This window comes from Styela clava, chromosome 6 (genome assembly GCF_964204865.1).
Source record: "Styela clava chromosome 6, kaStyClav1.hap1.2, whole genome shotgun sequence".
Lineage (NCBI taxonomy): Eukaryota > Metazoa > Chordata > Ascidiacea > Stolidobranchia > Styelidae > Styela > Styela clava.
In genome coordinates this window covers 18,596,957-18,704,490 of record NC_135255.1, presented here as the reverse complement: position 1 = coordinate 18,704,490, position 107,534 = coordinate 18,596,957, and the positions used below count along the sequence as shown (strand labels likewise).

The 107,534-nt window shown below is 34.3% G+C and overlaps 10 protein-coding genes across 15 annotated transcripts in view; 8 read left to right on the top strand and 2 right to left on the bottom strand.

Annotated features, from left to right (window-relative positions):
* Positions 1-9,201: 9,201 nt before the first annotated feature.
* Positions 9,202-15,213, top strand: LOC120331090 (kelch-like protein 7). Of its 2 annotated transcripts, XM_039398119.2 has the most exons (4): positions 9,202-9,429; positions 9,856-11,197; positions 11,386-11,564; positions 11,910-15,213. In XM_039398119.2, exons 2-3 carry the CDS (start codon positions 9,857-9,859, stop codon positions 11,404-11,406), a joined length of 1,362 nt encoding a protein of 453 aa, XP_039254053.2. In that variant the 5' UTR covers positions 9,202-9,429; position 9,856; the 3' UTR covers positions 11,407-11,564; positions 11,910-15,213. The 2 variants fall into 2 exon arrangements, with proteins under 2 accessions (XP_039254053.2, XP_039254052.2); XM_039398118.2 differs by lacking the exon at positions 9,202-9,429 and having other exon boundaries at positions 9,595-11,197.
* Positions 15,214-15,277: 64 nt separating this feature from the next.
* On the top strand, positions 15,278-18,972 carry LOC144424250 (kelch-like protein 3). Its single transcript, XM_078113372.1, has 5 exons — positions 15,278-15,348; positions 16,335-16,455; positions 17,571-17,724; positions 18,261-18,478; positions 18,805-18,972. The coding sequence occupies exons 1-5, from the start codon at positions 15,278-15,280 to the stop codon at positions 18,970-18,972; spliced, it is 732 nt and encodes a 243-aa protein (XP_077969498.1).
* Positions 18,973-19,020: 48 nt separating this feature from the next.
* On the top strand, positions 19,021-25,748 carry LOC144424575 (kelch-like protein 23). Its single transcript, XM_078114000.1, has 8 exons — positions 19,021-19,762; positions 19,936-19,959; positions 20,038-20,114; positions 20,407-20,587; positions 21,045-21,179; positions 21,433-21,594; positions 21,963-22,107; positions 24,197-25,748. Exons 3-8 carry the CDS (start codon positions 20,109-20,111, stop codon positions 24,318-24,320), a joined length of 753 nt encoding a protein of 250 aa, XP_077970126.1. The 5' UTR covers positions 19,021-19,762; positions 19,936-19,959; positions 20,038-20,108; the 3' UTR covers positions 24,321-25,748.
* Positions 25,749-25,793: 45 nt separating this feature from the next.
* Positions 25,794-43,467, top strand: LOC120331063 (kelch-like protein 38). 3 transcript variants are annotated; one of them, XM_078113603.1, is made up of 14 exons: positions 25,794-25,931; positions 26,300-26,420; positions 27,324-27,477; positions 27,784-28,001; positions 28,412-28,558; positions 29,778-29,865; positions 30,180-30,206; positions 30,290-30,366; positions 30,603-30,783; positions 31,272-31,406; positions 31,953-32,111; positions 32,538-32,682; positions 33,095-34,695; positions 35,163-35,283. In XM_078113603.1, exons 1-13 carry the CDS (start codon positions 25,861-25,863, stop codon positions 33,219-33,221), a joined length of 1,650 nt encoding a protein of 549 aa, XP_077969729.1. In that variant the 5' UTR covers positions 25,794-25,860; the 3' UTR covers positions 33,222-34,695; positions 35,163-35,283. The 3 variants fall into 3 exon arrangements, with proteins under 3 accessions (XP_077969729.1, XP_077969730.1, XP_077969728.1); XM_078113604.1 differs by lacking the exon at positions 30,180-30,206; XM_078113602.1 differs by lacking the exons at positions 25,794-25,931; positions 26,300-26,420; positions 27,324-27,477; ... (7 more) ...; positions 31,953-32,111; positions 32,538-32,682 and adding exons at positions 36,318-36,471; positions 37,480-37,697; positions 38,201-38,347; ... (6 more) ...; positions 41,943-42,087; positions 43,332-43,467 and having other exon boundaries at positions 33,219-34,695.
* Positions 43,468-45,446: 1,979 nt separating this feature from the next.
* On the top strand, positions 45,447-58,951 carry LOC144424372 (kelch-like protein 38). Of its 2 annotated transcripts, none has more exons than XM_078113608.1 (13): positions 45,447-45,582; positions 47,725-47,845; positions 49,718-49,871; positions 52,794-53,011; positions 53,400-53,546; positions 54,207-54,297; positions 55,178-55,201; positions 55,276-55,352; positions 55,896-56,076; positions 56,755-56,889; positions 57,444-57,605; positions 57,856-57,982; positions 58,811-58,951. In XM_078113608.1, the coding sequence occupies exons 1-13, from the start codon at positions 45,512-45,514 to the stop codon at positions 58,932-58,934; spliced, it is 1,632 nt and encodes a 543-aa protein (XP_077969734.1). In that variant the 5' UTR covers positions 45,447-45,511; the 3' UTR covers positions 58,935-58,951. The 2 variants fall into 2 exon arrangements, with proteins under 2 accessions (XP_077969734.1, XP_077969733.1); XM_078113607.1 differs by having other exon boundaries at positions 55,175-55,201.
* A 1,401-nt stretch (positions 58,952-60,352) lies between these two features.
* On the top strand, positions 60,353-74,376 carry LOC120331669 (kelch-like protein 12). 2 transcript variants are annotated; one of them, XM_078113605.1, is made up of 13 exons: positions 60,353-60,495; positions 61,238-61,358; positions 62,467-62,620; positions 63,642-63,859; positions 64,300-64,446; positions 65,063-65,162; positions 65,544-65,567; positions 65,667-65,743; positions 66,041-66,221; positions 68,311-68,445; positions 69,926-70,081; positions 70,500-70,644; positions 73,203-74,376. In XM_078113605.1, the coding sequence occupies exons 1-13, from the start codon at positions 60,425-60,427 to the stop codon at positions 73,324-73,326; spliced, it is 1,653 nt and encodes a 550-aa protein (XP_077969731.1). In that variant the 5' UTR covers positions 60,353-60,424; the 3' UTR covers positions 73,327-74,376. The 2 variants fall into 2 exon arrangements, with proteins under 2 accessions (XP_077969731.1, XP_077969732.1); XM_078113606.1 differs by lacking the exon at positions 68,311-68,445.
* An 8,073-nt stretch (positions 74,377-82,449) lies between these two features.
* On the top strand, positions 82,450-86,928 carry LOC144424249 (kelch-like protein 2). Its single transcript, XM_078113371.1, has 5 exons — positions 82,450-82,520; positions 83,476-83,596; positions 84,948-85,101; positions 86,101-86,318; positions 86,752-86,928. Exons 1-5 carry the CDS (start codon positions 82,450-82,452, stop codon positions 86,926-86,928), a joined length of 741 nt encoding a protein of 246 aa, XP_077969497.1.
* Positions 86,929-94,361: 7,433 nt separating this feature from the next.
* On the top strand, positions 94,362-95,415 carry LOC144424374 (uncharacterized). The gene is made up of 2 exons (XM_078113618.1): positions 94,362-94,481; positions 95,149-95,415. Exons 1-2 carry the CDS (start codon positions 94,417-94,419, stop codon positions 95,270-95,272), a joined length of 189 nt encoding a protein of 62 aa, XP_077969744.1. The 5' UTR covers positions 94,362-94,416; the 3' UTR covers positions 95,273-95,415.
* A 2,143-nt stretch (positions 95,416-97,558) lies between these two features.
* On the bottom strand, positions 97,559-100,641 carry LOC144424632 (uncharacterized). The gene is made up of 4 exons (XM_078114095.1): positions 100,557-100,641; positions 99,104-99,331; positions 98,761-98,890; positions 97,559-98,415 (listed from the first exon to the last, which is right to left on the bottom strand). The coding sequence occupies exons 1-4, from the start codon at positions 100,600-100,602 to the stop codon at positions 98,238-98,240; spliced, it is 582 nt and encodes a 193-aa protein (XP_077970221.1). The 5' UTR covers positions 100,603-100,641; the 3' UTR covers positions 97,559-98,237.
* A 4,665-nt stretch (positions 100,642-105,306) lies between these two features.
* The window catches only part of LOC120331448 (uncharacterized), a 5,198-nt gene continuing 2,970 nt past the window's right edge, over positions 105,307-107,534 (bottom strand). The window contains exons 5-6 of the mRNA XM_039398531.2: positions 107,312-107,435; positions 105,307-106,809 (exon numbers count right to left, since the gene is read on the bottom strand). Of these exons, the coding sequence (XP_039254465.2) occupies positions 106,617-106,809; positions 107,312-107,435 (317 nt within the window). The 3' untranslated portion in view covers positions 105,307-106,616. The remainder of the gene's footprint in view (positions 106,810-107,311; positions 107,436-107,534) is intronic.

Below are 107,534 nucleotides of genomic sequence, written 5' to 3'. Positions count from 1 at the left end.
TACAAATTCATGTCAAAATAAGTCACCTTATGAAAGAAGGCGGAAATATTTTCAAAAATACTTTTATGGCGAGATATGCACACGTTCATCCCTTACATGCAGATTTTAATTTGTTGAAGACTACTATATTTTAATATCCGGACATACTCCGGTTCAGCAATACCTCCGGCACTGAATTTTTTTTGCCTTCAAATTTTAGGGGAAGTCCCTGGTACTGCGACTGAATGCTGTACGGGCTATGGGTGTTTATTTTTTGGGCAGATTATGAGATTTTGGAATATTCAATACATATTTACGCATAGACATGATCGAATAATAAATTAAGTTCAGCTTACTTAACTTGCAAATGCCACCTCAGTACAAATGCTTAGGCAAGTCTGCAAGTTGTGTCCGATTTCTACATTAACTGCACAGTGACAGTATGGATGCGCGGTCTCGTGTAGTTTCGTACCTAACGTACTTCTAGTGGGCGTAGCATAACAATTTTTTGATATGTCAATCCTAACCCCCATCTGACTACGCAATCCAAAAATTACGTCACTACGACATCACAATCACGTCATAGAGCTTGCCAAATATACGTACAATCGCCCGAAATGGAATTGGCGCCGACGATAAAGAACTGACTGACGTTATCGATCTCTTTCCTATTAGAATCGTTGCGACGAGAAAACGAGAGAAATGACTGTCCGATTTCGGATGATGGTTTGCGCGTCTTGGATGGTAGTTCGTATAGTATGAAGGGCTCTATTACGTCACTGTGACGTCGTGTTGACGTAATTTTTAGATGGTGTAGTCAGGTGGGGGTTAGGAATGATACGTGAAAAAATTGTCATGCTACGCTCACTAGAAGTATGTTAGGTACGAAACTACATGAGACCCCGGATGCAGATGATACTAACATTTCTGCATTTACCATGCCCAACATTCAGGCCTATGTCCCTTTTCACAAAAAATTCGAAGGTTTAGTAAGAGTACAATGTGCATGTTTTATACCTAATCTGTTATAATTTTAAATAGATAGAATTTTCATATTTATCCAGGGGAGAGGAAAGCCATTACTGCAATAAGATGGCTTATTCATACCATGTACCACTGATTTTAATCAATCGGCTTATTGTGCTAAGTGTCAGGAACCTGCTTTTGCCATCACACCTCTTCTCACCTTGTACTGGTTTGCAGTATGAAATTTAATTGCTAGAGGACTACTGTAGTCTTCAGCACCGTAAAGTGGTTCATGGACTAATAACCAGGCGATAGATCGTGTTTTCCCTTATATGAAAATTCCTACCAACTTTTCTCTCCCTCTGAATAAATATGAAAACTCTATTCTGCATAGAAATGTAGGAACCTTTTCAGTTATCTTCTGCCCACTTATATCATCCGCAAGGTCTTGAAAATAATTATGGCGCTCCAGAAGTGTGTGTACCAATATGGAGGTAACTAATTTTGTTTGCCTACTTTATATCAAGTTGTGTAAAGGAACTGAAAGCTATGGGCAAGAGGTATATTCACTTGGCTAACACAGGCAGTCCCCAAATTCGTAATTGAACTAAAATAAGAAAAATCGAAACAAAATTATGACCTAAACCTATCCTGGTACACACACTACAGGAGTACTAAAACTAGTATCGTAATCATCCAGTTAGGGTTGGAAACGATTTGATTTTTCAGCGAAATCTACATCTCTAGCCAAAACCTCAACTTTGTTACTGGATTATATGAGTATTTGTATATCAGTGGTTTTCTGGATTTGAAATAAAATATCAAATTAAATGATTATTAGATTTTCATGTGATATTTACATAATGTGTATGGCCCCTCTGATGCTTCCACACTCAAACTAAAACCAAATTTTGATGTTTTAGCTAAAAATAGATTAAGGAATGTGTTGTGATTGTGATTAAATTTTCTCTCCCGTGATAAATATGTAAATCCTATCCTATATATAGGATGTTTATAGTGTTTAAGGCTTGATAATTCAAAATTATAAAACTATATAAGGAAATAATATAGTTACACTGAATATTAATAATTGAGAAGACTAATACATCTATAGTAGCTTTCAGTATGATTTTTTAAATCCTTGAATAGATTCTATTGTACATTGACTCGTTATGTAAATATTCAGAATCAGTTCGTTAGCTCATGAGTGTTTGCTCTCTGAACAAAGTGGCTTTTAATATTGTGAGTTGGTGAATACAGTGCAGGTAATTTAGAATAGTTAGCACAATATTGTGGCATATTGGATTGTTAATGTTCTTTACCAATGACAGTTTATTGATGAAAACATATGGCGACTATTTATGAAATCAGTTGGATTGTAGTTGAAAACCCAAATAAAAAAAAATTCAGGTGATTTTAGGTCTTTTCGGTTTCGAAAAGTTATTTAATGTGTATTTGTATTAATTTTTTAAGATTTTTCCATGGAATACATCTCCGAAATGTCAAATTACTAAAGAAATACCACCATACTATGTTAAGTTGAAATTTTTGGTGTTTCAAAGTGCAATTTTCCTCAAAAACCATATTTTGTGAAAATCTCCCAATGTTCAAAAAATTAAAAAAATGAATGTCATTATTCCTTGGTTTCCGTCACTAGAGGAGTATCACACAGTAACACAGTATTTCAATTTTGTTTTGAAGTCAGTTCTCAAAATGTCTCAACCAGGTTTGTTGTTTTTCAATCAGTATTTGTTCAAGTATTTTTGTTTAATTTGATACATTTGTAAGAGTCAAAACAATATATGTTCTCGATAAATTCCCTTTGCAATTTTAGAAAAATTTGAGACTTCATAGACATGTTAAATTAGTCTGTTAAATGTGTACTGTTCTATTTTTTCATATTTACGACATTACTGTCAGAATAATATACTATAGCAAGAACTTAGATTTAGGAGTATATCAACTCTGTTGAAGGCTATCCCTGGCAGGTTTGAAAATAGCTGGGTCAGTAAACGAACAACCTCTTACTAGCTGTAGTAGTCACATGCTATTTATGTCTAACCTGGGTATAAAATGTGTTCACAGATTCATCAAGTAGAAGCCAGTAGTAAATGGTTGCATTCGAATTAACATTGGGGATGAAATGTATATATATATATAGAGAGAGAGTTTATTTTGTTCTGTCCACCAGAAAACATATTTATAACAAAACATATTTAATTTAACGCAAAATGTTCACGGTACAGACTGGGTGCAATAATTGGAGTTAGATATTACCAACTGAAGTAATTTTTCAATGAGGCGTCCATTGCACTTTTTATATCCATATTACTGTTGTGTACCCTGACACAGATATAGCCAAGCCTAGTGACACGAAACAAGCTTGATATTTCATGATGTCTGCATTGGCATTTTTAAATGTCTATATAGCTGCTGTGTGTTGGCTAAGCCTACATTCTGATACGCTAAATTGTATACGCTTTCTGTGTTAAACTATTGTTCCTCGCTATTTGAGATCTTGAGTCAAATTACCATGCATTATGATGGCATTTCCCCTTCTGCTGGCTTTATAGTTTTACCAGGGAAATGTTTACTAGATGATTAAACATGCAAAAACTTGATGGATATATTCATGATTTCAAAAACTTTGAATATTTTATTCATTTATAGTAACTTTTACTCTCGTTTTTAATGTCCTTGATTGAACTCTACTGTACCATGCGTGACTCATTGTGTAAATAGTTAGTTTGTTTGCTTAAGAGTGTGAGGTTTCACTGTTCATAGAGACTTTTGCACAATGTAGCTTATAATATTGTGTGTCGATGATTACAGTGCCGGAAATGTAGGCAGAATAATTTACTTTAATACATATCTGGAATATTAAAAATACTAATAATATGCAAGCGATGGGACAAAGATCTACAAATATATCAGTTTTGTTGCAGGTTATTTGTGTCTGAGTTGAATAATGCTGTACTGCTTCCCCGGATCACAGCGAATAATTGTTGTATGTCACATGATATGTATTACAAATTGAGATTAAAAATGATTTTTCAAGGAGGCTTCAATTATATTTATTGAATATACATATATATCAATTTTGCATACTTTGGCACAGATATTACTAGGCCTACATTATGATATGAACTAAATTGGATTCTCAAAGGGGCCTCTATCAACTTTATTTTCAAATATCTACATCGCTATTGTATACTTTGGTACAGATATACCTACCAGTAAATCTACTTCATGGAACTACACAAGCATAAGTGATCTTTCAGTAGTATTCAAAACAGAGACATTTCAGACAGGGTGTAAAGTTTTTCTGGTTATAGAGATTTTTGTACAATGAGGCTTTTTTTTATCGAGTGTTTAGGGCTACAGTGCAAAGAAATTTAACAGGAATATTTCAATAAAAAAGAAATAGATTCCGCATTGGGCTATGGGCATATTCATTCATTGTTTCTAATAAAACTAGAGATGTACTGATACCACTTTTGACACCAATACAGATACCAACAAAAACCCCGATACTGATACGCTGATATTTAAAAAGGCAATATTCCGATACCGATACTATGAATTATTACTTTAGTTAGGGTAGACGGAATAAAGTAGTAGTCTGGGAGTATTATTCACAGTGTACATTATTTCAGGTTGAAAAAAAGATATTTCGTATACCGGTAATAGGAATTTAATGTTTGTGATCCAGATGCATTAATTGATTCGGATGCATTTATCAGCGACATTCGTAAACTAGGTATTCAATTAGAAAACTCATAGGGTTTGGCATGCAATAGCGAATAGATGATAAAATATAAATAATGTAATTATAAAATATGATGTTAATGTAATAAAATTTGGCAGCGGAAACAGCCAACTAGGTTGACTGTTAAATGGCTAAAAACAGATCAAAATCCTGTTCCCGTTTCTACTCGCGAGGAGGTGGGGACAGGAATGGCTTAGAGTAAACAAGGCGAATATAGGCAAATACTGCAAACATGGTTCCTCCACACAAAAATACAAATTTCAACATTCGTATTCTAGCTAAATTTTTAAAACAATCTGGATCATATTAAAAAGCTAAATATATCGAAAATATCAGTCTACATTTAACAGATACCGGACAAATGGCCGATACCGATACATCGGTAGATCTCTATATTAAACTAGTTATATTACTTGATCCAAATGTTTATGGCTGTTTTTCCTAGAACTTCATTTATTGAAATTCAATTCTCTACCATATAGCTTGTCACTTTCCATGTGGTTATTTGTAGCCTTTGGAATTTTAGTAATTGAGAGTAATTTTGCACTTAGATGAGTCTCATATACTTTGAAGTAGGTGCATGCCTGAGCGGCCATGCCCCCCCTCCAAAAAAATAATTCTGAAATGTTGAAAACATTTGCAGTGAGGCATAAATTCGTAAGCTGCTCTCAACACCATTTTACTCTATTCTTGAACAATTTACTGAAAACTGACGTCTCCTGGCTTGCTTTCAATAATCTGTTCCCCAAAAGAACCAAACGAGATAGATGGAAGTGCGCGCTTTTATACCTTGGGTAATTTCGACAGCGAAATAAGCCTGTGGAGAGATTTTTAAAGATATTGTTAAATGTCAACCTTAATATTTAGGCTGGCTACGCTTTTGAGTGCATGTGACTTTGCTTAGAGCCTATTTTTGTAGAATCCTCTGTTAGCATTTTTTACATATCACTGTTGTATACTCTGGCATAAATATAGCTGAGCACTAGTAATACGCTTGTCACCACACCTCTGATCAGTCTACGACTGTTCGAATCCCATGCAGGCTTAATAATTATGTGCGAGACGATTGCTGAATTCCTTGTTCACGTAACCACTGGTCAGTTACAGCTTTCTCCGCCATCTAGTCCATGCATCTGAAAATTACTGGTTAACTAATCACATACTCGACATGAACTGGTAACCGGACGAGAGGTCAGATTTTCCATATGATTCAGCTGTCTTATCGGCTTTCTCTCCACCGGGATGAATATGTAAATTCTAAAATCCTAGTATGTGAACTTAGTGATTTTCCAGATTGTTAATTTTTAAAGTGAAATGTATACGCTATCTGGGCAAAACTACTATTCTTTGCTTTTCGAGTTCAAGTGTTAAATTACCATGCATTTTTCATGACATTTCTCTTATTGCTGGCTTAATAGTATTTTAGTGAAATTTCTGTTAGGTTGAGTGTTCAATTATCCTAAAACTCAATGAAAATTTCCCTAGGTATTTAAGATTCAAAAAACATTTACTGTTATTTATATGTTCTTGATTGAATTCTATTATACCGTGCATGGCTCGTTGTGTAAACATTTGGTTTGTTTGCTCAAAGTATAAGGTTTCACTGTTCATAAAGACTCTTGTACAATGGGGCTTATAATATTACCGCCTTACCGGTATGTGTTGATGGCCACAGTGCAGGCAATTTAGGCAGAATATTTAACTCTAATTTATCTCTATTCTGATCAATGAAAAAATTATGCTCTAGAGATTTTAAACAGAACGTAATGTCATATGCAGTGGCGTAGCATCCACCCCCGCGGTTGCGGGAGGGCCCACAGCGCAAAGGGGCCCAAGCGGTTAGAATTTAGAAATTTAAGCCGCAAACCAAAAGCTACAGTGCAAACCATGTAATGCACATGTTATAACGTTGATGTTAGTTCTTCTCAAATCGTTTTGTTACGTAACAATGCCAGGGAGTTGCTATTTTCGGCGTCTTGTGGTTTGATTGCACCGGCAAAATTACGAAGGCTGTCAGAATGATGTCAAAAGCAAAACCTCTCAGTGGCGAACAGAAACGCAGAAAAAGGGCAGAAGAGGAAGAACGTATGAAAAAAATTAAAGTAACCAAGATAAACACCAAATTTTAGGTTTTATAGCGACATGTTGTGCTTTTTGACGAAATAAACAAATCGATGTTTTAGCTTATGTCCGAGAGTTTTTAGGGTCATTTCCACAAAATATTTTTACGGGGGGGGGCCCGAGAGTCTTGCTACGTCACTAGTCATATGGTACCCTATGTGATGATAAGTGACTTAAAATCCAACAACGCATTAAACACTAACAAGATTTGACCCTGCTGACATATACTGTTCGTCATTGAATAGCAGGGTGTTTTAATTTGGAAGTCATTCTTCGGTTCGTGCTTCTTAAAAACTCTTAGTCGACGTTTGAACTATTAAAAGCCTAGGGTTTGAGCTTGTATATTTCTGCGTTAGGTTCATCACACCCTACAACTGGTTCCAGCCGAATGTCATTGTTGCATTTAAGACTTTCACTTTTCACACACTCTTCGGCATATTGGATTGTAAATATAGAAAGATAGGAGGCTACATATGGGGACTTATTTGTGAAATCGGCTTTGACAAAAGTTAGAAATCGGATTGAACAAAAGTCAGAAATCTAGAGAAAACATCTTTTTTTAGTAATTTGAGGTTTTGAACGTACTTATCGATGTCGCATACCCTGGCACAGATATCGCTAGGCCTACATTTTGATATGAAGTAAATTGGTTTTCAAAGCATTCTGCATCAACATTTTTATAAAGTATCTACATCGCTATTGTATACTTTGGTACAGATATAACACAACCTACTCTATGGAACTACCCATGCAAAATTTTTGGTCCTTGCTATTTGAGATCTGAAATAAAATTACAATTACCATGCAATTTGATGATAGGTTATTTCTGATAATGCTGGCTTCTAGAGCTGTGCATTTTCGAAACATTGGTGTTGTAAAATTGAAACGAAATTTTGTCTCGAAACGAAACACGAGTTTGTTACAAAAAATAAACAAGGCACCATTATTGCACATCAAATGTAATGTATATATAGCAGATATTTCCAAGGATTAAAGCATGGAAAATTTTTGTTTAATGACAGAACAGTGTCTAGGTCGCGCTAGAATTATACAAAAATAATATTAGTAGACTTGCATCGCATGTAATGTTTGGGCCCATTTGCTACTTTATCTGACGCCACAGATCCTTCTGAATGAGTGGAGTCATACACATCTGGAATAATTTCGATAAAATACATATCGTTGGCATATTTTATTATGTCCAAACATGATACCTTGACAAATTTCAGTGTGCTTTTGCTATGACGTCTTAACTCTCGAAAATCGAAACACTGCCGTTTTGACATATCAGTGTTTCAAAATGCCCAGCCCTACTGGCTTCATAGGCGCGGCGGTGTGGCTCAACGGGCTAAGCGTTAGGAATACGCTCGCCACCGCACCTCTAATTACTCTGCGTGGGTTCGCAGGTTCGAATCCCATGCAGGGATGGTTATGTGCGAGAGGATTGCTGGACTCCTCGCCGTCGTTGGGTGGTTCACGTAACCGCTGGTCGGTTACGGCTTCCTCCACCACCAAGTCCGAAAAAAAACAAACAATACAGTAAAAAACTAATCCCATACCCGACTTGGAATGGTAACCGGACGAGAGGCCGTGGTTCGCCATATGGATAAGCCGTCTTATCGGCTTTCCTCTCCCCCGGGATAAATATGTAAATCCTATCCTATTCTATCCATAGTTTTACCAATGAAATGTGAATTAGGCTTAGAATTCAAATCATGAAATTTCATGAAAATATAAGATTTACGCTCAATATTGAAGATTCTAAGAATATGGAATAATTTGTCTGATTTTAATAACTTTTACTTTTATTTTTTATATTTCTTTTGTGACTCAAGTAAATAATTCAGTTTGTTTGCTCAAGAGTGTAAGGTTTCACTGTTCATAGACACTTCACAATGTGGCTTTCAATATTGTGTGTTAATGGCTCAGGGTGTATTAAACAATTTACTTTAGGCCATGCCAATGCATTGTTTCAAATTAAACTAGTTTCTCAAACTGACCCCAGTCAGTGCTTTCTTTTACTACTGAAAGTCTCTGTTATAATTATTGGAGTTCATCAAGTCTATGTTTTTTGAAAATTTATTTCAAGCTGTGTAAGAGCATACTGTAACTAGAAAAATATGGTTCTCAACATAATAATTTTAGAGCACCCTTATGGTAATATCACTTATTGTATGGCATCTGTCATATCTATTTTTCTTGGTTATTATGTATAATTATCTCATCCACTTCATATATGATTTATATAGATGAGAAATGACTTTTTTCATTCTTGCTGCTTCAGTTTTTTTTACAAGTTTTATCTTGTGTGTTTTCTTAGATTTTGTATATATCTATGTGGTAGTCTAGTGGTTGGCGCTTTTATATGTGGGCTTGCCCAGTGTTTTCAACCTATGGATCGCAAACTAAAACAAGGTCGCCTGCGAATCTTCTTGAGTCGCTTGTTTTTTCAGCAAACTTGGGGTTACTGATTTTATTTTTTAATAAACTTGAAATGTTCATTCTATTTATTTGGTATTGAAATGTTGCTCAATAGTAATTGTATATGTGGCAAGTATTACAGCGTAAGAAACTTGGCAACATCTATTTTAAAGGTAAAGCCATGTCACTATTTCAAAAACTCGCTGATGGCCACCAATTTCAGCTGATAATTATAAGTTATATATAAACATATTAATAGTATGTATAAATAAATATTTTATATCAGTAATTTAATCAAGATGAAAGCAATTTATGCCGCTTAGTATTTATTCTTTGGGTCGCTTGAAAAAAAGGTTGGAAAACACTGTGTCAGACTATTAGCTTATAGACCTCAAGTTCAAACTCCATACCTCCCACCTCACCCAGGTGTTATGAATAAAATATCCCCATATTTTAAGATCATGGTCGTTTTAAAACAAACTTATTAAGAGCTTTGTTCAGAACAATTTGTAAAACACTTCATAATAAATACATGTTTCAGGTTTATTTAGTTTTTTTTACTGAACTTAGTATCTGTTGATATTTCCTTTTTATACCAGCATGGCATCGGAAGATTTTTTTGACGCGAAGCAACCTGAACGTCTCATGTTATCAGTGAACAGGTTGAGAGGAGCTGAATCTCTTTGTGATTTTGTGATCAAAGTTGGAGAAAAATCATTCCCGGTGCATCGTTTAATTTTAGCAGCCTCATCTCACTATTTTGAAGGTATGTTCTTAAGCAACATGAAGGAAGTCAAAGATGGGTTTGTGGAAATAAAAGATATAGATGAAAGTGGAATTGAACAATGCATTGAGTTCATTTATAAGGGAAAAGCAAAGATTAGCATGAAAAATATTCAAAATATGTTGCATGCATCGGATTTGTTACAAATTGAAGCCCTAAAAATTCTCTGCTCCAAATTCTTGCTAAAAAATCTTTCATCAGATACTTGTCTCACTGTAGTCCACCTGGCTGATATCTTTAGTCTTGCTGATGTAAAAAATCAGGCAGAACTAGTTGTTGTCAATAATTTTGATTTTGTTCTCTCTTCCGATGCTTTTTCCTCGATTACTAAAAACGATCTTCTTCGATACATCAACAATTTGAACGTGACATATCAAACTACATGGAAAGCTATATTGAAATTTGTAGAAATAAATAGCAGTGCCGTAAAAAAACATTTCAGGGAATTTCTCAATGGAATTGAAATAAAAAAATTTCCATTTGAATTCATTCTAAAAACTATATTGGAAGAACCTTTCGTGAAAGACAACAAAGAGACAAGTGATTTTGTGATTGCTTTTCTAATTTCGGACAATGAATTTCTTGAGAAAAATTTGGATATTGATAACTGCTTCACTCTGAAGAGCCTGGCCCAGAATCTTAGTTCAGACTCGGCAAAAATTATAATAAATCAATTCCTGGAAGTTAACTTTGAAGGTATAGTCAAAAAACAAGAGTTTTGTTTAATCAGCAAAGAGGAGATTGTCTGCCTCTTGAGCTCCCATAAAATTGAATGTGTGCCTGAGACTGTTAAATATAATGCAGCAATTGATTGGGTCAAACATGATCTTCAAAACCGTAAAAAAGAATTCCAAGGCTTATTCAGTCTTGTAAAGCTTGAAAAGATTCCTCTCGATTTCCTTCAAAATACAGTTAAGTTTCAAACATTGGTGAAAAAATCTGAAAAGTGCACAGAAATGCTAATGAATGAATTGTTTTCACGTTTATCAATTGCTCAAATTCAGCTTGGTCAGCAAATATTTATTCCAGCTAATGTTTTCCAACATGTGCATGGAGAGATGTCACATCGTGTTTTGAGAGGAATTATATTAGAAGGCTTTCCACCACAAATACACGCTATTGAAATTATATATTACTTTCATGGTGGAAGTTTTCAGGTAGATAAGTTCTATGGTTCTTTACATGAAAAATCAAAATTTTCACTTTAAACTGATAGGGAACAATGAAACTACAATATTTCATTCAGCTTAAATACTTATTACTTTTTTTAAAACTCCAAATTTATTAACATAGTACCATTAATAAATATGTGGTCATGAATAATTAGGTATGTTTTTCTTTTTAGGGACTATCTTATCGAACCTAGGCATTTCATGCATACTTACCTGACAACCTTCAAGGTCGCCAGCTTTTAAATTCATTAATGAGGGCATTCAACATGGGCTTGACTTTCAAACTACAGAAAATCAAGAATGGATTTGTCAAGATTGAGTGGAATGATATTCCCCACAGGACGACCCTAGAGTAAGTTGACCTTAAATTGACAAGTAAACTATTTCATATTAAATATTTCCAGGCTGTCGATATACTTTTGACTTTTTGTGGTTTCAAAGTTGTAAGGCTGTTATATTATTGTTAAAAAATTTAAATAAGTTTTCATGCATTTTGCTTTCGCGCTAATTTTCAACTTATTCTGTGAAAAATTCCTTGTTATATATATATGCCAGCGTCCCTCCCTTATCATGCGCTGATGAAGTTTTTCTGTATAGAAATTTTAATTGCTGCAGATTACATCTTTTTTTTCTTATATCGATTGTGCTTTATTTATCTTTGATTGTCCACAAATATTAATAACTTCAATTTTTTCAGCCCGAAAGTTGTCAGACATTACCCTGATCTGCAGTATCTTTTTGATCTACGTCGTGTTCTTCAATCAAAAGGGATAGAATGAACCGCAGACGAACTTCAGTACCTTTTGCTTTCAAGAAAAGTTTCTGGTCTCTCATAGTCCATAGACTTTGAGCTCTTTTTCATAAACAATCAGTCTGCCGAAATTTTTTCCAAGAACTTCGTTTGTATGGAATTAAATGGCTGTTTTTATAACCATGTTGAATACTGTATGCCTAACTGTGTGAGAGTCCAGTCTCATTTTGACTGATATTTACAATTCGGTTTCTAAAGCTTTTGATAAACCGGTAGTAGAGGTCGTACAAAACTTTGCTTAGATGAGTATCATTTACTTTTAAGTGAGTGCACATGGCCTTGTTTCAGTAAATTCTTGTGAATGTAAGTTATTTGTAACTTAAAGTTTATTATACAGAACCATACAAATTAAGTTGAAAGTATTTTCATTCATATTCAATTCAGTATTTTTATGTCCTATTTATATACTTACCGGTATACAATATATTCACATACCGGTATATTATCGTTTGTATATAATATCTGAAATCCTTCACAGGCGGGATGTGCAACCTTCAATACAGGATATACAAATAACTGGATGAAACCGTGGGCCGAACCTTTTCTTAACACAGGGTTTGTAGTAATTGTAGACAAAAATTTTGGTTATTGATCTTGTGGCATGCGTTGTTCGCATTGCACAAGCTCGGATGACGGCATTGTGACGCAAAGGGGTTGCCATAATTTGCACATACTAGACTAAATTAAAAACTCGTCACATGGGCCGCACACCATCCAAAAGTGGCACTTCTTTCTTGTGGGCAGTATTTGGCCCGCGGGCTGCAAGTTGCACACCACTGTTTTACAGCAACAAAACTTTTTATGGCTTCAGAATTTGTTGTGATTCTCATTCCTATATGCTTTTCTTATATTTATTTTTTTCCTTTATATTTTGACACATTATGCTACGCCTAATGAATATGCATGGCAACTTATTGCTGACTACTCTTGGTATGGTTCCTGTGGGAAAGTTCATGGATTGCTGAACTCCCACGGCAAGTCACTTTTTTTAGCCACTGGCCAGATTATAACATCCCAACGAATTTTCTATTGAAAAACCTAAGCCAACTGGCACTCAGACGAAAGGCCATGGACCACCATATGGTCAAGTTTTTCTTTACAACTAGGATATATATGCATAAAATATATTTGACTATGTATACATTTTTTCCAGATTTATAACATTTTGAATTCTTATTGCTTATGTTTTTGTACTTTCACTTACACTAAATCTTAGTCTAATAGGATTTATAGAAAAAATGTGACCTAACAAGCAATTATATATTTCAAATCTTAAGAGTAAGTAGAGTTTGTAGGGCTATATATCGATCTACCATCTTTGGTCATATTCAACAATGGAATTTTTTTTTTTTGTAAAAATCCACCAGCAAGCTAGCCATTGATTTACTTTCTTTTATTTATAATCTCAGGATGGAAGTTTATAGCTTCTTCTATCAAATGCCCATTCTTGACTCTGTCCATGGATGACCATAACAAATTGAGCATTCGAACATACTCTTAATTGATTACATTTGATGTGGTGAATTCTTGATTCTATGGACAATTGAAATATTTTCGTTTGAAAATTTGTCAGTAAGCATATGATATCAGATTATTGAACAAAATTGTGCTCAGAAAGTATGGCCTAACATATATATATGTACGAGGTGCGGCTAAAATGAAACGGGACTGACGTCACAGATTGTGCAAAACGATTACCCATCGGTAATCAACACTTTTGCAGTGTGGCGTAATATGTGTTCTTTGTTTAACAGCTGTTTTGACACAATATCGCAATTATTTTTGCTTTTCAGGATCCATAAGTGAATGTGATAAATTTCTTGTTGAAAAAAATGCTGTGCGAGGTCTGATTGAGTTTTTTGGCGATAGGGGGTTCAATTGCAGAATGACGACTGAGCAAAGAACTAACATTAAATTTTGTGTCAAACTTGGAAAAATGCATGTCAACTCGGCATGCATTCAATCGTTGAGCTTTCTGCTCATTAGTCAACTCAAGAGCCTTTGGCATCATTTTGGCACACGCCTTTCGCATTCCCAAAGTGTCAACCAAAATAGTGCGGACCGTTTCTTTGTCCATCCCAATTTCATTGGCAATGACGCGAATTGTTATTAAGCGACGGTCACTGCGAGCCAACTGCCAAACCTTTTCGATGTTGGTATCAGTAGTGGAAGTGCAAGGCCTCCCTGACCTCGGATCATCCTCCACATCCTCCCTGCCTTCCACAAATCGCTTGTGCCATTCAAAAACTCTTTTTCTGGACATGGAAGAATCTCCATAAACATCACGCAACATCTGCAAAGTCTCAGTCGCCGTTTTTCCAAGTTTGACACATAATTTAATGTTAATTCTTTGCTCAGTCGTCATTCTTTAATTGAACCCCCTATCGCCAAAAAACTCAATCAGACCTCGCACAGCATTTTTTTTCAACAAGAAACTTATCACATTCACTTATGGATCCTGAAAAGCAAAAATAATTGCGATATTGTGTCAAAACAGCTGTTAAACAAAGAACACATATTACGCCACACTGCAAAAGTGTTGATTACCGATGGTTAATCGTGTTGCGCAATCTGTGACGTCAGTCCCGTTTCTTTTTAGCCTCACCTCGTATATATATATATATATCATCAGATATTCATGCCATTTGTTTTTTACTCGTTCCTTTCCATATAAAACTATCGAGTTGATTTTAATCCCAATTGTGCTTCATGCATGATAAAAACTAGCATACATAACATTATACCATCATGCATAATAAAATGGTTAATCCCGTAGTATGTGAACCAAAAGTTTCCTTATTTTAGTTCTATTACAAGTTTGGGGACTAGCCAAGTGACCCGTAGTATTTGTACCTGAATTATGGCCTATGCATAACCTGGTATACATACTACGTTCCGGTGTCCGCCATCTTGGTTCACATACGGGAGTACCAAAAATGGCACAACCATATAATCAGTTGCTATTCCTCGTAACTCCACTTCACCACTGGAAATCATGCTAGATATGCCATGTGTCATGTGTTTGTTATTTTCCATCTTGTGATAAAATAAGCATACGATTATGGTGGATTGACATGATATATTTATTCTGTTTGTGTTTTACTAATTTATCATTACAGATAGCTTTGGTTGGTTTTCTTATAATGAGTATTTTTATACATATGCTTGCATAATGTGCTTCATTGTTTCTTTTAGATTATAATATAAAGTTTTGCAGTTAGCCTTGAGTTTTACTATTTCAACATTATTCAAACATGGAAGTAGAACGAACAATCCCGATGGATAAGAATGCTCATGATGCTGAGTTATTGGAGAATTTGAACAGGTTTATAGTTCTATATTGTAATTCAAATATTCAATTAGGTCAACCCAACTGTGATAAATTGGAAATTTCACTCTGTCCTTGGAGACCTAGGTTTGGCACAAAGGATGTGGAGTCCGGAAAAAATTGCACTAGACTCTGACTCGAAATTCGACAACCAATTCTTACTTAGCAACAAATTTGAATCACAATTCCCACAATTTATAGCAAACCAATATTTGACCATGAGTCTTTGGCCTCTTCCAGTCCTTCATAGTTTTCTGTTGAAAATGCTTAATCAACATAACACATTTCAGTTTCCATCAGGATGTAAAACTGTTCTGCATGGTTGTGGAGTTGCAGCTTAGTCAAAGTTCGACTTACCAACAAAGTGCTTAACTTCGGACAACATGACCTTATTTTATAATGATAACCCAAGCTCAACCATTTATTATTATCCAACTTACCATCAAAGTGCTCAACTTTGGACAAAATTGCCTCATTGTTTAATGAAAACCCAGGCTCAACCATTTATTATCCAACCTACCCTTAAAGTGCTCAACTTTGGACGAACGGATCAAAATTTTAACTCAGGCTCAGCCATTTATTGTCCGAACACAACCATAGCTGCCCAACAAAACATTCATCTAGTACTTAACATTTTTTAGTAGTTTGGGGTTCTTCGGGCCATTCTAATTTCTTGTAATTCAACCTTTATCCTTCACTGTGCACAATCATTCATGTCACTGTATATATGCCATAATCCCACCCTCCAATTAAAATCGTAACACTTCCACGTCGTGATGAAAAGCATTCTTTGAAACTCTCATTCATTCTCTGATTACTTGGTTGCATTTCCTCATTTTTTGAAAGTATTTTCATAATGTTGAATAATCCACTCAAGACATTTATTATTCCGCGCTAAATTTCACTAGTTTTCATAATCATGAAGTTGGACTGGTAGGACTTAATCTCATTTATCTTCTAAGCTGTATAATATTTGTTTTCAGAATGAGGGAGAACAAAATGTTCTGTGATTTTCTCATAAAAGTTGGATCTGAAGAAATTCCAGTTCATAAAAATGTAGTCTCAGCTGGATCTGATTATTTTAAGGCAATGCTGTCTCATGATGTGAGTACTTTAGCCCTTATATATGGATGGAAAAGACGATTTAAATATTTGAATACATTTGAAATTAGATATTTAGGCCTTCATAGTGGCTTAGTGGTTAAAGCCGTGTTGGTAGGTATCATAGATTACACATCTCCAAGTTCCCCACCTCAGCCAGGGTGCAATAAGTTGGGTAGGCAATGCCAAAGTAAAAATATCAGAGATGGGCCTTGTTTGTGGCAAAAGGTATTAATAGGTATTATAAAGTTCAATACAGCATTTTTTATTTCAAAATAATTTTGAATTTTTTATTTACAAATTAGTTATACTAAGTATATGACAGGAAGGCCCATACTGGTTATTCAAATTTGTCTCAGTGTAGAGAATAGTTTTAGCCTTGTTACTGTAATTTTTCTTCTTTCAACAACACTGTAGTAACAAAAATATTATAATGCGTATAAGTTTTCTGCAGTACTCATATTCAAATTTATGCTGTTGGTGTATGAAAGAAATTGAACCGGATATTCATTACAAGATGTAGTGAGGGTTATCTGCCCTGTTCTACAGTATGGAACTTTTCTCCAATCTAGTGTGAATACCAAACTGATTCGTCAAGATTTCTATCAAGTTTGTCATTTGCCATTGGGATTTAAGTGGGTTAGGATTGGATTTACATATTTATCACGGGGGAGGAAAGCTGATTAAGATGGCCTAATCACATGGTAAACCACAGCTGCCCATCTGTTTACCAGTCCATGTCAGATATGGTTTTAGTTTGCCTGTTATTTGTTTCCGGAAGAGTGGACTTGATAGTGGAGGAAGCCGTAACCGAACAGCGGTTACGTGAACCACCCTACAGTGACAACGAGTCCAGCAATCCTCTCACACATTACTATTCTCAGGCGGGGTTCAAACTTGCGAACCCACCCTGGGTAATCAGAGGTGTGGTGGGCAGTGGCGAGAGTATTCCTAACGCTTAGCATGATGCGTCACATCACCGGGCCGATTTGAAGCCAGTGCTACTGCATTCTATTATAGCAGAAGCAGGGTATTAATTTAACCCACATTAACCCATTGCTGCCTCATAACTGATTGGGAAATTCAAACTCAAAAAGTTTTTTTTTACTCCTTCTCAGACAAAAGAAACTCAGGCAGGCGTCGTCAACATAAAGGAATCGAGTCCAGTTTGTGTTAAAAAATGCATTGATTTCATTTACACTGGGACAGGAGCTGTAGCTGATGAGAATCGGGAAGAGTTAATGCTCGTTGCTCATATGATGCAATTGCGAAGTAAGAAGACATTTTTTGGTTGAAAATTTAGCCAGATTATTGCAGTGCAACTCATAACACATTTGTACTCTTTTTATAATTGCCATATGTGAAGTTGTAAATGTGTAATCCACCCCATCTATATAAAGTAAACTGACAAAGTATATCCATAGTTTGCATAAAATATATTTTCCTCGCTCCTTAATATAAGAATTTTAAATGAAACTGACAATATAAAGTTTAAGATGGACAGTGCTGTCCAAATTTGTTCACCATCGCACTTTTGATTACCTTGCATGAATTAGCACGTTTGAATTCTGTGGGGGATAATTATTTGCGAGAGTACTGAAGGACTCTTTGCCACCACAGGGTGGTTCAGGTAATCGCTAGTAATCAAGTTCATACATCTGAAACAACTAACTGGCAAACAAATTTCATACTCAGCATGGACTGGACGAGAATGTGATTATGATTATGCTGCTTTATCGGTCTTCCCCTTCTCTGATATAAATATGTAAATCCTTACCTAATACCATTCTCGAAAATTATCATCACAGGGCTGTGTGATGGAATTGCTGTCTTTCTTGCCAATGACTTGGGTCCTGAATCATTCGTATCATCGCAAAGAATTGCCAGCATGTTCAACTGTGTAAATTTGAAAGAACATTGCAATGCATTTGCTCTGGAAAACTTTTGCTCAGTTGTACTCTCTCAAGATTTCAAGCTCCTTGAAAACGATTACTTTCATTTTCTAATGACAGCTGAGAATGTGAAAGTGGGTTGGAATAATGATCATTATTTTTGGGGATTAGATTATACAAAATTTAAAATTTTCTTTACAGGTTCGCTTCAAATCTTGCAAATGTATCAAATTTAGTGGGATATATAGCGACAGGTAGTGTTTAATCTTCTATCATTAGAAATCTCCTACCATTGAAATCTTTATGCAGATTTACAGTTGCTCATTTTAACATGCAAAATCTCAATATCCGGAATTTTTGGTTTTTAGGATACATATGGCAACCTGATCGATCACAACTTACCTCAAAGTTACAAATCATCAATTTTTCATTCATCCATTTTATGAAATATTTCTAACAGGCTTCCACTGCTGACAAATGCAAAGCATTGATCATATGGACTCAGCATGAACCGGACAATCGTGTCAAATTTTTTGAAGAAATTTTCAAAACGTTTGATTTTTCAAAACTATCGCTTGAATACGTGACATATCTCGTGGAAAAGGAGGCAAGTCCGTTTTCAAGATAATTTTTATATCATCTTTGGGAACAAGACTCTGTATTAATATCCCAAAATTCTAGCAGACTAGTGTGTAAGGCTGGGCATTTTTGAATAACTAATGATTCCAGAATCAAGCAGATTTCAGAATCGAGAGTTGAGGATAGCTTCATTCTATTCAGTTAAAATGCCCCATTAAACATGCATAACCGCATAGCGCCAGCACAATACGTACAAAAGATTATCAGAGAGGCGCGCTTTCATTTTTAGGCTCAAATTGGACAGAGGAAGTCTGGGCTTATTTCAGGCAAGAGATGGGAGAGAATTAAAATAAAAACAATTAAAAAAGGTCCTGTCCCTATGAGAGATGGATTCACAAAAAAATCAGGGAGCTTTCGATGACAGAAAAAGATGGCAGCGATTCGAAATTCCCAATAATGATGATTCGAATGATTTACTATTTGATTCGAATATTCGATTCGAAATGCCCAGCTCTGCTAGTGTGGGTTTAATTGACTCGAATGTTTTGGCTCATGATAGCCCATCCCACTTGTGGAACTCCACGCGATGTAGTGAATTTCTGAACACACAACATAGTTAGGCAAACCACCATGTTTTGACTACTGCTTCATCATGTCCACTTCTTTTTGACCTATTATAGAATGAAATGTACGATATGTTCAAGGTACAAATATTTTTATTAAATATATTTTTTTCAAGCCTCTGGTTTCCAACTCTCTGTCCTGTGTGAAGTTGCTATTTGCTACAGTTACTGAGAAGGTCGGAAATGTACAGGCCAAAGATCATACTGTCAAGCCTGGTAAATTCAATAACTTTTCCCTTTCTGAAATGGGCTGACGCCTGTCTTTATCCTCCTATCTGCTGTAATGAAACATCTTTTCATGAAAGATGAGCTGAAATAAAATAAACCAAACAGATGTATAAAATTTGTTAAACATTTGTATTTATTCATACTATTATCTATTTCAACAGGTCCTAGCAGCAACGAAAACAACGGTGAGTTAACATTTTGTAATGTTTATTAGGGTTGGAAAAGTACAACTATGAATACAAACAAATTCTTTAACATTTTAGTTATTGCTGTGTTTGATCAAACTTCGAAGTCTATTCAATGCTTCAGTCCCGAGCAGAACACCTGGACAAAAATGCAGGTCTGTCATATTTCATGTTCAATAACAACTAAGGTACCCAATGAATGCTGAAATATATTGTAATATGTTTTGAGTTAATATTATGATAAAGTACTCTTTGAACATAAATAATGCCTAATCATCATTTTTTTCATTTGAAGAGGTGTGCCGTTTGTACTAGTTGTATGTATCAGCTTCCTAACATGATCATATAAAACAGCTTGAGTTATTTGAATAAATTCAACATTTGGGTGAATTCTCTCAACCAAATTATATTCAATCTTGACCAGTCATTTTTTGTTGTTTATTCCAGGAAATCACTGCTGAAATTATAAAAACAGAATTTCTTGCTGTTGTTCTTGGAAATGATATCTATGTTCTCGGGTATGATAAAAGAAATTATCGTTTACTAAACTATGCCGATACATCAGCAACTTGGGAAAGATTAGCAGATCGTGCTAATGATGGCAGACTGCGAGCAGTAGCATTGAATGGTAAGTTTGGGAAAGATGTATTTGTAATAAATCCTTCTAATTATGAAAATAAGAAGAATATGCTGTGTATATTAATGTTGCGTGTGAAGATTCCATGTGGACTCCATCTGATACTTTTTAATTCAGGGCAAAGATGCCCTCTTTAAGGTTGATGCGGAATATTAATGTAGTATTTTTTTAAACAAGTATTGTATGTATTTTTTTGGTAAAGATAACCATTTTTTCCATACATTTTTAGGCATTCAATTTTTTGTTAATAGTGTTTGTTATCAAATATTGGTAATAATGTATTATTGGTATTAACACAATACATACCTAACAGCGGGCCTAATATGTATATTACGCAAGGCACGTGTTAGCTCACATTGAAGAATATTTGTTATTCATACCCAGCACATGGAGCTTGATCTGAACACCCATTGCCCTAATATTTTAAAAATAGAATTTTCCTATCCAGATACGATATATGCCTTCAATGACTCTTCTCCTTCAAGCAAAGCTGTTGAAAAGTATCAACCTTCAAACGACTCCTGGGTTCATTTCATAGATAAACCAATATCGGCTTGGGAATGTGCAGTTCTTGCCACAGAAGGTTAGCACTTGGATCTTGAAAATTTTTTTATGATAAAGTTATGTTTTTTATTGCATTGCATTATCTTCAGTTGTCTATCGATTGGTTTCTCTCCCGTTATAACCCTCCACACAAAATAATTTGAGCATGGATCGTAGGTATCAAACGTTATGAGCAAGTTCTCACACTTGCTTATAGCGTGTTTTAGCCGAGCCAATAATGTGCTTTTTTAAACTAATAATTGAACAATGCGTTTTTATTTTTCAATATTCAGACTTTATTTTCTGCATTGGTGGCTATGTTGGCTATGGAACATCTATTTCCAATACTTTGAAGCTTGATCCTGCTATTCCGAAGTGGCACACTTTGCAGAGCATGCCTTCTGGGAGATGTTTCGCATCAGCTGTGGAGTTGGATCAAAAGATTTATGTTTTGGGTTTGTAACTTTCACTGGCATCCTGGTGTGTAAACTAGAAGAAGAAAAGGATCATTTTATGCATTATCACAAATAGTGGATTTTGCAACTTCAGCAAATCAACTTTATTCCAATGTTATCCAATTAAAATGTGGTTATGTGGAGATATTTGCTCTGATAATAAGTTTATATTCATCAATGCGAATAAATTGAAATAAAATCTATTATTGTGAATGCCGATTATTTTGTCGGTCGTTGACATGTTGGTTTAGACTTTAGAGTTAAGTTCTTTTTAAGGTTATTTGAAAGTCTCCTGAAAATAAAATGTGAAAATGAAAATGAAATTTCCTGAAAAATCACATTACCTGTGGAATTTAATTTGTGAACAGGAGGGAGCCCATGGAATATTGCACTTGCTACTGTAATTTGTTTTGACATCAAGTCTGAAACCTGGACATCAGTTGCAAATATGAACCATGCAAGATACAGCTCAGGATCATGCATTTTGAGAGACAAAGTATATGTTATTGGCGGGTAAGATTTATTTTTGAATTCAGTACCCCATTTTATTCACTTATTTGAAATGCGAATGTGCCAAAAAGTTCTTGTTTGCACTAATGCATGAAAAATAATCAAGCTCCAAATTTACGGAAACTGTATTTTCAACATGCAATGATGCATCTTTGGGTGCTGATAACTATTGAAAAGCGAAAAAGACATTTGTAACAAAATAAGGAAGCCGGATAATTTTAAACTAGGGTTGACGTGGGATATTAAAAACGAAAATCTCTTATAATGTTGCCAAAACAACATTCTATTTCTTCAGTTTTTTTTTAACATCTTTTTCTTTTCTGGTCAATAATGGTCAATAATCAATTATCAAACGCAAACTTTGGGGGGTTAGGGTTATCACTTCCGAGTATTTGAATGAATTTAAGAAAATGTCCAAATAACACCAATTAAATTAGAGATTTTTTATTGCAGAAATAAATAATACCAATTCATTAGTATAACCGTATTTGGAAATTTTTTCATCATTTTGGGCAAATAACATTGGACGGTTAGATTTCAAAAAAATTTTTGTTATCCACAAACCAATCAAGGAAGTTTTTAATATCCATATTCTAAAGTATTACTTGAGTATGTTTTGCAAGGAGTAAATTATTCAGTATACATGAAACTAGCATTTTTATAACATTTATTGAGATTTTTTAGAGTTTGTGGTGTACCCTTTAATGCATGATGTCACGGATTTTGATGAAAAAAATACTAGTGGTAGCATGGGGTGTGAAATTCACGAAAACCGTCTTATTTATTTAATTTTTTGTTATCTACTCCCATGGGGAGGAGTAAATTTCTCATGTGCCATATTTGACCTTTCATGCATTCACGGAAAAATTGCACAATATCTTGTAATGTAAAACAAACCATTTATTAGGCAGCAATATCAGTCAAAACTAATATTAGGTATGAAAATAAACAATCATGGGTTTTAGTAACCACCTTTGTATATTTTGTCTAGCGTAAGATGTCTAAACCATATTCAAAATTAATTGACAAATCAGAGCAATTGAACAATAGAAATAAAAAGAATAATCATGGAGTGAATGTGCAAAATGTGACTGTGCAAAATGTGATGAAATTCCCAAAAAATGTTTTGAGATTGTCTCAGGCAAATACATCACATTTTGCACAGTTCATGTTGGATTTCATTTGACTTCCGCTTTTTATGCAACGCATTGTATTGACTGACACAAGACGCCAATGAAACGAGCATTCACTCGTGGAAGAATTCAACTCACAGCTCGTTTTGGTGTTGATGCGTGATCACTATCTATACGTCCACAGCGAAGTCCCAATTTAGCTGCCATGCACAGGCATGTAAAAATTTTAGTGTGTAAATCTCTTATTGGAAGTGGATTACAAGATGTACTACTTTGCAAATAAGCTATGAATTGACAACAATTAATAAGAACTTGATTCTAAATCAAAAAACAGTGTCTCTTTACGCCTATGCAATTATTTCAGTATTCGAGTCTATTTTACTTTGCATACAAACCATCCTGCCAATGGCCCATTACAGACTCTACAACCAAAAAGGCTTATTTATGTTTTAAAAAAAACAACGAGCAACTATTGGGCTAGGTTTATTTTGCAGGTTCAATTCAGCAACTAGTCCAATGGCTTAAAGGCGGAATGGGGTTTAATTTTACCAATAAAAATTCTGAAACCAGTTACCAATGGCTACAGGACAACCCAGATTTTTTGATGTCTGAATTTCGGAATAACTGAGTAATCAAATACTAATATTCAAATACATACTTTTATAAACAGTATTCTTAACTGAAAATACCTAATTACTGAAATATGAAAACCATCACGCCATTAAACCAAGAAATCACAGTCTGAGCAACCTGGAAATTTTATAACCTCAATGCATGATGTGCTAAATTTGTCACACGCCTTACAACCTAAATATTTCCAAATGCTGAATAAATAGGTAAAAACTGCTAAGCTAGGCCTTTCCATTGCTAAATTACCCACTACTACGAATTTTTTCACGTCCCACAAAATTATTTGAAATATCATGTAAATAGCATTTCAACATATATTTTGTTAATAGGAAGTACAGTAACGATACTATCGAGGAGTATGATCATGTTACAAATATATGGAAAGTTGTTGGAAGCCTATCAGGAAAAAGTGTTTATCCAGAAGCTTCAGTTGCTTTATGTTTACAGACTTAACAATGATTAGTTTTCTGTGAAACTCATCTGGACCAATCTTTTCAATTGAAATCAGATTCTGTATTTGTAGTGTTAGATGTATATATTATATTCATTTTTTTTAACAAGGAATCTCTAATACTTATACTGTTACAGGAAATTTGACATGGTCGCTTGTTTTCTTTTTACTTCGCATTGGTATACCTAGGCTACCTGAGACTCAAATTTCATTATATTGGATCCTGTATTTCTGTGCAAGTGAGACAGTTTGTACACTGATCCAAAAGATTGTAACACACTTATTCAAGTTGGTTTATGCTTGAACAATTGTGAAAACGTAATATACAATTTCAGCTCACTTAAGTTTCTATGAACTTGTTTTTTGGGAAAGCCATTATGTCAATTTATCGTTGCTTTTCAATTAATAATGGAAATATTATTTTAAATTATTCTATTGTTAATGATATTCTTTTAATTAAAGGTGGAGAGATATGATTGGTCTTGGTAATTCCAGTTTAATTCTATTAAAAGACCATGTTCCATATAGCAGTGATTTTCGACCTATGTTTCGTAAACGACATTCAGGTGCTCCGGGTCAATTTGTTCTTTCTCAACTATTTCTGATTGACGTATTCATGGTTACAAATTGAACAAAATGGAATCAAAATCCATGATAAGAATCCGCAGATAAATGTAGAATCCTTTTATTTAGCCATTAGGATTTGTTGGTAGTGGCAATTTGCCGGTGGTATTCATACCACATACACGTTATGCCAACCGCTATTGTCATGATGAATAGTTACTTGAAAAGAAAATTTTAAAATTCAGAAACTGAGAACTATCGTACAAGAACGAACTTATTGTGTGTTTGTTATTTCTTTAAATCCTGTCTGAATAGAAAATTTGTTCTCAGCGAAGCATGTATTGAAAGGTCATTGCTATTTTTAACTACTTTCTTAGTTATTCTCATTGGTATTTCACCATTTTTTTGCAGGAAAATTTTTAATTGTAGTTATTTCTAACTCGAGTCTCGAGCTATTAGTGTTCTTTGTATTTTCTTGTCAAAAAAGGAATTGAGGTTATTACTCGTAAATCTATACCTTTCATTGCGTTATTCGCAAGCCATTTATAATATCAAAAGAGTTAGCAGATCAAATAGGTTGAAAATCACTGCCATTTGGGATATTTTACTTTATATCTACTTGTCTACTTTATGTGTTCATAGACTTTTATGTTTATACATAAATCTTTTACATCGTGCTATTGGTTCTTGCATCATCTTTGATTCAAAAAATGTTATAGATAGATAACTATAATACTACAGCTCTTCCTCATATCATTTTTATTGATTTCATTGATTATCTTTTTTATTAATTTATCGCAGATAACTTTTGTTTCATTTGGTATCTTGAGAAAAATATTTTCTAAAAATGCTGACTGTATCTTTAATCCCTCTATTATACCAATGCTTGTGTAATGTGTATATTCTCCTATTTCAGATTGTTTTTTTTAGAATTTTGCAGTTACTTAGCCTTTATTACTATTTCAACATTATTCAAACATGGAAGTGGAACGAACAATCCCAGTGGATAAGAATGCTCATGATGCTGGGATATTGGAGAATTTGAACAGGTTTATGATTTTATATTGTTTTCGATCAAGCCATTTAAGGTCTGGCTTGGGTCAACTATGAAAAATTGACACTAACTTAGCTAAGCTAGGTTTGCCACCAGATTAGTTGAAGGAAATATCATTTTCAAGACCAAATTCGAAAAATCTTGAGCCATCTAAAAAACAATTAGGACTGATGGAAATTTTTGACCCCGACTCATGGCTGCAAAGTTCTCAACCCTGAAAAATCTTTTTTAAAGGACCAAATTTTTTTTGCGGATGATGAGTCTACTCAAGTATTTTGTGTTTTTTGGGAATTTTCAATTAGGTTCGCCCTGAGTAAAATCTGATATTTCTACTTCCAATTTGTTTCAAAATTTTTTTTTCAGAATGAGGGAGAACAAAATTTTCTGTGATTTTCTCATAAAAGTTGGATCTGAAGAAATTCCAGTTCATAAAAATGTAGTTTCAGCCGGATCAGGTTATTTTAAGGCAATGCTGTCTCATGATGTAAGTATATGTACCTAATCATAGTGCTACCTACACATGGAAAAATGATAAAAATGATTTGAATATTTGAATACATTTGAAACAAGGTATTTAGGCCTGTGCGATGGCCTAGCAGTTAAAAAAATTGGAATTAGCTGTGTTTGCATTGCAGATTACATATCTCGACTTTGAGTCCCTCACCTTATCCATGGTGTAGACGATTCCAAACCAAAAAGATTTTGTTTCTTTTTAAACAAGAGTAACTCCTTATATATTGTGAGATATCAGTGGCTGCTCATATAGATAGACCTTGTTCGACAAATTTAAAATTTGAAAATAGTTTTGAATATTTTTATTTACAACAATATTTTTATTGTTATACCGAGCATATGGAAATGAGTCCCATGCTGGTTTATTTAACTTTGTCTAACTGCAGAGAATAATTAAGAATTTCAGCCTTGCTGTAAACTTTTGGCATCATACAGCACTATTGTTATAAAAATATCATAATGATTTGTCTGAATTTCTATAAAATTGGATATATCAAATATGTCTTTAACAGACATTATAGTCAGTTCTATTAGGACTAAATATGTATTACAATATGCAGTGAGTGGTATCTTGCCTTGTTCTACAGTGCAAAACTTTTTTTACTTCTCCAATCTAGTGTGAATGCAAAATTGGTAAAACCAATCTAATACAATTTGATATTAAGTTTGGCCATTCTGATTTCAAGCGCTTCTACTATTGTTCAAACCTACATTTACCCCATTTTTAAAAATTATCTAAATTTCCAATTTTCCTTTTTATCTGGTTGGGAGATTTCCCCATTTTATACTTAAAGCATAAATTAAAGTTACCTATCAAGACTGATGTTCCATGTTTTGTATTAATTTCATTTGTTTTATTTTTACTTCTTTTCAGACAAAAGAAAGCCAGGCAGGCGTCGTTGACATAAAGGAATCAAATCCAGTTTGTGTTAAAAAATGCATTGAATTCATTTACACTGGAACAGGATCTGTAGCTGATGAGAATCGGGAAGAGTTAATGTTCGTTGCAAATATGATGCAATTGCAAAGTAAAGAGCAAGATTTTTTTTTTCTTAGTTGCAATCATTTTTTCGCATCGAGGTGGTTTAGTTTTTGAATATTTCAAATTGGTGAACATTAATCTCATCTTTTTTGTTGATTGGAAAAAATATCTATCTCAGTGTTGTCATATGTTCAAAATAAACGTTTTGCTTTATCAGTTTTGTTGCAAGATTCAGGTTTATTTAGTTGTGCCTTGCTTGTGTATTTAATTTATTGAGTTTGATAAAAATCTAATTAAATATAGATTTTTTACCCATTGCGTTCCAAAATTCTGAAAAATGCTTATTTTGTAGGACTCTGTGATGGAATAGCAGTGTTTCTGGAGGACGACTTGTGTGCTGAATCATTTGTGTCAACGAAAAGAATAGCAACCACGTTCGGTTGTAAGAATTTGGATGATTATTGCAATAAATTTGCTTTTGAACACTTTTGTCAAATAGCCACCTCTGACGATTTCAAGTTTCTGGAAAAGAAATATGTATCTTTTTTGCTACATTCAAGCGATGTGAAGGTAAGGCTATATCTTGCAGCTGGAGTACCCGCTAGACTACCCGCAACAACGAAAAGTCTACTCGCAATCATCTCCTGTAGCATTTTAACTTGTAAACACACAACAAGTTTCTTCCTAATGATTGATTAGCTCACTGTAATTTTATTTGATTATAACTGTTCAAATCCTAGGATAGGTATCACATATTTATCCCGGGGGAGAGTCAAGCCGATAAGACGACTTAACCATATGGCGAACCACTGCGTCTCGCCGGTTACCATACTATGTCAGGTATGGGTAGTTACTTATTTGTTTTCGGAAGCATTGACTTGATAGTGGAGGAAGCCGTAACCGACCAGTGGTTTCGTGAACCATCTTTACTTCAAACAATGCTCCTTACCGTAACCAGTTATCTAATTTTCTCTTTTAAGGCTTCTGTTGCTGATAAATGCAAAGCGTTGATAATATGGACTAATTATGAACCAAGTGGCCGTGCTGAACAATTTGAAGAAAATTTCAAAACCTTGGATTTTTCAAAATTGCAATTTGAATATATAAAGTATCTTGTGGAAAATGAGGTGAGAGTTGTTTTATATCAATTCTGGTATATACTAATGCAAGGGTGCGCAACCTTTAATACAGGAGGGCCAGATACAAACAACTGGGTGAAAGAGTGGGCCGCACCTTTATTCAACATAGGTTTTCTAATAGTTACAACTAGTTTCTTTTATGTTACTGATCGTATGGTGTTTTAGGAGTCTTTGCAGAAATGATGAGTTGAGACGCATAAATATCTGAATAAAATTGCTATTCAGATTTATTGTCACGACGACTTTAAACAAATTCAGTGAGAAATTTGCAACTGACTGTCAAATCTGTTCTGTTCTAAGCATATAGATGTGCAAAAAAACTCATTTATCTTCTGTATCTCATAAGACAGAAGTAACGTCATAAGTATAATAGATAATAGAGTGGACTCAGCCTACTCGGGTATAGTAGGCTTTGCGACGCAAAAGGATTGGAATTGCTCACATGTACCATATTAATCTAAATTTAAAACTTGTTACGCGGGCCGCATATCATTCAAAATTGGCACTTCTCCACAGGTTGCACAATTTATTCTTGTGGGCCGCATTTGGCCCGCGGCCCGCAGTTTGCACACCCCTGTACTAATGCGATATTAAAAATGCCTATGTAAAATTATTTTTGTTTTCATTTCTCATTCTAAGAACTTGCACTTTGTAGAAGTTACTTTTACTATTCTTTTTTCCGAGTCAGTATTGACATACACTCTTTAAAGTGCAGTGTCAGCTTTATCCACTCTGGTGTTTAAGACAAAAAAGTGATGTCTTGCATTAGCCATTTCTCAGATCTAGAGGATTTTAATTAGTGCACTTAACTCCATCATGGCCTTGGGATATATCAATCTGGTAGTAAGTAAATCTTTGAAATAGTCATAGATTGCTACTCCGTGCCAAGCGCATTGTCTCTTTTCTCTTGTTGACTCACAGGGGATTATGCGTGAGATGGATTGCTGACATATTTTGTCTTTTTAGGGTAGCCATTGATCATTTACTGATTCCTATTTGGTCAATGTTTAAAGATCAGAAATGTTAGCTATTTGGCTTTTATCATGGTCTGGCAATTGGTAGCATTCCTAAAAAGAATAGTGCAATTTCATTGCAGTCGAATTTAGGAGAATGAATTATTTATCGTACTATAATATATTCGCTAAATATACACTGGAAAAATGTGTTTCTCTGAAAGTCAAAGTAATAAATTTTTTTTTATTTCTAGCCTCTTATTCACAACTCTATGCCTTGTTGGAAATCTCTTTTTATGATGGTTATGAGTCAAGTTAGCTCAAAGGATCATGAATTTATGGGTAATTAGTTTGTGTTTCTTTGGTTAATGTTATGAGATATATGAGTAAATAGTAATTTTTAGGTAGAATAAGTTTTCATATTCAACCCAAAAATCCCCAAAGATAGCTTAATCTTATGAATAACTTATGTTGTTCACATGTCATGCCAGGTATTGTTATTAATTAACCAGTGTTTCAATGTTTTAAATAATAGTTTGCATGAATCACTTTGATAAAACGAAGAGTCCAGCAATTCCTTTGATTTGCATGTTTGCAATAATAAAATTGTATGAGTGAAGGGTAATAATATTTATTTTTTATTTTCTATTTTATAGATGATAAAATGAAGACAAAAAACAATGGTATAATAGAATTTGATATATTTTTAATTTTTCTTTATTTTTTCTGTAGAAATTTTATATTTTTCTGAGTTTTTATATTTCAGCTATAGCTATCTTTTACAAGACTTCAAATTCACTCCAAGGATTTTATCCGGAAACAAAAACGTGGAAGACAATAAAAGTATGTATTGAAATGCGAATACCTCATTTGATTGTATTTTTTACGGAGAAATTATACTGTTACTGCTAATAATAACTTTTCAATTTACTAAATATCGGTGAATTTACTAATATAAGAACTTGTCCTAAACTTTATCTTCTACTAATTGAAAAATTCAATTTTGTGAAATTTTAAGTTTTACTCAATTCTGAACTAGTTTTAATATTCGCAATTTGTATATCTCAATTGTATTTTAGACATTACCTAATGAAATTTCAAAAAAAAAATTTCTTGCTGTTCTGCTTGACAATGATGTCTATATTCTGGGCTACGATAAAACCAACTTTTGCCTCCAAAACTATACTGAAACGAACTCAACTTGGCAAAAACTGGCAGATCGATTAGTTATGGGAAGGCTGAGAGCTGTAGTTCACGGTGGTGAGTTCAAATATTCAAGACGCTCAATTTCTCATTACTTATCGATCTTCAGATCGGTAAGTATGTCGATAGGTATTATTAATTAATTAGTGATGGGACACGCGGTGTCACTATAGAGTTATGAATCAAAACCGCAGTTTCGATCGATAAGTCTTCGGTCTCCGACCGATATTCTCGTTTTAACTTTGGTATCACAACTTTATATATACTGGCAAAGTTAATAAATCAGGATACTGACATAATTTAAACTATTGAACAATCATATTTTAAAACATTCCACACTTTAACAATATTTCACATTAAGACAATAACAGTTATAAATATATAGGCAGCTATGTCAGTAGATTGTAGTCACTACAAGACTCAAAATAATTCAAATCAAAAAGACATTCAAAAAAATATTGCATAGATTAGCAGACTATCGTGATATGAATGTGCATTAATTTAATGTGAAGAATATAATACATGCTTGCCTCTAACAATCGCAGGTGCAATCTATGTTTTCGATGATTCTTCTCGTACAAGCACAGCTGTTGAAAAATATGATCTTCTAACTAGATCATGGTCATCATTTACAAACAAGCCAGTGTCAGGGTACGAATGCGCAGTGGTATCTGCCAATGGTAAATAATTATCATCTATTTGTTCGCATTCATGTATGTTTTCGGGTTGGTGAATGAATAAATTGTTCTTTTTCACTCGGCAGCATGCTAAGCAGTAAGACATCAAACTGCTGCTTACACTTAACCGCTGATTATACAAGCTAGAATCCTTGTTAAAATATATACTTATACAATACTGGACTCCACACTGTCGCATGAAGAATCAGATTATAACTTATTATATCTATAATTGTCATTCAAATCATTGTCATAATATGTCTACCATATGTAGAAGGTACATTACGATTTGGCACTGCTTGAAGTAAATGACTCGTCTATGTTAATGGCACATTTTACTGTGTCAAAAAGACATGAAATTGTTTCAAAATATACATGATCACAAATAAGTGTTTTTTAAAAAGAAAGATATTATATTTTGAAAGTACAAAAATGCAAGTTTTATTTTTTTCACAATAAAATAGGATATTTTTTGTCCTATTTAGAGTCAATGCGGTCAGTAAACATTGAGAAGTGAAAGAGTTCTTTCTGAATGCCATTGTTTTCTAGGTTTTATATTTTGCATTGGAGGAATAGATGGTAACCGATCAGTAACTACAAACCAAAAACTGGATCCATCAGTGGCAAAATGGTCGACTGCCAAGCCTATGCCATCAGGTCGTTGCTTCGCTGCTGCAGTTTCATTGAATAAGAGCATTTATGTGCTAGGTATGTGGTTTATTATATTTAGTTTACAAGAGTGAGGTTTGGTTTATTGTATAGAAGCAAGTTGGTATTCATTGAGGTTTAATGGAGTTTCAATCAATCGTTAGTCAGAGTAATGCTAATGGCGTAGTCATATGACGGGCCACAGTCTAAGTTATTTACTGGTATAACAATAGATTGCTAGGTTTTTATTCCAGCTACGTGGACTTGGATAGCAGGGGATGTCGCAACGTTTGCTTTTGGTTGTGTGGGAATTTTGGTTGCATTGAATTAATTTCTTGTTAATTATTTGTATTTCGTCATGAAGTGCAATGTGCCAACTGCCAACAATATATTTATTGAATGTGCTCAAATAAGTATTCATCATATTTTGCATGTGTGTAAACATACAAAAGAAGGCATTGAATTGGTCTTTCTTTATTTTAACAGGAGGAAGCCCTTGGGGTGACTGCCTTTCCACTGCAATATGCTTCGATATTACAACTGAAACCTGGACATCAGTTGCCAATATGAACCTTGAAAGATCCCAGTTTGGGTCTTGCATTTTGGGGAACAAAATATATGCGGTGGGAGGGTAAATAGTAATATATTGTTTTTTACATTAGGAATTCGAGTTTCTGATTTATTTATTGCAATTGACGGTCTTGGTAAATCGTTGAGAAACATTATTCTACATTTCATTATATTAGAATAAGTCAGTCAAAATAATAGGAAATATTAAAAATTGCCAAATGCTATCACACATATATTAAATAATTTCAGCTTGTTCAAATCATTTTTCTTTTTAAAAACCTTGATGGTTATTCTTCCCTCAATTTGAAATAAATTTTTATTTGAATTCAATTTGGAGTTTCAAATGATAAAAGGAAAGTGAAACTTTTTTTATGTTAGCAATATGTCACATAACCTTATTGAGTCATTATCTTAAAATAGCAAACAGATTTTCTATTTTCTCACCTGTTATATATTGCATACTTTACTCACAGGAGTGGTCCTGGTTCTAGTACTATCGAAGAATATGATGACATTCAAAACAAATGGAAAACTATTGAGAATCTTACAGGAAAAGGAATATTCTCTGAAGCTTCTTTTGCGCTGTGTTTACCAACTTGATACGCAAAGAGTTTATTTATACAATATTTTTTGAAAGAAAACTTCGTCTCTCGACACATATATATGTATTATTCATCATTAACATTCCGAAAATAATAGTAGTATGACGAATCATGTTGCTTCACTTTGTTAGCAATTAAGCCTGAGATTGCTTATGAGATTAGTTGGTCAGTTAAATTTGTTCCAATGTCAGGACATAGTTGGATGAGATAGCTAAGTGTCAGCTGGTTTAATTATCCGTTCATAACAATCCTTCCACAACGTGATTTCCATGTGACATTCAAATGTGCAAAAAGATATAATTGTCTTAAAATATTCTTTAACCGTATCTTTGCAATCTCCTGAATTTTCAAATCTGTTCTTATACTTTGTTTGCACATAGAATGAGAATTCAAATAATTTGATTTTCTGCTTGTTTTCATGTAAACATTTTTAGTGTACTATTTTTGTAGCCGACTTTATATGACCAAATTGTGGTTTTAAAAGGTTTTACATTTTTCATATGTTTTTTTTCGTGTATTAATACTATGATATATTCAAATTCCAGTAATGAAAAGTTTTACATGTGCTGAGGGGTGCTCATGACTTGAAAAATAACATACAATCTGATTGAGGTATTAGATTAAAGGCTTGGTGTAGGAAATTTTACTCGACGATATGTCCAGCAATGTTCTCACACATAATTGCCCAAGTAGAATTTTACCTCATGCATAATTTCAAATATTTATACCCAACATCTTCTATTGTCTCTCTATTGATCTTCAAGTTTAAATCTAGTATCTTTTCCATTTATGGTGATGGTTGATGTGATTGTCTGATTATGTATTCTTGAATTATTTTTACATTATAAAGTTTGAAGCTCATTTGAATTTCGCAGATTCAAGCTTTACAAAATATATTGCTTGCGATGCCATATCTCATTTAGGTTAAAAAACTTAGATTCCGGATTGACCTTCAGTATTGACTTGGTATACTTAGATTTCGGCTGTGTACGGAAAAGAATTCTGATAACAGTATAATTAATTGTCTGCAGGAATCATTTTTCGGTGAAACATAGCTCTCTGCCATGAACAAATTTCGTTTTTAATGTTATTCACGCTCTTATTACTAATTCAGAATGACCACCGATATTCATTACCAATTTGAGCTTCTCAGTATACTACTGGTTGTGGGGGATTTTCAAAAATTTCAAACCCTTGTTCTGTGCATTTTTTACTGATTTATCGATGATAGCTTTGTTTTTATTTAGTTTCTTATGAAGAGCATTTCTTGTAAATACCCCACGATTTCTGTTCTGCAGTTATGCCAATGCTATTGTAATGTATATGTTTTTTTTTCAAATAGTTTTTAAAAAATTTCAGTTACCTAGCCTTCAGGTGTTACTATTTCAACATTATTCAAACATGGAAGTGGAACGAACAATCCCAATGGATAAGAGTGCCCATGATGCTGAGTTATTGAAGAATTTAAACAGGTTTATACTTTATATTGTTTTCGATAAAGCCATTTAAGGTCAAGACACTTGACACTAACATAGCTAAGCTAGACTTGTCACCAGGGTAGTTGGATGAAATTAATTAACAAATGTTTTTTGGAGATGTTTTGTCTATTCAAGTTTTTTTCATGTGTGTCTGAGTGGAATTGGGTATGATAGGATAGGATTCACATATTTTTCCCGGGGGAGAGGAAAGTTATAAGACGGCTTATTCGTACGGCAAACTATGTCCTCTCGTCTGGTTACCAGTCCATTTTATTATGGGATTAGTTAGCATTTTTTTTTTGAAAGCATGGGCTTGATGGTGGAGGAGGCTCTAACCGACCAGTAGTTACATGAACTAGGGATTCGAACCTGCGAACCCACACATGGTAATCGTGTATGTGAACTCGGTAAGATCTGAGATTTCTAATTGATTTTGTTAATTGTCCAAACTTTTTTTCCAGAATGAGGGAGAACAAAATGTTCTGTGATTTTCTCATAAAAGCTGGATCTGAAGAATTTCCAGTTCATAAAAATGTGGTTTCAGCTGGATCAGATTATTTCAAGGCAATGCTGTCTCATGATGTAAGTATATGTACTTTAGCCTAATTTTACCCACACAGGAATGACAAAAACGATTCAGTATTTGAATACATTTGAAATTAGGTATTTAGGCCTGTATGATGGCCTAGTGGGTGATGCGTGAGACTTGATTTTGTTCGCATCGCAGATTACAAATCTTAGTTTCAAATCCCATGTCCTCCACTTCACCCAGGGTGTAATAAATTGAGCGATGCCAAATATAAGTTGCTTCTTACATATTGTGAAATATCAATGCTGTATAGGCTTTGTTCAGGGCCAAAGATGTGAAGAATCTTGTGTTAAGATCTTGAAGTGAAGATGTACAGAAAATTCTTCATTTTATAATAATTTTTATTTGCTGCATTGACAATGAGATCCCTATTGGTTCATTCAATTGGTACTCTCGTAATATGTGTACCAGGTTTGGGTTGGACCATAATTTTATTCCGATTTTCCTTATTTAAGTTCTATAACGAATTCGGGACTGTCCATGTTAGCCAAGTGGATATACCAACTGCCCATAGGTTTCCGTCCCTTTACACAACTTTGTAAAGTAAGCGAACGAAATTAATTCCACATACTTCTGGAGTGCCCATTCAACTTTGTTAACTACAGTCAATTGATTTAAACCATGTTTCTGGATTATACATCGCTTTCGGAATATCAAATTTATTTGTACATGCTTGTATAAGTAGTGGCGTTTTGAAATAAAAAAATGTCATTTGATCCATTAACAACCTCATTAACAGAAAATTTCTGTTAGAACTGGACATTTCTTACAATATGCAGTGAGTGGTATCTTACCATGTTTTTTAGTGTGGAACTCTTTTCCACTTCTTCCATATAGTGTAAATAAGAAATTGATAAAACTGCAAAAATCGTATTTACTGCCAAGTTGCTCCAAGAGCTACTGCTCTACACCATAGCAGAACCAGGATGTTGTTTAAACCCATTTCTAAATCTAATTTTCCATTTCTGCTTTATAACTGGTTGAAAATCTTAAAAACTTAAAAAAGTTATTTTGTTTAACTTCTCAGACAAAAGAAAGTGAGGCAGGCGTCGTCGACATAAAGAAATCAAATCCAGTTTGTGTTAAAAAATGCATTGATTTCATTTACACTGGGAATGGATCTGTAGCTGATGAGAATCGGGAGGAGTTGATGCTCGTTGCCCATATGATGCAATTGCAAAGTAAGAAAAATTACCAATATAAAACTATTTGTTAAAATTAGGATTACATAAATTGTGGCCTGCTATCAAGTGTAAAAAGCCATTGGCGGTGTCAAGGGTTCTTTATTAGCTGAGTTCAAAAACTGAAAGTGTGCAATATTTTTCAAAAATCAACCAGTCTCGAAGATATTTCACAATTTTTGGCAAAACTCGCACCTCATAATTAAACCACATCGAAATATTATTATTAATGATTCAAACTATTACTTCATTGATTATCTCGACTGAACTATGACGGTATTGAATATGAAATATCTCAGAATTTACCCATTTACCCTCGACTGAACTATCAATGATTTCGAGACTTGACTCTTCGCTTTTGGGGTAGCCTATAAATAAAATGAAAAAGTAATATTTGTTCTGGATCCTCTCTCGGATATATATTTCCAACATTACAAGTACAACCCCCAGGCTAACCATTTCACCTTGTGAATGCAATAATTTTCCACACAATACCGAACTAGGAAGATTTTGTCTTCCACAAAAAATAATGGCTTCTCGTGTATCAGTAGCTACTTTAACAGTGTTCAAAGTGGAAAAATCCCAACAGTATTCCTCAAAATAAAAATCGCAAACAGAATTTTTTTTATTTTTTATGTAATATTCATATAGCTACTACCACACATAACTACTTCGCCTGTTGAATCCTATGGATAGTTTTCATATCTATTTTTCTGATTTAAACAAGGCTCTGTAATAGCATCCATGGATATGTAAGGCAATGCTTTAGTTTGGATAGACCAGAATCTTTCTGTTGCGGCATTGTCTCAATATATTACAACCTGGGCGATGTGACGGGTCAACCCGAGACTTAAAGCCACTGAGTTTGGTAATACTGAAAAACAAAATCAATAATTCAAGTCAGGTTAAAAATTAGGTGTCCAATACTCCAATTATGAATATGTCAATTTTAATAATTAAATATACCATACTTGTGTCCTTTCCTCTAATGGATTTCATATTTAACAGGATTGTGTGATGGCATTGCTTTATTTCTTGAGAATGATCTGAACCCAGATTCATTTGTATCTACTAAAAGAATTGCTCATATGTTCGAGTGCAAAAAATTGATAGAATGTTGCAAGACATATGGTTTGGATAACTTTTGCTTGATTGCAAGTTCTAGTGATTTTAAATTGCTGGAACATGACTACATTTCTTTTCTTATGGAGTCGAAGATGACTAAGGTAACTACTTCAATCAATCGAATTGGTATCTCACTTATGGTTGATGAGTAAAATCTAGTACAAGTGAATCCTGTTTCTGTGACGAAGGTTTTTAATAGTACATAGGAATACTCACCACCGCATATCTGCTTACCTGTGTAGATTCGCAGGTTCGAACCCCATGCGGGATTAATTATGTGCAAACGATTTGCTGGACTCATCCCCACCGTAGGGGGGTTCACATAACCGCTGGTCGGTTACGAACTCCATCATCGAATGAAAACAAATAACTGGCTAACTATCGTAATCCCATACCTGAGATGGACTGCTAACCGGACAAGAGGCCGTGGTTCGCCATATGATTAAGCCGTCGTATTGGCTTTCCCCTGCACCAGAATAAAATGTGAATATTATCCTATACTTAATCCTATCTTATAACTTTTTAACCATTGGTGGTCAAGCCTATTCAGATTAGAATATCTTTTCTAGTTTGGTAATTTACAAGTTGCAGTTTATTCTAATAGGCTTCTGTTGCTGACAAATGCAAAGCATTGTTAATATGGACGCAACATGAACCAGACAACCGTGTCAAATCTTTTGAGGAAAATTTCAGGACCTTTGATTTTTCTAAACTGAGATTCGAGTATGTGAAATATTTGGTGGAAAACGAGGTAATTTTTACGATTATTCAGATTGTAATCACTTGTCGATTTTCATTAATATTTTAACACTGTTGGGGGTTGGCTGTTTTTTCTAATTTTATATTTTAAACTTTTGAAATTCTCATTTCCTGAATATTCTATTTAGCAAAACTCAATTAATGTCATGACTCTCGCAGGCATTAAATTTAATTGTATTAATAACCTTTATCATCTTCTTAAGAATAATAATATTTTTATTTCATTTTAGCCACTGGTTTTCAATTCTGTTAAATGTTGGAGACCTATGATGCTCAGATCATATCACAAGGATAAGATTGATGCCAAAGATCATGCGTGGTCAGGTAATCATTTCATTATGATTATTTCCTTCTGAGTAAAATTCAACCACTGTGAGATAGGTATTAGATTTTCTTCACATTTCATATTTAACCACTATAGCTGCTAGCATAGCTATCCTCAATAACAACTTTAAATCTTGTGGAATCCTTACTTTCTGGGTCATCTGGACATTTAGGATTTTTTAGTTTTATCACATTTTTCTTATTCATTAACAGGACAAAACGAAAATAATGGTAAGTTTTTCTGGAAATTTGTCAACCATGGATAATTTAGGTGATTTCCTTCTATTTTAAATATTTCTTTGGTTCAGTAATCGCAGTATTTGACAAAACTTCCAAATCAATTCAAGCGTTCGATCCGGTGCAAAAAAAGTGGACAAAAATGCAGGTTTGACTTTTCACATTCTAAGATTTTTGAAACGTGTTTGATTTAAATCAAAGGTGTGCAAAATGCCCCAAGAAAAAGGTTGCGGTCCGCGGAGGAGTGCCAATGTTGAATGATATTCAGACTGCGGAACTAGTTTTTAATTCAGTTTAATCTGGTACATGAGAGTAATTCCTATCCCTTTGCATTGCAAAGTCTATCTATACCTTAGTCCAATTTATTATCTATGCCTATCTATAAGATCAATAACGAAAGTTTTTGTGCTTGCAACTACTAGAAAGCCTATGTTAAATAAAGTTGCGGCCCGCCGTTTCATCTTGTTATTTGTATCTGGCCCTCCGGTATTAAAGGTTGCACACCCCCGATTTAATGTAATACATGTCTGAACGTGCAGAAATATAGTCACATACAAATCGTCATTGTTGTAGGGTAGTTTATCTTTACACTGTCTGACATATTGGTCTATTGTTTCCCACAGAATTTTATAATATTCTTAAAAGCTTTTTGGTGAATACTGAATAGAAAATGAATTTTATATATAACCAAAAATATTTATACAGTAATATCACACATTCAAGTGAGGGCTTATGTTCATGCTTTGCATACAAAAATTAGTAGCATGAGTCTGGTTTGTACAATATTTATTAAAATGTTGTTTTTCTTTCAGACAATCACTGATAAGATTGCATCTATGCAATTTGCTGCTGTGGTTTTAGAAAACGACTTGTACATTTTGGGACACGATGACTCATGCTTTGTTTTGAGCAACTATTCCGAGCCCTCAAATGTCTGGAGAAAAATTGCTAGCCGTAATCACAGTGGAAGATTGCAAGCAGTGGCATTTCGAGGTGAACACGTGTGATATTCAAGTTTTGAATATTTAACTGTTTATTTATGTCTGGCCTGAAGTGTACTAATGTACTTGATACTGTAATTGTGACTTTGGTAACAATGTAATACCTGGAATGCCTGGGATTGTGCCGGTATGTGGCCTCGTTTAGTTGTTTGTATTTTCACTGCACCGGTGTATATGGCACTGACATGTGTTATCACAATTTCAAAGTCCGATTTAGAAAATATCCTCTTTTTTTCTACTTACCTCATGTTCTCGTATTATCCCAATGCTCCCAACCAGGTAAAACTACTTTCATAGATTTACTGCCTGAAGATTAAAAGGCTGAAGAAATTTATTTACCGTATGTTTATTATAAGTTGTTGGAATTGACTTCAAGTTCTGCCGTTTTTTCAGGTTCTTTATACGCCTTCGATGACTCATCCAGAACTAGTATTGCAGTTGAAAAACTGACCCCTTCAGAAGGATTGTGGTCACAGTTTACCAATAAACCTGTGGCTGCAAGCGAATGTGCAGTTGCTGCTACCAGAGGTAATTTAAACATTTTGTACGATATTGATATTTAGAAGATTGGCATCTACTGAAAGAAAAATTACTTATGCTAACTATGCCATAGTGATGTAATAATGCCATGATAAAATGAGTTATATTTTTACAGATTCTATTTATTGCTTCGGAGGTTACAATGGAAGTGTAGTTTTATCTCACAGTTTGAAATTGGATCCATGTGTTCCAAATTGGCAAACTTTGCCTAATCTGCCATCAAAAAGAGCGGGTGCTTGCGCATCTGAAGTTGGTGGGAAAATGTTTCTAATGGGTATGCAAATTGTCGACCTGTTTTTCAACTGTCACTCATTGAGTTTTAAAATGTCTAGAAATTAACCCACTAGTTTAAAATTTTAATAACAACATACCAAGGGAGAGAAGTCTCAAATAATGTTAAATATACTCTAAGCCAGGGCTATTCAACTGGCGAACTTTGGTTCGAATCCGGATCTTTCAAGTATTAAATTTAAACCGCAACTGCTGCTTGATTTTAATAGCATCATTTTCATTTCACACTTATGATGTAATGCATTTTTCGATAAACTATCGAAGAAACATCATGGTATCATAGGGACACCATAGCAATATTTGTTTCTTCGGGCATCAGCTCACTTGTTAACTTCCCTTGCATTTCAGCAAGATGTCAATGGTGCCGTAATAACTGAAGTTTTTCTGAATTTTCACAGATTCCAGGCACTGTGGTAAACATTAGTTTGTTTTTGTGACTTACGGGCCTATGCGGCCAAATATTTCACATCTTTTCAGCAAAGTCGATACTCAGCTTAACAACTAAAGCTTTGTCATACCGTTACCACTGTGTGATCTTGAGATTTGCCCTTGTACTTTGTCAAACGATGCATTTGAAGTTTTTTTGCATAGTTAAAATGAGTTTCGAAAATATTTTGGATTCTGCTTTTATTTGGAATGACCGGACCCCGGTAAATTTTAGGTTTTGTGTACGGACCATTGGTGAAAATAGTTGAGTAGCCCTGCTATAAGCCATGAGTTGACAAACTGCTGTTCGTGACGATTGTTTGTGTGGTCCGCGAAAGCCTCAAACAGATAATTTAAAAGAAACTTACATTGTAAAAATAAAAGGCAGTTATTACCTACGCGCATTATTTTTAATACCTCTTACAACTTGGAGGCTGGAATAGAAAAAATTCATGATTAGTACGTTGATTAATTTGATATAACTGTTCTCAATTTTATAGCGAATTTAAAATGTAAATGAATTCGAACTCTACATTGATGTGCCAATTAAAAAGTGTGGCCCATAAGCCAAATCATTTAATCGCCTTGTTACATGATTTCCAAGTCATGATTTTTTCATGGAAAATATTTCATTAAAATTTTAAACACAATAAAGCACAGCATAATATTTAATTTTTTGTTGTAATGCTTGGTGCAAACTTAAGAGTTGCCCCAAAGTGCATTTGATTTTATTGTTTATTGTTAGCGAGGGGATATATACTTTAACAGGAGGAACACCTTCTCCAGAATATCTAGACACCATGGATTATTTTGATTTATTGACGGAAACTTGGGTTAATGCCACAAGTATGAATCGAGCTAGATATAGATTCAGCAGTTGTCATTTCTCAAGCAGAATTTATGTTTGTGGAGGGTAAGTTTATTATAATATACTTGGGTGGCACAAATCAACAGTTGGGCACTTTGTGGTATTGCAGGTTGGAATCTCATAAAGCATAATTCTGTGTGAGTAAGATGCTGGACTCCTTGCCATCGTAGGGTAATTCAAGCAACCCCTTACCGGTTACGACTTCCTCGACCATTAAATCAGTACGGATTTTAAACAAGGGTTGTGCAATATTTTCTGTCAATCCATATATCCAACTTCATACATCTAGCCAAACAAAAAAGTCTAGTGGGCCACACAAAAAAATTAGCACAAAAGGCTAAGATAAGATATTGCGGATATCGCTTATGGTATTAAATGCACTGGTTAAAATGGCGAAAGATTTACCGCAGCATCAAAAGCAAAAAAACTTTACTTATTTTATCCATGTGAGCATCTTTTTAAAAATAAACTGTCTGATTGGGATTTAAGCTTGATGGGGAAAACTGAGTGTTGACAAGGGTTACAATGAATGGCTTGGCTGGCAGGGTTGTAGCATGCGGGCCGTCTGTTGCATACCCCTGTCTTAACTAATTCTATACTCCGCGTGGAGTGGTAGGTAAGTTAACATGAGGTCATAGGTTTCCATATAATTAAAAATATAGTTTCCATATAGTTAAAAAATGACTCCCTTTTGGTGTTATGGAGCAGTGGTTCTCGAACTATTTTGTACCGTCGTCCCCTTACAGTACTTTTTACGTTATCATCGCCATGAGTATTGCAATATTTTTAAATGTACATAATAAAGATAAATCCTGACTGAAATGACAAACTGAGATTTTTTAAAATTAGTTTGCCTATTCTTGTTTGTGTATTTTGCGATTTTGAATTCAGTATAGATTGCAATGTTGTACATGCAATGATGTCAAATTCTAACTAAATAGTAAACTTTATTGGATAAAATGGTGGCTAGACAGACTAAACAAAATCAATTATTTGAAAGCAAATCACAGACAACAAAACCCGTTTTAAATGCCTAATTGTTGCCTTGTGGTTGAACGTGGGAATAAATCAGCATTTTATAATATATCTGGGTTTGTATAGTCTTGTACATGCATCCTGTCACTAAGATAAATATCTATACATTTCATCATTGTGATGCAAATAAGCAAACATGCACAGTCATTTTAATTCGATTGTCAGAAGAACATTAATTTTTTTTCCTCGTTTAGATAATGTTTGCAAACAGATTTCTGAGTAATTGAATAAAATGTTTTCAATTTTGAATACAGATCAAAATCAAGCTATGATATCGAAGAATACGACCCTCTTCAAAACTCCTGGAAAGTAATTGGGACGACTTCGGGAAAACAAATTATAGATGAAGCATCTATTGCCCTATGCTTAAATACAGACTATGAATGAATACTTGGGTCATGCATACTAACTAACACTGAAATTCCATAATTTGATAAAACGTAAATTTGGATGAGATGTACAAAAATAGTTTTAAGATTGTGGAATTATGATGACCCTTCATGATATGATATCACAAAACTAAATTTAAAAAATAATTTATAATGAAATTAGTATTTGGGATGAATAATAAAAACAAAACAGGCAGAAGAAACAAGTATTAGATTAGAAAATAGGTTTTTGTAATAAATTCATTATATTTCCTGTTTAAATTTTTCATTTGTGTTCTTGTTTGGAAACTAGTGCCAAAAAAAAATTTGGACCGAGCAATTTCATTTAATGCTATATATGTACTACATCAATATTCACGCACCTTCATTGATCAATCAATATTCATTATTGGTTATGTGGCAAATTCCTGTACACTTAAAGGCTTTTGATTTATACAATTTGAATTAAGTTAGGCACAACATTTTTTCAAGAAAAATTTTGTGCTGTTTTTCTTTTGGAACTTTTTCAAAATGCTATGGGCTATTAATATGGTAAGCCAATAAGTAAATCATGTTGTTTCTTGAAAAGTATATCCATGCTGTGTGGCGTAAGACATATAGCCAAGGTGTGTACATATGAGAGCAGTTTGGCGTTCTGCCAAACTTCACAGATAGATCACTGGTTCCCAACTTTTTATGGCTCTTGCCCCCTTCCGGATCACAGAAAATACACTAACTTTGCTTAAAAAGTGTAATTTGAAGATTTCTGAACATTTCTATTTCTTTTGGTGTTTTTCTTTCCATGTAAACCTTCAATTCAAATTTTTGCACCCTATTTTGAATTCAACCAAATAAATATCCAATTCAAAGTCGATAAAACGGACGAACGCGTTATAAAAAAGCTTTGGTTTTAGTTACCTTCGTACATTTTATCGCATGCAAGTAGCATGGAAGAAAATGCAAATCTCCAACTTACTATGTATTCATCTTCTTGCTTTATTTTATTCTTAAGATATTCGGTGTGTAATGTCAACTTTTCGGTTTTGTTTCATGGGTCTGTCAGCAGTTTCCGATTTTCCTCTTCGCACTGTTCCTGTAAAATGACTTTGACGATAAATCAGATAAAATGCACTTTATTATTTGGATTTCCCTTAAATTTTATTGCGAAAAAAACACAAATTAAATCAAATCCGACTTTGGATTTAACTAAATATTTATGTTTGAACAGTGTCCATGAATTTCCCACACATTTAACCTTTCAATAGTTATGTAAAAAGCTATGCTGATTGATGCTCTTCAATTGACAAGTAACATACATGCCCCAATTGGATTTTGATATAATGAAGTACCGTACTTCAAAATGTTTGTATTTGACAATTTCTATAACACTCTGTTTTCATTTATGATTTTATCTATCACTTTTTATATTTTTGTGGTTTACATTGTGTGATTATGTACTCCTAATTTTTTTCGCACCCTAGTTATACCACTCATTCCAATTTTGTGATTTTATTATTAGTCTAGAATCAAATTTTGATATGGTATAGTTGTGTAGTATACATAACTTTCTGTGACATATCACATCATCTTAAAAATCCTAGATATTCGATTTATAATTCTATATTGTCAAGATCGTTATATCTATTGGTTTTGAGTAGTTGAATTGGCTATGGCTGTGAAGAAAAATCAGTTCTCAACATTTTTTTTAAATTAAATTTTCAACAGGGCTCTGCCAAGTTGAATCTCTAAAATGTACAAATTTTCCCACATCTGCATCGCAAACTCTACTTTATTCGCATGGATATAAAATGACTCCTATAAAGCTGGATTATGGTGCATCGCGATAATTTAAAACTTGTCTTGTGTTTGTTCCACTGATTTATTGCAGATGGCTTTGGCTTCATTGGTTATCCTAACAAGAGTTTTTCTTACTAATGTTCCCTGTAATTTCAATCCCCCTATATACCAATGCTTGTGTAATGTGTATACCTATCTTTTTCCAGATTGTTTTTCGAATTTTGTAGTTAGTCAGCTTTTAAGTTTTACTATTTTAACATTATTCAAACATGGAAGTGGAACGAACAATCCCGATGGATAAGAATGCTCATGATGCTGAGTTATTGGATAATTTGAACAGGTTTATAGTTTTATATTGTGTTCCAAATATTTAATTAAGTCAAATCAACTGTGAAAATATGGAAATTTCACTCTGTCATGACTCATGGGAGACCTAGGTTTGGCACAACTCAGAGGAATTTAAAAAAAATGCTCCGATTCCTATTCAGAAAAAAATTTGACTCCAGCTCACAATTCTTAGAAAATCAATTTTGACCATAAGATTTAGGTTTATTCCAGTTCATTATAATTTTTAGCTGAAAATGCTCAATCAACTCCGTACATATGAATTATCGACATGATTGTTTTCAAAACAACTGAGAACTCGCAAAAAAGAACTAATTGTGTGTATGTTATTCCTCTAACCCCTGTCTGAATAAAAGACTTGTTCTCACCAAAGCATACCCAGATATCACATTAAAACGTCATTGCTATTTCTAACTACTTGTAACCAGTGGTGGGATTCAAGTTTTTTGTCAACCGATTCCATCACAAAAGTCATATTTTTCAGCCGGTTCTGTTACAAACTGAACATTGACAGTAACCATTAAAGCTGGCCGGTTCGCTGATCTCATAAAAGTCCGTGAGACGATTCTATAGAACCGGTGCCGTTGCGAACCGGCTGAATCCCACTACTGGTTGTAACCATTCCTCGCCTTTGCTCATTGATGTTTCGCCATTTTGTGCCTTGAAAACTTTTGTTTGTAGTTTAGCTATTTCCAGACATGAATTTTAATTTGTTATCTCTTTTTCCAACTTGAGTCATAAGCTTTTGGTATTTTCGCTATTTTCTTATCGAAACAGGAATTATATTAATTACTCGTAAATCTGAACATTTATTTTCAAGAAATCTGAATTTTTCATTTAGTTTCCTGCAAGCTATTCATGATCTCAAAAAGATTCTAGAGAATTGAAAACGTTAAAAATCAGATAATTAAATCATATAATTAATGCTCTTGATAATGAGTTATTGGTGAATTTGAACAGGTTTATAGTTTTATGTTGTGTTTCAAATATTTAATTAAGTCAAATCAACTACGAAAATATGGAAATTTCACTCTGTCATGGGAGACTTAGGTTTGGCACAGCCTGAACTTCGACGAGGAATTTTGAAAAAAAAAATCCGATTTCTAATTAGCAACAAATTTGGCTCCAGCTCACAATTCTCAGAAATCAATTTTAACCATAAGATTTTGACATATTTCAGTCTTTCATGGTTTTTTGTTGAAAATACTTAGTCAGCTCCATACATTTAGTTTCCCCCAGAAATTTTTGTTTTGCCTGTTTTCAAAATATCTCTTTGTAACATTTTTCTGCATGGTTGTAGAGTTGCAGCTTAGTCAAAGTTTGACCGACCATCAAAGTGCTCAACTTCGGACGAAATGACTTCATGTTTCAATGATGACTCAGGCTCAGCCATTTACTGACCAAACACAAACAAAGTGGCTCAATGAAACATTCATTTAGCATTCAACATTTCTTGTTAGTTTGTGTCATCGGGACATTCCACTATTGGAATACGATATTTCAAATTTCTTGTCATTCAACCTTTATTCTTCACTGCCCTGACTCCATACGCCATATTCACACCGGCATGTGAATAGTAAATGTTCAATTGATTAACATCTTCACGTCAGATGAAAAGAATTCTCGGAAACTTCCACATCCTACGATTACTTGATTCCTTTTCGCCATTTTTGAAAGTTTTTTCATAATATTGAATAAGCCAAACAATACATTAGTTCTCACTAAATTTTCACTAATTTTCATAATCATGAAATTGAACTGGTAGGACTTAATCTTATTTATCTTCTAAACCAGTGGTTCATAAACAGTGGTGCATGTCTCGCAAGGGGGGTGTAGCCAATTTTGAGTCGTGAAGCTAATTAAAAATAAATATTATATAAGTTAGATTTGATCTTACCCGCAATATTTTGGATATTTACATTTCTTTATTGTTTAGAAATTGCGATTTCATCCAGATGTCTTTTCAACAAGTTTTTCGGATAAAGCATACTTTTGCTTTGCTATCTGTTATTTGCAGCTTATTGTTAGCTAGTTCTTTTTGAGGGGGCGCGAGAGACTCGACAAATTCTAAAAAGTCGGTGCGGCCCAAAATGTTTGAAAACCACTGCTCTACGCTGTATAGTATTTTTTTTTCCAGAATGAGGGAGAACAAAATGTTCTGTGATTTTCTCATAAAAGCTGGATCTGAAGAAATTCCAGTTCATAAAAATGTGGTTTCAGCCGGATCTGATTACTTTAAGGCAATGCTGTCTCACGATGTAAGTATATGTGCATTAGCCTACTTTAGCCTTTACACATGGATGGCAAAAATTATTTGAATACATTTAAAATCAGGTATTTAGGCCTATATGATGGCCTAGCGGTTTGAACATTGGAACTAGCTGTGTTTGCATTGCAGATTATACATCCCGAGTTCGATTCCCCCTTTCTCAACCATGGTGTAATAAATTGAGTAGGCAATTCCAATCTGAAAAATGTTGGTCACAGACAAAAGTAACCTTTTACATATATCAGTGGCTACTTATATGGATGGGCCTTATTCGGATGTGAATAATCATCGTATAAAAAACGAATGCAGCGAATTCTTAATTTTAAAATAATTTAGACTATTTATATTTGTGAAATATGCCGATCATATGACATTCAATTTTGTCTAACTGCAAAGAAAAGTTAAGCATTTTAAACCATGTTTCTGTAATTTTTCTTCATTAATCTCCACCTGGATTGTCTAAGATTGTCGGTCCCGGGGGCCACAAAATTACTCTTGTATTGTTCGCGGGCCACAATAGTGCCAAAAATAGGTAATCGGTGCAATACAAAACAAACTTTTTTGTGCAAACTCATTTTTCAATATTTGTCATTTGTCAAGCTAAAACATTCAAGAATCCTCAAAAAACTCACTAAACCCCGCAAAAGTCTTTCTATATCTACATTTAGTAAAAGATTTCAAACTCTTCATGACAGAAAAAATGTTTTTGCCAAGGCTGTTCAAATGATTTGCCTTTGTCACCCACACAACATGACGACTTATCAAGCAAGTATATTGGTGTTTTCCCTCTCACATCCAGTTAAAATTCTGTTTGAATTCGTCAGCTTTTTTGAAACTCATGTTTACAAAATAACTTACAAATAACTGCAGATTGATTAATTACCGAATATGAGGTACGGGAAGGTAATTACTAAATTTTCTGGCATATAGGCAGCATTGTAAGGTCATAACATCAATATTTAGTTATCCGGCATAGCCAACCCAGTCTAACAGGATCAGCATTCGATTTTTAGCTTTTTATGATGCCAGAATTGTTAGCATATATTCTCAACCGAAAAGATAGAAAGCCAGATAACAATTTAGACTGCCAATCACATCATTGAATTTTGCTAGTTACCTCAGCTAACCATAACACTAGTCAATTCAGTGACATAAGTGATGTAACAATATGTCAAAAGATTTTTCTGATTAATTTTATGATGTAACAACACCAAATGCGGTATTTCATATTTAAATATATGCTTTTAGTGTATGAAAGAAATTAAACTGAACATTTGTTACCAGATGTAGAAAATGGTATCTGCCCTGTTCTACAGTGTGGAACTTTTTTCCACTTTTCCAATCTATTGTGAATACGAAATTGATAAAACCTATTTGCTGTTAAGTTTTCCATTTGCCATTTGGTTGAGATGGCTCAATCATATGGTGAACCACAGCTTGCCATCCATTTACCAGTCCATGTCGGATATGGGAATATTGACCCGTTATTTGTTTTCTGAAGCATGGAATTTATAGTGGAGGAAGTTGTAACCGACCAGCGGTTACGCGATCCCTTCTAAGGTGATGAGAAGTCCAGCGATTATCTCGCCCTTAACTATACCCTCACGGGATACGAACCTGCAATCCGACGCAAGGTAGTCTATAGTCTATTGGCGAGAGTATTCCTAACGCTTAGCATGATGCGCCACATTGCCGAGCCGGTTTGAAACAAGTGCTACTACTTTCTATCATAACAGAAACAAGATATTGTTTAAATCCACATTAACCCATTTCTAAAGATTTATCTAAATTTCAAGTTCGGCCCTGGTTGTAAAATCTAAAAAACCTAAAAGTTTAAAAAGTTATATGTTCAACTTCTCAGACTAAAGAAAGCCAGGCAGGCGTCGTCGACATAAAGGAATCAAATCCAGTTTGTGTTAAAAAATGCATTGATTTTATTTACACTGGGACAGGATATGTAGCTGATGAGAATCGTGAGGAGTTAATGCTCGTCGCTCATATGATGCAATTGCAGAGTGAGAATATATATATATATATTTTTTTGATTGTAAAGTTACTATCAGATTGTTAAAGTGCAACACATTTCCATTTCTTTTCTTGCCATATGTGAGCTGTAAATGTTTAATTCATACCATGTACACAAAACATCAAACTGACAAATAAAATATTTATCATAAATGAGAGACAAAGACGTCAGCAATTCCATAAATTAGTTGAAAATTTGGTAAAAATTATATCTTGCCCAATTGAAATATTGAACTGCAGAAAGTGTAGGACATATCTTGAAGTTTTTAAAAACGCATGAGAAGGTACATTTACGGCTCAAAATAATTGTTTTTTCTTCAGCGGAATAATTGATAATTTTCTGCCTAATTTTCTTCAGTTTTGTAAAATAAACTCTCATGCTATTTATGTTACCTTAAAATGTATTTGTTCAACTAAAGTATGTGTTAATTTTTACTTCTGATATCTGTGCTTAATATAAATATTGCACTGTACACTATTGGCAACACTGGGCTAAACAGAGCTGATGGGAATTTGCCTTGTGTTTAACTCGGTGACGCGTCACTCCGTGATAACTTTTTAACTTTATTTTAATTATCTGATATATTTCAATACCTATTTGCCTCAAAAACTGAGACGTCACTTTGGGGGTAGGGCCCAATAATTTACCAATTTGGCAGTTGATAGTTGCTTGTTGTTCTTTCGCAGCACTTCGAGAGATCTCGTCACTCCGTGACGTCACGGAGTGACATAAGTATGTCATTTTTGGAAAATATTATTTTTCTGTACGCGAAGTAGGCTACTATAATATTGGGTTTGAACTGCAAATTCTTCCACTTTGCCCTCTACTTACTTTGGATCTTACCCACAATGAAACTTGAATGACATGATTGAATGGCAATGGCAACTTTTTTAAAACTATCGATGACCAAAATATTTGACCTAACATGTGCCGGTTTTGAACAATATGAACGAACTTATTGTAGACTACAATTGAAAAAATATGTAATCTGTTGGAATGGCAGAATAAATATGGCAAAATGCATCGTTTTGCAATATAATTCGACATTTTTGTAAAAGGCGTAAGGGAATTCTAATAATTCACAAACAATATTAAATCTCAAGTTTTAACATGGGTATCTGGATTTTGGTTTATATCCATTTATCGGGTTAACTCATAGGATGCGAAAAATCATGAAATGTGAAAGAAATATGATATGTTTGTCAAAAATTGAAGATACTTCCAATTAGAAAACACCAGTGCGTCACTCATTGTCACCAATAATTATTTTTACGTGCCAACTATATCATAAAGCTGGAAAAAGCAAAAATGATGCAATAACGAGCTTTCGCAGGGACATATTTATCACTGTCTTCTTGTTCTGAATATGCAGACTAAGAGTACTGTGTTTGGGGCCCGCTGCTTCTATGTGTGCTTTGCAAGCAGATGCAAGTACTACCTAACAAGAGAGACTTCAACGCAAAAGAAAATGCTTTTCTATGGTTAATAAATTAGATATCCAAATAACAAAAATCGTCGCATGGTGCAAAGATTCTTAAACTGAATTGCATTAACGGATCCTCCAGATTCTGTATTTTGAATTGCTTATACTTTGTCAAGTCACTGCAATAAGATTCCAGATATATATGTTGTCTGTGCAACATAGCTTTTTAACTATATAGATTATTAAAGTTAGTGCACTCGTTTAGCATATTAATATGAGGGAGACACAAGCAGAACGACAAAAAAATATAATGTATCCCAATTTTTTGTTTAAATGTTTTGTAATTTCAAACAAATAACCAATTTTGACCTAATACAACTAATTGTTCAACATTCTTAATACCATTTTAATGATAAGGAATTTTTGTCACTCCGTGACATCACGGAGTGACATGCGACTAGTTGGGCCGTATAATTGGGCTGCTTCCTGAAAAATGTTTGTTGTACAATAAATTTTGCATAAATGTGGAGATTAATATCTCTAGAATACAGAGACAAGTTATTATAATTGACATGTCATGAAGCTTTTGACGAAATTTGAATGATATATCGCAGTCATTTTATGCATTCAACTTTTCTCTCCGTGACATCACTTGTTTTGTCTCGTCGTTTGAAAAATATTTGGTTGAAAGTGAAAAGTGAAGTATGGTAAATACATCAGTGTTACTGCTACCAATTGGCATTCTAAAAATAGCAAACCACCAAGACCCTGATATAGTAAAATTGATTAAATGTGTGAAATGTCACTACGTGACATTTATGGAATTGCTGAGGTTTGTTATAGGTTTAGGTTTTCCCCTTACTCTGTATATAAGAATTCCAAATTATACCCTAAATCGAACTGACAAAATATATCCTTGATTTGCATGAAATATATTTTTTCTCGCTTCTGGATTTAAAAACTGCAAATTAAACTGACTATATAAAGATTAAGATTGACAGCGCTGTCCAGTATAACAATTTCCAAATAATATTCTCATAGATATTATTGGTATTAGGCTCAGCGGTCATCATTCTTCAAAATTTGTTTACCATTGCACTTTTGATTACCTTGCATGAGTTCGGAGTTTTAAATTATGTGGGGGATAATTATTTGCGAGAGCAGTGCAAGACTCTTTGTCGCACAGGGTAGCTCACGTAATGGCTGGTAATCAAGTTCATGCATTTTTGAATTGCGTGAGGATAATTATGTGTGACAGGATTGCTGGACTCTTTGTTGGCGCAGCGTGGTTCCCATAACCAGTGGGTATCAATTCTGTGCATTTAAATCAAATAACTGGCTACCTAATCCCATAACTAACACAGACTGGTGAGCGGATAGTAGCCGTGGTTTTGCGCCATGACTAAACCGTATTATCGGCTTCCCTCTCGCCTAGGCTTTAAATATGTAAATCCTGTCTTTATACCATTATCGCAATTATATTCACAGGGCTGTGTGATGGAATTGCTGTCTTTCTTGCCAATGACTTGGAATCTGAATCATTCGTTTCAACGCAAAGAATTGCCAGCATGTTCAACTGTGTAAATTTGAAAGAGCATTGCAATGCATTTGCTCTGGAGAACTTCTGCTCAGTTGTACTTTCTCAAGATTTCAAGCTCCTTGAAAATGATTACTTTCGTTTTCTAATGAAATCTGAGAATGTGAAGGTGGGTGAAAATTTCTGATAAATAATTCACGACAACTAAAGACGTAAAATTATAAAAATAGGAGGTAAATCTTTATATATTTTTCCGCTACTCCCGTAGTATGTGAACCAAGATGGCGGACACCGGAACGTAGTATGTGTAACAGGTTAGGGTTAGGCATAATTTTATTCCAATATTCCTTATTTTAGTTCTATTATACATCCAGGGACTAGCAAAATGACTCCCATATTATTTGTACCTGAAATTATGTTCTTATGGCCTCATTACGTTCAATAGGAATTGATTTTAAAATTTTGACAGGTAAAACTTTTGATTCTCAAATGATTATTACTTGAATTACAAGTAATTCTTCTTTTTTATTTATTCATTTCATGAAATATTCATTTAGGCTTCCACTGCTGACAAATGCAAAGCATTGATAATATGGACTCAGCATGAAACGGACAATCGTGTCAAATGTTTTGAAGAAATTTTCAAAACGTTTGATTTTTCTAAACTATCGTTTGAATACATGACATATCTCGTGGAAAAGGAGGCAAGTCGGATTTTAAAATAGTTTTTATGTGGTAGTTTCGATATCATCTCTGAGTACAGGCCACTGTATAAGCTGGAGGTCAAAATAAATTCATGTTTTTCTATCCAGAAAGATATATTCTGCTTCTTTTGGATTTTCGAAAAAATAACTAAAACCTGTAATCCATATTAGCAACATAGTTACATCGAACACTATGCGATTACCACTGCTGGGAATAGTTTACCTATTATTTATATTAAGATAGTTAACAATTAGCAATATTTCAAATGTCAAGTGTCATCCTAATTAGTATTCCCTTTTATACTCTTTAATACTGTACATTTTTTCAGGTAAATTAAGACAAACTTACTTATTTACATTCAAGCAATAAAAATTATTTGTGCATATATTTTTTACATTGTCTTCAACTAAATATCGCCTTCAGACTTATACCATGTAAATGTTACAAATCAAAATCTATGCTAAGTTCATTAGCATTTACATTTGAATATATGAAATATTCTATCCGTAACCTTTTTGTATACAAATCTCTTTAGTGAAAGATTGATCAAGCGAAGTACCTAGCACTTGGCCTATTCATTTCTGATGATAATTTTCAGGTATAACCAGACAATTATCTAAAATGCTTCAGAAGCTTACCATGTTCTTTCTGTTTTTTAGCCTTTGATTTCAAACTCTCTATCCTGTGTGAAGTTGCTATTTTCTCACAAAGGAGCAAATGTGCAGGCTAAAGATCATACTATCATGACAGGTATTTTTGTTTTTCATCATTGCTTGGAAGGCATGGTTTTCGGAATTATATATTTCTACATGTGTGAAATTGCAGTTTGATAAAAGATTTTACTAATTTATTTAACAATTTTATAACTGACATATGCAATGATGTCAAATCGAGATTTAATCAGTCCTGTTCAGCTTATCCTGGTCTAACACGGGGTTTCCCAAATTTTTCGGGCGGCGGAACGTGGTCTTATTTTTGACAAATCTTCATCCTATGTTGTATCAACTTCTGTGCCCAACCAACGAGAAAAGATAATTTTACATTTATAACACAACAACACGAACGACATTTATGTCATGGATGAGTTTGCGTTTCACTGCCCAATTTATTGAGAAAAGAAATTGATATAAAATTTTAATTGCCCGTTTTGAAAGCAATGGATATTAGTCCGCAACACTCAACCTAAAAGATGCAATGCAGTTTGGGAAACTTTGGTCTAGCCTACTGAGCAGAATTCATTGATCTAGATTTAGTAAAGAAATGGTCATATTATCCTACTATCCTAAACAGCTGTGCTGTCCAAACAGACATTACAAAATTTTCAGTGGTGTGGATTGGAATATTGATCGTCAATATTCTAAGTGTTTGAGTTTGAACATTTTTCTCCTCATAAGAAATTAATAGGAATTGTTATTGAGATTTTGCTTTGATGAGTTTTATTTTAATTTAGCTGCTGTTAAAAAACTTTATCCCTATCTTTAATACCTAATACTTTATGTGACCAGTTGGTTTCCTGATTTCATTTAATTTTACTATTGGTTTGTGTACGTAATAACTTCTCCGAATGCATAGTTTACGAAAAAGAAAAATCCTTTTTAATTTAAAATTGTACTATTATTTATTTCAGCAGGTCCTGAAAACAAAGAAAACAGTGGTAAGCTATAGTTGGTTAATATGTTCTAGGGTAGTCCGGTTAGAAAAGTACAGCTCAGCATCCATTCATTTTAGTTATAGCTGTGTTTGATCGAACGTCGAAGTCAATTCAATGCTTCAGTCCTGAGAAGAACACATGGGCAAAAACTCAGGTCTGCAACGTTTTATGTCTTATTTTAAGCAAAAGTGTGAAATTAAATGATAAAACATATGGTTTAATATTAAGCATATTCTAAGCGCATATCACAATTCGCCGAGACAGCTTCTATGAAGTTGCATTTATTTGCAACGAATGCTAAATGACTATATTTAGGGTGGCGAGATGGCGTAGCAGTTGAATCAGTTATCTTAACTATCTATGTTTTGATTTAATCGTATTTGGAAGAGGTATGGTATGTACAACTTGTCCTCAATCGCTGTTACATGGCAATGTTATTATGATCACCTCCGAACTTGAAACCTTTACTTGCTATGATTGAAGTTATTTTCAAATCACCATCTATCGTTTATTTTATAGAAAATGATTAAATTTTGATGTTTGCTGTTTTTTTTTCTACAAAGAGCTCAAGTGCTTATTGCTTTCCTAAAAATGTACAGCAGCCATAAGGTTGTCTAGAAAAAAATTTTTGAGTTAATTGTTTAATAAGGCATGTGTATTTGATCTTGACCAATTATTATTTTTTATTATTTTTCAGAACATCACTGCTGAAATCCTAGAAAAACCATTTTATGCTGTTGTTCTTGGAAATAATATATATGTGCTCATGTATGATAAAAGGAATTATTGTTTACTAAACTATGCGGATAGATCTGCAACTTGGGAAAGATTAGCAGATCGTGCAACTGATGGAAGGCTGCGAGCAGTGGCATTGAATGGTAAGTTTGGAGAAGATGTTTTGTAATATATCCGCTTAATATTGTATTCTTAAAATAGGCTGAGAAGTTATTTGCCTTCTTGGTAAAAAAAGAAGTACGCTTAAAGTTTTTTCATTTAAATTTTTTTTTCAATGCGCTCCGCTCCCACTTTGGATCGAGTAAATTCTGCTGTATGTTTTTTTCTGTAAACAATAAAAAGCGTTTAGTTGTATTTAAAAAAGTTCAACAATTCTTTTGTTTTATCCAAAACGCCTCAACATGTGTTCAAATACTTTGTGAATATTATATGTTTGTAAATTAATATTGCCTACAAATATAAATTCCGATAATGACGTAGTGCATAAGTCCAACCGAAGCCAAAGTATTTTTGAAGACTTCTGGCTGAAATATCATTTTAGAACTAAGCAATGCAATAAATTATAATTTTCCCCATCTAATTGCCGTTCGGAAAGCGTTAACATTATTTATTCCATGTCTCCCGTTATTTGAAAATATATCAAATGATTAAGATTGTTATCCATGCGTATTTATAAAAAATCATGGTATATCTTCTGTGCCGTCCCGATAATGTTGTTTTCATGATTTACACAAATAGTTGCAAATTCAAACTCCGGATCGACAAATGAATTTTCTGTCCTTAACATATGAAATACCTGTAACAATTGTCCTTTTTCCTAGGTTCAATATATGCCTTCAATGATTCTTCTTATTCAAGCAAAGCTGTTGAAAAGTATCAACCTTCAAATGACTCATGGGTTCATTTGATAGACAAACCAGTACCGGCTTTCTGTTGTGCAGTTGTTGCTGCAGAAGGTCAGTCAGTACCAATGTCTGTAATTTTTTATTACCAGTAATAAATACTGTTGTTTAATAATTATATAGTATAATTATATAATTTGCCGCTTTTGATTGTTTCTTCCATTGTACCTCCATTACTCTCTGTTCTCATAAATTATTCGCAACTCTTCGAAAGTTTACTATATGTTTCCATGTCAGTGATTATTCATTTTGTTGCGTATCTGGTTTGCAAAGTCCTGTCACTTCAATCCCTTTATCGGTTGTATATAACACAAGGTTACAATTTATAATCTGACATTGTCTAACAATATTTATCCGTTAGAATGCCCATAATATGTATATGTCGCTGTTGTTAATATCAGAATCAATAGGTGATATTCTGCTGCACAGGATTCAATGTGGAGCATTGAAGAATCTTTCTCTTGAGTTGTAAGCATCGTGATAATGAACCAGTTCCTAACACTTATGTTAACCCTCTTTAATGTGTGCAACATTAAAGTGTGTTAATGTGTATTGAGCCCATAATTTACATATTAATTCTGGTAGAGAAATAACTTTTTTGTATTCAGGCTTCATTTACTGTATTGGCGGATATGTTGGACACTCTCCTTCTCTTTCTGATAATTTGAAACTTGATCCAGCTATTTTAAAGTGGCACACATTGCCGAGCATGCCTTCTGGGAGACATTGTGCATCAGCTGTGGAGTTGGATGGAAGGATTTTCATTACGGGTTTGTAATTTATGTTTCATATGCTAAGTCATAGGGTTACATGTATGAGTCCTGGCTACTAATGGTTAACTTTGTCATGGATTGACTTGAAGACTCGGAAATAACAGATTGAGAATGGTCGTTTTATGCATTAACAAATGGTGCATTTTTGCATCATTACCAAATCAAATTTATTGTCATGTATTTTAGTCAAAATGTAGTTATTGCTTAAATTAAATTATTGATTATTCTTTGGGATGCCTATTCACAGGTCCATCTGCTTCTGTGATTTGTTTTGACATCAAAAATGAAACATGGACATCAACAGCTAATATGAACTATGCCAGATACAATTTAGGATCGTGCACTTTGGGAGACAAAATATATGCTATTGGCGGGTAAGGTCAATTTTTGATTTCAGTATCAGTACCCAATTTTATTCACTACATAAAAATTTGAATGTGTCAAGTTATTGTTTTCTCTGATTCATGAAAAATAATAAGCTCGAAATTTGTGGAAACTGTACCTGATTCATGAAAAATATTCAAGCTCCAAATTTATGGGGACTGTACCTTAACATGCAATGATCCAGCTCTGGGTGCTGGTAATTATTAAAAAAGCGGAAAAGACATCTTTGTGTAAAAATGAGGTAGCCGCATAATTTCAAACTTGGTTGAGATTAGGCAAGTAAATTCCTTCTAATGTACCGAAATACACCCTCATATGTCCTCCCTTTTCTTTTAGTATTTTTGCTTTCTTTTTTCTGGTCAATAATCACTAATTTATCTTTTGCGGTTAGAATTTACTCATCACTTCCGAATATTCAAATGAGGAATGTCTAAAATGAACCGAACTCTAATTAAATTAGAGATTTCTTATTTTGGGAATAAATAGTACCAATTTATTGGTATTATTTTGGCAAATAATTATCATTTGTGCAAATTGTGCATTTGAAGTTTAGACGAAAATCGGTTTTACTCAATTTCTAAATTCTGTAAAAAATAGAGAAATATATGAAAAATCTTGAATTTCCTGCATTGACGACTTAAATGACTTTTAAAAATTATTTGTTGACCACCAACCAATCAAGGATGTTTTTAATATCGTAAATTTTATTTAGGTTTGTTTTGTAAAGAGTAAAATATTCAGTATACATGATTTCATGTTTGTGGTACTCCAAATTTAAAATATGTAAATAGCATTTCACCAATCATTTTTGTTAATAGGGTGTACAGTAACAATACTATTGAGGAGTACGATCATCTTACAAATACGTGGAAAGTTGTTGGAAGCCTGCCAGGAAAAAATGTTTATCCAGAAGCTTCAGTTGCTTTATGTTTACCAACTTAGCAATGCTTAGTTTTGTGTGGAACTCTTCTGGACAAATTTTTTTAATTGAAATCAGTTTCTATATTTGTAGTGTTATCATATGTATAGGTTATCATAATTTTATTCAAATAGGAAATCTCTAATAATTTTACTGGTACTGGGAACTTGACATGATCGATTATTAAAACTTATTTCATGACCCTGGGTCTTGTATTCCTTACAAATAAGAGAAAATTTGTACGCCACCTTGGTCCTAAAGGTTGTAACACACTTATTCAAATTTGTTTATGCCTAAATAATTTTGAAAATGTAAAGTACAATTTCAGCTCGGTCAGTTTTATTTGAATTTGTTTTTCTGTGACTCAATTTTCTATGAACCTATATTTTGTGAATAATAATATGTCAATTTATCGTTACTTTCCAGTCAGTAATGGAAATATGATTTTAAAAGATTCTGTAACTAAAGAATATTGATTTTCTTATGATTAATTCTAGAAGGATATGTTTGGTTTTGATAATTTTATATTCTACATTATCAATGTTATTATAAGAGCATGTTCCATATAGCAGTGATTTTCGACCTGTGTTACGTGAACTACATTCAGGTGTTTCGCATCAAATTATAGTTTCTCAACATTTTCTGATTGGTTACAATTTGAACAAAAATGAAATCAAAATTTATAATAAGGAACAGCAGCCAACTCTAAAATCCTTTTATTTAGCCATTCAAATTTGTTAGTTGTCTTCCTTTGCCAACGTTATTCATACCACGTACATATTTTACCAACCACTACTGACATGAAAAATAGGTATTTGAATAGAAAAATTTAAAAAGTCAGAAACTGAGAACTCTTGAAGAAGAACTAATTGTGTGTTTGTCATTCATTGTCATAATAAAAGACTTGTTACCACCGAAGCATGCACAGATATTACATTAAAAAGCCATCACCGTTTCTATCTAATGTAACCTTTTCTCTTTGTTTTTTTTGTTGTGTTCTTTCCTTAATGAGACAGGAATTGAGCTAATTACTCGAAAATTGTACATTTACCTCAGATAAATCTGAAAATTTCATTTGGTTTAATGCAAGAATGAAAAATTAGAATGAAGAAGCTTGAAATTCACTGCCATATAGGATATTTCACTTTTTATCAACTTGTCTACTCCATGTGCTCATTAACACTTATTTTTATACATAGTTCTGTTACATCGTGCCCTGCATCGTGTTGGATTTAAAATATGTGATAAAGAGATAAGAATCATACTACAGCTCTTCATCGTATCATTATTATTGACTTTATTGATAATCTTTTTTATTGATTCATCGCAGATAACTTTGGGTTCATTTGGTATCTTGAAAAAAATATTTTCTAAAAATGCTGGCTGTATCTTCAATCCCTCTATTATACCAATGCTTGTGTAATAGTGCATACTCTACTATTTCAGATTCTATTTAGAATTTTGCAGTTACTTAGCCTTCAGGTCTTACTGACTATTTTAACATTAATCAAACATGGAAGTAGAACGAACAATCCCGATGGATAAGAATGCCCATGATGCTGAGTTATTGGAGAATTTGAACAGGTATATAGTTTTATATTGTGTATCAAATATTTAATTAGGTTAAATAAAATATTTAAATATGGAAAATTCATTCTGTCATGGGAGTCCTAGGTTTGGCACAACTCGAACTTCTACGAGGATTTAAAAAATGCTCCGATTCCTTTTTAGCAAAAAATTTGAATCTAGCTCACAATTCTCAGAAAATCAGTTTTGACCATGAGACTTTGGCTTGTTCCGGTATTCTGTGAAAAATTGGAAATTTCTCTTTGTAATAGGAGACCTAGGTTTGGAAAATTTGAACTAGACTTTACCCTCAAGCATTTATCGTCTAAACACGACCAATATTGCTCAAAAAAACATTTATTGATACTTGATTTTTTTCGGTTTGAGGTTCATTGGGACATTTTACAATTAAAATAATTCAATTTTTTTTTCATTCAAGCTTTATCTTTCACTGTCATAACTTTGTATGTACATTTACGTCACTTCACATGCCATAATCACACCGACAAGTAGATACTAGATGTTCAAATAACATTGTAACATTTTCACGTCATGATGAAAATAATTCTTTGAAACTTCCATATCCTACAATTAAATGGTTCCATTTCCTCATTTTTGAAAATATGTTTATAATGTTGGATAATCTACATTAGTCCTCACTGAATTTTCACTAATTTCCCTAGTTCTCATAATCATGAAAGTGGACTGGTAAGACTTAATCTCATCTATCTTCTCTACGCTGTTAGATATTTTTTTTCAGAATGAGGGAGAACAAAATGTTCTGTGATTTTCTCATAAAAGTTGGATCTGAAGAAATTCCAGTTCATAAAAATGTAGTTTCAGCTGGATCTGATTATTTCAAGGCAATGCTGTCTCATGATGTGAGTATATGTATTAGCCTGGGTTAGCCAACAGTGATGACAAAAACGATTTAAATATTTGAATAGATTTTAAATTTGGGATTAAGAGCAGCATGACTGGTGGTTTAAACCGTAGACTTAGCTGTGTCGGTGTCACAGATCTTGGTTTTAAATCACCAAATCAAATAGACGAAACTCCTAACATATCGTGAAATATCAGTGACTGCTTGTATAGGCCTTGTTTGAGGCAATAGTTATAAAAAAGTGGCGTACAAACTACAAAAGATTAAATACAGCAAATTTCTGATATCAAATCAATTTTAAATATTTTATTTACAAAATTGTTATATTGAGCATATGGCAATGAAGCCCACACTGGTTCATTCAACTTTGTTCAAGTGCAGACAATAGTTGAGTATTTTCAACCACGCTTTTAGTGTATGAAATAGGGGGGAAAATGGATTTGGATCCATAAACTACATAGTTGACCACAAACTTTTTATTAAAACCGAAGATGTATTTCAATATGCAGTGAGTGGTATCTGCCGTGTTCTACAGTGTGGAATTTTTTCCCACTTCTCCAATCTAGTATAAATATGAGACTGATAAATCAAATTTGCTATCAAGTTCGGCATTTTCCATTTGGATTTTAGTGGGCTAGGATAGGATAATATTTATATATTCATCCCGGGAGAGAGGGAAGCCTATAAGACGGCTTAATCACAGTCTCTCGTCCGGATCCCAGTCCATGTAGGATTAGTTCGCCAGTTATTTGTTTTCGGAAGCATGGGCTTGATAGTGGAGTAAGTCGTAACTGACCAGGGGTTACGTGAACCACCCTATTGCAACGAGGAGTCTAGCAATCTTTTCGCAAACAATTATTTCCGCACAGTTTCGAACCAGCAAACCCACGCAGGGTAACCAGAGGTGCGGTGGCGAGCGTATTCCTAACCTACTAACCCTTAGTAGGATTCGCCACATCGCTGAGCCAGTTTGTTCTCTATCATATCAGAACCAGGATAATATTCAAACCCTCATCAACTCAATTCTAAACATTAACTAAATTTTCAGTTTGGATCCATACCTGGTTCTAAATTTTTCGTTAAGGTCAATTTGTTTACCTTCTCAGACGAAAGAAAGCCAGGCAGGCATCGTCGACATAAAGGAATCAAATCCAGTTTGTGTTAAAAAGTGCATTGATTTTATTTACACTGGGAATGGATCTGTAGCTGATGGGAACCGTGAGGAGTTAATGCTCGTTGCTCATATGATGCAATTGCAAAGTTAGAAAATATTTTATTTTTTATTGTAAATTTGGATCAGATGGTTATAGTGCATCTCATAACACATTTGTACTCCTTTTCTAGTTGTCATATGGAAGCTGTAAATGTGTGAACCATGGGTGTGCAATCTTTAATATAGAAGGGCCAGATCCAAATAACTGGGTGAAAACGTGGGCAATCCTTTTATTTGACATAGACTTTCTGGTAGTAAAATACACAACAATTTTGGTTATTGACCTAATGACATGCGTTGTTTACTTCGCACAAGCTAGCTTTTAGGCATTGTAACATCATAGCCACAGATGATAAATTGGAGGCTTTGCACTGCAAATGAATTGGAATTACTCGCACATACCAGATTCAACAGAATTTAAAAACTCTTTTCTCGGACCGCACGCCATTCAAACTTGGCACTTCTTCGCAGGTCACTCAACTTTTTTTGTGGGCCAGAGCTTACACACCTATGGTGTAATCCATTCCATGTATATAAAACAAACTGACAAGGTAGTCGATAAATGATATAAATGAGGAACAAAGGTTTGTAATATGACTGAGTTTTCCTTTACTCTGGAAACTGACAGAGTATAACAATAATTTCATAAAATATATTTTTCCTCGCTCCTTGATATAAAAATTACAAATGAAACTGACCATATCTAAGACTTGCGAAAGCGCTGTCCAGGTGACCATTTCCCAATGATATCCCATATATTTTATTAGTTTTAGGTTCGGCGTTCATCATGCTTAGTAATATGCTCGCCATTGCACCTCTGATTACCCTGGGTTCACAGGTTCGAATTCTGTGAGAGATAACTATGTGAAGATGGTTTGCTGGTTCACATAACCGCTGGTCATCAAGTCCATGAATTTGAGACAAATAACTGACTAACTAATCCCATACCCAACATAGAATGGTAAACAAACGAGAGGCCGCGGTTTCGCCATATAGTCAATCGGTCCTTCTCCACCACGGTAAATATGTATTTCTTATCCTAATACCATTATCGCAATTATATCACAGGGCTTTGTGATGGAATTGCTGTTTTTCTTGCCAATGACTTGGGATCTGGATCATTTGTTTCAACGCAAAGAATTGCCAGCATGTTCAACTGTGTAAATTTGAAAGAGCATTGCAATGCATTTGCTCTGGAAAACTTTTGCTCAGTTGTACTTTCTGAAGATTTCAAGCTCCTTGAAGACGATTACTTTCGCTTTCTAATGAAAGCTGAGAATGTGAAGGTGGGTTAGAATAATTATAATTGCTTTTGGTGATTTGAATATGAGAAAAGCAAATTTCTCTATTTACAAGTTCAGACAACTTGCAAATATATTAAATTCAGTGGTATATATTGTGACAGCCAATTTATGATTTTTTATCATGGCAGACGCTTATCATTATCATTAAAAATATTTCTGCAGAATTACACTTTCTCATTCAAAGATGTAACATTTCATCACTTGATGTTTAGTTATTATGAAACATTTGATAACCTGCTCACAACTTGCATTGAATATATTTTTATAAGGAAGGATACAATTTCATTGCCAGCATTTTGATTTTATTTTAAAAATTATAACAATTGTTGCTCACATATCTGAACTTACATGCCTGGACTAATTGTTACTAAAATTACAACTTTATAGCTTTATTTAACTATTGCAGAAAATATTTTTTCCAGGCCTCCACTCCTGACAAATGCAAAGCATTGATCGCATGGATTCAGCATGAACCGGACAACCGTGCCAAATGTTTTGAAGAAATTTTCAAAACGTTTGATTTCTCAAATTTATCGTTTGAATACATGACATATCTTGTGGAAAAAGAGGCAAGTCCGATTGTAAAATAATTTTCATATCATCATTGGGAACAAGGCTCTGTACAAATATCCCAAAATTCTCGTCGACTAGTGTGTGTGGGCATGTTTGAATAACTAATGATTTCAGAATCGAGGGCAGCTTTATTCCCTGCATTATTAAACCTGCATAACTAAATCGAGCCAGCGCAGAGAGTACAATAAATTATTATAATAGTGGTGTGCTTCCATTCCACATGCTCACATCGGAGAGTAAGTCTGGGCATTTTCTAGACGAGAAATGTGATAGAATTAAGAGTAAAAACATATTCCAAAAGTCCCGTGGATAGATGGATTTACAAAAAAATCAGCGACCTTGACCTTTTCAAGACAGAAAAAAAAGATGGCAGCGTTTCAAATTTCCCTCCAAACCAATTCGGATAATTCCGTATTTGATCCGAATATTCGATTTAAAATGCCCGGCACTACATGTGGGTTTAAAGATTTTGGCTCATGATAGCACATCTGACTTGTGGAACTGTACGCAATGCAGTGTATTACTGAACAGTTCTTTTTTTAATCATTATAAAATAAAATGTACAATATTTTCTATGTGAAACAATTTTAATGAATATTTTTTGTTTTCAAGCCTCTGGTCTCCAATTCTCTGCCTTGTGTGAAGTTGCTATTTGCTACAGTTACTGGCAAGGGCGGAAATGTCCAGGCTAAAAAGCATTCTGTCAAGACAGGTAACTCTAATTCAATTAATGAATCTTGAAAAGTAAATTGGTGGTTGTTGCATCATACTGAACTCTACAGATATCATCAAGTTTTGTTTCCATTAAACAAATTTAAAAACTTTTAAAAAACTAAACAAAGACAGCTTTGTAAGTTAATTTCAAATACAAGGAAGTAAGATATTTTCCATTTATGCTTCATCTAATATGTTTAGTATTTAATTTCGTTTTCTTCTGAGATGAAATGGAGCAGGTCACTATACTCATATCTGCTGTAATGAAACCTCTTTCAATCACACTGACAGATGAGCCAAAATGAAATAAACCTTGCAGATGTATAAAATTTGTTAAACATTTACATTTATTTATTCGTACTAATATTCATTTCATCAGGTCCCAGCAGCAACGAAAACAATGGTAAGTCAAATTTTTGTAATTTTCTTAATTTGTAATTAATTTTCTTAATTTTAATTTGTAAAGTACTATTATATGTTTAACTAATTTTTGACATTTTAGTTATTGCCGTGTTTGATCGAACGTCGAAATCAATTCAATGCTTCAGTCCTGAGAGGAAAACCTGGACAAAAATGCGGGTCTGTTATTTCTCATGTTCAATAACAACTACAACACCCAGTGAATGCGGAATGGTCCTATTGCAATATATTTTTTTATTTTATATATTTTATAAGTAATTTTTAAAATAGAACTTTTTGAACAAGGCCTAATCATCATTTTTTCTTTAAAAAGAGGTTGTATGTACTAGTTGTATGTATCAGTTTCCTAATCATGAAAATATGAACAGCTTAAGTTGCCCGAATAAATTCAGTATTTGTGTATATTCTATCAACAATACTTGAAATTGACCTGTCATTCTTTGTTGTTCTTTGCAGGAAATCACTGCTGAAATTATGGAAAAACATGTTCTTGCTGTTGTACTTGGAAACGATATCTATGTGCTTGGGTATGATGGAAGAAATTATCGTTTACTAAACTATGCCGATACATCAGCAACTTGGGAAATATTAGCGGATCGTGCTAATGTAGGAAGAACGCGAGCCGTCGTATTGGATGGTAAGTTTGGGGAAGATGTATTTGTAATATATCCTCTTTTTTGTTGTATTATTCAATTAGGCTGAGAAATTAAAATATTTTTCTCATTAGGAAAGAAGTACGATTTATGTTGATTTCATTTCCAATTTTTTCTTATTTCAATCAGTGCCAACTAGAAGTACCTATATAACGCGTCGACAATGTTTTTGATTCTACTATTTTACAATATTTTGCAATTATTATCGTATATTGTAGGCGTGGCGGTGAGGTTCATCGTGCTAAGCGTTAAGTGTATCAAATCTCACGCACCTCGAATCTCACGCGGGGATGGTCATGTGCGAGAGGATCGCTGGACTCCTCGTCGCCGTAGGGTGGTTCACGTAACCGCTAGTCAGTTACGGCTTCCTCCACCATCAAGTCCATGCTCCCGAAAACAAATAACTAACTAATCCCATACCCGACATGAAATGGTAACCGGATGAGAGTCGACTTTCCTCTCCCCGGGAAAAATGTAAATCCTATATTTCGGGATAGTCTGGGTGGCCACGGCAATAAATCTATAAGAAAATTGTATAGTTGAACAAAATTAAAATTATTGTAATCACAATATTTAATACCTGTGTAGAGTGATAATTGTGTCAGAGGAGGGGGATTTTACTTGTCGTTTCCGATGGACTAAATTACACTCGCGCTTGACGATAAACAGTCAGAATTGTATGTGTGCTGTTAATAATGACTTCGATTCTACTGTATGATTTGAAACTGGCCGCCTAGTTGCTCCCATTTCTGTACTTGTCAAGTAACACCGAGGTATAAATAAATGCTTATTAACTCTTCTTTTCTGAAACCAAGAAATTCACAATTTCTTTTATATCACACATGCCTTACCACTGCTTTACAATGATAAAATTATTAAAGACTAATTCTTATGTACCTTTGTGTGGGGGTTTTTACAATGTATTCGCAATAATTCTAAAATATTTTATTAAAACGTATTTAAAATAGTCAAGAATTCGGTTATAGTCTCTGCTCATAAGGTTTGGATACCAGGATGGTAAAATAAATAAATGTTTAGCCTACTTAACCGATCAAACTGATACAGTGAGGTACATGTGCAAGGTTTGGTGCCAATATAATGTCGTATTCTGTATTTTACACATTCAAAATCCATTAATATTCGATACATTTCTTCATAATTACTATGTAATAATAAAAATGTCAATACGAAAATTGCCAAATTATTTGAGCGTTTGGCTAATAAATAGCTAAAAACAGGTCAGAATCCTATTCATGTTTCAACACGCATGGGTGGGGATGTGCATGACTGATAGTTCACTATTTCTTTCAAGCAAAAAATAATTTAAACGTCAGTATTCCAACTTATTTTTTGAAACATTCTGGATCATATCAAAAAGGTAAATATATTGGTCTTCATTTAGCCGATACCGATACAATACAGATAAAGAAAAATTGGCCGATAATACTGATACAGATATTGCTGATACCGATACCAATACATTGGTACACCTCTATCCTAGAGCAGGGGTCGACAACGTACGGTCCGTGGGCAGTATCACGATGCTTCACTGAAATTTAGCGACAAAATGAAAGCTGCAAATTTCAACAATAATTTAATTTTATAAGCTACGCTCAAGAAACAGAATATTGGGTACTCCCGTAGTATGCGAACCAAGATGGCGGACACTGGAAGATAGTATGTGTACCAGGTTAGGGTTAGGTCATAATTTCAGGTATAAATACTACGGGAGTCACTTGGCTAGTCCTCAAGAACTAAAATACGAAAAATTTTGCCAATTTGTGGCCATTCCGCAAACGTGTACCCGCCGATGCCGTGCTTAACGAACGCCAGTGGATGTGGTACTTAGCGAAAATGGGAAGTGTTTTATGTGAGACCTGATCGGGTAATACGGAAGTAACTCAGTGGCCTGCCAAGATTTGCAACCCTTAATTTTGCCAGCGAGCGACTAAAGGTTGCCGACCCCTGACTCAGAGCCTTCCATCATATAAATCGGGCTGCAACTGTAAACAACTGGCCAACAAAGGACTGTTTTATGCTTCTCATATAGCTTACTCTTCACAAATTTTCCAGGTTCAATTTATGCCTTTGATGATTCTTCTAATTCAAGCAAAGCTGTTGAAACGTATCGACCTTCAAACAACTCATGGGTTCATTTGATAGATAAACCAGTACCGGCTTGTTATTGTGCAGTTGTTGCTGCAGATGGTCCGATGCTAATCTCCGTATTTTTTTATTATCAGTAGTAAATCGATGTTGTTTTTATAAATTATGTTACACTATCTGCAGCTTTTGATTGTTTCCTCCATTGTATCTCCATTACTTGCTGTTCTCATAGACTATTTTCAACTCTTCGAAAAAAAGTTTTCCATGGGTCTCCGAGTCAGTAGTCTTCCATTTTGTTGCGTATCCATTTTGCAAGCTGCTGTCACCGCAATCCCGTGGTCGGTTGTATATACAGGGTGTCTCGTAAGTAAGTATACACTTTTAATTTTGATTTGCTCTTCAGGTACTCATCATAGTGCGTTCCTTAGAAAACATAGGATTACTTTCCTTAGAAAACATAGGATGGAGAAGTAGTAAAATTTAAGTAATGTTTGCATTTTTCGACAACCCACAGAATGACAAAGAGATTAACCCAAGAAATAGAGTGCAGAAATGTTGTTTGGCAAAAAGCATATGAATCGGTAAAGCAAACTCGGCGCCTCTTTAACAGATAATTTGGAATTAATTCGGTTATGAATGTTTTCATCAGAGCATCCGCTCGTTGGCCTTCCTGATCCTTGTGCATCAACTACAGATCAAGTTTTCATAAATTTACGATGAATTACATAAATTGTTCGTCGTGTAGGAGCCGAATTAATTCCAAATTGCCAAACAGCAATTTTGCTTCTCCTTTTTTAGGTTGATCTTCTTGTCCTTCTGTGGTTTGATGAAATATGCGAACAATACTTAAATTTTGCTACCCATCCATACTATGTTTCCTGAAGAAATGAAAGGTCTGTGATGCGTACCTAAAAAGCAAATTAAAATTGTTTACTTACTTTTGAGACACCCTGTATACCACTAAGTAGAATGACAGTATAGGATAGGATTTACATATTTTTTCCAGGGGGAGATGAAAGCCGATAACACGGCTTAATCATATGGCGAACCACGGCCTCTCGTCCGGTTACCATTGCATGTCGGGTATGGGATTGCTTAGTTATTTGTTTTCCGGAAGCGTGGACTTGGTGGCGGAGGAAGCTGTAATCGACCAGCGGTTACGTGAACCACCTTGCAGCGGCGAGGAGTCCAGCAATCCTTTTGCACATAACTAATCTGCATGGGGTTTCGAACCTGCGAACCCACGCAGGGTAATCAGAGATGCGGTGGCGAGCGTATTCCTAACGCTTAGCATGATGAGCCACACCGCCGCGCTAGAAGCGACAGAATTGCTAATGACACTTTCATGTAGAAATATTTAACTTTGCATCCCAGATACCTGTGTGTCATTACATAAGCAAGAAATGCACAAATCTTATACTTGTAATCATCTACACAGCATTGAATAATCTTTCTCTTGAGTTGTAAGCATCGTGATAACAATTATGCTCCTCACACCTATTTTAGCCTTTTCTTTAAGTGATATTAAAGTGTGTTGAGCCTATAGTTTACAATTCTGGTAAAGAAGTTGTTTTGTATTCAGGCTTCATTTACTGCATTGGCGGATATAACAGACATTCTATTTCTGATATTTTGAAACTTGATCCAGCAATCCCAAAGTGGTACACGTTGCCGAACATGCCTTCTGTGAGATGTTTTGCATCAGCTGTGCCGTTTGATCAAGCGATTTATGTCTTGGGTTTGTGATTCATATTAAAATTTTAAATTTAAAATAGATTTATACATTTCAAGCATGATCACTAACAGTGAACTTTTTGCATCTTCAGCAAACCTTTTATTTTATTTTAAACATTTTAAATTTACTTTTACCTTTTAAATTTATTTTATTGCTATTCAGTTGAAATGTAGATATTGCGATATTGCTTAAAATACGGGAGATATTTTCTAATAATATATACCGGTAGTCTATTCATCAATACGAACAAATCGGAATCAAAATAAAATCTATTTTCATGAAGACCTACTATGTTGCCGATCGTTAACATCAATGCTAATTTAAAAATTCAGTTTTTGTTGAGTTATTTTACAGGTCATCTATACAAGTTCAAATAATATTTAAAAAAAAAATCACGCCTGTGAAATTCATTTTTGTTCAGGAGGGACCCCATGGACAGGTACACTTGCTACAGTGATTTGTTTTGACATAAAGTCTGAAAACTGGACATCAGTTACTAATATGAATAATGCCAGACAACAGTTAGGATCATGCATTTTCAGAGACAAAATATATGTTATTGGCGGGTAAGATCAATTCCTGAATTCAATTTTATTACCTAAATATGAATTTGTTCTTGTATGCACTTATTTCTGGAGAAATGCTAAGCAGTTCATTCGTGGAAACTGTACTTTTAAAATGGAATGATGCATGTCTGGCTGTAGGTTTTATTGTATAGCGAAAAATACAAATTTGTTACAAAAGAGGTGGAGATTAGACAAAAAGATCGTGTGATGAAACCATACACCATTCTATTTCCTCAATTTTCTCCTAAAATTTTTGGTCTTTTCGTTCCAGTTAGGAAATAATTACCACAGGTTTAAATATTTGAAGAATAAAATTCATTGATCTCTGAGTATTTGAATCAGGGTTGCTCAAATTGAATTGAATATCTAAATACACGATAGCTCCAAAAACACAACCCAGATAATTTGGAACATATTTTAGAACGAACATAAATTCTTTTCAAAGTGTTCTGGATTGCTAAAACTTCTGGATAAAATCATACTCAAACATGAGTTTTAAATACATTTTACTTTTCGTAAAATTTATTTAAAAATTTATGGGTCTCTCTCCTGTTTTGGGCCACTCTCTACATTCACAATAAACCATATTTTTTTTAGCAAATTGTTCAAGAACATTTCAAACACTACACGACAACTTAAATACTTAACATTCCAAAATTAGACAAAACTGATTTTATTCAATAAGCCATGAAATATTTAAAACAGAATTACTGTATTTCTCTGTATAATGCGCACCCATAGATAAAAAGCACCAATGTTTTAGTACATATTTAACGAGAATTTTCCAAATTCCATGCATAATACGCATATCAAAATTCCGTCCTCTCTTGCCTTGTAGGTGTTTTTTCCGGACATTCCAGGCATTCTGTATGCTTGCCTTTTTTTAACTATATATATCTGGTAATATGTTTTATGTATTTGCCTGTAAAACATCTGCCAATCATGATGTGATGTTATTTGACAAACCCTTTTACAGCGGCTAAGCTCATATGAGAGAATATTTACGCTTAATTTTGTGCTCGGTAAACTACTGTTAATATCGCTCTTAGCTCTTTGTTGAATTTATCGCCTGATATGAGAGAAGCGATGGAACCTTCCAGCCGTGACGCATCGTGCGAATTCTATAAATAGCGTGGATTTCAAAATCGCCTGTCAGACGTCTGAAAATGTCGACTCAGCTCAGACAGGAAATACTCCTTTATAATGACTTAGCATGTATTTTCAGACATATATACTATCCCTGACCATCCCTGGCGCTGTGTTGTTTTGATAAATATGATTTTGACTGCTCCATAGTTGGCAGAAGTATGGAGATTTTTTGTAGGTAAAAAAAACGTAAAATTAATGGTAATTTTAACGCGTAAATGCGCGTATGGGATTGTTTACGCCGTTCTACGCGCATTTCCGTCGAAAAAATTTAATTTTTTTGCGTTGGGGGTGGTCTGTGCAGTAATAATAAGAGCTGTGACGTCATCAAAATCAGTAATTTTAGCCTTGAACTTGATACACCTGTAGATACAATTGTGAATTTCAGAGTAATAACCATTTATGCTATAATAGGCGTTTCGGTGATGTTGTGTTAGGAAAAACTTGACGAAAACGTTGAAAAAAAATTAATTAATTAGGAATTAATTATTAACCCTCTACTGTACACAGAATTTCTCAAAGTCTAATTTATTTTTAGAAATTTTTGAGATATTTTTGCAAAAAAATTTTTTTTTCGGAGTGTAATTTAAAGATATATTGCTGAATAGAACTCTAGCACACGCTTTTAAAAATCCATAATAGAAGTTTAGGGCTTAGTGGTTGACAAAAAAAATAACTTTAAAAAGACCATGTCAAATAAATTGGGTCAACAGCTGTAAGAGAGTTTTGAAGTATCTTTTAAAGTTATTCCCTCCCTTTTAAAAGCTGACAAGGCCCGATATCAGAACGTGTTTTCAGACGCCACACTTCAAAGAGAAGCCGTAGGTCACTCGTATGGTGATTTAACCGATGTACAGCTTGTTCTTATCACTTTTATTTCACCATTTTTTCTGCGCCTTCATCAACACTAAATTGTTGTTGAACTGGGTATGCTTCCACCGAATCAAGCATAATCTGATTCAAACAGACTTTGCCACATAAAATTAAAAACTTAAGATTAATAAATGTGACAAATATTAGCCAGTTTAAGCCTAAAATGAGAATTAATATATTTTGATATTTTCTAGACCAATGTATAATACGCACCCCTATATTTGTGAAACTAAGTGTGACCACGAAAGTGCGTATTATACGCGGAGAAATACGGTATCTAAAATTTTCTGCAATAATGACTTTGAAATACCTATGACCCCAGCAGTTTTTCTGCCAATTTCAATTCGGGATATATTCTATATTCTTTTGAAAGGATTCATAATAGTATAATATACGGTTTTGACGATTCTTAACTTAAAAACACGAGGCAAGTCATCTTACAGCAATTATTGATACTACTTTTATTTACTAGCCAGACATAAATATCTATAATTTGAACATCATGTAAATATCATTTCATCAATTATTTTTGTTAATAGGGTACGCAGTTCCGATACTATTGAGGAGTATGATCATGATACAAAGAAGTGGAAGCTTGTTGGGAGCCTATCGGGGAAAATTGTCAATCCAGAAGCTTCAGTTGCTTTATATTTACAGACTTAGCAATTTTTAATTTTCTGTGAAACTCATTTAAGCCAATCTTTTCACTTGGAATCATTTTCTGTATTTGTAGTGTTTTCACACATATATCATTTGAATATTTAATCTAAATAAAATATCTCTAATACTTCTTTTACTATTACTAATGGTTTCCATCTTTTCATGTCCCCCCTCTGCCTACTTTGGACTCTTCATTCCTTCCTAAGTCTACCTAAAAACTACTTTATTTGTTCAATCTGCAATGGATTTTTTGCTAGTGCGATGTGCAAGTCGCACTTCCGTTGTACAGTTGAAGAAGGTAGTGTATTGTGTGTTCATGAATTATTAAAAAGGATATTTGTAATACTACAGCAAATACAAAACAAAATTCTTCTCACAAAACGAAAAAAATTCTCCCTAGTTAGGAAGCATTGGTATAACCAATTGTTCCTTTGTACTTCACATTGGTATAACCAACTGATAACTTCTTGAAACTTAAAATATTTGATGATATCGAATCTTGTATTTCTCTAATTCTATTTCCCTAAGACTGTAACATACTTATTCAAATTGGTTTATACATGAATAATTGTGACGACAACGTATTATTTCAGTTCAGTTAATTTGCTATTTTTTTTATTATTATGTCAGATTATTGTTGCTTTTCAATTATTGATATTTTATTTTAAATAATTCTGTATTTCATGATTAAAGGTAGAATGGGATGACTGGTTTAGATAATTTTATATTCTATATTATCAATGTAATTATTTGATCATGTTCCATAAAACGGTGATTTTCAACCGGTGTTTCCTAAACTACTTTTGGTGTTCTGTGTTAAATTGTCGTTTCTCATTCTCTAGACAGGAATCAAGATACTTATTTATTACTCTCTTTTTTCAGAAAAATTGCAATTTTGATTTGGTTTCTCCGCAATCTATTTATACTGTCAAAAGTTTTAGGTGTAATAAAAAAAAGTTGAAAGTCACTGAAATGTGATATAAATGTGTATCACACTAAAGCTCTCTCATATTATTATATATCCACAGTATCTGCAGTTGCATTAATTATTTCAGCTGTGGCCATTTCAAATATTAAATTATTAAATGTTTTCTTAATTTTTACAATTCAGGTTATAAATTTATATATTTATAATTAAATCAAACATGATTAAAGGAAGTTATCAATCTTGTCGTTAAATTAACAAGCGATAACTGGGATATTATGGAACGAAAAATATTTTAGATAAAAGTGCTCATTCATTTGAGATGCTACAAAATTTATATAGGTATGTTTGTTTCGTTTTTAGAATTCCTTTCTAATATCTTTTGATAAGTTTTGTAAATGTTCATATCTATCAGAGATTTATTTTAATTGAGCCTTTTAAATAGGAAGAAACTGAAATATAAGCAAAAAATTTTACCTAACTTGTTCAGGTGTGTGCTGAAAATTTTTTCATGCGGCCATAAGTCACAACCAAATATGCCTTTTATATACCACATTTACCTAATACTATTAGCTCATTTATTGAATATATTTGTTTTGTTCTGAAATTATTAGTTTAACTCATCATAGAAACCGTTCCATCGTTCCAAACCGTTACAAGAAAGTGAAATATTTGTGCTAGCGTCATGCAAGATATCGTACTTTCACTCTAGTGACCCACAAGTCCACAAAAGTCCAGCATATTTTATAACTGTTTCATATAGTTTAACCTGCATAATTTCAAACAGGTATGATTCTAAAACCATCAAAGAATATGATAGCGAACAAAATGAATGGAACACCACTGATGACGGGATAACACTGTTTCAAGAACTGATATTACCATTGTGTTTGTCAACTTAGTTTATTACACATTCTTTACCTGGAAAGCAAACCATGTTCATTGTTGCATAAACCTTTGTATTAATCTTGTAGTATTTATCTCGAAGAAGGAAAAGCAGACACGAATATTGGTATTAAAAATCCAACCCCATCACCTTTTACTAACTTAGCTGCTTCTCTGTATGAGACTAGTTGATTTGTTCAGTTTGTTTTAATAGGGGTGCTAGACATAACTAACCAGCCATATTGTAAACCAATAATCCTGATCTGCAAAATAATCATCAAGTTTTATTTAACTATATTTGAGCGCAGTCTCTAATACTGTATATTATTTAACATATTATTCATTTCCAATATTGTTCTTACTCCGACTTTGTATAAAAATTGTAGTTTGAATATTACCGTATCTCATTTTTTATGGCTTTCAATTCCCATGTTACCTTTCAATTTCCAAGTTTTGTAGCCGACTTACTAATTTGACCAAATTGTTATTTATATAGCTTTGCCGAATTTATCACACACTTATGCTTGTTTCAGTTTTGAATAAAAGTAATGTAGACTCATTCCTTTTATGAAGGACTTTGTATGTGCTGATCGGTGCTCTTAAATTGACAAGTAACACACCATATTATGCTTTCAAACTCATCAATTTATTAGCAATCTGAATTTATAATTTACGGTAATGAAGATCAGTCCAAACCATATTATTAAGCAAGCTTAGCTAAGCTAAATAAATTTGATTCCGTTGTATATGGCAGCAGATGCTTGGTTACTTGACCAATGTTCATGGGAGCCACCCACGGCAACGATGAGTCTAGTAGTCTTCTTACATATAATTTTTCGTTTTCTATTTTACCATTCAACGTAATGAAGTGCTTTTTATATTTCAATCCCCCTATATACCAATGTTTGTGTAATGTGTATACTATTTTTTTTTCAAATTGTTTTCAAAATTTTACAGTTACTTAGCCTTTAGATTTCACTATTTCAACATTATTCAAACATGGAAGTGGAATGAACAATCCCGATGGATAAGAATGCTCATGATGCCTAGTTATTAGAGAACTTGAACAGGTTTATAGTGTTATATTGTGTTTCAAAGTTTTAATCAAGCCATTTGAGGCCAAGTCTACTATGAAAAGTTGACCCGAACATAGCGAAGCTACAGTTGCCACAGGGTAGTTGAAGAAAATATTATTTTCGAGACTCTGAATACTTCGAGTCATTCAGAAAACAAGAATTAACAGTTTTGACTCAAGGTTGAAGAAAATATATTGCAATTTTCTTCAAAAACCAGATCTTGGGAAATCTTCTCATTTTCACAGTATCAAAATGTAAAAAAAATGAATGGTATTTTTCTTTAGTTTTGAGGCGTCACTAAATAGAACATATTATTTAGAAGCCAGAAACAAATATTTTGTTACACAGTGCTGCCAAAGTCAGTCATGCAGGAGCATGTAGTTCTTCGTTGTGATTTCTGCCAGCATTACTTATATTTAGATGAACGAAATGAAGTTAGACAGGGTGTTCATAAAGTCCCTTTACAATTTCAATTTTGTCATGAAGTTCTGAATATATCTTAACCAGGTTTGTTGTTTTTTAATCAGTATTACTCTTTGTTCAAGTATTTTTACTTCATTTATTACAATTGTGAGGACTGAGGGCAAAAACGATATATGATATTGACAAATCCCTTTTGCAATTTTAAAAAATTTTAACACTCCATGGACACTCTATATTTGAAATTGGTGATGAAAAGTATTGAGTGTGTTTTCAATGAGGCATCTATTACACTTTTTCAGTTCCGTATTGCTGTTGTGTACCTTAGTACCTAGCCCAGATATAGCTGATTCTGACACGAAACAAGCTTGATATTTAATGACGCCTACGTTAACAGTTTTTAAATATCTGTATAGCTGCTGTGTATTTTGCTAAACCTACATTCTGATACCTAACAATGCAAGCTTGATTTTGGATGAGTCCTTCATTGGCTTATTTAAATAGCTATATTTCCGTTGTATGTAGAGTTGGACCCCTTGGGGGAAAACGCCAGGAAATGTAAAAAAAAATCGAAAGCATTTTTTCGTATCATGCATATCAATTTTCCGCAGCTTGAATACTCTTAAAAACCTTTTTTTTGCCACCGCTCGACAATCAGAAAATTAAGACCCCGTCTTTTTGAAAATTCCTGGCTATGTCCCTTGTTGTATGTCCTGTATCAGTTACAGGAATAACTAAGCTTGTTGCTTTATGATACTACCCCAGCTTGATTGATGTCCCAACTTGTCAATATTTAAAGCGAAATGTCTGTGCTCTTTGTGCAAAACTTCTATTTCTTGCTATTTGAGATCTTAGATAAAGTGCATTAAATTAGCATGCGTTTTTATGACATTTCTCTTATTGTGGCTTTAGAGTTTTAGCCGTGAAATTTTATTAGAGCAGGGGTCACAACCCCTTGCCGGCGGGCACTGAGTCGCCCGTGAATACCACATAGGTAGCCCGCAGGTCTGTTCCAAAATAGGCAAAATAGCGGCACTTATGAGTAAGCTACATAACTATATTATTGTAACAATCAACCTGATTTGTATTTGACATCAGTAAAGTGACGGGGCATTTGATACTATTCCAATTATGACATCACACAGATGTCACCTTCTACAAACGGTGACCGTACATTTGAACCCACGTACATTTGAACCCATGTGTATATATGCGGGTTCAATCTATATGCGGGTGCTAAATCCCATGGGTTAGGGTTGGTATGGGTTCAACTATCCGTAAAAAAAGAAAAATTCCACATGTGCAATAGCATGCAGGTGCAATTGTCATGGGTTCAAATGTACGTGGGTTCAAATGTAACGGAACCTCTACAAACACATGCTTTTTCTTGTCTGTTGGTCTGTGGACCAACAATAATGTAATTATTGATTTCAAAGAAAAACAAAAGATGACCTACTGTTTTCACTATAAATCAGCGGTGGATTCATTTTTACCATCGTTAAAACAGCCTATGTCTCATTTGTGAGGCGATTGTAGCGATGGCGAAGCGGGGAGATATTTCACATCTGGTTACACAATCTACCACTCTGTCTACTGGCCAGCGCAGTACGTGCAGAAAAAGCTCGCGCCTTAAATCAAACAGCATCCTATTTTACGGGACCAGTGTTTGGTTCAACCTATCTTTGTGAATCAACAGTTTTGGCATGAACTTCACCAAGAACAAACACGGAACACGACTCGTTGATGAAAATCTGCAAGACTCGCTCAAAGTTGCAGTGTAAAGTTACACGTCGAGTACAACGCGAGAGCATTAGACCAGATTTTTTTGATTTTGGTTTGCTCCTATAGTTGGAAATGAGATGGAATTCATCATTTGTTAAATGAGTTTGTAAATGTTACATTTGATAGTACAACTGTTAAGCTCATTTCATCCTAGGCATATGCAGGGCGTTTGTAAAAAAGCTGGTATATTGCGGTTTCCTAGGTCCTAGGTTATTATAGGGGTCACTTAAAATTATTTTGAAAAACACACAGTTTGAAAATGTAAGTGTCATTTATAGTAATGTATTTGCTACGTTGTGATAATCGTTTGATTTCTCGAAAAATCCTAATGTTTATCAGTGTCTCTATTTGACGAAACACCAGTAATTATCAATAATTGAAGCTTAATCGAGCAAATTGACTTTTTTATAGGTGTACATTGGACTGTTAGCCCTCGGCTTGATCTGTACCCAGAAAGTAGCCCTTGGCTTTGAAAGGTTGGTGACCCCTGGGTTATGAGTTTAAAATTTTAACACCATGAAAATATTGGAAATACTATGGGTATTCATGATTCAAAAAACTTTTACTGTTATTTACGGTATATGTCCTTGAACTCTAACTGTAACGTGCGTGACTCGTAGTGTAAATAGTCAGTTTGTTTGCTCAAGAGTGTAAGGTTCCAATGTTTATAGAGACTCTTGTACAATGTGGCTCATAATATTGTGTGTCAATGGCTACAGTGCATGAAAACTAGGCAGAATAGTTTACTTTAATTTACTTTCTATTTTAATAAAGAGGATTGTGGCTTACAATATTGTGTGTTGAAATTAGGCAGAATATACGGCGCTCTAGAAGTATGTGTACCAATATGGGGTGACTAATTTTGTTCACCTATTTTGAATCAAGTTGTATGAAGGGACTGAAACCTATGGGTTGGAAGTATACTCACTTGGCTAACACAGACATACCCCGAATGGTATTCATGTAGTATATAAGCCAAGATGGCGGACAGCGGAATTTAGTATGTATACCATGTTAGGGTTAGGCCATAATTTCAGGTACAAATACTACAGGAGTCACTTGGCTAATCCCCGAACTCCTTATAGAACTGTAATAAGTGAAGTTGGAATAAAATTATGTTCTAACCCTAACCTGATACACATACTACATTTCGGTGTCTGCCATCTTGGTTCAAATACTACGAGAGCACCCCCCGAACTCGTAATAAAACTAAAATGAGGAAAATCGGAATAAAAAGTATAGCCTAACCTGGTATACATACTACGGGAGTACCTGATATTCTACCGAATATCCAAATTTGAAAGCTTGTTCTCCTAGGTATTTGAAACAAGAAGCAATGTCAGATGGTACCCAACAACCGGTTCCAGCCAAATATTAATGTCATTGTTGCATTTTAAATTTTCACACTTCACGCGCTCTCGCTGCATATTGGATTGTAAATGTCTTTCACCAATGAGTGAAAGATTGGTGGCTACATATGAGGAAATTTAGAAAATAAAAAATTTCATGTCTTCGTCAAATAGTTATTCAACATGTGTTTGGATTAGTTTGCTCAGGATTATTTACGAAGAAAACATATCTAGAATATCAAATAATAATAATGCTAGCCGTGGGACTCAGATATACAAATACAACAGTGGTGTTACAGGTTATTTATGGTTGAGGTAAATATTGCTATGGCTTTGCTACGCAGGTGACAGAGACCTATAGTTGTTTGTCACATGTTATGTATTTTGAATTGGGGATTAAAAATGAATAGTACTCCTTTAATGATCTTTCAATTTTCTATCACGTAGCTTCTATAGGGTTACAGTAACTTTTAGAATTTTAGTGATTGAATTGGCAAGCCGTCTTTTCGCAGGTTCGAAACCCATGCAGGCAGGGGCGGACACTTGCCATAATTGGGGGGGGGGGGGCGAACTTGGATCGCCTACCGAAAAATACCGCGCCGTGTATCGTCACGTAACAATACTCGGTCGATGTCATTCTCTAAGTATTAGAATGTCATTTTGCTACTCATATATCGAGTACCTAGGATGCTTCGCTTGGACACGGAACCTGCGCGTCACTAAACCAATTTCTTGAATTCCGCGAGAATTAGCCCACGGCTCTTGCTAACAAACAGGAAATAACAATTTTGAGGAGTCGTATTAGGTTATTGTTTCAATGCCTAGTTCTGCATAAAGCGCACTAACGCCGTTTCATGAAATTAGGAATGCAAAACAAGATAACAAGCTATTGTACAAATTTTTTTCCTAAATTTTACCAAGAAATTATCATTTGACTAGTAGAATTGTCATTATTGCCGATTTATTAAATCATCATTTGAACTCGAAATAACATTCAGGATTCACGCAATGACTTTGCAGGGTTTTTATTTATAATTTAATACGAAAATAAACAGACACAAGTTCAGGCGCGCAGCCATGATTTAAAAAAAAGGTGGGGGGGTCAAAGCATACTTGTATACATAAGTATACTTGACCGATACGGGCATATTCAAATTGTTTTGATTTTTTAGTTTAATTGTCTTCAATTTAAACTGCGGTTGAGTCGACAAAACAAGAGCCACTCTGAAACACCACTGCAATCCGCGGACATAGAAATGTGTGGTAAACTGCCCGTTTATATATTGTTTTGATCCGTATTTTGCTATTTTGCGAATTCGATAAATTTGAGATGTACTTGTAACACTGGCTCCGCTCAATCGCAATGTTGTCACTCCGATTATTTTTAAAGATAAAACCTTTCAAAAAATCCGTAAATTTTCTGTCAATTCTCACGTAGTAAAAGTTATTTCAGTACAATAAAAATACATAAATAAATACAAAAATTGATCGAATATACTTTAATTATCTTATATATCATCACATACCGGGAAAAAGTCGCGTTTTCAGCTTTGTTTAAATGTTAACACGTAAATTTTCGACGTTCATTTAAAAGTAATGGATAAAAAGGCAAATCTCGCTCACAATTGACCGTTTTTCGATTTTAGTGACGAAATGTTTTTGGAGGGCAAGCAAACATAATTTGTGCCGTAGGCACACGAAATTTCGCGTTTTTTGATGCCTAGAAAAGCGTTTTTAGACTGTCGCGGGCCTCAAAAACTATATTGTTTACAGTTTTATTTTTAGTATTTTATATTGTCGCTTTTCAACCTATGGATACTTATTAGAATTTGTGGAAAATTTGTGATTTAGAGAGAATAAACGCCAACGTAATAGGTCACAATGATGAAAACAATCAGCGATTTTAGCAAAGGACAATTGCACGCGTTATTTGCGACTTTTTCAGTTTTCAAAAAAATTCAGAAGGGGTCAGGGGTATCTTTTTTAGATAGTTTCTGTGGTCTGAAAAGTCGAATAGGCGTTTCGACATAGTAAATGCTTTGATCTTTGCCCGCAAATTATGCTGGGCCTTGCACGAAATCCATAACGTGAAAAGATACGTCCAGCGGTGAAAATTGTCCATAACAACTTTAGATCTAGTTAATTTTTTAGCGATAATAATTAATTGTTGTAATGAAACACAGTTTGCCTCTTTCACTTCTCTCGCAAGTGCCAACAATAACACTATTGAAAGATTTTGACAATGATAAAACCATATTAAATTGTACAAAAATGAATTAGTTGTGCAAAACCGTGGCGCGTTATCGGCGGTGCGTTTGAAGACGGAGTATTACCCGTGCGGGCGCACATGTTTCACGAAAATGTGAGGTGCTCCGAAGGCGCTCTGGTCCACATTATTGTAAGAAAAAAATTATAATATCGGTAACTATTAACCGTTTAATTGCGCTTGACTATCGCACCTTTCGGAAATGATAATTTTGTAAGGCGGAAACAACATGTATTAAAATTTTTTGCGAAATGATTGAGGACGAAATGAAATGATTGATTTTAAAAAGTAATTTATATTCTGAGGTTATGCATATGCTTGTTTAATGTACTGTACATATTCTTTGTTGTTTTTTCAGATTATACTTTAAAGTTTTGCAGTTACTTAGCCTTCAGGTTTTATTACCTATTTTAGCATCCAAAAATGCAAGTGGAGAAAACAATCCCAATGGATAAGAATGCTCATGATGCTGAGTTATTGGAGAATTTGAACAGGTTTACAGTTTTATATTGTGTTTCAAATATTAATTAGGTCAAATCAACTGTGAAAAATTGGAAATTTCACTCTGCCATGGGAGAGACCTAGGTGGGCACCAGGGATATGGAGTCGGGGAAAATTCAAACTAAAATTCGAACTTATATGAGTGATTTAAAATACAACTTTGATTCCTAAAAAGAAAAAAAATTGACTCAATTTCCAGAAAATCAATTTTGACCATAAGATTTTGGCCTATTTCAGTCTTCCATAGTTTTCTGTTGAAAATACTTAGTCAACTTCATGTCTTTTAGTTTCCATCAGAATTTTGGATTTGCTTGTTTTCAAAATTTTTCTTTGTGAAAGTGTTCTTCATGGTTATTGAGTTGCAGCCGTCCTACCGTCAAAATGCTCAACTTCGTACAAAATGACCATATTTTTCAATGATAACTCAGGCACAACCATTTATAGTCCAATCTTTCAATGAAGTGCTCAACTTTGGACAAAATGATCTTATTTTTTATTGACAACCCTGGCTAAGCCATTTATTGTCCAAATACAACCAAATTTATCAACTAATCAGACATTTAGTACTTAATATTTCTCGTTGGTTTGATGTTCATCGGAACATTTTACTATTACAATAGTTCAATTTTCTTGTCATTCAACCTATATCCCTCAATCCTCTAACTTCATGCGGCCATTTACGTCACTACACATGCCATAATCACACCGGCATGTGAATACTAGATGTTCAATTAACATCGTAGCATTTTCACGTCGATGAAAATATGTCTCAGATTAGTTGGTTCCATTTCCTCATTTTTTAAAATTATTTCCGTAATGTTGAATAAGCCACATAAGACATTAGTCCTCTCTGAATTTTCACTAGTTTTCTTATTCATGAAATTGGACTGGTAGGACTTGACTAACCCCCATTTATCTTCTACGCTGTATAATAGTTTGTCTTTCCAGAATGAGGGAAAACAAAATGTTTTGTGATTTTCTCATAAAAGCTGGATCTGAAGAAATTTCAGTTCATAAAAATGTAGTTTCAGCTGGATCTGATTATTTCAAGGCAATGCTGTCTTATGATGTAAGTATATGTACATCGGCCTAGTGTTATCTACACATAAAAATGGCGAAAATGATTTGAATATTTCAATTCATTTGAAATAAGATATTTTGACTGGCGTGATGGTCTAGCCGCTAGACCACTCTAGCGGCCTAGAATTAGCTGTGTTTGTATTGAAAATTAGACATCTCGACTCAAGTCCCCCACCTCAGTTTTGGGGTTGGGGTAATAAATTAAGTAGGAAATGCCAAATCGAAAATATTTTTCCGTACAAAAGTACCTTTTTATATTTTGTCAGATATCAGTGGCTGCTTGTATAGGCCTTGTTTTGAGGCAAAGGGTGTGAATAAGCACCATATAAAATTCAATGCAGCAATTTCAGGATTTTAAAATTACTTTGAATATTTATAAGGTATTTACAATATTTTTATGCTGAGCATATGACAGTAGGCCCATATTGGCTCATTCAACTTTGTCCAACCGCAGATAATATGAAATATCATTTTAAACCATGTTTCTGTAACTTATCTTCATTAAGCAACAAAAAAACTATAATTTGTATATATTTTCTGCTTACGTGCTGCTTACATTTGGAACATATAATGTATGGGTTCAGTTTTTTGGGTCACCCTGTATAAAGATTTAGTATAGTATGTCCACAGATATGTGATGTAATATACCGGACATCTCTAATATCTGAATATTCAAGGCTTATGGGTTTTCGACCCCAACCCAACAATGCAAGTTTGCTCGTCTTTAACTAAACAATCTTTTTCACACCTTCAGCAGTAAAGAAATTGAAGAGACTCCTAGAGTGATATTACTTTCATAAATTTTCACATGAAATATTTAGAGTTCTCAATTTTACCACAAATTTCGCCATGCAAATTTTCTATCAGTATATCAGTACAACATATGCAATACAATATATATGATACAACAAAATATTTTTCACATTTTCATAAATCTGCATGTATTAACTGATTTGTAATTAGTGTGCCGCGACTTTTCAATCTTGTTGTTAGTGTGCCGAAAGCTGAAAAAGTTTGGGAACCGTTGCCCTCGAGTGACAACTAGTCCAGCAATCTCCTCACACATACCTATTCCCAGACGGGATTCAAACTTGCGAACCCACGCAGGGTAATCAGAGGTTCGGTGGGCAGTGGTGAAAGTATTCCCAACGATTAGCATGATGCGCTACATGGACGAGCTGGTTTGAGGCAAGTGCTACTGCTCTCTATTATAGAAGAATCAGGTTATTGTTTGAACCCACATTTCCAAAAGTTATCTAAGTTTCCTCTTCGGCTTTGTACCTGGTTGGAAAATCTTAAAAACTTCAAAGCTAAAAAAGTTAATTTTTACTTCTTCTCAGACGAAAGAAAGTCAGGCTGGCGTCGTCGACATGAAGGAATCAAATCCAGTTTGTGTCAGAAAATGCATTGATTTCATTTACACTGGAACAGGATCTGTAGCTGATGAAAATCGGCAAGAGTTGATGCTCGTCGCGCATATGATGCAATTGCAAAGTAAGAAAACATTTTTTGATTGTGAAGCTTCAGCCAGATTATTACAGTGCAACATATCACACATTTGTACTCTTTTTTTCAATTGTCATATGTGATACTGTTAATGCGTAATCTACCCACAAATGTCATCCAGGGACGTGTTTCCTTTAATATGGGCCAGGTACAAATAATTGAGTGAAGCCGTGCGCCGCACCTTTATTTAAAATAGACTTTCTGGTAGTTGCAGACACAAAATTTTTGGTTATTGATCTTATAACATGTGTTGTGCGCTTTGCACAAGTTATCTAGCACCCATCGGAATGTCTTGCACATACCAGATTAAACTGAAATAAAAAACTTTTTTGGGCCATTCAAAATTGACACTTCTGCGCGAGCCACTCAATTTTTTGTACACATTTGTATACAGGTTACACACCCCGGGGGTAAACCATATTATGTATATAAAACAATAAACTGATAGAGTAATCGGTAAATGCTCTGATATAAAATAGATACAAAGATTTGGTTTATGACTAATTTATCCCTAACCCTGGATATAGGCAATTCTAATTTATACCTTTCATCAAAGTGACAAAGTATATCCATAATTTGCATAAAATATAGCTTCTGGATATAAAATTATAAATGGAACTGAATAAATGTAAAAGCGTAAGAGAGCGCACTCCAGTATGACATTTTCTGAATAATTTTCTCATAGATATTATTTTATTTAGGCTCGGCAGTCAGCATGCTTAGGAATAAACTCGCCATTGCACTCTGCAATAAATATGTGCGAGAGAATTGTCAGGCTCCTCGCCACTCCAGGGTGGTTCACGTAACCACTGGTCTGCAAGTCCATACATTGAAACAAATAATTGGCTAACTAATCCCATAAATAACACAGATTGGTAACCGGATGGTAGTCGTGGTTTTGCCATAAGATTAAGCCGTATTATCGGCTCTCCTCCTGCCCAGATATAAATATGTATCTTAATATCATTATCCCAATTATATTCACAGGCCTGTGTGATGGAATTGCTGTCTTTCTTGCCAATGACTTGGCATCCGAATCATTCGTTTCAACGCAGAGAATTGCCAGCATGTTCAACTGTGTAAATTTGAAGGAGCATTGCAATGCATTTGCTCTGGAAAACTTCTGCTCAGTTGTGCTCTCTCAAGATTTCAAGTTTCTTGAAAATGATTACTTTCGTTTTCTAATAAAAGCTGAGAATGTGAAGGTGGGTTAAAATTTCTGATGATTATTTTACTTTTCATTCAACTACTAAAGACATATAATTATAAAAATAGGGGATAAATCTTTTTTACATATTTTTATTTCCAAAAAAATAGGCCTTGCAAATTTTTTCAAATAAAGTTTAAAATATTGTGCGGATAGTGTTTGATCTTCCATAATAGCAAACTTCATTATCATAGCAATTAGCAATATATATGCAGAATTGAAGTTGCTTTATCGTCCATTTGCCATCCCAGTATTTGGAGTCATTTATTAGAAGCATTTGATTAGCTTCCCATAACTTTAAATATATTTTCATATAAGAGACCTTCTTGTTTCTATCATTATGAATTCATTTTAAAATTTTGAAAAGTAAAATTTTTGTTGCTAAAATAGTTCTCTTTTTATTTAATCATTTTATGAAATATTTCTTTCAGGCTTCCACTGCTGACAAGTGCAAAGCATTGATCATGTGGACTCAGCATGAACCAGACAACCGTGTCAAATTTTTCGAAGATATTTTCAAAACATTCGATTTCTCAAAACTTTCGTTTGAATACATGACATATCTTGTGGAAAAGGAGGCAAATACAATTTTACATTTTAATTTATAAACTAGTTCGCCCTTAACTTTCTGGAATAATAATCTATTTCGTAAAAGACCGATAAAGAAAAGTAAACTAATTATTGCCTATTAAAATTTGTTGATAACTTTCAAGTATTCGAGACAATTTTATCAAAAAATGCCTGAGGAGTAGGCTTGCACGTAATTGACAAAAATCAATTCCGTAATTACGGCAAAATCAATTACGTAATGACCCCGTAATTGCGATATTTTTCCACGCATTTAAACCTATCATAACAACCAATTAAATCCACTTCTTTTCCGAATGGGACATTGAAGTTGGGTTTTCATATTCTTGGCAGTACTACACGCCGTCGGCAGATGTTAAAGACAAATATCAAGGAGTGAATTCAAATTAATTTTAATCTGATTTTTATATTTTGTGTTGGCTTTGGTTTTCATTTATCACCTTCGCAAATTAACCGTCCCATTTAAGCGATCAATTTTATTTTATCAATACCGACACTGGTATACGGATATTTATGGAAACGATAGTTTTTTAAAACCACCTTAGTGCTGAATAAAAATTACGGGTTTCTAATTTATTAACTAACGACGAGCGTATTCTCTCGTTTGATTATACTTGCGATTTCCTCGCGACGAAGACTTGTTTTTGCAGCGTCTTCTGCATTATCCGACATTACTGCCTTGTTAGCATTTTATAATAATAATTATTGATGTCGACTTATTGACGATATTCCGATTACCATGCTTCATTTTACCTTTAATCATTTCGCGGACTGAATGTTTATAACATTATTTGCGATAAATTTAGATCAAATATTATTTATTTGAGTATAATTTAAATATGGAACTTATATGATATGCCTTCTCCGAAAATACAAAGTTATATCGCAAAACAATGCATTTTGCAAAACAACTCAAGTCGGCGATCCTATCGGCCAAGATTGACACAAGTTTGGTCGAGTGCCGGTGGTATTCAAGTCGACGATAAATCAAAATAAGTTGCCGCATTTGGTAAGACAGTTAATCATATACGGCCGAAATATTGAGAGGAATTGTGAAAAACACCATGAGCAGGGCCAAGTCCGGACTGATATATAACGATAAAACCGTTAACAGAAAACATAAGATTTTGTAATAGAAAATGGATCTCGCACAGAATAAACACACTGGCTCATATTTGATTATATATGATAGCAGTAAAATTTTTAGCGGTCCGCGAGGAATCCGTCGTTTTGCTGTTTCTCTGCCGTCTCAATCGCTTTACCGATGCCGAGGAGACGAAGTTGCGTTGGTTCATTACGCAATCTCTCTTTTGTCGTCATATTGCTATTTGATAAACGCGACATTAATTATCACGGCGAGGTATTGGTGCGAGTGATCAATCGCTCTTTTCGCTTATTTGGTTCCAATTCGTCGCGAAAGCTCTTCGTTAAATTTCACAAGATCGTCGTGTTGAAAGGTTATGGATATTTTCCTGTTTATACCCCAAGTCTGAAATAAAACAGCCAAAAACAGTATGATATTCCATGTTCATATATTAAGTGTTGATATTAACAATAACGAATGGTTAAGCATTGCTAATCCACACTTGGTGGGGAATTCCCACTATTTAAACGCGTGACTATAAAATAGAAACGGAACATATATATTATATACCACAAGTATCGGAAAACTGGAACAAGTAAATAATAAATAAAAGTAAAATGAAAACAAATGTTTGATAGACCATGTTTGAAAGATTGATCTCCTGCGTTCCTTGGTCATTTCACCCGAAGAAGTTGAAACCGGGCGTGTTAGCGTCCATCGGTCTTAACACAATTCTTCCCCCTATCTACGGTTATCATGTACATTGGCCATGGTCATGCTAGATAAGAAGCGAGAGAAGTTGAAACCAGGTGTGTTGGCATCAATCGGTCTCAACGCAATTCTATCCCTTATCTACGGTTAAGTTACGGGAGAAGTTAAAACCAGGTGTGTTGGCGTCAAACGGCCCTACTCAGTTCTTCCCTCTTAACTACGTTAATAATTTACATTGGCCATGCCAGAGAAGTTGATAATAGGTTAGTAAATGGCAACGCGTCATGCCTTCCTTCACCTACGTAACAAGAGAGAGAAAAACGGCTGCGAATACCGGAACTCTCTTCTACTTGTTGAGCTTCCATTTTTCGCAATCGACGAAATTGACTGCTTTGAAGAAAGCTCGTTTCAATGCAGTAATTACGACTTTACGTAATTCGTAACTTCCCTTCCGTAACTCCAAATAATTACGTAATTCCGTAAATTACGTGCAAGCCTACTCAGGAGCTTGCCATAAGAATTAATTTTTGCTTTTTAGCCATTGATTTCCAACTCTCTATCCTGTGTGAAGTTGCTATTTTCCCACAAAGGAGTAATTGCACAAGCTAAGGATCATACTATCAGGACAGGTATTTTTGTTTTTCATCATTGCTTGAAGAAAGTTGTGGTTTGTGGAATTATATTTCTGCATGTGTGAAATTGCAGTTTAATCAACAGATCAACTATTTTATTTATTAAATTTATACCTGACAAATGCCACGATATCACATTGAGATACATGCTATTCAGCTTTATTGGTCTAACATACTGAGCAGAATTTATTGATTTAGATTTAGCAAGCAAATAATCTTATCATATTCCGGCATCCTAATAAATTGTGCTGCCCAAGCAGACATTACAAAATGTAAAGCACGTAAAATTATGTTTAAAATTTTTGCATCTTAGATTTAAAAAAATTACATCAGTGGGGGTGGAATATTGATGGTCAATATTCAATATTTTATTAGGTGTAAATCAACTTTGGCTAAAAAAGAAATTAATAGGCGTTGTTATCACGCTTTTGTTTTGAGGGTTTTTACTTTATTTTGGTTAAAATTTTTATTTTATCTTTAATAATTAATATTTGCTGTTCCAAATTGGTTTCTTGTTTTCATATAAGCTATTTGCTCATTTCATTAATAACCTTTTCTCTGAATACATGATTTATGAAAAATCTCTTCTGAAATAAAATAGCACTATTGTTCATTTTAGTGGGTCCTGGCAACAAAGATAACAATGGTAAGCTATATTTATTAAATATGTTCTGTAGTTTGTTTGGTTGGAAAAGTAAAGCTAAGCATTCAATCAATTTTTTGTCGTTCAAGTTATTGCTGTGTTCGATCGAACGACGAAGTCAATTCAATGCTTCAGTCCTGAGAAGAACAACTGGACAAAAACGCAGGTTTGAAACTGAATTTAAATGTTTAATAGTGTTTGTTGTACCAGGAGCTTAAAGGCTTTATATTCTCGCTACAAAATATTTGTTCCCTGAAAATGTATGGCATTTTGCCAAATTCAACAATTGGGTAAATAGTTGTCGAATTGATCTTGGCTGGCCATCCTTTTTTTCAGAACGTCACTGCTGAAATTATAAAAACAGATTTTCTTGCTGTTGTTCTTGGAAATGATATTTATGTTCTCGGGTACGATAAAAGCAATTATCGTTTATTAAACTATGCCGATACATCAGCAACTTGGGAAAGATTAGCAGATCGTGCTAATACTGGCAGACTGCGCGCAGTAGCATTGAAAGGTAAGTTTGGGTAAGGTGTTTCTATGATGTATCTTCCTAATAATAATTGTATAATATTAAGACTATGCTATCGAAGTATGTTGATTTTCCATTTTAATAAAGTAGTCATTTTCACTTTGGAATAAAAGAACTTTGATTGTATTCTGTCAAATTCGATATATTATTTTTATTAAACTCGCTTTGCAAAATGTACAAATATTTTGCAAATAATACAGGCTGATGAATTAATATTTCATACAAATATTAATTCTAATAATGACATTGGATATATATTTAAGCAAAGTCAAAGTATCGTAAAAACTTGGACTCAAATATCATTTCAGAACTAAGCGATGCGATAGATTATGATTTTTCCTATGCAATTGCCGATCGAAAGGCCTTATCGTTATATAAAAAAAACATCAAATGGTTAAGATTGCTACCGATGCTATGTCGAAAAATATCTTCTGTGCCGTCCAGATAATGTTGTTTTCATTGATTAAGAGTTTAAACCACCGGTCGGCAAATGAATGTTCTGTCCTTAACATATAAAATACACTTAACAATTGTCATTTTACTCCAGGTTCAATATATGCGTTTGATGATTCTCCTAATTCGAACAAATCTGTTGAAAAGTATCAACCTTCAAATGATTCATGGGTTCATTTGATATCTAAGCCAGTACCGACTGGTTATTGTGCTATTGTTTCTGCTGAAGGTCAGTACTAATGTTTGTAATTTTTTTTTATCAGCAATAAAATGCTGTTGTTTAACAAATTATGTTACATAATTTGTGACTTTTGATTGATTTTTCCATTGTACTTCCATTACTCGCTGTTCTTATGAATTATTTGCAGCTCTTCAAAAGTTTCCAATGGGTCCCCAAGTCATTAATCTTCCTTTTAGTAAGCTCCCGTCACCGCAATCCCGTTATCGGTTGTACATATACACTAAGTAGAATGAAAAAAATAATAATGACACTGTCATGTCGAAATATTTAATGTTGCATCCCATATACTTGTGTGTCATTACATAAGCAAGTAATGGAAAGGCAAAAATCTTCTTACTTGTTATGATCTGCACAGCATTGAAGAATCATTCTCATTAGTAATAATCATTGTGATAGCGAACATGCCTTTTTTATTCCTCTTCAATGCGTGTAACACTAAAGTGTGTTAATGTGTATTGAGCCTATAACTTACACATTTAGTCAGGAAAATAAATAACTTTTTTGTATTCAGAATTCATTTACTGCATTGGCGGATATGTTGGAAAGTCTCGTTCTGATAATTTGAAACTGGATCCAGCTATTCCAAAGTGGCACACATTGCCGAGCATGCCTTCTGGGAGATATTTTGCATCAGCTGTCGCGTTGGATCAAAAGATTTTTGTCTTGGGTTTGTGATCTATATTAAGATTTTAAACTTAACATAAATTTATATATTTGTGCCCGGGCAATACCACTGAGTTGTGCCTGGGGATGCAACTTTTGGATTTATGAATCGGATCGATTCGAATCGCATCTTTTCCGAATCGATTCGAATCAGATTTACGCGATTCGAAAAAAGAGAGCGATTTACCGAAAAAAATATCATTGAACGTTTGTTAAATCGTTGTTTTTGGCGACTTTGAATCTGCCGAATTCGTTTATGCGGCACTCCAAATAACACAAAATTACGGGACGGAAACAAATGAAAATTAAGTTTTCGTGATTGACTTTTTTACTTATCTGCCGTCATTTGTTTCAAGTTCGGCACAACACACTCTTTTACGCTTCACTCGAGATGATGTGTGGCGTCATTTCCACCAAACTGCGAGTTCAGTTTTCTACTAAATAGCCTAAGTTTCTATTATGCGCGAATTTAAATGGATCGTATACCTAAAAATTCGTGACAATTTTGATGAAAATTTTCAAAAGCACACCTACGCTGCGACTAAGTTATTGTACGCCCTGGCATGATTGGATAAAGAATCAGCTACCGACGTCTAGATAATATTTAATTTTGATTGAAATTTAATTTAAACTTTGTTCTGATTGAATTATTTCGCGTACAACTTTTACTAAATCATCGGCCGGCAATGTTATTTGACAATCATGTTTCTCATCCTAAAATATATAATTATTTTGTTTGCGTTTATCAGGCTTCCACTCGAGTGGCGGTAAACGAAATCAGAAGGACGTAATGTTGTACATACGTCTTTTTTCAGCTGTTACAAAAAAAAAGTAGTATTCACATTTGATTTTGTTAGCCCGATACAAGCCGGAATAAAACATTTCGGATTCCATCTAGCAAATGTCATAACCATAACGGACAGGTGGGAGATTTTGTTAGCCCGATACAAGCGGGAATAAAACATTTCGGATTCCATCTAGCAAATGTCATAACCATAACGGACAGGTGGGAGTATTGTCATAACCATAACGGACAGGTGGGAGTAAATAATACTTGAGGAATGGCATCTTGTGCCCTGTTACAACACGTGTTACAATACGTGCCAGATTTCATACCAGACCAAGCATACTGTGCGAATGTCGTCTCACTGAAGTCCGAGCGACCGTGTTTGATCGAGATAAAGCGTCGACCAATTATCGCTCGTCAGCGCGGCGTCCATTATGCACATTTGGACTTTCTGAATTACGAAATTAAACGTAGTCCCCGATAATAATGAAGCCCGAGTTAGCCAATAACGCTGTTAGCCACAAATAATATTGTCTCTAATATTTATGGAAATTTTTGTTCGCAATCGTAGTCGGGTGAACGATTGTTTTTCTCGAAATTAACGTAATTTACTCCTGGTTAATTTTATCGTCTTCAATCATATTCATGCACGCATTCCCCATTTATAGTGATTCAGATGTAATTTGAATGTTTTTGTCGTATTACTCTATGCTGCTAGCATAAATATAAAATATTGTACCAGAATTTTGAAGATAAAGAATTGGTAATAATGTAATAATGCTGGCCTTATTCAATATAACAAGAAGTGAAATACCACAGTACCCACATATACTGGTGTGGGACTAGGGAAAGCAGTGTTGTTACTGTGTTTATGACATACCAGTACAATTGTTCCCTGCTTATTTTCTCATATGAATTTCATCAAATTGCCTCAGTCCTGATACAAGTATAACACAATAATAACTCAGTATTGTAAGACTCACAGATGAGTTGCAACAGCAAGTTTTTCATCAATTCATTTATTGGTGATATCTATGACCTACATATTTTTTTATCATGATGGAAATAAGTGTGTGTGTCATATTCACTGAAAAACCCTTATTGTCCTCGCTATATAGCTTATTCCATTTTCAAGTTTTTCTCTTCTAGATTTGAGCTTTTCTGTGACTTTGGGCAAACATACGCATGCAATAAAAAAAAACTTAATGAAATCAGATTCGGAAAGATTCGATTCGAAAATTTTTTATTCGAGATTCGATTAAAAAAAAATGTATCTAGAAGTAGCAACCCTAGTTGTGCTATGGTCATCACAAAATCCTGTAGTGAAATAAAACAGTGAGAAGGATCATTTCATACATGATCACAAATATGATATTATTTTATTTAAATTCATTCTATTGTTATTCAGTTAAAATGTAGTTATTGCTTGAAATACATGAGATATTTGCTAATATTAGATATGCTATTTATTAATGCAAATAATTTGGAACCAAAATAATATCTATTATCAATGAATGCATAATATTTTGCCGGTCGTTAACGTCAATGATGATTTGGGTTAAAAATTTCGATTTGTAGAACTGTCCTAGTTTTTTTCAAGTTCATTTTTTAAGGTTATTTATAAAGTTTTTAAATCAAATGTTCTGAAAAATCACATTGACGTGGAATTTATTATTGTTCAGGAGGAAACCCAAGGGTAAATGCACTTGCTACTGTTATTTGTTTCGACATCAAGTCTGAAACTTGGACATCAGTTGCCAATATGAACCATCCAAGATACAGGTTGGAATCATGCATTTTGGGAGACAAAATATATGTTGTTGGCGGGTAAGATCAAGTCGTGATTTCAGTATCCAATTTATTCACATTCACTGCAGTTGAACTTTCTCAGAGTCATATGGCTTTGCCTGGAAAATTCTTTTCTGATGTGCCTACCGAACTCAAATTTATATCGATAGCTTTCTCTTTTCATTTTTTGCTTTTTTCGTTCTAATCAGTAATTAGATAAACTCTAAAATACATTCATTCCTCCGATTATTTGAATCATGGATGCGCAAAATGAATTGAATATTCAACCACAGGTTGAATTCAACTCCAAAAAACACAATCCAAATCCATTTGGAACACATTTTAGAAAGAATATAACTTCTGTTCCAAGCATCCTGGTTAATTCTGTGGAAAGTGTCCTAGATTACTGATACTATTGGGAACAGTCATACACAAATAGAAATTCAAGTTTCAAATGAGTTTTATTTCATTTCCGTATAAGTTATTGAAAAATTATGGTGCACATTGCAATTTGAGATGTCTTCCATATTCTTTTGAATAGACCCATAATAATATATTGTAAGGTTTTGATGAGCACTGATTTGAAAACATAAAGCAAGTCTTCTAACATCGTTTAATGGTACTAATTTTACTTACTAGCCGAATGCAACTTTCCGCAATTTGAACATCATGTAAACAGCATTTCAACAATCACTTTTGTTAATAGGAATGGCAGTAACGATACTATCGAGGAGTACGATCATGCTACAAATACATGGAAAGTTGTTGGGAGCCTGTCAGGAAAAAATGTCGATCCAGAAGCTTCAGTTGCTTTATGTTTACCAACTTAACGATGTTTAGTTTTATGTGAAACTCATTTAGGCGAATCTTTTCACTTAAAATTAGTTTCTATATTTGAAGTGTTATCATATGTATATGCTATATCATTTAATTCAAACAAAAAATCTCTAGTACTTCCTACTGTTACTGGAAATTGGGCAAAACCAATTATTTCTATTGTACTTCACATTTTTATAACGAAGCTGATTGAAACTCAAAATGTTTCATAGCCTCAGCCTTACATCCTGTATTTCTCGACAATTCTATGTTGCCTTTATCCAAAAGATTTTAACACAATTCTTCAAATGAGTTTTTGCATTAATAATTGTGCAACCATAATGTCGCTTGTATTTTTATCAACTTGTTTTGTAAATGCTATTATGTAAATTTATCGTTGCTTTCAGTCAGTAATGGAAATATGATTTCGAATAAATTTTTCGTTGAAAATATAAAATAATGTATTTTCGATAAAAGCTAGAAGATATGGGTCTGATAATTTAATATTCTATATTATCAATGTTATAATTGTGAGACCATGTTCCATATAGTCGTGATTTTCAACCGGTGTTCTATGAATGAAATTAAGGTGTTTAGTGTCAAATTGTTGTTTCTCAGTTTTGAGACAGAAATAGGCATAACTCTTAGTTTTATTTCAGGGTTTTCTGCAAGAACTTTGTTGCAATATCAAAAGTGTTCTGCGAATCAAAAATGGTTGAAAATCACTGCTACATTGAATATTTGTCTGCTTTATGTGTTTAGTAATACCTAGGTTTATACATTATACTGTTTATCACACTCACTCCAATCTTTGATTTAAAATGTTATAGTGAGCTAGTAGCATTCAAAAGCTCTATCATTTTATTATATATTCACAGTAGCACAGTTTTGTAGCTTTTAATACTTGGAAGCATTTGTTTTTGTTGAATTAAATTATAGACTTTGTTGTATTGTAGCACATTAATTATTTCTGCTGTAGCTATTTTCAATCTCCAATAACAATGTTATTTTTAATTTTTACAATTCAGATTACAAATTTAGATATTTTAAATATGAAAATGTAAAATCCTATATTGCTCACTGGAGCGTATCGCCGAGTTCACTCATGCGTATCCTTGACATATTGTATCCGGAACATGTCCATTAATCATTGTTATGAATTTCAACCCAATACCATGTATCAATTTTGAGAAATCGCAAAACTGAAGACGCGTTTTGCTCACTGGAGCGTGAAAGCGTGGTCAGTCATGCATGAAATTTGCATTTTATTGCTAGCTGAGAACTTCTGCACATTTGAGGTGAATTTCAAGTTTGTAGGACCAATTTGAAAAAAAAATAATAAAAATAAATAATAATAAATAAATAATAATAATAATAATAAATAAATAATAATAAAACACAGGAATACAATAGGTTCCCTGCTGACAAGCAGCGGGAAGCCTAATTATAAAGCTACTCATTATGATGATGATGAATTATTATGATTCAAAACATGTTTCATGTATGTTTTACTTATTCATTACATATAGCTTTGATTTTATTTACGGTAGTTTCTTATGAAGCATATTTCTTAAAAGTAATGGTTGTAATTGCGATCCCCCTATATACAATGCTTGTGTAATGTGTATATTATCATTCTCTTTCAGATTGTTTTTAGAATTTTGCAGTTACTTCGTCTTCAGGTTTTACTATTTTAACATTATTCAAAAATGAAAGTAGGTCAAATCAACTGTGTAAAAGTGGAAATTTCACTCCGTCATTGAAGACCTAGGTTTGGCACCACTCGAACTTTAACGAGGAATTAAAAAAAATACTCTGATTTCTAATTAGTGAAAAATTTGACTCCAGCTCACAAATCACAGAAAATCAGTTTCGACCAAGCCTATTCCAGTTTCCATGTTTTTTGTTGGAAATACTTACCGTAATCAACTTCATACATTTTAGTTTCTATCAGAATTATTGACTTGTTTGTTTTCAAAACATCTCTTTGTTGAAGTGTTCTGCATGGTTGGTGATTTGCAGCTTAGTCAAAGTTCGACCTACCATCAAAGTGCTCAATTTCGGACGAAATTATCTTATTTTTAAATGCTGACCCTGACTCAACCATTTTTTGCCCTACCTACCATCAAAGTGCTCAACTTTGGACAAAATGACCCTATTATTCAATGATAACTCTGGCCCAGCCATTTAATGTCCAAACACAACCAAATTTGCTCAACTAAACAGACATTTAGTACCTACCGGTAATATTTCTCGTTAGTTTGATGTTAATCGGGACATTTCACTATTCACTACATCACTACACTGTACCAGGTTATGGTTAAGGTTGTGCGCCATCCTGGTGCACACATTTCGAGAGCTCCGAAAAATGTACAAAATAAATTTACGTTTGAATGTCAATATGGCGGCAGTGGAAAGACGAATATATGTCAATAAATTTAAAGTCGTTAAAATAAAAATGTTCCCGCAAACCGTCAGTAATTGGTAATTTATTTTTTCACCATGCTGAAAATACGAACTATACATACACAAATAAAAGGAAATATAAAAAATCGCATTCCAGGGTAAAAGGAGATGCCAAAAACCAATTCTGGTTATCAAGTGGCGGCATCCATGGGACAGTCTAACAGAACATGATAAATACAATAAAGTCGAACTAAATATGTTATTTATTAAATAAAAAAAAGTAATAGGTACGTCATGGCGACCTGGTACATACCAAGCAGTTTTAATACTAATAAATATATATAATATTTTACTTTTTATTTATTTTAATGGAGATTTTACCTGGGTCAGTCGTTTTACTAAAACTCTAACTACATATTAAAAGTTGTTCAACTATGTAAGTTTTCTACTGATAAATTTCGATTAGCGAGTATTCAATGGACGGCTTATAAATTATGGCTCAACCCGAACCTGGTACACACACTACAGAAGCACTGGTTTTGCCACTAACTTTACGATATATTGGTCGAAATTTCATATCGTATACAAGTCATTTACAACTACTTCTGCAAGGCAATGGTGACTTTGTTGGTCCACTTTGTCCAAGGTGTGATATATGTGGTCTTCAGGTTGTACAGGGCAGTTCTGGGAACTGCTTATCTGTATTTGAGGAATGCAGAAATTGGTCTCGGTCGCTGCATATGTCTTCAATCTGAAATTAATTAAAAATTATAGATTACTTTTTTTTAATATTAAACTTAAATAGCGTCAGGAGATTGGGCCTAGTAAAAATTCACGACCAGGTTCAACCTCACCCACTGTTAAAACTTAGTATGTTCTGTTGAAATATCCGTTTTCAAAACATACCAACTCTCTACGTGTAAGGATTTTTTATGATAGTTTCGTGTGGGTTCATTTTTAAAAATTTAGTAATTTCTCATGCCGCCAGTTTTAATGCAACTTGCTGGAACGTAACCACTGATCACGTGAAACTCTTGACCTGGTCTTGCAGTACTGTTTGTATATAATTTATTAAATATATACTTATAACTGTCACCTGATAAGAGCAGCGGAAAGAGCTACCAGTGCAAGAAATAGTGCTATTCCCAGAACAATCGGTGCTGCTAGATTCTTCGAATCCTTATCTTCAGAATAGTCTCTGTATGAGTTTGCGGTCGTAATATTAGCTGCAATAATGTAATATAACTTTACATAGATCACTCAACAAGGTCTTTAATTTTCTTAAGAAATATGCTCAAAAGTTACATGCCATGATGGCAAAACCTAAAAATAATAAGTTGTTTTTTGTATTCATATCTGAGAGTAGTATTCGCTAGCTGATTATTTTTTCACACACTGACCCCATGCTTAAACGCGAGTAGAATCATTTCTCAACTTACAGCCTGTGGTGGTAGCGGTCGATCTAATACCATTAACATCCAACTGAAATTTGAAAGTTGGGTCGAGCCATCCCTTTGTAACTTCAAATTCCACTTCACTGTTTGAAGCATTGATCCATATAGTAGGAGTACAGTCTGCAACCAGTGGTGCAACATGATTGAAATCCTTAAATCCGACACGATGAATAACAAAACAAGAACCGGAATTCATGAAACAATAGTCGGTCCCTATAAGGAAAACAAAACAGGTTCAGGGATATTTCTATTTAAGCAAACTGCTAATCGAAGCTTCTATCACATTTGTATTGGAGATGTATCGATACCACTGTTGTCGCCGATATTCCAATAATATGTAATCATTACCTCAAGTGTGCAGGGCAGACGGGTTAAAACAAATAATGTTGAAATTATTCATAGTGCACATTATTTCAGCTTGAAAATGGAGATATTCCAGAACATGAGAACTTGATGTTTGAGATCGAGATGCATTGTGCACAGACACTAGTAATCTTGGTGTACAATCAGAAAACTTTTTGGGTTTGGCTACCATGGGTGGTAAAATAAATAAATGTTTAGCCTATCTATTGTATTAAACTGATACATTGAGTTGCGTGCGCAGGATCTTGTGCCAATATAACGTATTTCGTAGTTTACACCTTTGAAAATCCACTAATATTCGATTGATATATTTTTCCATAATTACCGTGTAATATTAAAAATATAAACATATAAATTTGTCTGCGAAACTAGTCGAATTAGTTGAGCTCGTTTGGCTGATAAAAAGCTAAAAATAGATCAGAAGGCCGTTACCGTATCTCCCCGAGAGAGTGAGGACGAGCATGGCTCAGATTTAACGAGACAAATACCGCGAATATGATTCCTCCACGCAAAAATCATTTCACTTTCCGCAACTTATTTTTTAAAACATGATGGATCAGATTTCCTAGAGAGTGTTATTAGCCAATACCATTTCATAAAATCGACTAATTTATTGCAATAGGTTCCGCATTTTTTTCTACCCGGCATTCGGTATAGAAAGTACAATCCAAACTAGAGTGACTGAGACCAGCACTATTGAAACAATATTCTGGAAAAACTACCGTATTGCAGACATTAAAATAAATGACAGTGTATTTTCGTAATCATATTTGAATGTGAAGGAAACATAGACCCATTCGTAGAGACCATAAAGTGCTTAGATTAGGTTTTTATTTATAGATAAAGCGCAACCGGTACTGGTCCTCGGTTTAGGCAATAAAGTATAGAACACTGCCTGATCCAAACATATGCGCATGAGTTTATAAGGCGCAAGGTTGATTTTCGAAAAAAAAAAGTATTCAAAACGCCTCATGGCCCGTATAATTCGGTAATTAGGTTTATTTTTTATTTTTATTTTTTTGGCCACAATCAGATAATATTTTATAATACGCCTTTGATAAAATATACTCCATACCTGCAATAACGAGTTTTGCCGTGCGATCCCCGTTACTTTTTATCATTTTGATGCTCTGTAGGCGCAGTATCAGGACTCTATCATCAGGTTGTGGTAATTTCCATCTTTTGCAGAATCCACTTGTCGCATCTTCTTGGTAGCCGAATTGACCTGTCAACTCATCTATGGTAATCTCTTCACACGATGCGGCGTTTGCTCTGACAAGCCCTTTAAGAATAATAATAGTTTCGTGTTATTCGCTATTCCTGATTTACAGTATTAGAAAACCGGAATGTTGTCTATGGTCTCAAGCATTTTATTTGTATTCAAAAACTGTATTCAGGCGAGTTCAATATTTTGACACCTCCAAAGTCCACAAAACACATAATTATGACTGTTGCAAACGTTTAAACTTCGGGCAATGTTTGGTTTTTCAAAGGCGAAATTCACAGAGTCTTGTTTGAAAAAGCCACATTGAGAAAAGTATCGAATTTTTGTTGGCTGACATTGCTGAGCAAAAGACGAAAAAAAAAACATTATCATTATTTCAACAATTCATAGTTTCGATATTTTAAATAAATCAAAATTTTGTATGTTGCTGTAAAACTTCCTCTAAGAGTAAGGGGCCGCTTAAAACAATTTGACGGGGCGCATCTGGCTAGTATAGTGTAGTTTGTCCTGCCCTGATCTGAACTATGCATATCAAATAGCTGGAAGGTTGGAGTTGAAATCATTAAACGTTTTCGTTTTATTTCTGGAAAAGCGCAACATATTTTGTCAAATGTACATCTTATTGATCTCACAGCAAGGTTAAATTTGAAGGTTTATCCCTACTTTTGCGATGTTTTTATACATTCGCATCACTTCACTTTGAACGCCACGAACACATATAGAATCATTCAAAGGGAATTTTGGCGGATTTGTTCTATTCAGGGGGCAAAATAAGCCAGGAACTCTCTACACACAAACCGTGATTTGAACATACATAAGCCAAGGCTCTTGTTTATCAAAAGTAAGCTTGCGGGCCGCGACTTAACTGGATAAATCACTGATATAATATCGAGCAAACAATGGTTCGTTAAGAACTGGATATAATATTAGCATTTCAACACCCTGTACCAGTGGCGGCGCGTGGTCATTTTGACAACCGGGGCAAGCTACTGCGGGACCAAGTCACCCCCATCTACGGGGACAGGATGAGCGCTGTAAGTTCTCCCATCATTTTATGAGTATAAAAACCATTCCATCGGTAACAACCAATCGGCAAAAGCGACAATTTTTAACAATAAGAAAGTGTCTTTAAAACCGGTCCAAGTCAAGGGATTAATAAATATAGACATAGTTTATTTTGAAACCTCTTTCAAAAGGAAAGGCAATATTTACCCAGATAAATACAATGACATATTAACAGAAACTTCGGGAAAGCAGACAAAACCTAAAATAAGGTTTAAAACGTTACTGTGAAGAAAGGAAAGGTAATGCAAAGATAAGGACATGCGTCGCTCACTGATAGATATATATGCTGCTAGACTTCTACTGCTTGAACATATATGCAACACGCCGCGGTTTCTTGGAAGCAAAATGCTCAATAACGCGCTGATTAAAGTCATGCATCCCAGAAATAACGTCTCTGTGAATGGATAAAACAGCCAAGGAATTTAATCTATCTTGCTTCATTGTGTTTCTGAGATACGTTTTAATACGCTTCAGCGTGCTGAATGTTCGCTCTGCGTCGGCGGAAGAAATAGGCGTCGTCAAAATGATGTCCAGAAATTTTGCAGACGCCGCAAAGGTAGTTACTAGAGTGTTATCTATGAGGAACCCATAGAGCGCGCAAGTTGATGTGATGTTCAAAAAAGTTTGATTGGTGTATTGTATATACATCGCAATTCATTTTCCAATTTACCCACGTTTATCATGGGGTAAAATTTGGAGACAGTAGCCAACAAATGGAAGGGAAATTGACGTGCAAATTTTGAAAAATTTTTGGGGTTCATCAAAGAGAACGCGGCAAGGTGTTCAGTGCGCAGACGATCGCCTATTTGATTCACCAGAATGTCACAGCATTCCTTTGCAGACAAAATCAAAAGCTGCGTTGTTTGCCCGCGGCGTAAAGAAGCACTCCATGTGTCGTCGTATTTTATTGTTTCCCGGATACGAGATACAGCATCGCAGAAGTCTGAAATACACGACTGCACAGACGCTCCATCCATTAGCCTTGACTGCAATGCGCCGTATAATACATCCACGTGATAGAATATTGTGGAGAAAAAAGCGAGAAAAAAATGAAAACTCACCATCTTCTAGCAGACGCTTTAGACCTGCCGCCTCCCTCACAGAGCGTTCGTTCCAAACCGGAGAGCTCTGAATGCCATTGAAACACTCAATGAGCTCAGACCTAATTTCGGACACGCCCTGCACCACGCGTGATTGGAAGTTCCAACGTGTTGGTGCACGAGCTGGGAGACGGCGGCTACATATCTGGCGAAGGAGGTCAGAGCGCTTCGGCGAAACGGAAAAAAAATGAAGAAAACCCCGAAACATTTGCAAAAAATATACGGACGAGAGGGGTATCAAGACACATATTTTTAATAACGAGGTTAAATTGGTGTGCATAACAATGTAAAAAATGCGCATGAGGAAAATCTTCTTTTATATAAACTTGAACACCATGTTTCGACCCACTCATGACTGCCGCGCCGTCATAAGTTTGAGCTATCAATTTTGACTTCGCGTTGTAAGGCTGTAACACTTCTTTCATTACAGCCGATATCCCGCAAGCCGTGCGATCAACGATTGGTACAAAGCTGTGAAATCTCTCGGTAGGTTTACCATCTTTCACAAACCGAAAAATCACAGCCAGTTGGGAAATGCACGTGATGTCAGTTGTCTCGTCAGACTGAATCGAAAGGAACTGGCAATTCTCAATTTCCAGAGCCAAATGTTGTAAATAAATTTTATACATTCGTCGAGTCGAGCAAATCATTTTGGATATCCTTAGATGTCCCTTTCGAAACAGTTGCGTCATCAAGATGATCTCTCAATACTGTATCTAGGGATGCGGTGTATTCCACCATATCCAAAAATACCCCTCTATTAGAAGAGCCAGCCCGTTCATCGTGCCCACGGAGGGACAGCTCGTGACAACCAATGCACTTCAAAACATCTATCAATCGACCGAGAACATGGCGGTTTTTCTCGACGTTTTGGTTGTGCCGACGAATAGAAACCGCGCGTCCTTCATCCAACTGTGCTGCAATATTAACATTTCCTAATGTTCGGTATTTTACTGCATTGTTCAGATGCTCCATAGAAGATTGATGATCCCTGGCACGCTCGGAAAGATGTTTAAGATCTCTAAAACCAAATTTACACCAACGTGAGTCACGGGCGGTAGCAAAAAGTAGGCAATAAAAACGAAAAAGTGCATTTTTGTCCTCGCTGTAACACAACCATTCGTGTTTTTTATACCACGTTTCTGTGCAGAATGTACGCCGACGCTTTCCTCCGTCATGGGATTGTTCCAGTGAACAATTTTTTGGTTGATAAGGCCCTAATTTTTGTTCCAGCGGCAGCTGCGAAAACGGAGTGCGAAGTAGTGCATCAACCTTATTCATTATGAGGTCTAAGGCTAAGAAATGCGAAGCCGGAAAGAAGTGAGGAGCTCAAAAGGAATGTGGAAAATCGAAAGCAAATGGACTTAAGGTCTCTAACTGATTCAAATAGCGAAACAAGCGACAAAAACGAAGGCGAGGAAACTATCAACTCTTCAAGCAACCAACGAACGAGAAGGAATGCGTGAATATGTCAACACGTTGTAATTTCGGGGCTAGCCCCGATCGGCCCCGATGATTTAGTTAAAGAAACAGAAAACAAACGAGACAAACGCGGCGAGTGGAAGATAAAAGAGAGAATACGATATACAATGAGCAACCGGGGCAAAATCGGCGTCGCCCCGTCGAAGTTCGGCGAAGACGTTGCGAGCGAAAAATGAACCATGTCGGGAGAATATGGCTAGTGTAGACAGTCTGTGCAACCGATATTGAGGTATTTTTCGAATATTTTTTATAATACCGAAAAAACAACCGGGGCATTGCCCCGGTTGGCCCTATTGACGCGCCGCCACTGCCCTGTACTAAGTTACTATCAAAAAATTTTTTTTTCTCATATTTGCGCTTTACTCACCACAAATTAATATGAATACAGCAACCAACTTCATAATTCCTTTGTTCCTCCTCGTGCTTTGCTAAAATATTGCATCAAAATCTCCTGCCTACTGGCCTGTATGTCGACCAGTAATTTTGCTATGTAAAATACATACAACGAGCTACCTACAATGCGTTCAATACCTTGTGTTGTTTTAATCTCATATGATTATTTCACCACGAATTGTCCCCTTAAAAAAACAATCTGTGTCAGGGCATGACCGCAATCCAAAATGCCGTCATGTGTTACACGTAATAATTATCCAATATCTACGTGAGCCAGTAATAACGTTATTTCAATACATTGAAATTGTTGACGTTTTTACTGTCGAACTGGTGGTGGTCCTTGAACTGTTTTCAACGCACTAAGTCCATTTCAGGAAAGAATATAAATTATGGCAAGGATTCATTTGTGGAAACTCCAATTTGACCGACAGATCCTTGCGCGGCCTAGTTTGCTTTATACATAATATCTTTGACATTGTTTTGATGGAACATTCAGTATCATTTCGAATATAAATATACAATACAAAAGTGATAGTGCAATATCTTTCACAATTATTTATTCGAAAGATCAATAATGAAAAAAAAGTTATAGAAAAAGTAAGGCATAAACGTTTTAGTTGAGATAGTTTTGAATACAGAATAACTTAAGAAATTAAAAACATATAAAGAAACTTATAAAGGAAAGGCAAAGCAAATTCTCTGCGCCATTACTTTATACTGATGACAATGAAATAGAATTACTGATGTTTGCTTAACTGTTGTTGACATATTCAGTCAGTTTATTAAAGACCGATAACTGGGGATGGGCATTTCAAAACGAATATTCTTGTCGAATGGTAAGTTATTCGAATCGGTTCAGACGGAAATTTTGAATCACGACATCTTGTTTTTTGTTTGCCCTCCCGCAGGTCGAGATGAATTCCTCATTTATTTTTATTCATGACAAAATTTTCAAAATGCAATTGTTACTGTGTGTGAACACTCAGCAAACTGTCTGAGTGATAGATTACGTTTCACTAATTCATGTGTCTGAAGGATCCATAACAACGAAACAGTCAATACAACTACATATTTTCCAAGTATTCGAGATTCGACTCGAAAAAAATATTCGATACGATTCTGAAATCCTCAAGTAATCAAAATGCCATACCCACTGATAACAGATTGCAATCTGTGATCTGACTCACAAACCCTTCCACATTCTGAGAACGGTATGAGGCTTGGTTTGCTTTGTACGTAATATCTTGAACTCCGCCTTTTTTCAATATAAATATGCTGTACTAAAGTGATAGTACAAGAAACCATATTTCATTTGTGCGCTTTTCTATTGGCACAATTATTTATTAGGTAGATCGGTAAGAAAACAAACGATAAAGCAAGAGTTACTTGAGATAACTTAGAAAATCGAAATTGCCAAAAGATAAAAAAAAAATGCCATCCAATCAGACATGTAAATCCCGCCATATTTTACTTCTACGGTTTACTTGGGACAAAAACAGTTCGAAACACAAACTCACTGTGATGATTTCAAAATCAGATATAGCAATGCAATGAAACCAAATGCCGAACTCGTATTGAACCACCAATATTCCATCAACACAACAAGTGAAAGTATGATAGGTCAGTGCTAACTAATGGCGAACTGCGGTCTCTCATCCGGTTACCAGATCATGTCGGGTGTGGAATTAGTTAGCCAGTTATTTGTTTTCAGGTGCGTGGACTTGATTTACAGAGTTGTTGGCGTTTCAATGTTGTATTTGTACGCTGCTGTCTTGAGCAACATCAATAATCCAACATTGAAACGCCAACAAGTTTTTTATAAATTAGATTTATAAGAAACAAGCACATTTTAATTTATTATTATTATGTTCTATATGACCAGCGTATCATATGCCGGGTTTACCACATGCTTTGCTAATGTACTATAAGCATCCAGTGGCGTTGAGTAGACTCCTTCAATTTGCACGAAACGAGTATCAGTTGTGTTTACAGTGAGTTGATCTTCGTTCTGTGAAGTGTTGGCTGGCTGTGACTGTTCTCGGTCGGTTTGAGCTTGACGACACCTGTTAAACATGGATCGCTGGTTAGAAAAAAATGTTGAGAAAGAGAAATGTCAGGGAAATTTACTGAGCGAAATGTAACCCGGCAAAAGTGAATTATTATATTTTATGGAGCCATCTAACCACATCTTTAAATTAAGTTGATAGGTGTCGCTGACACGAGGACTCCGTGTCTTTTCAGACCCATCGTCTCTTACTGTGGATTATAGTTACGATGTTTCTATTATTTATTGTCACGCCTTACTGTCTTTTCAAATCAGTTTGTGTTCGATAATTACCTTTGTTCCATTCATTATGGAAATAAATGGATAGATCTGACTTGTGATATTATTTGAATTGAAACGGGTTGCCACCACTTACCGAAGAGTTTCTGACTTAGAGTCAGTTCTACAGTCTGTCAATTTGTTTATATTATTTCTTGGGTTATTTGTACCGGTTTCTGTCTTATGTTTATAAATACAAATTCTTTATTTCCCAATTTATAGTAATATTAACACAAGCTCACCATATTGATAAAACAATGACGAGTGTGATGATCGCTGTCCCGAGCGATGCAGTAAGTATGATTTCAAGTAGTGTTAATGAAGTTGTTGATGATTGATTGGAGCGCACTGTTGTTGGCTGAATAGCTGCAAAAATAAATGTGAACATTGCAAATATAAGCGCGTGAAAAATTTTGAATCATGCCGAAATTCTTTAATAAGACAGGGCGTGCAACCTGCGGGCCA

What these genes read in the sequence shown, in the direction of transcription:
- LOC120331063 (XM_078113602.1), top strand. Translation starts at nt 34,541, where the DNA reads ATGTATATGTTTTTTTTTCAAATAGTTTTTAAAAAATTTCAGTTACCT. An exon ending in AAAAGTGGACAAAAATGCAG is followed by an intron (nt 39,065 to 39,728) that starts GTTTGACTTTTC and finishes TTTTTCTTTCAG; the next exon opens with ACAATCACTGATAAGATTGC. An exon ending in AGAATTTATGTTTGTGGAGG is followed by an intron (nt 42,088 to 43,331) that starts GTAAGTTTATTA and finishes TTTTGAATACAG; the next exon opens with ATCAAAATCAAGCTATGATA.
- LOC144424575 (XM_078114000.1), top strand. An exon ending in GCGAGCAGTAGCATTGAATG is followed by an intron (nt 20,588 to 21,044) that starts GTAAGTTTGGGA and finishes TTTCCTATCCAG; the next exon opens with ATACGATATATGCCTTCAAT. An exon ending in TCAAAAGATTTATGTTTTGG is followed by an intron (nt 21,595 to 21,962) that starts GTTTGTAACTTT and finishes ATTTGTGAACAG; the next exon opens with GAGGGAGCCCATGGAATATT.
- LOC144424372 (XM_078113607.1), top strand. Translation starts at nt 45,512, where the DNA reads ATGGAAGTGGAACGAACAATCCCGATGGATAAGAATGCTCATGATGCT. An exon ending in TGAAATCTGAGAATGTGAAG is followed by an intron (nt 53,012 to 53,399) that starts GTGGGTGAAAAT and finishes ATATTCATTTAG; the next exon opens with GCTTCCACTGCTGACAAATG. An exon ending in TGGAAGGATTTTCATTACGG is followed by an intron (nt 57,606 to 57,855) that starts GTTTGTAATTTA and finishes GCCTATTCACAG; the next exon opens with GTCCATCTGCTTCTGTGATT.
- LOC144424250 (XM_078113372.1), top strand. Translation starts at nt 15,278, where the DNA reads ATGGAAGTAGAACGAACAATCCCGATGGATAAGAATGCTCATGATGCT. An exon ending in TTATTGGAGAATTTGAACAG is followed by an intron (nt 15,349 to 16,334) that starts GTTTATAGTTCT and finishes ATTTGTTTTCAG; the next exon opens with AATGAGGGAGAACAAAATGT. An exon ending in AGGCAATGCTGTCTCATGAT is followed by an intron (nt 16,456 to 17,570) that starts GTGAGTACTTTA and finishes ACTCCTTCTCAG; the next exon opens with ACAAAAGAAACTCAGGCAGG.
- LOC120331669 (XM_078113605.1), top strand. Translation starts at nt 60,425, where the DNA reads ATGGAAGTAGAACGAACAATCCCGATGGATAAGAATGCCCATGATGCT. An exon ending in AGGCAATGCTGTCTCATGAT is followed by an intron (nt 61,359 to 62,466) that starts GTGAGTATATGT and finishes TTACCTTCTCAG; the next exon opens with ACGAAAGAAAGCCAGGCAGG. An exon ending in AAAATATATGTTATTGGCGG is followed by an intron (nt 70,645 to 73,202) that starts GTAAGATCAATT and finishes TTTTGTTAATAG; the next exon opens with GGTACGCAGTTCCGATACTA.
- LOC144424632 (XM_078114095.1), bottom strand. Translation starts at nt 100,602, where the DNA reads ATGATAAAAAGTAACGGGGATCGCACGGCAAAACTCGTTATTGCAG. An exon ending in GACCGCTACCACCACAGGCT is followed by an intron (nt 98,891 to 99,103) that starts GTAAGTTGAGAA and finishes ACATTATTGCAG; the next exon opens with CTAATATTACGACCGCAAAC. An exon ending in CTTTCCGCTGCTCTTATCAG is followed by an intron (nt 98,416 to 98,760) that starts GTGACAGTTATA and finishes AATTAATTTCAG; the next exon opens with ATTGAAGACATATGCAGCGA.
- LOC144424374 (XM_078113618.1), top strand. Translation starts at nt 94,417, where the DNA reads ATGAACCATCCAAGATACAGGTTGGAATCATGCATTTTGGGAGACAAA. An exon ending in AAAATATATGTTGTTGGCGG is followed by an intron (nt 94,482 to 95,148) that starts GTAAGATCAAGT and finishes TTTTGTTAATAG; the next exon opens with GAATGGCAGTAACGATACTA.
- LOC120331090 (XM_039398119.2), top strand. Translation starts at nt 9,857, where the DNA reads ATGGCATCGGAAGATTTTTTTGACGCGAAGCAACCTGAACGTCTCATG. An exon ending in TTCATGGTGGAAGTTTTCAG is followed by an intron (nt 11,198 to 11,385) that starts GTAGATAAGTTC and finishes TTTTCTTTTTAG; the next exon opens with GGACTATCTTATCGAACCTA.
- LOC144424249 (XM_078113371.1), top strand. Translation starts at nt 82,450, where the DNA reads ATGCAAGTGGAGAAAACAATCCCAATGGATAAGAATGCTCATGATGCT. An exon ending in GCATATGATGCAATTGCAAA is followed by an intron (nt 85,102 to 86,100) that starts GTAAGAAAACAT and finishes TTATATTCACAG; the next exon opens with GCCTGTGTGATGGAATTGCT. An exon ending in TAAAAGCTGAGAATGTGAAG is followed by an intron (nt 86,319 to 86,751) that starts GTGGGTTAAAAT and finishes TATTTCTTTCAG; the next exon opens with GCTTCCACTGCTGACAAGTG.